We start from the raw sequence: 144,179 nt of genomic DNA on the forward strand, positions 1-144,179 counted from the left end.
TACGAGGATGCAAAGGTAAGAAGACAAGAAGAAAGGGCCCTCTTTCGTACACACCACAGATCTTTGTGCCATACCCTCAGTATCTAAGAGCACTTCCAAAGGATATTCATGTGGATTGGCTACTTGATGAAATGGAGAAAGTAGAGAAAGATGAGGGGATGCATATCACAATGGAAGAATGGGAGTATGCTAGGGGATGCATGAGCAAGGTCGGTATATAGAATGTTATGCATAAGTTAGGAGCTGTCAATAATTTAGATTGCTTATTTAATTGATTTTTTCTTGGTGTAGTGCACTATGTTCAATGCTATATGGTGTGAGGGCAAGCATTTTCGAACACAACAGATTAATGATAAGAGAAACACACAAGATTGTGGCGTTATTGCTAGCTTTGAGGGAGCCAATGGAGCCATGGATGATTATTGTGGCATAATCCAAGATATTATTAAGCTTGACTTTCGACGCTTCTTTGTGTATGTTTTGGATGTAAAGTGGTTTAAGGACATGGTGGAAAGAGGCCCTAATGCAAAAATAAAATGCCATGCAAGTGGCTTTGTAACTATTGACTCCACAAAGTTTTGGCAAAGTAGGAAGGACATACTAGTACTATCACAACAATGTGAATAGGTACTGTGCACACATATGAAAATACTCGCTTTTAAATATTTGATACCTTCGATGCAAGGAAAATAACATGATTGTATTTGTGTTTGAATTAGGTTGTCTATCAACCAATGGTGGATAATAATAGATGGTGGCATGTCATACCTATTATGCCACATTCCAAAGTGATGTATAGTATATTTACTAATATGGAGCGTATGGAGGATGATCATGGCCATGGAGGTGATGATGACCGTGGTACGAGAGAGGAGGATGATCATGAGATAGGAGATATAGATATTGAGGCCATTACCCATGAGGACGACCCTACCATTGGTGATGCTGATTTCGATGAGCACATGAGTAGCACAAGTAGTAGTGGGTTGAATGTATTTGTAGATCTAAACACTTGTTAGGATTTTGAAGTAGATAGTTTGGCAAGGGTTGATCTCATTGAGGATGAGATTGAACCGTAGCCCATCATTGATATTGGCAAAACTATTTTACATATTGTCTCATTCTCCTCACCTCACTTAATTCTTGTATATGTGGGCTTGCAAAAAAGCATTGATGTTTTTGTTGAAATTATGTGCTTTGGTAATCATGGGCAATGTTTGGAAAGCAGTGATGTACACCAAAATCTCACTTTCTGTATTCTCTATATACATGTCTAAATACATATCTAATTCTTAGTGTAGATGCGCAAATAGATGCACTAATACACGCGCAAATAGATGCACTGATAAATGCAATGTTAGACGAGCCCGTATTTTCTCAGTGTAGATGCACTAATAGACGTGTTAATACACATGCAAATAGACGAGCTATTAGACGTGTTAGAATTATAGATATAGTTCAACAGTGACCAATGTATTGTAATAAGCTAGTTAGGGGCACTTTTCCCTCTTTAAGAGGTTTTTTTCCCTAACCGTAGTTAGTTCACTAACTATGGTTAGTGACTACTAAGGTTTTATCACTAGGACAAAACCTTATCTCTCTCTCGTTGAGTTGTACTCTCACACTCTTCTATTGCAACTCAGCTTTCAGCTTCCAAGCTTCCAGCTCTCACTCTCTCTTGCTCTCTCTCACTCACCATCTCCTCACATTTGGTATCATAGCATTAGATCCAGCCCCTTACGACTTCCCTGTTGAGCTCCAGCTACAACTCACCTTTCTTGCAACACACATCGTCCGTACAGTCTGTACGACTATACGAAACCTTCACTTTATTTCTGCATGTCAGTACTTGTCGTATCGCTCCAGCTCCCTTTGTACGTTCTGTACCTACAGAGTGATATCAACACCGTACTGTGTTGTACCTACCGTACCTGTTCGCCATACTGCTCACGTACTGTACCTCAAGTACCTGCTCGCTGTACTATAGCATCACCGGAAGTACTTGCTCGCCATATTGCAGCATCATCGAAAGTACCTGCTTACCGTACTGCTCACCTACTGTACCTGTGTGCCATATAGATCTGTGCCATACAGTGCCGTATAGATTTGCATCGCCCGTACTCCGTACAGCTCTCGCCGTCTGTACTTTGTATAGAGTCATCGTCTGTACTCCGTACGTCGTCTGTACAGATCCTGTCGTCTGCACTTCGTACATTCGTACGGTCATCTGTACAACGCACGAAATCCGTATAGGACCATACACTGATAGTTTCGTACTGTCAGCTCACAGTCCATACACTTCCGTTGCAGGTCTTCAGTGTAGAGTTTTATTTCTGCATGCATTGTTTGCAGATAGCCATTGTTTGGCTGTATTTTTGAAAATACTTTGGAGCTTTGACAGAAATTACGGATTTGGGGCTTTTGTAGATAGATCTGCAGATCTAGTTTGACATTTGGGGCTTTTGTTCAAAAATTGCAGATTTGGGGCTTTTAGTAAATCAGCCCCTTTCTGGTTGCAATTTCAAGCCACAAATTGGGACTTTTGTGTTGGGAGAGCAATTTCTAGAGTTTTTAGTTCATACTGCCTTTCTTGGAGTGTTTTGCTGCACTTTTGGCAGATTTTGGAGAGTTTTGATGCTTGGACAGATTTCTGACAGTGCAAGTACAGAAATCTAAGTTGCATTTATAGCCCGTGCTTGGCTGTGTTTTTTGGGAGTTGTGCATTTCATTCCCAGTAAGGGAATTCAGTTTTGTATCTACTTCAATCTCTTTCTGAAATATGGCCCATCAAAATCAGAATGACTTCTAGTTCGATGGTCTTTCACAAGAAGACAAGTTGGATGGTACCACTACTCCCTCTGGAGTTTCATGGTACGCAATATTCTGATTTCGTGCAATTTATGGGATTATGTCATTGGGGATGAGATCCGACCAGCAGATATTGCACCTGCTACCCCGCCCCAGCAAGGAGGTGGAAGAGGTCATGCACAGGGTGCAGCTGTAGGACAAGTTGTTGGGGCAGCTACAGTCACTACTCCAGAGCAGAAGAGATGGGATTCATGAGATGCCTTAGCTTTGTCATGCATCTCTCTTTCAATGAAAAGATTTATCATCCCGCATATCCGGTCATGTAAGACCTCCAGGGCAGCGTGGGATATTTTGGAAAGCATGTATGCAGCTCGGAATGATGCAAGGGTATCTTTCTTGAAAAGAGAGTTGAGTAATACACATATGGAAGAGGGTGACTCCATGTCAGTCCACCTCACAAAGCTACAGGATCTCAAAGAGCAATTGTTAAACATAGATGAAATTATTCTTGACTCAGAGATGATTACAACCACTCTGAATTCTCTTCCTGAGTCTTATCTCAGCTTTCATACCTCGCTGAACTTATCATTGAGGGGGGGTGCAAATCCTCTCACTTTTCATGAGTTGATAGGACTTCTGCTTCAAGAACAGCAGACCAGGAAAAATTTGGCGTCACATGTAGGTGAACAAGCCATGCTCTTAAAAAACAAAGGGACAGGCAAAGACATCAGTAAATTAGCCTTTCAGTGGGTCAGGATAGCCTTCACAAAAGGCTAAAAATGATGCAAGTAAGCCCAAGAAGAAGGGTTTTTGTCACTACTGCAAAAAGCCAAGTCATCACATAGCAGAATGCAAGAAAAGGCTTGCAAAAGAAAAGAAAAATAGCTCAGGTATGGCTGTTTTAGATTCAGCTCTTCATGCATCTGACAGTGGGGATGCTGCAGCCAACTTTGTTGGACAGGATTATGCCTTTTTATCTTGTATTTCAAATTCTAGGTTGGCTGTTCTAGATGCTCGGATAGTACAGCCACTTGCAGTGATGATACATATGCATTTTTAACTTGCAGTTATGACTCTTCTATAGATGCATCTGCTTTCAGTGTCAATGAAACACTGAACACTTGGTATTTTGACAGCGGTGCATCCAAGCGCATCACTTCTAGGAAGTGTCTTTTTACTTCCTTACAGCCACCTCCCATTGGTAAGAAAGTCACTTGTGCCAACAACTCATCATATTTAGTACGTGGCACAGGAGATGTTGAGCTCACTGCCATTGATGGCTCAATTTTCAGGCTTTCAGATGTCTTATATGTGCTTGGCATAACCAAAAATCTCCTTTCAGTGTCCACTCTTAACAGAGGTGGATTTCAAGTCACCTCTAAGGATGACAAATGTGCTGTTCGAGACAGGGAAGATGACTATGCCTTAAGGTTATCTGGTACTCTGCTGCGTGGGCTTTTCAACTTGATATTTTTGAGAAAAGAGCAGCTCATGCTCTTGCAGTTTCTACCCCTATAGCTGCCATGTAGAATGCAGAATTATGGCATGCCAGATATGGCCACATGCATTACAACAGCTTGATGACACTTTAGAAGTTTTCCATGGTTGATGCATTGCCACCTCTTGAGATACCTCCTCCACATGCCTGTGAAGGGTGCATTTTAGGCAAGATGCATAGATTCCTCTTCAAGAAGGATGGTTCAGTTAAAGCTGTCCACAAATTACAGCTTATACACAGTGATGTCTGTGGTCCCATGAGGACTCCATCGTTGGGTGGTCATCTCTACTTCATTACATTTATTGATGATTACTCCAATTTTACTTGGGTTTATGGGCTGAAATAGAAATCTGGAGTGTTCACAGTGTTTAAACACTTTTCAGCCATGGTTGAAAATGAAACCGGACTCAAGATATAGACATTGCGCACGGATAGAGGTGAGGAATACTTGTCTACAGAATTTGATGCTTTTCTCAAAGGCAAGGGTATTGTGCATCAGCTCACAATCAGGCTGACCCCTTAGCAAAATGGCAAAGCCGAGAGGAGAAATAGAACCCTCATGGAGATGGACAGATGTATGCTGAAAAGCAAACACATGCCTCAAAAATTCTAGCTAGAGGGTTTGATGTGTGCCAATTACATTTGGAATCGAGCTCCCACTAAGGCTTTAAAAACAAAAACTCCTTTTGAGGTCTGGAATGACAGGAAGCCTTCAGTGGATCACTTTCGAGTCTTTGGATGCCTTGCTTATGCCCATGTGCCAATTGAATTTAGGCACAAGTTGTCAGATAAAGCCATCAAATGCATATTTGTTGGCTACAATGCAGAAAGCAAGGGGTACCATCTCTACAATCCTACTACATGCAAGATCATAGTAAGTAGAGATGTGATATTTTCTGAAAATTTAGCTCACACTCAGGCTAAATTTCAAATGCCTTCGTCTTCAGAGGATGTCTTTGAGGGGTTGCTACCCATTGCCTTGGGTTCCCCTGCTAATTTTTCTGATGCAAATCAGAATTTACAGCAACCTCTAGATGCTTCAGTTCCACCACAGGGTGTCTTGCCCCCTCCATAGGCAGTGGAACAAGTGGTGCAGCAAGAAATTGCAGACATACATGTAGCAAAAATAGTCCCAAACTGGCAGTTACAGACTCTTAGGGAGAGTAAAATTGATGCTCTGTTATCTGGCAGGACTCGCAGTGCAGCAAGGCACATGGAAGGTGCTAATTCAGTGGAATCAGCATATGCAGGTACTCTCCTTGATGAGGAGGAGCCTGCCACATTCAAAGAGGCAAAGGATAATGTGCATTGGATGAATGCCATGCACGATGAATTGCAGTCCATTGCAAAAAATCAGACTTGGAATGTTATAGACTTGCCACAGGGTAAACATGCCATTGGCACACGATGGGTTTTCAAGGTCAAACGGAAGCCAGATGGCTCCATTGACAGATATAAGGCAAGGCTGGTTGCTAAAGGCTATGCTCAGAAAAAGGGCATAGATTATGAGGAGACATTCACTCCTACATCCTAGATGACCACCATCCAATCAGTTATTGCAATGGCTGCACATTTTGAGTGGAATGTTCATCAGTTGGACATAAAAACAGCCTTCTTAAATGGGGACTTGTTGGAAGAGGTGTATGTCAAACAACCTCCGGGCTTTGAAATTACAGCAAATGCACTTCAAGTATGTAGGCTCAACAAAGCTTTATATGGGCTGAAACAGGCCCCTCGTGCATGGTATGCCAAGATCCATGCCTTTTTGACCAGCAAGGGGCTGCACAATAGTCCTACTGAGAGCACCTTCTATGGATGGGGGGGAAATTTTAGTCATCCTTCTTTATGTCGATGACTTATTGCTCACAGGGTCCAATGAAGACAAAATTGCAGATTTCAAAGCTGATTTGCAGACCAACTTTGACATGTCAGATTTGGGGCTGCTTCACTTTTATTTGGGGATCCAGTTCTCTCATGAGAGACGTGGCACTATTATGTCTCAGTTCAAGTATGTTCAGAAACTCTTGGACAGATTTAACATGCATGAGTGTAAGCCCATAGCCACTCCCATGGAGCCGAGGTTGAAACTCAAAATGCATGATGCAGGAGAATCAGTTGATGCCACACTTTACAGTCAGGCTGTTGGATGCCTCATATATCTCTGCAACACTAGACCTGATATTCAATTTGTAGTATCTCAGGTGAGCAGGTACATGCACAGCCCAAAAACTATGCATTGGCAGGCAGTTAAGCGCATCTTCCATTATTTGCAGGGCACAAAGTCTTTTGGCTTGCTATTTCCCAGAGGGGTTACTTGCAGATGCATGCCTATAGTGATTCAGATTGGGCTGGTGATTATGACACTAGGCAGTCCACTAGTGGCAATTGTTTCTTTTTGGGTAAATCTTGCATTTCCTCACTGAGCAAGAAACATTCTATAGTGGCTACCTCATCATGTGAAGCTGAGTACAGGGTAGCTTTCATAGCAACAGTTGAATGTGTTTGGCTGCGATGTCTATTTGTTGATCTTCATCTATCTTTGGAGGGTCCTTCTCCAATTCTCACTGATAGTCAGAGTGCCATTGCAGTGGTAAAGAATCCGGTGTTTCATGCTCGCACGAAGCACATTGAGGTTCACTATCACTACGTCAGAGAGAAGTTGCATGCACGAGAGATCAGTATGATCTTTGTGTCCACACATGACAACATTGCAGATATTTTCACCAAAGCACTACCACGTGAAAAGTTTGAGGCATTTTGCAATGCCCTGAACTTATATCCGTTTGGTGATTAATCAGCCTTGTACATGACATTGGCATTGCAGGGGGGTGTTAGAATTATAGATATAATTCAGCAGTGACCAATGTAATATAATAAGCTAGTTAGGGGCACTTTTCCCTCTTTAAGAGGTTTTTCTCCCTAACCGCAGTTAGTTCACTAACTATGGTTAGTGACTACTAAGGTTTTGTCACTAGGACAAAACCTTATCTCTCTCTCATTGAGTTGTACTCTCACACTCTTCTATTGCAACTCAGCTTTTAGCTTCCAAGCTTCTAGCTCTCACTCTCTCTTGCTCTCTCTCACTCACCATCTCCTCATAAGACGCGCCTGTAATTTCTCTATTCAAGCAACACCTATAGACGCGCCTGCTATTTTGCATGTCTATAGTTACTTTGTGTTGTTGTGTGTTTTGGCAAGGACTACTTTTGACATATTGAGATTGTTCATAACGCCATTGAAGGTGTCCTTCATCACAACTTATGTAAAGTTATCACTACACATTCACTTTTATTTATTTCCACATTGTAATCTTATATGGATAGCTTATTTAGCAATTCATGGTTTAGGCAATGCACATTGCAATTTACTCGGTGTCTACTTAATGTACAACTCATGTAGTAGATATTAAGTACACATTCCAAGGGGAAGCATATTCACACATTAAAAATTAGCTGAGCTAGACATTGTACACACACGTGCATCATTACATTCTCAAATCTTCTGATCCAATTTGTAGAAATGTGATAATGTGTACACTCATTATAATAGTAGGGAAGAAAAATTTTCAACAGAAACATGGGTCCTAGCCTTGATGGGGTATTTCAAAACGCTAAATAGCATGAGCATTTAGAGGGACAATATGAATGCCCTTAGAATTTAACTCTAATTCTCCTCTAGTCCTTTTCAAAATTTCAGTTTTTTATAAACTCCACTTTTAAAATCCCTTATGTATATTTTACTTTTGTGAAAAATATAAATTATCTATTAAGAAAACCCCTTTTGGTGAATGCACACCTATCTTGCATATCCTCTGGGTGCTACATCAACACTTGTATATAAAAAATTAAGAGTAAGGAAGAATGAAAAAGCGTGTTGCTTTCTCTGCTTTCTTTGTCACAAAGGTTGTTGCTTTCTATGCTATTGCCACAATATTTGAGTGACAATAGCACATATGGGGCACCACCTTTGCATTGTGAGTTCTTGTTTTAATATGATCAAGAGCAAGACATATGGGACACCACTAAGTTGTATTGCGAGTTTTTGTTATAATACGATGAAGAGCATCTACATCCTCATCCACAAGGCAGAAATAGCGTAGTCCAATTGTTCAGATTGCTAGGAATGTAAGTGGTTGTTGTTGCTAATGAACCTTGTTCACATCAATGAAGGTGCAAGCGTCCAAAATTGGGTGGGCACGTCTACATGGTTTGTGAGAGACGTGAGCCGTCCACACAAAAGTTTGTCGAGCCCTTCTTCCATATAAGATATACAATAGGTTTAACTTACTCTATCACTAATAGGTCCATATTCTAGACAATATATATATTTTAAGAGGAGGCGATATGTACTATGAGATTGAGTGTTCTCTCTCTCTCTCTAATAAATCCCATAAATCACATATACAACACAGCAAGAGATTGAGTGTAGTTTCTCTCTCTCTCTCTCTCTCTCTCTCTCACACACACACACACACACACACACACACACCCCCTCTCGAGTACAAAATACGTTCCATAAATCACATATACATTCAGAGTTCCAATCTCACCCGCCATCATGGATTTCAGATTCCTCAGAAGTTTTTGGGTTCTCCCTATCCTAGGTTCTCTCTTCTCTACTTCACTTAGGCTAAGATTCAATCTTCAATCTCTTGTACCTTCTTTTCTTACTGTCTGCCTTTTGCTCTATTGCTCTGTTGCATCATGATCATGCCTCATTTGGTCGGGAAAACATTAACGGTTGTAAGGTTGAAAGCTGCTTTCAAGTCTTAGTGACAATGATTTAGTCTCTCGTGGTTGCAACACATGAACACATGTTAGAAAGCTCCATGCTGCTTACAGCTAATGCGACCTTTTGGGCTTGCTGTCAAAGTTGAGAGACTCGTATTGACCATGCAGTTGTGGTGATCGCAGGAACATGCGTAATGGCCGGCAGTATGACTTTCACGATCGTCAACAACTGTCAAGAAACGATCTGGCTTGGCATTTTGCCGGGGAGTTCCGAGCTTGTAGAGAGCGACCAGTTGGTCCTTTCGCCTCGGCAGACTCTTGTTATAAACACCACCTACGGATGGATGGGCCGTTTCTGGGGACGCACAGGGTGCAATTTCAACTCCGCAGGTTCTGGACAGTGTGTAACGGGAGATTGTGGTGGAGTGTTGGACTGCAATGGGGCAGCTGGTGACCCTCCAGCTACATTGGCCGAATTCAACATTCAAACCAATAGAGATTTCTATGACGTGAGTTTGGTGGATGGATACAACTTGGAAATGAGCATATCCACAAGTGGGGGTACGGGGAATTGTTCAAACGCAGGTTGCGTTTTTGATCTAAACACGATCTGCCCTTCGGAGCTGCAGGAGGTCGTTAACAATACGGTAGTGGCCTGCAAAAGCGCCTGTGATGAGTTCCATCTGCCACAATACTGCTGTACAGGGCAGTATGGCTCACCAAAAACATGTCATCCTACGAATTACTCACGGATTTTCAAGAAAGCGTGCCCAAAAGCATATAGTTACGCATATGACGACCCGTCGAGTGTGTTCACTTGCACAGGAGCAGATTATACTATCAACTTCTGTTGATGAAGAAGCGAGGCGCGTTCTTCCTGTTCCTGCGACTTTGGCTGCCGCTGCAATTTCGGTCAATTGCAACGAGGACACCTACACGAGAGCGCACCTAAGATGAATCCCGGCCTTGGGCGCAGATACCAAAAAGCCTCACCGCCAATCTATCAAGGTACTCCTGATTAGCAGTAGCTTCAGGCCCTGCCTTGTAAACCGACTCCAGTTATAAGAATGCCTTCGAGCACTGCAGGACTGTAAACATAATCATCTCCTTTGTCATTGGTCTGTTAGTAGCCATGTTGAGCAGATGTAAATAATTGGCAACTTCAAGCCCTGAAACCTATTCTAGGTCATGTATGATAATTGTGATTTATATTTGTGTTACAGTAGCTGCAATACGGTTTTAGAAATTGGCCGAATCATTTTGGTTAAATGCAAGCTTGTCTTTCAATCACATTCTTGGGATATCCGTTCCTAGGGGGACGTATTAATTGTGATTTATATTTGTGTTACAGTAGCTGCAATACAGTTTTAGAAATTGGCCGAATCATTTGACAAATGCAAGCTTATCTTTCAATCACATTCTTGGGATATCCGTTCGTGATAAGCGTTTCCAACGCATACTTGGACACAACTTGCAAAAAAAAACATACTTTACACAACGTTCAATTTAAAGCAGCAAATTTTTGCCTAAGAATATCCCATGCCAAAACACTAATTTGCATATTCAAGTGGACCTTCATTACGAAGACATTGTAACCTAACCCTACCTACGTAACCAAGCTAACATAATCAAGCCTAATGTAACCTTACGTAACCAAGCTAACATAATCTAACCTAACATAGCCTAATGTAAGTTGACGTAGAGTGAGTGCAAGGAGAGACAGAAAAGGAGAGAACTGAGAGGGGCAAGGGGGCCGCAAGGGGAGGGAGAGGTGTGAGGGGAAACAAGAAGGACAGACGAAAGTGGGAGGGGAGTTGAGGAAGGAGGGGCAAGGGGGATCGAAGGGGGCCACAAGGGGAGGGAGAGGTGTGAGGGGAAATGAGAAGGAGAGACGAAAGGGGGAGGGGAGTCGAGGGGGGAGGGAAAAAGGGAATAAGGGGACCTAGGGGCTTCTTGCTTCTCCAACATTACATGCAATGTCTTACCAATTCCATATTCAAGATAAAAGATTCAAAACATTGAAATAAAGCTTTAATCCTTCCAATTGTAAGTGCTTCCCTAGAAAGAACATTACAAGAATACATGGAGTATTATCCATCACTAGGCTTTAACCTTCACTTGTGTCCTTGAATTCTTTCTTGAAATTTTCTCTTGTAAGGTTTCCTTAGTTGATAAGTGGAAAATTTTCCCAAGGAATTTGATGAATTGATATTTAAAATCTGTAGCCACATCAAACATGTCAATTGGATTTTCAAGTTTCTTTCTCTATCCTTTATAAACATGATATGATGGGGAACCGATGAGCACCACATTCGATACATTCCATCCACCAAAGTCTCTAATATTTATAAATCGCATAAGATATACCCTTAGTCATCACTTTGTGATTGCCTCAATTGTCTCATTGCATTGGAGATTTACATTTTTCATTGAGGTCATTTCACCATCTTGTCTTCTACTTCGTCTTTCTCTTATGCTTCTTATAGTATTCTTTCCTTGTGGAGGGATGACTTCTAATTCTAGAAAGTGTACTTGGCACTATAGCTGTGAAAGCACTAGCCTTTTACATTTCATATTGTGGTTTTCTTTTGAGGATTCTGCCATCTTTGCTTTGGACTATCCTTGTCCTTCTTCTGTTATTTGTTACTCATGTGCACTCAAGGCTTGTACTTCCACCTATTTATTGCATGCCTCATCCTCACCTCATGAGACATCATCCCATGGGTGCTACTGTGCTCCTCTATGTTAATGCCTTTGTAGTTCCTTTTTGAACTTGATCCATGTAGCTAATCTCACATCCTCAAACTGTTCCAACCTTGTCTTTATGAGCATTTGATTTGCCTTTATCGTACAATTGTTTTTTAATGCATGTTTAAAGAGAGTCCAATGTAAGCCTTAGCAAGGAAAAATGAAGGTAATGTCCTTGTAGTGTCTCAAACCTCTTGCCCTTGGATTTTGGTTCTCTGTGAAAATAATCATTTTTGTTCCAAGATTATTCTCAATATAATACCACCATTCGTCATTTTTTATGGCGAGAGAATGGCTCATCATTTTTGTCAAAATCATTCTTTGACAACAAGAGGAAGAGGTTGCTATGCCTTTCTAACACAAACAATGCTCTCTTAGAGTTGTGCTGTGAAGTCAAGAAGTTATTATCATATAATGAATCAAGGTTACATCCTTGACAAATGCTCTAAGCTTGAGATCCATAATTTTGAATCTTATACTAACATATAACGAAGAGTTTAGTAAATATAAGATTTTAAAACATTTCAAATTAGCTTATTGAAGGGCTTGAAGTTAATATATTAAACATAATATAAAAATATTTGATAAATTCAATAACTAAAATTTATTTAATAAAAATAGATCAAAATTAGATATAAAAATATACAATATTGAAAATCATAATAAAAAGGCTTTAATTTACACATCAAATAAGTTACATGATATAAATGTAAGATTTTAGAATTGTTTATATGAGAAAATAATAAAGAAAATTTAATTTATATATTACAATAAATAATTTAAAAATAATATTTAATTAAAAAGGGTTAAAATTTATGTAAAGGTTAATTTGATAAGTTAGATGAATTAAATCACTACTACATGAGAGTCCATTTTTGACACTTATCTCCCATAACTTTGCAGGCCTTAGATTGTTTTTTGCATTGCAACTGGCAAATCATTGGTATAGGCATAAAATTCATCCATATAGGTGTCAGTTTGTGTGTTGGTGTAGGCATTAGTATTTGCATCAGAATTATTTTCTATACTGACATAGATACCGATGCGCATACCAACACCTATATCATGCTGGAATTTCCCAATGAAATTATAGAAAGTAGATCACAATAGGACCAAAACCAATTCAACCTACAAGTTTGATAATTTTGAAGATAAAAAATTAAAGAATATGGATACCAAGTTTGGGATTAAAATACTCATATATTCATGATGAACTTAATATAAGAATTGACATAATGCAAGTATAGACATGAAAGAGCCAAGAACAATTAGTTCTCTCCATGGAAAAAGAATCAATTAGTACCATTAACTTCAAAGGCTATGTCTTCAACCAAGCCCATCATGGCAAATAAGTCCATCTCTAGTTCTATTCCCAACTCTCCTATATCATCAAGGTAATACTACCTAAGACTTGATCCTCTAATCCAACCTCTTAAATAATATCACATGATACATGAGACCCATATTCTTCTTTCCCAATGTCATGATATCCACCCTCCTTTATCGTGATGTCATTATAAGGTGATACATGATACATGATACATGATACCCATATTCTTCTTTCCCAATGTCATGATATCCACCTTCCTCTATTGCGATGCCATTTTCCACCTTCTCCCATATCGTGATCTTTGAATCTTCCCTCATAGATCCATCAATGTGAATTGGACCCATTGGCATTTTTGAATCCACATCCCTATCTTTGAAAGTCGTTTACTTTGACGAGCAGCTCAGGCCACATACCACCATCTTGGATTAGAATGATCTAGAGATGAAAAGGCCATCAATTACATTAATTTACGCTTAAGTATGAACATGTTACATTTGTTTGAAAACAAACTCATTAGCTTAATTCCTTAGTACATACCTGTTCACATTGTTTAGGAGAAACAAAAGTATCACTTTGAAATTTGTCCAGAGTAAGGTGGAGTCTATGGCCAAAGGAGGACTACCAAAAAGTGAGCAACAAAAAGCAAGCAGACCCAAAAAAATGAGCGACATGAAGCAAGCAAGACCCTTCCAATTTAAATATCTAGTTTTACAAAACCACATCAACATGTGAATCTTAAAAGAGATAGAGAGGACCGCTTAATGTTTCCAAACTTAGATAAAATAGTGAATACATATGCACTCCATACTTTATGAAAATACTAAACCCATCCACCCTTCAAGACACTACTATGTAATACAAAGAAGATCCAAAAAGGATGAGAACATATCCAACTTTCCATCTAGGGGGTCTTTGTATTGTGCATGAAGACTGATTTGAAAAAATAAATAAATATAATGGATGGCATGAGCCAACTACATGCACAGATTTTGAACCAAAAGTAAACTTCATTGATGATTGAATGAAGTTTTACAAAACCACATCAACATGTGAATCTTAAAAGAGATAGAGAGGACCGCTTAATGTTTCCAAACTTAGATAAAATAGTGAATACATATGCACTCCATACTTTATGAAAATACTAAACCCATCCACCCTTCAAGACACTACTATGTAATACAAAGAAGATCCAAAAAGGATGAGAACATATCCAACTTTCCATCTAGGGGGTCTTTGTATTGTGCATGAAGACTGCTTTGAAAAAATAAATAAATATAGTGGATGGCATGAGCCAACTACATGCACAGATTTTGAACCAAAAGTAAAATTCATTGATGATTGAATATTTGATATCATCTTCATTTTAAATGCATCTATAGAGAAGGGTGTGATTTTTTGGTGAGCTTTTTGTCACGAACTTTTTTTTAATTTTCATGAATATTGCGAGCTTTTCATTCACCCGAGAGAGAGAGAGAGAGAGAGGGGGGGGGGACATGGAGTGGGTGGGTTGAAAGTTTGGGTTGTGGTTGTGGTTAAGAGGAGAGAGGGGGGGGAGGGGAGATAAAGGAAAGGGGGAGGGATGGGTGCATGGGTAAGGTGGCATGGACAAGGGAGGGGAGGGGAGTTGGAACATATATTCGTTATCATAGTGGAGAACATAGAGGGGGAACTTATAAGGTATGCAAAGAGGAGTGCAAGGAGGAGAGAGAGGATGAGGAATGTGAAAGTTATCTTCATCTACTAAATGCAAAGGGGAAGGGAGAGCATGTGGGATTTTTTTTTTCATTTTCAAAGTGTATAGTTTGAAATGTTTGACCTCATATATGGATTCCTTGTCGAATTTCGATCATTTTGAGTACCAACATGACTATATTCTGATAAAAATTGAAAAAATGGTGTTTTTGTCATGAATTCAGTTTTGGCCCATTTTGGGCCTATTTTGATTCTGCACTAGCTCCAATAAAAATTGAAAAGATGGTGTTTTTGTCATTTTGGCCTGTTTTGGGCCTATTTTGAGTCTGTGCTAAATGACAAAAACACCATTTCTTCAATTTTTATTGGAATATGGTCATGCTGGTACTCAAAGTGACCGAAATTCGATGAGGAATCCACATATGAGGTCAAAAGTTTCAAATTATACACTTTTAAAATGAAGATCTCTCCCATAGTTCCTCCCTTCTACTTTGAATATGGACATATCTTCCATGATTTTTTGCCTCCTACTGCATATCCCCTTGCCCCTTGTGCATAGTATATACTCTTCCACCTCTCCCACATGCTATGAAAATGAACATATCCTATATCCTCTCCCCCTCTTTCTAACCTCCCCATCTTTCTTATAACAAAAACACATATGAAAAAAAGCTTGCAAAAACAAAGGAAATGGTAAAAAAGCTCACATTAAAAAGCTCGCCAAAAGATTTTCCCCCTGTTCTAGAGAATAGATCAGGAAGAGGCCATTCTAGACCTTCAAAGTTAGGGAGAGGAATAGGATGGAGGCTTCCATATGCACCTTCTCTTTGAGGTACTTGGTAACATAAATTATAGAAAAAAATACTAGACTTTGTCAAGGAGGCAAAACTCTGTCTTGAGAACATTAACTCCGTGATGTTTGAATAAAAAGCATGAAATGTTCCCGTGAGACTATCAAAAGGCTGGGTTCCAACTTTGGTAGAAGGAAAAATTGTACATAGGAAGCAAAGAAAGATGTTAATGGACCCTCATGGACCAATAAATCTCTCTCTCTTCCCTTTGCTCTCTCCCCCTCAACCCCCCCCCTCTCTCTCTATCTCTCTCTGTCTCTGTCTCTGTATGTGTCTCTGTCTCTCTCCCTCTCTTTCTCTCTCTCTCTCTCTCTCTCTCTCTCTCTCTCTCTCTCTCTCCCTCCCTCCCTCCCTCCCCCTCTACTCTCACCACAACACACCATCTCTTAAAACACATACACACATATAATCATTAGAATGCACAAATGAATTGAAATAATGAAAACAAGGACAACATATAAGAGAGATGCAATTTGAAGGAAAGAAAGTTTGACTTGCAAGGTCCAAGTTCATGTCTCGAGCCATGTACATGTGCTGAACCTTCACCTTAAGTCCTTTTTTTGTATTACCAAACTCAACAATGTGACCCTTCTAATGATTCTCTTTATTTGCTCTATCCTTTCTAGAAACCTAGGAGCAAATAAAGACATTGTGGGTGATTCATCACTTCCCAGGCTATGGCGAGTGTTCAGGTAAGCATTACACTTTTAATTATGAGTAGGCAAATGATGTGGCACCCTAAACCCACCCTCAACTCTTAATTGTGTCTATTGTTCAGATCTCACTACATCAGGTTACCATGCATGTCTTGTTTGTGGTCCTTCGCTTGTTGCCTCACGGGCAGACACATTGAATAAGGTCATCTATGAGAATCACCATCGATTTCTCCAACCTGATCATCCTAGATATGTTGCCCCTTGGAATGAAGTTCTCCCACAATCACTCACTGTGGGAGATTGGATGAGAATTTGGGACGGTTCCATGACTCCTCCACCACTTGGCATGAGCCGGTAAGGGTTTGTAACTATTGTGTGCTATATTGGATGGAAATAAAGATTGCCCGCTAATGCGAGCTTTTGTTTAGATACTCCATCTTTATCGTTTAACATATTGGTCCCACCTCAAGATCAATCACGTGCTTGATACCATGCATATCTTCAAGAATGTGGCATCTACCATTTGGGAACATTTGAATGGGACACAAGATTTTGTAGGCATAAGGGAGGATCTACATACCACAGGGAGGATGCATGAAGCTTGGCCACAAGAGAGACCAAATGGGCATGTTTTTTTACCTCATGGAGGTGTTTGAAGGGGGCCTTTACAAAGAGCAAGACAAGAGGTGTAGAGCAATTATATGGCTTGAAATCTCATGATTGGCACAAGATGCTCCAAGTAAGTATTTTATGTGCATAATATCTTTTCCCTTTCAAATTTGTGAGTGAATAATTATAAGCAACTAATCAACCACCTCCTCGTGGGTTCAGTTCATACTACCTACTAGCATTTCTCATAGTGCATCGAAGGACGTGAAAGATTGTATTTACAAGATGGGCGAGCTTGTGAGGTACTTTACATGATACAAAATATGATGCGTATCAACGCTTCATGCAAGGTGTTCATATTGCTAATATGGTGTACTTTTTCATTTCTAGGTATGTGAGCTCAAAGGAAATAGATCCCACCATGCTTGAGAATGCTCGAGTTATGTCAGTGGAGGTGGTTTGTTTAGTGGAGGAGATATTTCCACGTTCTATTGTCACAATCCAACTACATCTTATAGTGCATTTGGTGGATGAGATTGCTATATGCGGTACTATACATGCACGATGGTTGTTCTTCCTCGAGCACTTCATCAAGACCTTGAAGGGCTTCGTGAGACAAAAAGCAAGACCCTAAGGTAGCATGGCCGAGGGTTGGTTGGTACAAGAGTCACTTGTATATATTTCTGAGTTTCTTGTTGATGTGGATAGCTCTCTCCCACGACTATGGAGAGATGATGAAGACCTAAGGATGACCTCTATTGTGCCTCAAGGGAAAGGACGCAATAAAGTAATAGACACGGCATTGCTTAATAATATCAACCTCTATTCCGTGCTTAATAGTGATGTGATGAAAAGATGGGTGACAAGATATGAGGATGCAAAGGCAAGAAGACAAGAAGAAAGGGCCCTCTTTCGTACACACCACGGATCTCGTGTGCCATACCCTCAGTATCTAAGAGCACTTCCAAAGGATATTCATGTGGATTGGCTACTTGACAAAATGGAGAAAGCAGAGAAAGACAAGGGGATGCATATCACAATGGAAGAATGGGAGTATGTTAGGGGATGCATGAGCAAGGTCGATATATAGAATGTTATGCATAAGTTAGGAGCTTTCAATAATTTAGATTGCTTATTTAATTGATTTTGTCTTGGTGTAGTGCACTATGTTCAATGCTATATGGTGTGAGGGCAAGCATTTTCGAACACAACGGATTGATGATAAGAGAAACACACAAGATTGCACCATCATTGCTAGCTTTGAGGGAGCCAATGGAGCCATGGATGATTATTGTGGCATATAAATCCAAGATATTATTAAGCTTGACTTTTGACGCTTCTTTGTGTATGTTTTGGATGTAAAGTGGTCTAAGGACCTGGTGGAAAGAGGCCCTAATGCAACAACCAAATGCCATGCAAGTGTAACTATTGACTCCACAAAGTTTTGGCAAAGTAAGAAGGACACACTAGTACTACCGCAACAATGTGAACAAGTACTGTGCACATATAAAAATACTCGCCTTTAAATATTTAATACCTTCGATGCAAGGAAAATAACATGATTGTATTTGTGTTTGAATTAGGTTGTCTATCAACCAGTGGTGGATATAGAGCACATGTTTCACTAATCCTTTTGTACCATTGAAATTGTTCATAGGGATAACACCTGTCCCTTGAACTGGATTCGGTGTATGGTATGTCATACCTATTATGCCACGTTCCAAAGTGATGTATAGTACATTTACTAATATGGAGCATATGGAGGATGATCGTGGCCATCACTATGCAATGTCGGATACTCTCCACCATTGTCAGTCCATAGGCATTTAAGCATTCTACTTGACTGATTCTCAACCAAGGCCAGCCATTTCTGAAATACCTGGAACACATCACTCTTCTGAGCTATAGCATAAGCCCACACTTTCCTAGATGCATCATCAATGAATGTCACATAATATTCAGCCCCGCCTAATGACCGTGTAGGCATGGGACCACATACGTCTGAATGCACCAAATCAAGCTTTTCAAACTCTTTCTTTCCCCTTCTTTTATGGGCTGATTTAGTTTGCTTCCCATAGAGACAGTGCTCACAAAATTCAAAATCAGAGAAACTCAAATGCGGTACATAACCCAAATGGCATAAGAGTTTCATTCCATTCTGGCTCATGTGCCCCAACCTGCAATGCCACAAAGAAGTGCTTGGCTGCTCGGTTATTGCAACAACACGACCAAATACCCCTGATACATGTAAGGGATACATGTAAGGGATACAAAGTCCCACACTTGGCACCCCTGGCCAAAAGCATAGAGCCCTTCTGAATTTTCCAACTCTGAAAGGCAAAAGTGGTGTGAAAACCAGCATCATCTAGCTGACCCACTCAAATAAGACTCTTGGTCAACTTAGGCACATGTCTCACATGTTTCAAAATAAATAAAAACCCATTTGCAAAAGAAAACTTTATGTCACTTGCTCCCACTATGTCACATGCATAGTCATTTCCAAGATGCACACAACCTGTCTTTTGACTGTCATAAGTGGAGAACCATTCCCTATGGGGAGTAACATGGAATGAAGCACTAGAATCCAAAATCCAATCCTGGGAATATGCATCATCTGAAGTGGTAAGCAACTCTGCAAATAAGCTAGACATAAAGAGAACGTCATTGTCACTATCATGTGTGACCGCATTGATCTCCTTGATCTTCACTTTTCCTTTGTCCTCCCTTGGACTCTCTTCCTTCTGATTTGCACCCCAATTTGCATTCTTTTTCTTATCCTTTTGCTCTCTTTTCAGCTTGTAGCAATCCTTTTCCATATGGCCCTTCTTGCCACAATGGTAACACTCAATGTTCCACTTATGAGAAGGAAACTACCTCTAATAAAGTTTACCTCATGAAGAGGTTGTTTGAGCTACAGATGAAGGAAGGGGTCTCCATAGCTTCTCACTTGAATGAATTCAATATTATTTTCAGCCAGCTTCAGGCTCAGAAGATGAATTTTGATGCGGAGACTAAGGCAATATTTCTCTTATGTTCATTGCCATCCTCATGGGATACCTTCCGTACACCTGTCAGTAACTTTGCGCCTGGTGGAGTACTGAAATTTGACAATGTGGGTAGCTTGTTGGCCGAGGAGATTAGACGGAAGTCTATGGACGGCAACAAGCAAGATGCAGCCTTAAATGTGCAAAGGGGTAGATCACAGTTCAGGGGGAAGTCCCAAGAAAGAGGGAAGTCTCGTAGCAAGGCACACAGTTTCTTCCACAAATCTTCCGTACTCTGCTCATTTACTACTGTAAAATAAACTGACTCTGCAAGATGAAGTCTAATAGTAGACTTTGCTAATGCATCCAACTCATTCCAATCATCCTCAGACATATTTGTAGGCTTAGCTTCAATCCGTGCCAAGGGTTTAAGCTGCTTCTTTTGAATAAGCACATCCCTTATCTATTCTTTCCACAAAGAAAAGTTTGTCCCATCAAACTTTTTAATGCTGAAAAACTCCTTTTCAGACATGGAAGAGGATGCCATGATGCAAATAAAGCAAAATCCCAAATGCTAGTGCCTGCAAGAGAGAATCACACCAAATACCAGGTGCACCCAAATGTGTATGCCACAATAGACCGAAGTATCACCAAAACTCAAAAGCATCAATAGATGCAGCTAACTCATGTGCATGTACTATGCATCCATATGAGCAATGGCAATCCAAAATGCCAATAAGTGCCAAATGACTCAAGCATAAACACCATCCACTGGCATATGCATTAATAATATCTCATCCAAGAGAGCATAGCACTATCAGTGCATTACCTGCAATGTGTCAAAGCTATTCCTCAGCATAAAATAGCATCCATGTGCAAAGCGTCCATAAAAATAGCATCCCATAAGGCAATTTGGGCCTATCAGCGCATCCAATAAGGACCGCAATGCATCCAAATGGCCGATAAATCATCCAATGCAACCCAATGCACACCACGAATGAGCGCACACTGCTCAAACTACAATCATAGTGATCTGCATAAGGTATGCTCAAGAAATCATAGTCCCACGGTAATGACCGCTACTGAATATAGAACCTGAGATGCTTCAAAACATGGGTGCCATTGCATAGTCGGACTCAGCAAGAAAATCTTTAAATATCTCTCTTCTGCCGGAACTCCAAAATCCCAACCGATGAGTGAGAAATGGGAGTCAACACTTATCCACTGCCATGTGGCATAAATCTAAGGTTTCAAAAACTTGGAATGGAAAATGCATAACAAAGAGACGAAATCGAATACACAGAGATCTATAACTCTGAAAATCCTCCACCGAATTGCGTAAGAATTGACAGATAGGGATTTTTGGGCATCCGGAACGCAATGGGACAGACGGTTTTAGAAACCGTGGTCTCAATCACTGGGTCCAACACACAGACTGAAAAACGTTTTTGGAAATAGAGCTGTTTGTAAAGTCCACCGGAGTGCGAATGATGAGCAACATAGAAGTTTTAGGACCTCCTGAGTCCACTGGAACTGATAGATCTGCAAATGGTTGCTCCAAACTTGAGTTCCAACACTCGGGCAAAAAAATGCAGAAACTGACACAGTGAGTCGAAAATCCAATGAAATGATCCCAGATTCAAGAATGAAGGTGTTTTCAAGCTCCTGAAGTGAAGTGGACACCAAAAGCAAGCAATATTTGCCTCTAGAAGTCAATACGGAGTCTCTGTCATCGAACGGAATAGGGAAAAGCTCAAAAAACGACTTTTTCTTTGAAAACACTTAACAGGCTCTCAAAACCACTTCGCAAAACCAAAGTGACTTTTCCAAAGGTTCCTCCAAGGTCTCTGCACACTCGGATGCAAGTAAAGTCACCCACAAAGCTTCTCATAGAGTTCTCCTTCCTCCCACTGCTGAGCTTCCAGGCATTCATGTACGCTTAGCTAGATCACCCAGGCTCTGATACCAGTTGAGAGTGCTCTCAACGGAAGCAAGAACGGAAGAGGGGGAGAGAGAAACAAAGAGCCATACAAGATTTAGTGGGTGGAGAACACCCTAATCTTCTTTTTCATTCATTTTTAAATACCAGTATGAATAGCCAAGTTACAAGGAGGCTTCCATTTGTCGAGCATTGATGTTTCTTCACCTCTCCACGACAACTCCTTGCATATCAAACCTAACCTTGTGACCATAGATAAGGAGCTAAACGATTCGACCTCTGCTTCATTGCATAGTTTCATAGATTTTTAAAATAAACTAAAACTAACCAAGGAAGAATATATACAGTGTTTGCGGGCAAATTTAAAGCGGCCAATACTCTTTCTAAAAAGGAAGCTATTAGATGCTTGGACAAACCCATTTGCAAAGTTGCTGGCACCATTATGGGATGCCAACATTGACACTCAATTCATATTAGACCCATATGCAGCGGCCGCATATTGCACTTCATACCTCATAAAGGTGGACAACACAATAACTAGAGCATTTAATGATATAATAAAGAAATCAAACCAAGATAGCAATGACATGGTTGAATGAATCAAGAAAATGGGAGCTGCATTTTTAAACCTGTAATAGATGTCAGCACAACAGGTAGTCTACCTAATCCTTTCACTACCAATGCACCATGCTTCTCGTATAGTACAGTTCATAAATACAGCACCATTACATCAACGTATAGTTGTGCTCAAACCCAATAAAGTCTTAGAAACATTACACGATGACTCAACTGACATCATGTACGCTTCAATTACAGTAGCTACCTCACATGACCAGTAAGTCTCGAGCTAATTTTGCTTGCCAAATTCGTATTGGAATACAATAGGACAACGTACAAAAGGCTAAAGAAACCTTAGGTGATTAGGTTCACACATTTTGATCAACATCGAGACCCAGAAAACTATTATAGAGAGCACTTGATGCTCTGCATTCCTTACCGCGAATTAGAAGAAACCTTAAATAAAACATGGCAAGACGCTTATAGTAAGCACAAACATCGGATTGATGACGTGGGTGAAAAATTCAATTTTCAGATCAATCCGGATGATCAAAATGCGGAAGCTTGGACAAACTTTGAGTAGCAGGTGCATGAGATGGCTATGAACGCAAATGATAATGTATGGGCTGAAACGTTCAACAACGCTATTTTGTTGGACTCATCCGATATGGTACACGTGACACATTATGATTGTGTTGAAGATCAACCAATTGACATTCCTTCTCTATAAACAAGAAACGATTAAAAAAAAAAGGTACTGACACTTACCAGTATCTACATACATTGGCAGAATTAATCTCCACAGAAGAGCATTACTCCCAAGTATGACGACTGAATGCAAAACAAAGGCATGTGTTTGACGACCTAATGCGGAAAAAGAAAAATAGATCGGATGAGCAAGTTTACATATTCTTGACTAGAGGAGCTGGAACAGGCAAGACAACACTCATACATGCTATTCACCAAGAGCTACTGCTTCTGTATAATAAAGATTCTACCTCCGATCCATTGACTACGAAAATACTAAAAATGGCTTACACACGAAGAGCCACTTGCCATATGAATGGTGCTACTCTCCATTCCACACTGAATATACTGATAAACTGCAAAAACTTGCATGAATTGGCAGCTGACAAGCTAGACAAGGTCACAAAACAATATTTGGGTCTTCAAACTGTTATCTTGGATGAGGTATCGCTAATTGGGAAACACATACTTAACTTTGTGGATAAGAGGTTACGCGCCATCAAGCACATTCACAACATTCCGTTTGGGGGCTTCGACGTCATAATAACAGGAGACCTATACCAGTTACCCCTTGTCCATGATAAGTGGGTGTTCAAACATCGAAACCCTTTAAAGCAAAATTTTTGGAAAGAACGAATCAAGTGTTACCAACTCACCATTGTCATGTGCCAAAATGATTTATTGTTCACTAACATCTTAAACAAATTCCAAACAAACACACAAACTCAACAAGACATTGATGCAATCAATTCGATATGTTACCGTAAGCCACCACTAGACTTGACGATACCTCATCTGTTCTGCACAAACAAACTAGAGTGTGCGCATAACGAAATGGTGTTCTGCCATACAACCGGTAACATTTACACTTTCCAAGCAATGGATAACAGACATGGCAATTGCCACGGCACTCTTTCCTTACCGAATGACCCAAGAAAAATTGCTCGTTTGCACAAAGAAATAAAGCTAAATCCAAATATCGTTATCGAGCTATGTGCATGGAACTACAACATAGCTCATGGTCTTGTGAATGGGGCCGACGGCCACTTCAAGGGTGTAACAACGTCCAACTCAAACATAGTTATGTGGGTGCAATTCTCTAGTCCCATCGCCGGAGCATGCACACGTAAGGAAACTCGACACTTGTACAAAAATCATTTTGAACAATCCTGGACTGCAATATTGCCAATCACGAAGGAAATACAAATAGGGAGCAATAGCAACTACAGTTTCTAATCCAATCGGCATCTGCAAGCACTGCCCACCGTGCACTGCCCACCGTGCACAAGCTCAACGCTAGAAACATTGTGTTTCGAACGTATAGGTCGTCCACAACATGGCATTGCATATGCAGCACTCTCAAGAGTACGTTCTAAAGAAAACCTTTATCTTCTCAAACCCTTGGATAGCAAACATTTCCATGTAGATATAACTGTGGCTGCCGCTAAAATGGAAAGACTTCTTACAACTGCATCTTGGCAATTCAACGTCCCTTCTCTCAAAAACTACATCTGAACACATATCATTATACAAACCTTAAATACTCGCTCTTTACAATTGCATTCAGAGGATATTAACATAGACTATAACATCCAAGCCTCCGACTTACTTTGCCTTGACGAAACCAGAACTGTAGACCCAGAACACTATATCAACACAACAACATTCGCTACTATTATAGCTTTTGCAGGAATGGGTACATCACTTTTATACCAATGCAGGCTTTCTTTGGTTTCACATGAAACATTTACAATGGCCGGCCTCGAAATGATCATGTCTCACTTTCAACCAAATCCAAGACAAGTAATGTTTATAGTGGTAATATATCGTTCCGAAGCATGCAACCTCTAGAGTTTCTTGAAATAAATTGCACGTGTGTTACAACAAAGGCCATCGCTCTATCCAACTTTCGTGCTAGGAGATTTCAACATTAATATCTTACAAACTTCTCAAAAGCAGCTGCAACTACAAAATCTCATGGAAGAAAATCACTTGCAATTAGTGAACAAAACCTCCACAATAATTTATGGGTCTCAAATTGACCACATTTGGACAAACGCACCTTTGACAAGCACTTTCTTCGGAACAATGCAAGCGTACTGGTCGGATCATGACCCCGTCTACATTGCATACCAACTCCCAGCGCGGTTGCCAATGTCAAAGCAAAATAGCTCCCAATTACCTTCCAATATTTAGATTTCCATTTTCTAAATAAAAGCAAAGATTTTACTAGCCTTCAAATAAAAAATTTCGTATCCTAATAAATTTGATTGGAACTACATAGCCTAATAAGTCTTCCAAGTGTCTAGAGACTCGCACAACTCACAAACAAAAGCCAATGCTCCTGTGCGTACATGCACTCTTGTTTTTGGCCTGCCATAGGTAGGTCTAAGTGAAGGCAATCCAACAAGAAGAGAAAATGGCCATTTTTTATTTTCAAAAAATCACAATTTTATACCTGTTGTGCTTTCCTCCTATGATAAGGGGAACCCAACACGATCTCCCAGGATGCCTTTCGTAAAAAGTACACCTTAGTGTCTCTAGAAATCCTCCACATTTTTACCCTCTCTCTCTCATGCTTTCAATTCATCTCTTCTCTCTCTCTCTCTCTCCCCCTCATCTCTTTCAATGCATCATCTCAGTCCTCTTTCTCTATTTGGATCTCGGGCAGGCCTTATGAATGATTTATTATCTTATGAATGATTTATTATCATTCACCTTGTTCTCCCTCTCTTTCTCTCTTTCTTCTTACTTTTTCAAATTCAAACTGCTGATGAAGTAGGAAGTGCTAGAGCCAAAAGCCAAAGCCATAGCCATAGCCATGGACTCGAACGCCGTCTGGCCTTTCCCCATTTCCCTAAGGTCCAAGCTCGCAGCAGCAGGCTACCGTACCCTTGCCTCTTTGCACAATGTCTCTCCTTCGGCTCTTGCTGCAGGTATCTCCTCTCTCCATCTTTGTCTTCCCTCCTCTCGTTTCTTTCGCTTATCCCCTTTTCCAATACCTTGCAGATATTCAAGTCTCGCAGGAAATGGCCCTACAAATCCTCAGGACATTGCGCGTTCTCGACAGCCCTTCTTCCAATGCTGCTGTCCCTTCTAATGTCCTTAGTGGTAAGTAGAGACATTCAAACATGGGATTCTTTTCGTGTTGTAGCTTTTGTTAGCCACAGCTTCTAATGCGATTCGTCTTCACTGTTAGATAATGCGGACATATAAATAATAGTTTTTAAATGCTAGACTTTGTTCAGCACTATGCTTGCGTCTCAGAACATTCATGCGCTTCTTCTATGGATCTGAATCTATGAGAAAATAAAAAAGCTAGCACATCTCTCCCTTCGGTTGTTCACTCCTTGTAATACGAAAGTTTTCATAGGTCATGTTGGTCTTTCGAGGATTCTCTCTTTCTCTCTCCCCCCCGTCCCCACCTCCCCCTTCTCTCTTATCAAGGCCATGCATATGAAGTTGTTACAGCGTATATACAAAATCACAGCAGTCATCATTAGCAATTCAAGCAAGTAACAGTCGTTACAATGAAAATATTGGTTGAACTAAGGAGAGTTGCATCCTCCACTCCCAAGCTTCAAAAGTAGTGTTGGGGTGAGAGGCCACAAATACGTGAATAGTCTTATGAAATTTGTCTACCGACAGCCATCACAATGCAAACACGTTGAGACACCTGAGCAACAGAACTAAAACATACATTTTCAACTGTGAGAGATTTGCAAGTTGGACTAACTGCTGTATTGAAGACCGATTTGCTAGTTGGACTGCTGATTGCTGCTAGCTGGAGCTTATGGGGAATGAGGGCTAGGGCTAAAGTATCCCATGCCCAGGCTGCCTAGCTGACTGTAAGCCAAAAGTCCTTTGTGGCTGTGCTCCTGGCTGTCTGGCTTTTGTAAAAGCCTACAAAGAAAGTGCTGCTGGGGCCTTGTGTATTGAAGAATGGAACTTGAAGGGAGAGTCGAGATAAGGAGTCATATCAATACATAAGAGGATGTGGTGTTTTTATAGCCCTTCCCCAAATCTCCTTCCAATGAGCCCTCTAGCTAATCTCTTGTAGTGCTAATCCCCCACTAACTCAGCCTAATGTTGCCCTTCATTACAGCCATCCCTTCCCAAAAAAATTTGCCCTCAAAATTACATGTGGTAACTGTCCAGAATGAGCATCGAGGATAGTGAAAGCAGCTCATCAATCAGCCAAGAGGTGAGGGTTTTGCACAACACTTCCAGGCTGCCAAGATTTCTCATCTTTAGGTAGGCCCTTCCATTTGATGAGATACTCCATGTAGTCCTTGTTATGAAGGACCTGGTCCTTGAAACTCATAATGCACATAAAATGTAGAGGATGTGGATCTCCTTATCCACAGGTGGCAGCTCAGACAAGACTTGCACATTTTGGCCCACATGTGGTAATTGGCTTCAATAGTGAAACATGAAACATGCCATGGAATTCTGCAGCGGGTAGTAGCTCCAGCTGATAAGCTACCTCCCCCCAACTCTATAGATGATTTTGTAATGGCCATAATATATGTGAGCAAGTTTGGTGTCGGTGTTTCCTTTAAGGAGGCATATCTCTTCTTGTGGAGTTGTAAGCGAACAACTTCCCTCTTTAAAGTCTAGATACTTCCTACGTTCATTTTTGCTTTGCTTGAGTATCTCCCCCCCTTTCCCCCCCAACCCTCACACACTTTTTTTTTAGTGAAAACTTTTGATTGATTATATTACAAGAGTAGCGGCCTCAAAACGAGGCAGCCCAAAATACATCAGCTGAAAATCTCAGTGTATGCTAGATATACATCATGATCTATATAGCACGTCTGCAAGCAATCAAAGAAGGATTGTTGTAGAGAACGCTTAAAAAAGCCAAATAAATAAAAGATGAAACTCCGATCTAGGTGGATGAAAATCAAAGAGCTCGAAAGACTTCCCAAAAGGAACAGTTGGGAATCTCGCTCGTAGGCGCTATCGAAGAAGATCAATGAACTCACGAGAACATGGACAAAACCAGAATAAATGAGGCACAATCTCTTGAGAACTCAAACATCTATGGCAATGAGTAGAAGCAATGTGTCTACGCGCCAACATCTGTCTAGATGGAAAAATGCCCAGAAGCACTCGCTAGAAGAAAACCTGTTGTGCCGAAGAGGAGTTTTGTAGGCCCAAAGCTGTTGTAATCTCTTTCTCCACCACTTGGATGGGCGATGTGCATTTGCCAAATAGAATTGCCTTTCTCTGAAACCCAAGGTCGAGGCAAAATGATTTTATACAATGCAGGCACCGTAATCTGAGATAGCTTCAAAGGGCAAGAAGAGGACCCTAGGGAAGTCAAAGTCTAATCCTCCAACCTGTCCTGAAGTTCCAAAGGAGGAATCGGAACAAAAGGTGAAAGCATATCAGCAATTTGTTGCCACAAAGCATGATAATGAGAGCCCAAGCCATACCGTGTAGCAGCCATAGAAAAAGGTAGCATAGAGCCATCATCATGGATAACATTAGCAACAGAAGTGGCCCTTAAAAGAAACAAAGTAGGAACGGCGAGGTTCCTGTAAAGCCAGTGGAGATTGAAAAACTGTCGACCAGTAAATGCTTTCAGCTCACAAAGAATTGCCCAGCAAAGACTATTGATCATGCCATTCCAGATGAGAGAGGACATGCTTCCAATCAAGAAGCAAACTGGAGATCAAAGGGCAACCAAGCAAAGTGCCATCGATGCGACCAAATAAGTAATTGATTTGCCAGTGACCAAAGACAAAAATATTAATATGTGTGACGAGAGATCTAATCATAAGAGCCCAAGGCTGATCACCTTGCAGCCTGTGAGCAGGATGTGCACCTGGATATTCATGATGTTCAAATCACCATGCATCTTATCTTAGGAGAACACAGTTGATGCATTGAAAGCAGCGTGCGACTCTTTCTGCCATGTTTGAAACGCTAGAAGATTTTCATAATCGTAGACATGAAAGAAGCAAGATCTGCCTTGGTGAATAGGATCAATGGCAAATAGAATAGATCTGCCAAATCATAAACAGAGAGAGCTTGCATCAAAGCAGAAAGATCATTCTGCATATTCTTCGGGGTAAAGAAAGAATCATTAGCATAGGCTTGAGCTGTTGCGATTTGCATCCAAATCCAAACCATGAAGGAAGCTTGTAGCCACGAGATGATTAATATATTGCAGCATAGGATGAGTAGCAATGGAATACAAATATGCACTAAAGGGGACATCCTTGACGGACCGAACAACGAAGAGTCCACTCATTAGAGAGATCTCCAGAAAGAATGCAAGTTGCATTGCTGTCCTTGTAAAGCTAGTAAATAATCTGCTGCATTTTTGTTCCAAACCCCAAAGCTCACATTGTTTGCGAGATGAATTCCCATTGAACTGTATCAAAGGCTTTTGCAATATCCACCTGTAAAAGCAGAACATCCTGTTGCATGTATTTGGCATATTCAATCCCAATATAAGCATTGGCAATATTATCTGTGATATGCCTATGGGGAACGAAGCCATATTACGAAGGATGCAGTCCATCATGCAAATAACCTTTAATACGATCAACAACCATTTTGGCTATGATCTTGTAAATGACTGGCATGAGTGTTATTGGTCTCCAATCAGTGAGCGAATCACATAGCTGCTTTTTTGGAAGGAGCTTGACAAGTCCTTTTTTCCATGACATAGGCATTTGCTGATTTTTCCATGCTGAATTAACCATTGGCAACAAAGTAGGCTTGAGGATATCCTTGAAGGCAAGGAAAAATTCCACAATGAGACCATCCCATCTTGGAGATTTCCATCTGCCACAAGATTTAACAACATCTGACAATTCTCTTTTAGTGAAAGGAATTTCCAATTCCAAAGCTTGAGCATTAGAGAGAATGGGATGGACATGTTGCAAAAAATGCTGGCGGCCAAACACAACCTGAGGAGAAAGAATTTCCACATGCTCAAAATGAGATGAAAAGTGTTGCACACAAAAAGCAGCAAGCTCTGAGCGAGATGAGGACCAAGAACCATGAGGCATTCGGATCCGACAAATATTAGCAGGCTGTCTTTTGTAATGCAAACTTTTAAAGAATTGCTTGGAAGAGCAACCTTTATCCAAAAAAGCACTTTGTCGAGATCGGGTCTCCCATTTAGCAAGATTTCTTTGATCATTCGATTGGAGGTAAAATTTAGCCTGACATAATAGCATGCTTTGTTCTGAGGACAAAGGTTGAAGATGATTGAGTTCAGTCAAACTCTGGTAGGTGTATTTGGCATGCTTCACGGTCTCCCGTGTGGGCTGCATGTAGGATTTACCATAATCCCGAATAATTGCTTGCATTCTTGCAACAAAAGCCTGCCATGCATAATCCAGATCAATGTGCATCTAATGAGAAAGAGGCTGAGTGGCATCAGAAACCATGACTTTAAAATCAGCATGGCCAAGGTAACCATTGTTTATCAACAAAAGGCGTTTGCAAGCCAATCTATCATCTGGAAAGTCATGCAAAGAGAGCCTCAGCCAAAGAGGAGCATGATTAGAATATGTGAAAGCATGGTCAATCCAAAGCTGACAAGTGATGGCATCAGAATGCTGCGGATCAACCCGATAGCATCTGTCCAAGCGTGCCTGATACGAAGATTGAGCATTATGTTGAAAGGTATAGCTCGTAAGCGTGGGTTGCAATTCCTTCCAGAGATCAACCAGAGACAACTGAAGCAAAAAATCAGACCATGCTTGCTTTTCAGAAGCCAACATGTGAGTGTGGCCTGAGGTATTATCTCTCGGTTGAGGAGCATTATTGAAGCCACCACAGATAAAAGCATAATGCCGCCAGGGATATTTATGCATAGCATTCCAAATCAAAGCTCGATTCCTGGAAGATTGAGGAGCATATACTGATGCAAATTCAAAGATGTCGCCTTGAACAAGGCATTGTAATATGTATGATCATCCATCGACCATCGTGATCATTGAAGGCCACAATAGGGTGAAGATCATGCTTAACCAAAAAGGCTACCCCAGAGAAAGAGGGCTCTCCACCATAGAAAATGTCATAACCAGCAAAATGTCCAGATTTACCAGCATACATATGCTGATTATGTTCTTGTAAAGTCACTATATCAGGCTGCAATTGGTGTAAATATAGGCAGACGAGTTTCCATTTTCGACCATCACACAAACCCTGTACATTCAAAGGGACACAGTATCCGGGCCTCGGCCTTGAGAAGAAAAATCAGCATGAGAAGAAGACAATGAGGCAGCAACTTCTTCTTCTGGAAAGAGGGTGCGATTGGTAGTCACCGTAGCCCAAGGCAAACCAATGCCACAGTTTTCAGTTGGTGTTTTGCCGTAAGAGGAAGCACCATTCCAAGTCCGGGAGGGCCAAGGTCTCCTACCCCAACCCTCACACACACACACACACACACAAAATAAAGATAAAAATAAATTTGATAGTAAATGTATCTCTTTACACACACACACACACACACACACACACACACGCACGCACGTAGAGAAAAAAAGAACCGTCAAGGAAACAAACAAATTCAGCAACCCATGAGGCGCTGAAATGAAAGAGGTGCTAGTTGTCTGCAGCCTGCCTCTCAAGAACTCAGCTCATTGCCTAGAGTATCCTAGAAGTAGATGCCAATAGCCAAGGTGGATTGGTATACAAGCAGCCAATGCCTTGATCCATGAGGATATAAAAAATACCAGCAGGCCAAGCCTTGCAGAGACGCATCGCCTTTTGGCAGTCTTCCTACAGTCCTCTGTACCTTACCTTGCCCCCAAATGGCATGTAGAGTATATATGATATCATGCCAAATATCAATAAGTGTGGCCGCAGGTTGGGGAGTGTCTCTATGTCTCTATGTCTAGTGGTCCGTTGCATAGGGTCCACGCTATGGGAATGAAAGTAGTATATAGCCTTCTGGTAGAATCTAAAACAAAGTAAAGGCCAACACACTGGGGTTGCCTCCTATGATGAGATCTTGAATCTTTCTCTTTAGGAAGTAGTATTCTTCTAGGTAATTGTTCTTGCCACAAAACCACAAGTATTTTTGTCCTATGATTTTGAGTTGATGTAGGTCTTCTTGTTAGGGTTTTTGTTGTTGGAGAACTTGTTCTTTGAGCACTATGCCTCTTCATTGCTATGGGAAAAGCCATGATTCTCTTGCCTTCTTTTATATTCTTCGAGTTAGGATGCTTCGACACGTCAAGTTAGCATCTGGCTAAATTTTGTAAGGTGGATACAAGGTGACGATGTTCATAACTCATTTATACCCCTATTGCATCTTATCATCAACTAGTGCATCTATTCTTGCTAGTTGAGCCATGAGACTCTTCATGTAGTTCACTTTTCCTTACTATTTGCAAAAAATAGACCATAACTCCTTCATCAAGTCAAACTGTATCTTAGTTTGCCAACTCTGAAATCCCTTTCCCTCAAACCTATTTATATAAGATTTTGATTTACAGTGAAGCTAGGTTTGTATAGTATGAAATCCCTTTCCCTATTAATGTAAGACTTGATCCCATAGTGAAGCTAGGTCTTACATATTGGCTTGAAGCACAAGGGTAATGTCTAATGCTTTTACAAATAATATTTGATCTCTAGAAATACCATGTCGATACATTTTTGTACAGAAGAATTCTGAGAGACCTAAACTTTGCCATAGACATGATAGTGGGGTCTAGACTTAGTCTTCTCGACTTTCATCTTACTCTTCAGGTGTTCTGCGTTTGATGACTCACAAGATGTAGCCATTGAAAGATTGTATGCTCTGAAGCTAAAAAAAACAATGCAACTATGGCAACATAGCAATACTTTAGAAAATGAAAAATATGAGAGGGAAAGAATGAGGGAGAAGTACAACGGGGAGAAAGTGAGAGAGAGAGGTGACACAAAAGATGTGGGTGTGAAGTGATGAGCCACACCACAAACTCATAGGTTTTATTAGGATTAGGTTTTTCACCCTATGACTGTCTTAAGACAGTCATAGGTGTCATATCTTTAATAAAGGGGTGGCAATGTGCCTTTACCCCAACAACCTCCCACCTAAAGGCCAATGTGCCTAAAGGGGAGAAAAGAATAAAAATTACAGCAATATACAGTTACTGTATACAAGACCATAAAATAAGAATGGTCTCATCCTAATCCCATGATGTGGCGGCAATGTGCAAACCGCTCTGTAGGCAAGCTCTTAGTGAGCAAATCTGCAGGATTATCATCAGTATGCACCTTCACAAGCTCAAGTCGCTTGTCTTCCAGTACCTCCCTGATGAAATGATATTTCACATCGGTCTTCTGATGAAAGACCGGATTCTTTGCCAACATGATAGCACTCTGACTATCACAATGTAAAACTGGCATATCTCCTGTAATGCCCAAATCTCCCACCAGCCGAGTAAGCCATATTGCTTCCTTGCAAGCCTCAGTGGCTGCAACATATTCAGCTTCAGTAGTTGACAGTGCAACGCATTTCTGCAACCGAGACACCCATGATATAGCACCTCCTGCAAATGTGAAAATATAACCGGTAGTAGACTTCCGGTTATTTGCATTCCCTGCATAGTCTGAATCTGTAAAACCATGCACCAATGCATCCTGCCTACCATAGCATATGCACAAGTCTTTGGTACCCTTGAGATACCTCAAGACACCTTTCACTGCTTCCCAGTGCCGCTTGCCTGGATTTGCCATATACCTGCTGATGACTTCCACCGCAAAAGCAATATCCGGACGAGTGGCAACCATGGCATACATCAAAGAACCAACTGCAGATGCATACGGAACCTTGGCCATTTCAGCCCTATCATCATCTGATCTGGGGCTGTCCTTACTGCTGAGTTTTAAATGTGGAGGCAACGGGGTACTAATAGACTTCCCCCCCTCCATTTTAAACCTCTGCAGTACTTTGTCAATGTACTCCTTCTGTGACAGAAACAAAAGTCCCTTGGACCTGTCACGAGTAATCCGCATGCCAAGAATATGGTTTGCATCACCCAAGTCTTTCATGTCAAAAGACTTATGCAGTTGTTTCTTCAAAGCACTAATCTCATACTGAGATTTACTGGCAATCAGCATGTCATCCACATATAGAATGAGTAGCATCAAACTGCCATCCTTTGCCCGTTTGGTGTACAAGCAATGATCGGTCTCACACCTATGATACCCTTGGGACTGCATGAAGGCATCAAACTTCTTGTACCATTCTCTTGGCGCCTGCTTGAGTCCATACAAGCTCCTCTTGAGCTTACACACAAGTTGCTCTTTCCCTTTAACAGCATATCCCTCTGGCTGACTCATATAGATCTCATCATGGAGATCTCCGTGAAGAAAAGCAGTCTTCACATCCATCTGACATAAATCCATGTCCTCATGAGCAACAAGAGCTAACACTGCTCTCAAAGTAGTCATCTTGACTACAGGGGAAAAAATCTCATCAAAGTCAATGCCCTTCTCCTGCTTAAATCCCTTGGCAACCAATCTGGCCTTATACCTTGGTAAAGCATTTGAATCCACTTTGACTTTGTAAACCCACTTGCATGGCAAAACCTTTCTGCCTGCAGGTAGCTGCACCAAGTCCCATGTATCATTTTGAAGTAGGGAGTCCATTTCAGATTGCATGGCTTTCTCCCACTTCCTTTTCTCTGTTCTTCCCATAGCTTCCTTGAAGCTGGAAGGCTCACCACAATCTATCAGCATAATAAAATCAGCCACATTATTGGCTCCTGGAACAAACCTGTCAGGAGGCCGTTGTACACGGGTGCTCCTCCTAAACAAATGTTCCGGATTAGGCTGCTGTCTAGCCTGTTCGTCATGCATGACGGGTGGCTGTACCACCATATCTGGCTGTTCTACAGCCCCATTTGCTGGCATATCCAGTGGTGCATCATTGGCAAAATTATCTGGCTGATTTTCAGCCTGTATACCCTCTTGAGCAGGGTTATCTGCAGCAGCCTGTTGCTGCATATTAATGGGCATTCTTTGCTGTCCGACATCATCATAAACAACCCTCCTGTATTCCACAGGTTGCACGGGTTCTTTGTGTACACTATCCTCTTTAAAGATGACATCATTGCTGCGTATAATCTTCTGTTTAACGGGATCCCATAACCTGTACCCCATTTCACCTTCATCACCATAACCCATAAAGATGCATCTGGAAGACTTTGGCTCTAGTTTGGTGCGCAATTCTTTGCGTATATGAGCAAAGCACTCGCAGCCAAACACACGTAAGTGCTTATATGAAGGTGGCTTGCCAGACCACACCTCCTCTGGCACTTTCAACTCCAAAGCCTTGTTCGGCGACCTGTTAATTATGTGAACTGCTGTTTGCACGGCTTCTGCCCAAAAGCCATGGGGCAATGCAGCATAAGACAACATACATCGAACCTTCTCCTGAATAGTTCGATCCATCCGCTCACTCACACCATTTTGAGATGCATTATGAGGGGCTGTGAGTTCCTGTTTAATGCCCTTAGCTTCGGAAAACTGTACAAAAGCATTTGACACATCCTCACCCCCATTATCGGATCTGAGGCATTTCAGCATGCGACCTGTCCATTTCTCAACCTGAGCGACAAACTTCTTGAAAGCATCTAAGGCATCGCTCTTATGCTTCAAGAAATAGACCCACACTTTGCGTGTGGCATCATCAATAAAAGTAATGAAATACTTTGCACCCCCTAGTGATAGCTGTGGCATCTCACACAAATCAGTGTGCACTAGATCAAGCGGTGCTCTAATCTGGGGAGTTCTCCTCTTATGAGGAGTCATAGAATGCTTTCCAAAAATGCAATGATCACAAGTAGGCAAATCTGAAAATGAAAGAGACGGCAGATAACCCAAACGTGACAGTTCTTGCATTCCTTTAACGGACATGTGTCCCAACCGGCTATGCCACAATGAAACCTTTGGCAGCTCGGTTATGGCAACAACATGATTACCTACATTGGAAACATAAAGAGGGTACAAGATATCACTCTTATAACCCTCAGCCACTACAACTTGGCCATCAGTAATCACCCATTTGGAATCCCCAAATGTGGTGTGGTAACCACTGTCATCCAACAAGCCAGTGCTAATCAGATTTTTCTTGATTTGCGGCACATGGCGAACACCATCAAGCATAAATATGCATCCATCAGGGAATACTATCTGTATACTGCCAATCCCTGCAATCTGACATGCATAGTTGTTCCCAAGGTGAACAACTCCATGAGTACCTGTGTAGGAAGTAAACCACTCCCTATGAGGAGTAACATGAAAAGAAGCACTTGAATCCAAGAGCCAGGTGTGCATGTCATGACCATCAATAACCAATGTATGTGCAATTACAGCAGAAGAGCATAAAACATCATGCCTGTCACTTTCACTGTCTTCTGCTGCAACATTCACTGCATCCAAGTCATCTGCCTTGGCCTTGCCTTTGCCTTTGCTTCCACTGCGTGCATCCTTTGCCTCAGCCTTCTTGGCTTTCTGATCCCGTATAAACTTGAAGCACTTAGACTTCACATGTCCCTTCTTGCCACAATAAAAGCATTCAATATCCTTTTTGCCACGGGACTGACTGCGGGATTTGGACTTACTAGCAGATCTCCCCTTCTGCTGAGTCCTGCCTCTTTCCTGTACCTGCAAAGCATTTGAAGACTTGCTGCCCGCATTATTCTTCCTGCTCATCTCCTCCATAAGGAGAGAGCTCTCTACATCAGCATATATAAGAGTGACATTTGAATTAGACAGGGTGGTCTTGAAAGTGTCCCAACTCTCAAGAAGGGTACACAACAAGAAAGTAGCCTTGAACTCCTCATCAAGGTTCAACCCCTGTGCAATCAGCTGTGTAAAGATGGCATTGAACTCACTCAAGTGTGAGGTCATAGCTGTACCTTCCTTCATATCAGCTTCTTCAACCAATAAACCTTACTGGCTGAACTCTTTTGGGCATACAACTCTGCTAGCCTCTGCCATAGGCCATAAGAGGTCTTTTCAGCCTGAACATTGAACACAAGAGAATCACTGAGAGTAAGCATGATAGCAGCCCTAGCGGACAAATCTAGCTCCTCCCATTCATCATTTGACATCCCAGATGGCTTGACACCCTTCACCCTTATGGGCTTAGAAATCTTCTTCAGCAAAAGTACATTCAAACACTGTTCTGCCCATAATGCATAATTGTGTGCCCCTTCCAATTTCTTTATGTTCAGAATTGATGATTCACTTCCCCCTGATGCCATATCAGATAAGGAAAGTACCTGACTCCCTGTAAGTCAAAAATGACTGAATAAAGTTCTGATTTCTCAGAAAAACCTGCTCTATCAAGAGCCAGGAGCACTCACAATAGTGCTGTTTTTACTGTCAAAAAATCTGCAGCAAAACAGAAAATTTCCCTCCAGTTACTGTACCTTCTGACACACTGTACCGTGCTCAAATAGGCATAAAACAGTAATTTCAGAATGCTGCAGCTGTTCCACAAGTGCTTTATCAGTGCATCATCAGCTGACGAAGCACAAAACACTGCTGTCCTGATCACTTCTCCCACCTCAGATGAGGTATTGCACTGATTTTATATGCATAAACCACTTGTCATACACTGTTTTGTTCACTGAAAAGAGGCTCCAGACACTTCAGCCTGTCACAAACCTGCAACAGAAAATGGGACAAATCTCAAGCAATCACCCTTCGGCCAAGGGGATAAAAGGCATCTGAAGATCTCAAACAGTAACTCAAGTGCTCTCAAGCAAAATCTGGGCAAAAGCCCCTTGATTTGACACCTGTGCCAAGTGAAAAACACCTCAACACTGAGGTAGCATACAAAATACAGCGCTCTCCTAGCACTTTCACCTGACAATGCAATGCATAAACAGCCCTGTGTACACAATAACAACACAGATCCCAACGTACAAACACTAAAGAGAAAATCTTTTGAGCACTGTCAACGATGGACAGTTAGGGACCGAGTAAACTCGATGCGCCCTGGCCAAGCGTGGCGCAACTGAGATTTTTCAAGGTGTCGTACACAAAATGTGACCTGCAGAAATGTCACTGAATACACTGCGGAAACAAGACCAATGTGGGCTCCCTGGCTCCACACTGCCTCAAGGCATACATTGCATAAACTTCCAGGCAAAAGCCCTTTGAAAATGTCACCCAAAAGCTGAGATTTGCACTCAGCAAAAGCATAAAGCCCTTTGCAAAGTCAAGGCATTACCTTCCGGAAACAAGATAACTGTGCAACCACCACACACTGTGGTACTAGCCACCTCAAGCACGAGGGATAGGAGGGTACTTGCTGTACCTTCAACACACAGTTTTAAGAACTGAACAGTCGGGAATGCTCTCTCTTTTTCTTCTTTCCCCAAAGAAAAACTGTTGTACTTTCTGTATTTGTGTACTTGTGTAGGGTACCATTGTACCTGCTGTACCTGTGCAGGGTACAGATCCAAAACTGCTGTACTTTTTGTACCTGTGTACTTGTGTAGGGTACCACTGTCCCTGCTGTACTTGTGCAGAGTACAGATCCAAAAAAAAAAAAAAAAATGAAAATGCACTTCCCTGACGCAGCTCCCTGACTCAGTTCGTACGGCGGCGTCCGTACAGTACGGATGCCTGTACGGTGTTTGTATGGCGGTACGGATGGCCGTACGTCCGTACACGAGCTCCCTGCGCGCGCGCGCCTGTGTGTCGCCCTGCTCGATGCCCTGAGGCTGCCCCGTACAGCTTCTCTCGACGCTGCCCCGCTGCAGTCCGCTCTGGTGTCCGCGTTGCCCGCGCTGCCTGCGCGTGCACCTGCGCACCGCCTCTCTGCCTGCGATGCCCAGCTCCACCCGCGCTGCCTGCACGCTGCTCCGATGTGAGCTCGCTACTGCCGCTACTGAGGGCACGAGGCCCGAGGGGATAGGGAGGGGTAGAGGGAGAGGTAGGCAGGAGTGGAGAGGGAGAGATGAAGGCTCTGATACCAGTTGAGAGGGAAAGAATGAGGGAGAAGTACAACGGGGAGAGAGTGAGAGAGAGAGGTGACACAAAAGATGTGGGTGTGAAGTGATGAGCCACACCACAAACTCATAGGTTTTATTAGGATTAGGTTTTTCACCCTATGACTGTCTTAAGACAGTCATAGGTGTCATATCTTTAATAAAGGGGTGGCAATGTGCCTTTACCCCAACAAAATATCCTTCTGTAGAAGGAAGGTGACAGTCCAAAAAGAAGACCAGCAGCTTCTATGCAGCTCAATGATGAAATACGTGTTAGAAAATGAAAGGCTATCCTACGTTGGAAGACAGATAGATGGGCCTAGGAGTTACACATGAAGTGTTTCACTATGGAATCAAGCTTGGTCAACATGTGCAACACTTCACAATCATTCATGTGTGTGCAAGCCAGCAATTAGACTGTGCATCAAGACAAATATAGAAGCAACACTTAAATATTTTTGTCCGTCCCCAAACTGGACACATTACAGTTGCTGCGTGCTTGCATTAGTGATGACCAAGAATGGATCATCCCATGATGCGAATTTCATTATCGGAGCTGTCGTGGCCAACCGTTGTAGGTCGTGGAAGGCTTGCAAAGCTGTGCCGGTCACGGATATCTTTTACCAGGGAGTCTTCAGTTATTTTAATAAGTTGGTTAAGGGTGTGAGGTAGTGGAGAATCCAGGCATATGTGAACTGTAGCACTGGCAAAGCCCTATGGAAGATCACCGTCGTGGGGATTGCCCAACTTGTGATAGCTTGAATTTCTTCAGGGTCCAAGTAAATGCCATTTGCATTGATGATGTAACCCAAATATTGGATTTCTATTAGGTGAAACTCGTCGGGGGATTGCCCATCTTGTGATGGCTTGAATTTTTTCAGGGTCCAAGTGAATGGTCCAAGTGAATGCCATTTGCGCTGATGATGTAAACCTATGGTTTACACCCATTGTTGGGTGCTAATGACATCAGTGGGGATGTCATAGTAGCTAGTCCCTGCTATGCATGATGGAGTTTATGGTTTTCAATCTTATGAGTGACTATCGTGAGATTGAAACTGCACTATGTTGTGTTTTTAGAGGATGAGTTTGGGAATGTTCTTGGATTCATCTAGGTATATTCTGCTCTTGGTTCCATTCCAGTAGTCCCTCACCTTTCCTTCATGGGGAGGCGTTAGAACATGGAGTCAAGTTGAGTGTGTTTTAGTGTGTTCTACTAGGAGTTCTAGTAGAGTCTTATATTTGAGTGCCACGTGTCATATTGGGAGCCATCCCATATACATTTGTGCACTCTAGTGTGTATGCCTATCCCATAAAGGCTTGTACTTGTTACTTGTCAAAATCATTCAATCTAATCAAGCCTACAAGCCTTTTTTTTTTGGTGGGAAGAAATCTTTTATTGCTGTAAAATAATTACATTCATAGTTACTTCAAAAACGAAGTAGCTACTACTCAACTAAAGATCTCAGTATAAGCTGTATACACATCTTGATCAATCAAATGAGTCTGAAAACAATCGTAGAATGATTGTTGCAGAGAGCGTTTGAAAAAAAGAAAAGATGAAAATAGTGGATCACCAAAGACTCTATGATTTCTGTCCATCCATAAAGTCCATAGGGTCCAATAGCGCACCCATACAAAAATAAATCAAAACCCTGTCTCTGTGGATGAAAACCAAACAACCAGAAAAATCTGCCAAAAGTAACAGTAGGAAATCGCGCTCGAAGCCTCTATCGGATGAGAGCAATGAGATTAGAAGTATGTGGACAGAACCAAAAAATGTGAAGCACTGATTCAGTAGAGTGCTGGCATCTGTGACAAACAGCTGAAGCAATATGTCTGTGTGCGAGTAACTGTCCGGATGGAAAAATGCCAAGGAGAACTCGCCATAGGAAAAGCTGTTGTCCTAATCAAGCCTACAAGCACTTTGGTCTACATGTGAGTACTTTCTTTTGGTTCATGCTCTTTCATTATGTCTTTCATACTTTCTAGTTGTTTCCTTTGCTTTCGTCCTCCATAGTTGTCTTCCCTTCAAACCCTACCTGCTCTCCCTACTCCACTATGTTCCTTCACCAAGGTGCCACTGTTTTGAGGATCTAGGTTTGTGGGATCTAATTCTAGTAATAGTATTGGGTATGGCTCAATATATTCAGTCTTGAAGACATTGAGGGGTGTGCTAGATTTGGGGTTGCCTCTTGGCTTATTAGATTGTAATGAGTGGTATGTATACAAAGATGGTGTTTATTTGGTTTTAATGGATTTAAATACATACAAATTGCTATAAATGGTTAAAAAGTTTATAAAGACATAGGCAACATGCAATTGTAAAGTTGTTTTCAATGGGTTTGGAATGTCATGATGTATGTTATGGTGTATGATTTTCAACAATGATTGTGCTTTGCTTGCTTTATAGTGTAATGAATTGCATGGGTCTGATCTCCCAGATCTATTTTTCAGGAGCAAGAACAGCATGGGACTTGCTTTGTCATGAAAAAGAAAGAAAACGTATCACCACATTTTGTACGGAGCTGGATTCTCTTTTCGGAGGAGGGATAGGCTTGAAGGAAGTAACGGAAATCTGTAAGCTGCTTGTCTTGAAAAATAATAGTTCAATGTTTGGTTTGTGTGCATATGACGGTTTTGAGCATGTTCTTAGATCTCTCTCTCTCCCCCCGAGGACGCTAATAAATTCTACTTCTACTTCTACTTCTCTCTCTCTCTCTCTCTCTCTCTCCCTTTCCACCCACACACTTTTTTTTGGTAAAATCCATTGTATTTATATGCTCATGAATTTACAATATGGGAAGTCTCCCACACACTAGCAAAGAACTCCGAAAGAGAGCCCGATAGAAGAACTCAAAAACAAGTAGAGAACACTTCAAGGCAAGTAGCATCCAAATCCCTTGCAGCAAGACTGTCATGTAAAGACTGCTTAAGGGACATTCTGAAGAAAATATATGCCTGAGGAAACTGTTGACCCATCCTAGAATGCAGTCTCTGTGTCCAGATGGTCCATAATACCCAAAAGCGAGTCCAATGAAAGAAAAGGAGTAATGGAGACATCTGAGATGAGCAGCATCCAAACATCCAGAAAAGTTTCCCAAATCTGATAGAAGGGAACCGAAGCCGCAGTAAATGAGAAACATGAGTGATCAATGTGCGAGAGTGCGGGCAAAACCATAATAAGTGAGGAACTGTCTCGCGGGGATGAGAGCAACGGGGGCAGAAAGGAGAAGCAATGCGGCGAGCTGCCAATTTCACCCCAATGGAAAAGGCTCCCACTATACCTTTCCACCCACACACACACACACACACACACACACACACACACACACACACACACACATACACACACACACACACATGATATATACGCGCGTGCACTCTGTGTGTGTGTGTGTAGGGTTTTGATGCCTCCATCTTGGATTTTAGATCGAGGAATTAGATTTGGTCTATGAATCGTCGTGCTAAGTGGAGGCGCAAAAGAGTGCCACAGCTTTGGAGCTGTAAATTGCCTCTTCGTTAACATGTGCTTTTATAGTAGGTGATGATTCCATTTGGTCAACTCCTAGCACAATGACATATTGCTCTTGTTGTTTGTCATAGATGTCTGGCTCCTAGGAAATCCTTGATACATCTCTTTTGGCACTGCCTTATCACTTGTGACTTCTTGCTTCTTTTGCAATAGCGTATGCGAGCTAGATCTTGGAATTATCGCCATAATTCATTGCAGTGACCAATTTATAGTCAATAAGTGAGCTAGGGGCACTTTTCCCTCATTAGAGGTTAATTCTCCCTAACCACAGTTAGGATCCCTAACTATGGTTAGTGGATAGGATTAGGTTTTGTCACTTAGACAAAACCTTCTCCTTTGTATGTTTCTTTCATCTCTTCTATTCAGACGTTTTATGTGGCTTGCCCTCCATCTCTCTTTTTCCTTCATTTGGTATTAGAGCCTGTGTGCTTTCTTGCAAACTAGCCCACCGTACAGCCTGCTTGTCTTCCCTCAGCCAGCTCGCCATTTTGTACAATTGTTCCTGTTGCCGCCATTGTAAAGTTCACCGTACAACGTCTGTACACTGTACGGCGCCCGTACTTGCTGCTCATTTCGGCCGTGTGCAACTTGTAGGAACAATGTGGTATAGGATGCCATTTTAGCAAGTCTGTGCGCCCCCCTAGGACAGTTTTTGGCCCTTGAAACGGAAAGGTTTATCAGCCGGAGAGGCAATTGCTACAATTTTCTGAGCCAATGTCTGACTGAGCTTTAAGCAAATTTTTGGGGGCAGATTTTCTTGCTTTGTAAGCTTTGTAGATTTATCTACAAATTTGGGGCTTTTGCAGGCAAATTGCAAATTTGGGGCTTTCAGCAAATTTGCCCTCTTTTGGTTGCAATTGCCCGCTAGAATTTGGGGCTTTTGGCATTTGGATGCAATTTGGCAATATACAAGCTGTTTGGCATCTTTGCAGGCAGTTTTAGACTCAGTTTGAGTCACATTGTAGACATTTGTCATTTTTGCAGTGTTATTTTGGCAGTTTTTGGGCATTTGTAGGACATTTTGGGTGCATTTTGAGCCTTTGATTTGTAGGATCGGATCGGAGAGAGAGTGCAGATAGCAAAACGTAGTGCAAGTCTTAGCCGTCACGTCAAACTTGGATAAACCAAAACAAAGAAGTACAAGGTACAAGTACTTAGACCTAGGACTAAGTGTCCTAGGTGTCACATAGGACTAAGTATCCTATGTGGCCTAAAAGACACTAACACTATAAGTGTCTTTATTTATGCCTACAAGGCACATACCATGGCCTATAGGGCATCACTAGAACCACCAGAGGATGGTCTGCAAACCCCCCTCCATGGGATGGGCTGAAGTACTTTGGAAACGTCTCAGAATACCTGGTATTTTCTAGTCATGGTGGCAGATGTTCATCCAAAAGGATATAGCCACCTATGAATGTACCAGGGATGTCAGATCATGTAACAAAGGGAACCAAGTGTAAAGCCTGTCGAAAGACTTCGAACTTGGGACGAGGAAGTGCCTTGGTAAACATATTTGCTGTGTTGTCCTCTGTGGGAAGATAGGACAACTCTATGTCTCCCGTTGACAACCGCTCCCGAACATAATGATAGTGAACTTCAATATGCTTGGTACGTGCATGAAACATTGGGTTACGCGCAATGGCCAAAGCACTCTGGCTGTCAGTGTAGACAATAGTGGAGGATGTCTGGTGAATACCAAGATCTGTAAGTAATTGTCAAAGCCAAACACACTCTACTGTTGCGGTGAAAGCTGCCCTGTACTCAGCCTCACAGCTAGACGTGGCAAATGTTGGTTGCTTCTTGCTGAGCCAAGAGATACATGAATTGCCAAGCAAAAAACAATTGCTAGTATGTGACACTCTGGTGTCGGAACATCCTGCCGAGTCTCTATCTGTGTAAGCATGCATGGTAAGTGAACCCTGATCACCATAGATGAGGGCTAAATCCAGAGTGCCTTTGAGATATCTGAAGACTCTCTTCACTGCCTGCCAATGCTGTGAACTGGGCATTTGAATGAATCTGCTGAGCTGAGATACTGCATACTGCAAGTCAGGCTTGTTGTGACATAAATAAATAAGGCATCCAACAACCTGCTGATAAGAGTGATATCGCATGGTGGGCTCCCATCATGAGCTGAGAATTTGAAGCCAGGGTCCACTGGAGTAGAGATTGGCTTGCAATCCTCAAAGTAAAAACGATCAAGGAGCTGTCAATATACTTGGACTGAGACATCATGATACCCCCCTCAACATGAGCAAACTGAATGCCCAAATAATAATGGAGGCGTCCCATGTTTGACATGTCAAAAATCTGCTGCAAATCAGCCTTGAAAGCTGCAATTTGCTGAGTATTTGGGCCCGTGATGAGCATATCATCCACATATTAAATCAGCACTAAAAAATCAGATCCACTCCCACGGACATAAAGAGTGGGTTCTGTGGGACTATTCTGAACCCAAGGGATAGTAAGTGTGCATGAATTTTGGCATACCATGCCCTGGGTGCCTGCTTCAAACCATAAAGGGCTTTTCTAAGCCGGCATACCTTATTTTCAGAATTAACAACCTCAAAGGAGGTTGTGTGACATAGACTTCTTCTTGCAGATCGCCATGAAGAAAAGCAGTTTTGATGTCAAGCTGGTGCACTTGCCAATGATGATGGGCTGCAATGGCAATGACACATCTAATGGTAGTAATCCTGGATGTGGGAGCAAATGTCTCCTCTTCCTTTTTTATTTGTAGACCCACCGCGTTCCAATGGCATGCTTGCCGTGAGGGAGATCTACTAATTCCCATGTGTCATTTTTGGCAATAGATTGTAACTCAGCTCTCATTGCATCCATCCACTCTTTGCTGTCAAAAGCATCTTTATGGCACAGAGGCTCTTCATTGCAAGCTGTAGCAAGGAGTGCAAACTCAAGAAAGTGACCATGCTGTTTTTTCCCTGATCTTGTCCGGGCAGCAAAAGGCTGATCTTGTTTGCTGTCCCTCAATGTATCAAGAAGCCATCTGGGAACTTGCCTTTGCTGTCTATTGACAGCTCTTTCTTCAATGACTGCATGATGAATAGTGGGATCATTTTGTCCCGGAAGAGAAACCTGCAAATCAGCATGAGGTTGTGGCTGTTTATTGCTTAGTGGGGGGCCTGCAGGAGGCTCATGTTGCTGGTCAAAATCCTCTTCTGATGATGGCAGAGGTAACCAAGATTCAAAGGCATCAAACATGTCAACTTCTGGCTTTGCTTTGCAGTCCACAAGAGGAGAAGCTGAATGTTCAGCAAAGATTACATCTCTATTGACAATAATCTTCCGAGTATTTGGTTGATATAACCGATACCCTCTGCTCTCTTGGCTGTAACCAATAAATATTCATTTGATTGCCTTGTCATCAAGCTTATGTCTCAGCTGAGATGGTACATGAACATATGCAAGAGACCCAAAAACTCTCGTGTGTGAAAGTGAAGGCTTCTTGTCTTTCCATGCTTCATAAGGTGTAACAGTCTTCAATGCTCGTGTAAGTGATCTATTCAGCACATAGTTGGCACACATTATTGCATCAAGCCAAAATTTATTGGGCAAAGACTTGGCCTTAAGCATGCATCTGGCCGTCTCCATTGTGGACCTGTTTTTCCTTTCAGAAACAGGATTCTGCTGAGGAGTGTAAGGAGTAGTGCATGAATGAATAATGCCCCATGAAGATAGAAATGCATCAAACTCCTTTGACATATACTCTCCCCCCCTATCTGTGTTGAGGGTGACAAGCTTGCATCCTGATTCATTCTCAACCATATTCAGCCATCTCTAAAAGCATAAGAAAACTTCAGATTTGGCTTTTAAAGGATATACCCAGCAATATCTTGTGAAATCATCAATGAGAGTCATGAAATACTTATACCCCCCAATGGCATTTGTCCTCATTGGGCCATAGACATCACTATGTACTAGCTGCGATTTCCTTTGTGAGAGTTTTAGACATTTCTTTTGAAAAGGAAATCGATGCATCTTACCCAAAAGACAACCCTCACACACATGTTTGGAAACTGTGTGAGTTTGAGGTACATCATTTGCCATCTGCTGTGAATGTAGCTTTGCAAGAGCTCTATAATTGAGATGGCCCATTCTCTCATGCAAAGATGAGTTTCAGCAAGCTATGAATCTGAAATAGCCAATGCTTCAATAGAAAGTGCAGCTGAATGATGATCAAGGTGATAAAGCCCTTTTTGTAAAGTGCCAACGAGAACTATGGCATTGTCATTACGAAGATCATAAACTAGGCATCTATAGCCATCAAAAATCACTCTGAAACCTGAAGTGGCAATTGCTGAAATTGAAATCAAGTTGACTTCAATTCCAGGGACAAAAAGAACATTTGTCAGAGTGACAGGATGGCTTGAAATGGATGTGAGCTGCACATCTCCAACTCCTTTTACAGCATATGAAGCATTATTAGCACATGTTACAGTCCCCCCTCGAGGTGCATCAGCTAAAGAATGAAACAACTGTCTGCAAGATGTGACATGCTTGGAAGCACCACTATCAAAGTACCAAGACTAAGCATCATTAACAGGTAAAGAATGCATCAGCTTTGGAGGGATCAAATGAGCTATGGACAGCCCATGCCCAATCATCCTGAAGAGCATGTGCATGTGAAGCATCTTTTGGCTCATGGGATTCATTAGCATGTGAGGCATTAACTGTCAATCCTGCTTTCTTTTTCTCCGAAGCAATGCGCTTCCTGCATTCTGAAATGTCATGTGCAGGCTTGCGACAATAGTTGCATGTTTTCTTCTTTGACTTATCTGCTGTATTTTTACATGCATGGGAGGAATTGCAGCTGCTATGCGCAGATTTTGGCTTGCCCATAGGCTTGGAAGCCTTGCCTCTTCCTGTCTGCTGTGAAGCAAATGCATGATTAGGAATAATGGCTTGTCTATTAGCTCTACTTTGCTCTTTTTGCAAAAGCAAAGTAACTAGCTGATCAAGAGAATAGTGGTCTGGATTACCCATGGCTACTAATCAAAGGGTTGTAGCAAACCCTTGATATGTATCTAGCAGTCCATTCAATGTGGTACTGACAAGCTGTGAATTTGGCACCTTCTATCAATGTTGGCAAGCTGTTCCATGAGGTCCTTGACCTTTGTCAGGTATGCATCCATAGACTCACCTTCATTCATACTTACTTCCTGTAATTGCCTTCTCAAATATGCAACACGAGCTTCATTGCGAATCTAATAGAGAGAAGCCAATTTATCCCAAGCATCTTTTGCTGTCTTGCAAGACCGGATGTGTGGAATAATGATTCTCTTGCATGATAAAGCAATGCATGAATGTGCATTTGCATCTCTTGCATCCCATCTAGACTGTTCTTGAGTTGGAAGAGCAACAGTAGGAGTGCTAGAGGAAGAGGCATCAGGAGGAGTACCCCCTGCAGAAGGACCAGCAGTAGAGGCAACCACTGTAGGATTGGCTGGCCTTAGATCAGCCCCAGAAACAATATTCCACAAATGCTTTGCAACAAGAATATGCTTCATGAGATAAGACCACATCGGATAGTTGGTGCCATCCAACTTATCATCTTCACGAAGAACTCCAAATAAATCTTGATTCTTCCTAGCCATAGCAAATGTGATACCCTGAAAAAGACCTGAAAACCCAAAAGCCTCAAGGCTATCACTGCAAAAACCTGGCTGTCCAAAAAATGACAGCAAATATCTGCAAATTTCTGACCCAAATCAAAGGGTAAATGCAGATCTGACCCAAATGTGACTGTGGCAGGCACTCCTCGCTCCCTACCCCTGCTCCCTCCTCTACTCCTATCCCTGTTCTCTACCCCCCTCATTCTCCCACAGCATTTTTTGGAGCGGGAGTAGTCCCCAAATTTGTTAGAGTCGGCCTCCTCACCTCGATTGGCGATGGATTTTCCGTTAGCCAATCCTACTCCACCTCCACCGGCCGTGAAAACTAATACTTTTTCTAAAGACGAGTTGCAGCAGCTCAAGAAGGATGTAGAGATTGAATGCTCTACCACGTTGCTAGCATGCATCTTCGGGTCTCACCCCTCCAGATCCCAAGACAAAGATTGGATGCTTGCGGCTCTCCCCCCAGACCTCACTCCACAATTGTTAGATGTTCGTCTTCTGGGACGAGGTTTTTTCCAGGTTGTTTTTGGCACTCCAGAGGTTGCGAGCAGTGTGCTCAAAGCTGAGTTTTTACACCTGGGACACATGAAGATTTTCTTTGACGCCTTTGATATTGGTTTCGACCCAGTGGAGGCAGATAAGGAAATCTTTTCGCTCTTCATATCAGATTTCCCGGGCTTCCCCAGGTTTACCATCGACTTCTTTTTGTTATTGGGGAGCATTTTGGCGCGGTCGCTGAGATCCCACCCCTTCGTGGCTTGCCATTGACTGTAGCAGAGGCAACCAAGGCTGATGGGGTACCTAGAGTTAGGGTCCTCTATAAGGATCCTAACCTCAAGATGGACCATGTTATGATCCAGCTCCCGGATGGTTCCTTTTTTCACCAGAGAGTAGAGATTTCAGGCAGACAGGACCAGTGCAGGATATGCAGGACCATTGGACACTTTGCCAGGGATTGCCCCAGGAAGAAGAAAAGGCCCAAGAAGCGCTCTGGTACAGCTACCGCCCCACGGCCTCGACAGGGGGGTGATACAGGTCCAGGATTTGCTCCTCGGCCTCGACAGAGGGGTGGTACAGGTCCAGCACCTGCTCCTCGACCTCCGCATGACAGTCCTCCTCAAGATGGTGGTGGTACAGGTCCAGCACCTGCTCCTCGGCCTCGACAGGGGGTGGTACAGGTCCATCACCTGCTGCTCGACCTCCTCCTACCTCAGGGGCACACGACGCATTCCTGTGGGTTCCGGTTCATATGCAGGTCCCTCCTTCAGTTCACGAGGGTACTAGTTGACTCTGCTTCACCTCGAGCTATCCCTTCAGTCTCACCTCGCACAGTCCGAGACACTGAAGCTTCGACCTCCTCCCTGGTTGCAGCTTCTTCCCTAGAACCAGCAGTGCCAGGCACTCTCCTTGAGGCAGTACAAGTCTCCGCGGTTGGGCAGACAAAGAACCAAGAGCAGTCCTCACTTCCTCCCTTGGATAGGAGGAAGGGGATGGTTTACACTCTTGATCCTCTTCCCTCAGAAGGGATCCTTCGCACTCTGGTGTATGGCTTGCTTCACAGGAACTCATTTTCAGCCCTGGCAGATGATTCAGATTTCCCAGACGAGGAGTTTGTGCCCTCTACTTTTGGTGAGCCAGTGATTGGGTTTCCTGTTGACAGGGCTTCTTCTTCAGGTGGCAAGGTTCTTTCCCCTGTTGATTTTCCTCCACTTGGTTCCATTGAGCAGGAGGTCTTCCCCTGTTGAGGGGTTTGTTTCCGCCACTAGGTCGGGTAAGGTGTTCCACTCTACATCTTCTCGTCGATGAGGATTATTAGTTAGAACATACAGGGTCTAGGTGGCGTCCCATATCGCCGCCGTAGACAGCTGATCTGGGATCAGCTTCATCCAGGTGTTATTGGGGGTTCCATTGATATCTTATTTATTCAAGAGCACAAACTGGATTCTAGAGATTGTGCCAAGTCAGGCAAGTTGCTTTCTGGCCATACTTTTTGGTCGCCTGCCTTGGGCACCAAGGGGGGCACTTCTATTTCAGTTTCGCAGTCGGTTCTCCCCTTAGTTGTTGGACACGGAGTCATTATTCCCTCTAGAGCTCAGTGGATTATTCTTTTGTTGGAGGGCGTAAGGTTGGTTTCCTTAACCTGTATGCCTCCAACATTAGAGGGGAACGTGTCCTTATGTGAAAGGATTTGCTCTCTTGGGCCCCCATTGTGGATTCATGGGTGATTGGAGGTGACTTTAATATGGTTGAGTTACCGTCAGACAAAAAAGGGGGTGGAGAAGGAGGACTTCACTCTTTGGAGAGAGCAGCTTGTGATGCCTTCCTTTTTTACTTCTGTGGCAGAGATACTTGGTTGGACGATGCCTTCCACAGTCGCTCCTGTTCTCTTGGTCGAACAGGAGGCAACAGATGCCTATTCATGCACACATTGACAGATTTTATGTAGATGATTAGGCACTAGACAGAGGTGGATCAGTATGCATTGCTACTGGGGTTTTCACTTCAGACCACTTTCATGTTGTGCTGGCTATCTCAGAGCCTCACTTGAGAGGCCGGTCTACCAGCATCAGGATTCTAGATGCCTTGTACACAGAGGAGGACCTTACAGAGGCAGCCCTGCAGATATGGGTTTCTCATGTCCAGGGTGGGCAGCCATATCCATCACATGTAGCTGTTGCCCTTTCTGGTATTAGCGACTTCTACCTCTCAGTTGCTTGTATCAGGAGACGAGATATTCTCAGACGTGAGATTGGTGTTCGCCAGCAGTTGGCAGCTTTGCAGAGGGAAGAGCAGAAACGGCCTTCAGATGCTTGGATTTAGGAGCACCTTGCGGTAGCAAGGGCTCATCAGCAGATATTGCTTGATCAGAGAGCAGAGTATGCCTTTCATGCAGGGGAGTTCTTTTGGATTCAGATGGGTGGTAGAGTCAATAGACATATTTTCTCTACTCTTGGCCCTAGACATAGTAGAGAGAGTGTATCCTAGCTTATTGAATCACATGGGGTTTTACAGACAGAGCCTGATGATATCTTACGCATAGCTTCAGATTTTTATGCCACCCTTCTTATTGCTGATCTTGAGACACAGGATAGAGAGGATGCTAGACAGGCTATTTGGCAGAGCATCCCTTTGTTGGTGAATCCGGATATGCATGTTTTGCTCGATGCTCCTTTCACCAACACAGAGTTCAGGATTGCACTTTTAGCCCTTCACAAGGGCAAGTGCCCAGGTTCGGATGGCCTCACCCCTTCTTTTTTCATTGCATTTCGGGATATGATTGGAGACTACATTACTTCAGCCCTGCAGGCCATTTGGGATTCTGGCGAGATTATTTGGGTCGCTTACAGAGGGTCTCATCCACCCTATCCCGAAAGGAGGTTGCAGAAATCTAGTGTCCCAGTGAAGGCCTATCACACTTCTGGGGACTTGTTACAAGATTCTGGCTAAGGCAATCAGCCTCTAATTGCAGCCCCTTCTCCCTGATCTTATTCATGACACTCAGACGGGATTTGTGCATGGCAGAAGCATTTTTGATAACATTTTTTTTTACATGGAAGCTTCAGAGTGGGCCATGCAGAGTGGCCAGAATCTAGCCATTCTACTTTTGGATTTTGAGAAAGCTTATGACAGAGTAGATTGGGGTTTTTTGGAGGGCACCCTTCTACGTTTTGGCTTTACCGATGCTTGGATCAAAGGTGTTTCCTCTTTGTACAGATCAGCCCACAGCCATGTACTTATTGGTGGGGTAAGGGGTGAGAGATTTCAGATTTCGAGATCAGTCCGTCAGGGATGCCCCCTTGCTCCTTTCCTTTTTTTGTTCATGGCCGAAGCTATGAGTATCTATGTTAGATCTCAAGCTGACATCTTTGGGCTGAGACTTCTCATCAGAAGGGAAGAGGAGCTACTTGACTGTGAGTTGGCAGATGACACAGTAGTTTACTTGGATGCCACTCCATAGACGCTCACTTCTTTCAAGACAGCATTGGATTTATTTTGCTTGGCGGCAGGGGCGCATATAAATTGGCATAAATCCAATGGCTTTTGGATCAGTGATGAGGACACTCCAGTTTGGGGGCTTGACATAGGATTCACTTGGGTTCAGAGGAGTGCACCTGTCAGGTATTTGGGCTGCCAGGTCGGCTTGGATATTTCTTCCACGCAGCAGTTTGCTCCCGTGTTGGAGTGCATTAGGAGGAAGCTCCTTTTTTGGAGCTCAGCTAAGCTGGATCTTGCCTCTAGAGTTGTGGTGGTCAACCAGGTCCTCTTGGCCACGGCTTGGTTTGTTTGTTCATGCTGGTGCCGATCTAGGGACTGCATCATTCAGCTCAGGAGACCGATCAGAAACTTTCTTTGGAGTGGGCTTGATGGCACAGCAAATGTCTTAGCCAGGGTGGCTTGGGAGACCCTCATCCTCCCTACATAGGAAGGGGGTCTCAATATTATTGATCCAGATTTAGAGTGCAGAGCTTTACTATGCAAGATGTTGGTGCGGGAACTTATGCCAGGGCAAGAACCGTGGAAGGAATTTCTTATTAGCAGCATACAGAGGTGCACACCTTCTTCAGGAGGAGACTGGATGAGCAGTATTAGGTGGATCTTCACCACAGCACACCTCAGATCACCTTCGTTCCCTCTCATGGTTGTCATTCTGAAAGCTTGGGCCAGTTTCAGGAGCACTCTTCGGAGGATTCCTCCTTTCTCTCGTGAAGAGATTGATAGGCAACCCATCATGTGGATTGACAGTATTTTAGATGATCATGGCAGACCACTGGGTGCCTCACTCTACATGCAGTGGTCCAGGTGGGAGAGGGGACCTGCATCATATATGGGGTCTTGGAAAGCTTTCCGCAGGCTTCCAGAGGAGACCAAATCAAGGTTGACATGACATCTCAGAGGGAGTGCAGGGAGGATCTTGTAGATTGAGGCAGCCCTTCCAGAGGTTCGGGTAGACACAGATGATATGCCACTAACTTGCTCCACTTGGGCAGGTACTTTTACGAGAGGTGGTGTTCCGCTTTAGGTTTTGGCCTTTCGAGATGCACAGGAGGATGCTTTAGTTTTTAGTGTGCATGATGGTGGCAGATTGCTCAGGTCCACAGAGGACATCTTGCTTGAGTCTGCTTTTCAGCCTATCGGGGTTGTAGGTCTTTTGGTGCAGGGATCAGATTCAGAGTGGTTCCTAGACCCAGACCCCCGGCTACTCTCCACCGGGTCTTGGAGGCTTTGGCTCTATGGGGGAGTTCCCATCAGGTATTTGTAGTGGGACCCCGGAGAGTGGGAGTGGATTGACCTAGGGCATCGAGAGAAGAGCATCCCCTTCTTTTGTTACATGGTCAGTAATGCCAGGAGATTTCAGATCAGTAGTAGAGGTTGGAGACCTTCCAGAGTTCTTCATTGGGAGACATTTGATATCACTGCGGATCTGCAGAGGTGCTTCTGGAAATCCCACAGGAATAGGAAGATCACTATCTTCTTTTGGCTCTCTATCCATGGTGGGATTGCAGTGAACCTTTTGAGATCCAGGTTCGGAGCCGACCCTACTTGCCCTCATTGCCTCTCTGCTTCGGAGACTATTCAGCATTGCTTATGGGATTGCAGACAGGCGAGGATGATTTGGATGGGGGTAGCCAGGATTTTCAGTCACTTTGCCCACTCTCCATTCTTTATGACATGGGGCTCAGTGGCTTGGCTTTCTCTTACAGAGCCTCAGGTATTCTATGAGAGATTTGACTCCTCTCGGGCCATTTCGGTTCGACGTCATCACATTGAGTCCTGTTCGTTGGATGTGGTCCCACACCTTCCTTTAACAGCTGTACATGCCTCTGTGGGAGATTCTAGCGAGCACAGCATCTTGGCATATTTGGAGAGCCAGATGCAAAGAGGCTTTGGAGAATACTCAGGTTCATCCCTCGCACACATTGGCTAGTATCTGGACAGTCTGGACAGACACCGTACATACTTTGATGGCCGTATGGATGAGTATGCAGGAAGACTCCCGTGCAGCCTCAACTAGGAGGGCTTCTTTCTTCAGGGAATGAAAGGATTCTCCTTTCTTCTCTGAGACTACTACAGGGTTGAGGTGGCACTTTCAGCCTCAGCCCTGGTTGTTTTCCACCTCACTCTGAGGGGGTTTTATTTATCCTCATGATTTCATGATGTATTCCGCTTTGTGAGCTTGCTCTCGCGGGTTTTTTCTCTTACTTAATAGAAGTCTCTTTCTTGAAAAAAAAAAGGGACATAGGAGAATGCAAGAAAAGAATTACCAAGGAAAAGAAAGAGAATTGCCAAGTCATGACATAGGAGAATGCAAGAAAAGAATTGCCAAGGAAAAGAAAAAGAATTCAAGTTTGGCTGTCATAGATTCAGCTCCTCATTCACACGACGGTGGTGATGCTTCAGCCAACTTAGTGGAAGAAGAGTATGCCTTTTTGACTTGCATTTCTGACTTTTAGGTGGCTGCTCCGGATACTACAGCCACATTTGAGGATGATTGTTATGCTTTCCTGACTTGTAGTTATGATTCTTCTAAGGATTCATGTGTTTTCAATGTCAATGAGACATTGATTAATTCGTACATTGATAGTGGTGCCACCAGACATATCACTTCCAGGAAGTGTTTGTTTGATTCTTGCATCCATCACCCGTTGGAAAAAGGGTGTCTTGTGCAAATGATTCTTCTTATTCAGTTTGTGGTATTGGTGAGATTGTACTTACAGCCACAGATGGCACAAGTTTCCGAATTCATGATGTGCTTTATGTACTTGGAATCAAGAAGAATTTGCTTTCAGTGTCCTCTCTAATAAAAGAGGATTTCAGGTTGTCTTTGAAGATGACAAGTGTACAGTCCGAGATAGGGAAGATGATTATGCCTTGAGACTATCTGGCAGGTTGTTTCGTGGTCTTTTTCAGCTTGATGTTTTTGAGAAAAGCTCTGATGATGCACTTGTAGTTTCTTCTCGCACTGTTGCTAGGCGTTATGGCATGCTAGATATGAGCATATCAGTTATGACAGCTTGATGACACTTGAAAAATCTTCTATGGCTGATGTTTTGTATCCTTTGGTGTCACCTCCCCCTCATGTCTGTGAAGGGTGCATACTTGGGAAGATGCTCAAGTTTCTATGTCACATTTATTGATGATGACTACTCAAACTACACTTGGGTCTATGGTTTAAAGGAAAAATTACATGTGTTTAAGAATTTTCAACACTTTGTGGCAAAGGTTGAGAATGAAACAGGCCTCACGGTGATAAGGAAAAAAAAGAAAGACAACCAGGAATTATGTACTTCACCACGTCATATAGCTGAGACTTCATAGGGATCAGCTACAATGTGGGCTTGTAGATGATGAGCTTATGAACCAGATTCCAGAGTATGTGTCTTTGTACTAGGCACCGAGACAAACCCCCACAAAAAAACTGACTGAACATGGATCACACAGACTCAAAGAGAGCCAAAAGACTACACAGCCCGAAGCAGATAAACTTAGAACTGAACTTCCCCCCAAAAATCAGAGAACAGTCAGCCTCAGAATACTATGAACCCACAGCTAAAACTCCTAAGCTTCCATCAAGGACAACAGCTCGTAACTCTTTACGTAGTCATAACTGCACCACAACATCTCCTTCATGTGGAGAAAACCAGCAACACGGCCTCTGTTATCATCACGGAGCATTCAGAATCTGTCTACTCCAAATTTGCAGTCGAGATTCACAGCCAAGCACCCCAAGACTCCTGCAAAAGCAAACAGCCCGTCTCTTAGGCTCCCAACAAGAGTAGGCAGCTCGTAGCTTGGCATATGATCAAGATAGCACCACAACATCACCTTCCTTGTCGCCCAAGGTCCTCCATGCAAAGGTAACTGCCTCACAGCTCTTGTACTTGCTCACAGAGCACCTGCATCTCTCTTCTCCTTCACGCTTGCATAGTAGCGACGCCATAGTATGGCCTTCTCTATCATCAAGCCTCAGCATCCATAGCTCTCTTCAAATACGGCAGCCTAACCTCTAATCATATGCCCTCCTTAGCATGATGATCCTGGCCCGTATCAAGAACTCCAGCCAAAGCAACAGTCAGTGACTCGTTCGTCACTTGCAAGCTTGCACTCTCTGAACAAGCTTCTAGCTCACATGCAACTAACGATCAACTATCTTGTATCAGGAAATCCATCGTCACAGCAGCTTCTCCCCTAGACCTGGTGCACACGATCTCCACAGACAGCGTATTCCAGCCTCTCAAAAGCAGCCGTTGTTGACACTTTCAATAGATCTTACGTACTTCATTCTTCCACCTTTACGTGAAGGTAGCCAACAGAGCAAACCTCCCATCATCACACAAGCCATGGGACTCATGGACTTCCGTAGTCGGAGAAGCTCCCATTTCTAGAGCGTGTCACTCACCTTCCTCACACACACGATTTTCTTGTTCTCACACAACCTCCGTTCCACTACGAGTCTCTGCCGTCGATCTGGTCGTTCCCCCCCAACTCTTCAAGAAGCCTTCGTCAAGTGCAATGTAAGATCCTTCCAGTGTCCCCAATCAACTCCCAGCCCCCATCTTCACGTAGCTCCAGCTCATAGTCCAGAATCTCCGCTTCATCCTTTCACGTAGCCACCTTGCAAGTGCAGGATGCCTTCCCAATCAGTCCAGCCACCTCAGCCTAATTTGCCACCTCATCGGTGACATTTTACCACTCTCCCATTAAAAAAATGCAAATATTCCCCCAAGGCACATTAAATGCACATTTTGGACCTATAGTCACACAATTTCCACACACATTACCATGCACATTAAAGCTTGCATGCACCCCCGTACACACACATGAAAAGCCCCTTGATGGGGGCACCAAAACATGTCAAATTCCCGTAGCATGCAAGTGCACTTTGACTCAAGAAAATCTAAAAAAACCCTTCATGACTTGACTTTACATGACCCCAAAAACATTTCACTTGACCACACACTGGACACCCTTGCTCTCTGGAAGTCTGGTACAACCACATTGCATTTCATCATTTCCCATGAAGTCCCTACAAAACGTACTTTATTGTCTCAAAAAAATATACATTAGTCCATCATGCTTGTGAAAGAAAAATCCACAAATGCCAAAAGCCCACACCTACCCTAGATGTGTACAAGTATGTGCCTACCTACAGCTATGTACAGTGCTCAAAAACTTGATACATATTTTGTCCTATCATTTTGTCCATCCCCAAGTCTGCAGACATTGATGTCTTGCAGTTAGAGGTATATAAGATTTGCATTTCTTCAGAGATATCCTCATCCATGAGGTCTTCCGGCTTGTCCGGTCTCATCATAGTAGGTCCACAGCCGCCCACGCTCATGATCCTATGAAAGTATTTCTTTAGTTTGAAGCCATTGACTTTATTCTTATGCTGCTGACCATCCAAATTCTCAAGTTGATATTAGCCATTTTTGGATTTCTTCGTCACACGAAAAGGTCCATCCCATTTGGTCACAAATTTCTTCTTGAAGGTAGAATCCAGATTACTGTTGTATCTCAAAACTATATCACCCTCCTTGATTTTCTTATCCCCGAATTTCCTGTTTGCTCTCTTCTGATTCTCCTCTTGAATTAAAGCATAATGTTCGACCGCATTTTGTCTATCTAGTTGTGCTTCCTGCAAATCCAATAACCGGTTCTGGAAAGTAGAATTTGAATCCTCTTTTATCTTCATTAACATCTGTAATGCAGGAATTTCTACTTCCAAGGGTAATAGAGCTTCTTTCCCGTAAACAAGATGAAATGGTGAAAACTGGGTGCCTTCTTTTACTGCAACTCTGTAAGCGTAAAGCCCAGTGCAAAGCAAGGTCCCACTCCTTCTCATGTGTTCTTATGATCTTTCCCATGATATTAGTACACACATCATTAAATTTTTCATTCATCCCATTACATTGAAGATAATAGGGACTTGCATATCTATGTTTAATCTTCAGCTTTCCACATAATAAATCCATCAGTTCACTCTTGAAACCTGGACCTCTATCAGAAAGCAACTCCAGTGGCACACCAAATCTACAGCAAATATCCTCATACACAAATTTACATATAGATTTTGCATTGACAGCGCATACTGCTCGTGCTTCAGCCCATCTCGTCAAATAATCCACAGTTATTAGCACATAACAATTTCTCCTGGCTGTCATGGGTAGAGGACCGATGGCATCTATTCCCCATTTCTCAAAAATATTATAAGCAAGCATGATATTCCTCTTACTCATCTGCTGACACTGTAGGCATGACCTGCACCAATGTCTTATGTCTCTCTGGAGGGATGGCCACACATACCCTTCTATAAGTATTTTCCTCAGCATGATTTTGAAAGCAAAATGTCCTCCACATACTCCCTCATGATTAGCTTTTAGAATATGAAAAACTTCCTCATGCCAGGGAATTCTTTTGAGCACCAGATCAGTCCCTTTCATGTAAAGATCATCATCTATCAGACAATAATAAGTACAGCTTTTAATAAATCTGTATTTTCTTTGTTTTGGAACTTCTTCAGGCACTTTACCAGTTAACATGAAACTTTCCTCATAAGCTGATATCTCCCTTCCTTTGTATAAGGGCTCCTGTACTCCTACTGCATCAACATAAGCTGCTATAATTTCCTGCGCATCATCATGTGCATTTACATTCTTACCTCTTTCAATATGCTGGAGTGTGTAGGCATCCAATTGATTTAAGAGTTTCTTCACCGCGCTTATCCATCTCTTCAAATGAACATGCTTAACCTTCCAGACACCTAAAATTTGCTTCACAACCAACAGAGCATCTCCCTTAATCATGAGTCTCTTAATACCTAGACTAATGCATACTTTCAAACCTTTGAAGAGGGCTGCATATTCAGCTTCATTATTACTGCTGGCTTCGAGCTGAATTCCCATTTTCCGAATCTCCTTTCCTCCAGGATCATAAATGACAATCCCTCCTGTACTTTTATTTAAACTTTTTTTGTAAGATCCATCAAAGTGTAAAACAAATGCATCCTCTAGTACTTTTTCTTCATTCATGTTAGTGTTCTTCTCCACATCTTCAACTAAAATAGGTCCTTCCTTATAGGTGAGGAGATCAGCCAAGGAAGCTCTGGTAGAGTTCTCAACCAAGAAGGTAAAAGAGTACTCCTCTAACTCTACTATCCATTTAATCATGCTCCTGGAGATGTTTGTACTATTCAACATATGAGGCAGTAGTGAACATGAGGTGAGAACCACAAGGTCTGGACAATAGATAAGACCGAAATCTCCTACAAGCATACAAGAGGCTAGCCAGGACCAATTCAGCCGCTGAATACTTCCTTTCTACTTCACTCTTCACCCTGCTGGCATAATAGACTGGCCTCATATATCTGGAACCCTCTCCCTGCTACAAAAGAATAGCACCAATAGCATCTGGTCCTACAGACGGATTCACATAAAAAGTCTTGGAATAATTTGGTGGCTTTACACTTGAAATATGAGTCAAGGATTCCTTAATTGCCTCAAACACCTCTTCACTCTCTGTCGTCCATTTCAGATTCTCAGATTTTACCACCTGCTGAAGAGGATACAAAATCTGAGATAACATATGAATAAATCTTGATAGATACTTCACCTTCTGGAGAAAGGTATGCAACTGCTTGGTATTCTCAGGAGAGGACAGCATAACTAAAGCTTTTACTTTACTTGGATCTGGGCTCAATCCCATTCTCAGATACAATATACCCCAATATTTTAATGTTGGTCTGAGCTAACTTCTTAGGATTTAATTGACCACCATTATTATCAATCTCATAAAATACCTGATCCAACTTGCCACAGTGCTCCCTTCTTCCACTGTACACACAGATGTCATCAATAAACACTTAGAAAAGGTGATAAAATCATATCTGAATTCTCATGATAGTGCGAGGGGCCGTTGGTAACTCCAAAAGGCATTTTCCTGTAACAAAAACAGCCCCAAGGGGTAATGAAGATAGTCTTGATTTGATCTTCTTGGGCTATGGCTATCTGGAAGTACCCTGAATATCCGTCACACAAGCTGTACATTTCATGACCCGCCACTTTATCAAGAATAACATCCAAAAAAGGCAGAGGATAGTGGTTTCTCTTTGTCATTGCATTCAAAGGCTTGTAATCGACACAGATTCTCCATTTGTCCACACCTTTTGGCACTATGACCACAAGACTTATCCAATCAGAGTGAACGACAGGATAAATTACTCCTGCCTTGAGAAGCTTATCTACCTCTTTCTTCAGCACATCTCTCTGTTCCGGGCTTAATCTTCTTATTTTCTGAAAAACAGGTTTGGTACCTTCCTTCAGCTCAATCCTCAGAGGCTTCCCTTTAAATCCCCTGATCTCCTCATAAGATGTGATAAACAAATTGGGTATTTCTGCAACATCTTCAAATATTCTTCTTTCTCCTCAACATTGAGATCAAGATTCAATGATTGCTCAATCAACACTTGGGTTGATTCTTGAGAACATTTGGGCTGCATTAAATCCTTGATAACCTCAAACCTATCCACCTCTTCCTCACCGAACCCTGCTGCCCTCACAAAATCCACCTATGAATCCTCATCTACCAAATCCACCAATGCTATTGTTCCTTCATCACTTTTTGAAGTCACCGAGCTCTCATTCTCACTGCAGGTTTCACTTCTCTCTTCCTCTTCACTTGCTAAATTTGAAACTTCAGCCTTGCTTACCATATTGAAATTAAATTTCTTCCCATTCGTATGTACAGAAAAGATTCCTTTCTGCCAATTCTGAATTGCACCTACCTTCCTCAACCACAGCCTTCCAAGAATCAAAGGATAGGCTCCCAACCCTGCATGCATCACATGACAATCCACTCAACATGAAACACTGAATGCCTCAACCTCCAGGCCAGGTACTATCCCTAAAGTCTTCACCTTAGAGTGGTTTGCCATTCTGATGCGATAACTAGAGGAGCGGGATATCTTAAGTCCTAATCTCTCCACACAAGCTTGAGTAATCACATAAATCTGTGCACCCCCATCTATATAGGCCTCTCCAAAACCCTTTCCTTTATGCTAGGCTTCTACATCGGGTAAAAGATCTGGCAACTCTGAGACAGACATCAGCTTAATTGTACCGTTATGAGAGTTCCTCTTTGTTGGATTTGCAGCCCGCCTCCATTCTTTTTAAGCTTTGGGCATAGACCAATCATTTGGGCAAATGTATTGTCTGGTTTCCTCGCTGAAAGATCTTCCACCAAATCATAATCTCCTTGCTCCTTCCCCATGGGATAATCTGCAGTTCTGTACTTCCTTCTGGGCTTCCTGCTCTTCTTCTTTTGGTAGGTCATCATCTCCTCAGTGTGCTTCCCTTTCTTTACACTCGGACCAACCTCCTCTTCTCTATCTCTCTTCCCTAATGGCATGACATCTTTAACTTCCTCCAACTCCAACAAGCCAAATGTAACTGCCTTACCTTTCCCTTTCTCTTCCGCAGTGGCTTTATGGATTCCAGAGGTACTAGGCTGACGTGCATCTTTTACTTCTACACTATGATCATTCACCCTATTATTTAACCCTGTTGGCAATGGATCAACATCACCTCCAGCATGAGGAGGCTTATCACAGTGTGTGCTGTAATGTCCCCACTCTCCACAATTAAAGCACTGGACACAAGGTGCAAATGACCCTTGACCTCGTCCTGCTTGCCACGGGCCTGAATTATTTGAAGAAGGCATGCTGTCTCTGCCATAACCACCCGATGATCTACCTCTTCCCCTTCCGTTCATCAAATTCAAACTCAAACTCTTCATAAGCTCCGACATTTCATGAATTTCTTCTTTTATATTCTCCTCCTTCCTGACTTCTGGTTTCTGTATTTCTGGCTTCACATGAGAGATAATTTCAGGCACATGCTGAACCATTGGCATCTCCTGCATCATTTGTGACAATCTTATCTGCTTCCTCTCCTTCTCTTTTGCTACCCTGAGAGCATCCTCATAAGTGACCAGCTCTTTACATTCAATCTTTATCCTAATCTTCGGCTTCAAACCAGCAACAGACCTATCCTTTTTTATGACTCTAGGAGGAACTTCAGGTAATAAGGCCACCTGCCATTTATTCCACAACAGAGTGAACTTACCAACATACTCATCCACTAATTGAGTCGGCTATTGCTGCAATAAACATAGCTCTCTCCAAATGCCATCAGGATCTCTAACACACATAAACCTGTCCAGGAAAGCTGTCCTCACCTCTGGATAAGTTCGGTTTCTGTGAGCACCCTGATCATCACGCATCCTTGCGGAGAAAGTCTGCAGCCAAGTTCTCGCTTCTCCCAAGAGACAAAAGGATAGAATCTGAAGAAGGACTTCTGGAGCATTCCTGTCTTTAATAAGAGCTGTGAACTCCAAGCACTCTAAAAACCTCTCTGGGTCTTCATTGGGCAGCCCGTGAAATCGAGGAAATTCATGAGCCATCTCTCCTCTTGACTAACTTATCTCAAACACACTTCCAACCAGAAATACCACCCAACCTCTTCTGGAGAGAAAAAAACAAAAATAATCACTCTACTGATGAAAACTTACCCTGCATTTGACTGGCATTCTTCTTCCTAAGAGCAATTACTTTCAAAGCCTTTTAAACCTTAGCACGGAGACGTATCACTCGAAGTTCAACATCAAGGCATCTATCTCTCCTGTGTCCACACTCCCCACATAACTCACAATGAATCACTCTCATGTGAGGCTTTGTCTTCATAGTTTCAGTCCCTAACCACACAGAAATTCAAGCAACATTTCCCAGCCAATTCTTCTGGGCCGTTTTGTCTTGAGTACCCAATCTCAATTCAAAACTCCTCCTGTCCCGAGTAGGATCGCCAAAAAGATGTAAGGAAAAAAAAGAAAGACAACCAGGAATTATGTACTTCACCACGTCATATAGTTGAGACTTCATAGGGATCAGCTACAATGTGGGCTCGTAGATGATGAGCTTATGAACCAGATTCTAGAGTATGTGTCTTTGTACTAGGCACCGAGACAAACCCCCACAAAAAAACTGACTGAACATGGATCACACAGACTCAAAGAGAGCCAAAAGACTACACAGCCCGAAGCAGATAAACTTAGAACTGAACTTCCCCCCAAAAATCAGAGAACAGTCAGCCTCAGAATACTATGAACCCACAGCTAAAACTCCTAAGCTTCCATCAAGGACAACAGCTCGTAACTCTTTACGTAGTCATAACTGCACCACAACATCTCCTTCATGTGGAGAAAACCAGCAACACGGCCTCTGTTATCATCACGGAGCATTCAGAATCTGTCTACTCCAAATTTGCAGTCGAGATTCACAGCCAAGCACCCCAAGACTCCTGCAAAAGCAAACAGCCCGTCTCTTAGGCTCCCAACAAGAGTAGGCAGCTTGTAGCTTGGCATATGATCAAGATAGCACCACAACATCACCTTCCCTGTCGCCCAAGGTCCTCCATGCAAAGGTAACTGCCTCACAGCTCCTGTACTTGCTCACAGAGCACCTGCATCTCTCTTCTCCTTCACGCTTGCATAGTAGCGACGCCATAGTATGGCCTTCTCTGTCATCAAGCCTCAGCATCCATAGCTCTCTTCTAATACGGCAGCCTAACCTCTAATCATATGCCCTCCTTAGCATGATGATCCTGGCCCGTATCAAGAACTCCAGCCAAAGCAACAGTTAGTGACTCGTTCGTCACTTACAAGCTTGCACTCTCCGAACAAGCTTCTAGCTCACATGCAACTAACGATCAACTATCTTGTAATCGTCACAGCAGCTTCTCACCTGGACCTGGTGCACACGATCTCCACAGACAGCGTATTCCAGTCTCTCAAAAGCAGCCGTTGTCGACACTTTCAATAGATCTTACACACTTCATTTTTTCACCTTTACGTGAAGGTAGCCAACAGAGCAAACCTCCCGTCATCACACAAGCCATGGGACTCATGGGCTCCCGTAGTCGGAGAAGGTCCCATTTCTAGAGCCCGTCACTCACCTTCCTCACGCACAGGTTTTTCTTGTTCTCACGCAACCTCCGTTCCACTATGAGTCTCTGCCATCGATTTGGTCATTCCCCCCTAACTCTTCAAGAAGCCTTCGTCAAGTGCAATGTAAGATCCTTGCAGCGTCCCCAATCAACTCCCAGCCACCATCTTCACGTAGCTCTAGCTCACAATCCAGAAGCTCCGCTTCATCCTTTCACGTAGCCACCTTGCAAGTGCAGGATGCCTTCCCAATCAGTCTAGCCACCTCAGCCTAATTTGCCACCTCATCGGTGACATTTTACCACTCTCCCATTTAAGAAATGCAAATATCCCCGAAGGCACATTAAATGCACATTTTGGACCTTTAGTCACACAATTCCCACACACATTAGCATGCACATTAAAGCTTGCATGCACCCTCGTACACACACATGAAAAGCCCCTTGACGTGGGCACTGAAACATGTCAAATTCCCGTAACATGCAAGTGCACATTGACTCAGGAAAATATAAAAAAACCCTTCATGACTTGACTTTACATGACCCCAAAAACATTTCACTTGACCACACACTGGACACCCTTGCTCTGGAAGTCTGGTACAACCACATTGCATTTCATCATTTCCCATGAAGTCCCTGCAAAACATACTTTATTGTCTCAAAAAACTATACATTAGTCCATCATGCTTGTGAAAGAAAAATCCACAAATGCCAAAAGCCCACACCTATCCTAGATGTGTACAAGTATGTGCCTACCTACAGCTATATACAATGCTCAAAAACTTGATACAGATTTTGTCCTATCAACGGTTCTGATTCTACACACAGATAGAGGCGGGGGGGTATATGTCTCATGAATTCGAGGCTTATTTGAAAGAGAAAGGCATCACACATCTGCTTACAGTGAAGCTTACCCCTTAGCAAAATGGCAAAGCTTAGCGGAAGAGAAGAACTCTTATGGAGATGGATAGATGCATGCTCTCAAGCAAAACGTTACCTCATAGGTTTTGGCTTGAGGGTCTCATGTGTGCCAACTATGTTTTGAATCAGGCTCCCACTAAGGCTTTGAAAGCAAAGACTCCTTATGAAGTATGGCATGGGAAAAAGCCTTCAGTGGAACATTTTTCGTGTCTTTGGATGTGTTGCATATGCCCATGTGCCTGTTGATTTTCGACGTAAGTTGTCAAGCAACTCACTGAAATGCATATTTGTTGGGTATAATGCAGAGAGCGCAGGTTGCGGTCTCTATAATGTTGCTTCACGCAAGATTTTTGTTAGCAAAGATGTAATCTTTTCTGAAAATTCAGCACATACACAAGCTGAATTTACTGTGCTAGTGCAATCGCTAGCTCTCTCATGGAACCTCACGCTCATAATTTACTGCAGAAACACTCTCATAAGAGCTCTCTCTCTCTCTCTCTCTACACACACAGCTAGGGCCCAGGACAACATGTCAGGCTGGACCCCCCCGAAGGTATTTTTTTCTTGAAGAGAGAATCTGTTACAAAGTGTTCAGCGTGGAGCTGTTTAATAAAAAATCCAACATGAATCAATATTATAAGAGCTTCAAGCTCATTTCCAATTGGCAACATGCCACTTGTCTAAAATCTAGACTAAGTTCTATTACACGCCACTAAGGGCAACTCTGGAGTCTTCGAAGCACTTGGTCACGCGAACCTCCTCCTAGATGCTTGTTAGGCTCTGTAGCGCTTAGGAAAATAACCCTTCCTAGTACTTGCAACAATTAATTAAAGCGCATTACCATGGCACCTATTAATTGTTAGCGCTTTGCATGCAAATAACACATTGTGGACTAATTTGAGTCACGGTGGGCGTCCCCACTGAACTCATGTGCACATATAACCTCCTCCAAAAAAAGAAAAAATAAAAATAAATAACTAAATAAATAAATAAATACTCTCTGGTTGACCGGAGTCAACACTCTTGATTATGATTAAGGGGCTTTGACCAAGGGTCGAGGCGCCTTAATTATAATCAAGTCTCTTCAACCGAAGTTGGCACATCTTGGTTAACCATAGTTAATCCTCTTGGTGCATGCATGTATGGAAGTCAACACTCTCTAATCATAGTCAGCTCTATGGTTCTCTAGTTAACCGCAGTTAACCCTTTTGGTAATAAACCAAATCTCCCTGACCAAAGTCAGGCTTACTTGACCAGAGTTAAGTATCTTTGACCGTAGTCAATTCTTTGACCATTAAAAGAACTCTTTGACCATAATTAACACATATGAAAACTCTTTAATTATGATCAGATAAATGGTCAACTGTACTTTGACTTAGGATATTTACATTTTGGTGACATCCCCTCGGCTTCTATTCAGTTGACCTCAACTGAAAAGCTTCCATGTAAACATCCAAAAGCTGTGGATGATCGAACAACATGTCTTAATCCATCCACTTGGCATCCAATGCCGTATAATTCTTGAATTTTACAAGGTACCTGTAAAATTCCTTGCCCCGAGGGTCTTTGCGTACAGTATGGTACACGATCTGCTCTGGCTGAAGGACCTCCTCTAGCTCATCCACTTCTGGTGGATCCTTTGATACTTGCTCTATAGGCTCTGGCCCCTGGAATTTCTTTAGAAGACTCACATGAAAGGCATTGTGAATCCTCCAATGCTCTGGCAATGCCAACCTGTATGCAACCTCATTTATTCTTTGTATAACCTTGAAAGGGCCATAATATTTGGAAGATAACTTTGCATACACTTTCTGTTTGCCTTTAAACTTGCGGAGCCTTGCTTTCTCGAACTTTAAAAGTACCCAATCCCCTTCCTTGAGATTTAATTGTCTCCTATGCTTATTTGCAGCTCTTTTATACTTCTCTTGAGATCTTTCAATTGCTGTCCGGACTTAGTTGTAAGCGGTCTGGAGGTCTCTCACAAACTGATCAGCTGTAAATATTTCATCCTTGGTTCTCAGGATAGGTGGTAGAATCACATTCCCATAAATGACCTCAAAGGGGGCTTTCCCTGTAGAGATGTGTACTGTATTATTGTAAGAAAACTCTACCAATGGTAGGTACTTTTCCCAGTCTGAACCTTGGTCACCCACGTAGCATTTCAGCATATCCAATGCTGTAGAATTTGCTACTTCACTTTGACCATCTGTTTGGGGATGAAAAGAAGAAGAAAAATTCAGATTCGTCCCCATATTATCAAATAAAGCTCTCCAGAATAGACTGGTCATTCTGGGATCTCGATCATTGACAATGGACTTAGGCATACCATGGTGCTTAAAGATCTGTGCCATGAAAAGCTTGCCATATGATTTGCCTTTATGGTTTTGCGAACCGGAATGAAAAGAGCTTGCTTGCTGAATCTATTAATGATAGTCCAAATCCCATCATTCCTTGACTTTGCTCTTGGCAAATCAAAAATGAAGTCCATTGCAGTACTTTCCTGCGGTGCTTGAGGCATGGGAAGAGGCATAAGTAGGCCAGGTGCCTTCCGTCTATCATACTTCACTTTCGGACACGCAAGGTATTCAATAACAAACTGATGTATATCTTTCCGCATCCCTGGCCAAAAGAAATACCTCTCTAGTGCTTGAGTTGTTGCTGTAATTCCTCTATGTCTAGCATAGGGAGATGCATGGCATTCCTCCAAAATCTTTTTCCTCATCTCTTGGGTGATGCATAGGCAGTCATCTTTCATTAAATACCCATCTTTCAGGGAATAGTGAGTGGTGGACTGCCCCTCTTACATTTGCTGTAAAATCTCACCAAAATTTGCATCATTTGCATATTGCTCTCTCATATCTTCCAAGTCTTGATGATAAGCAATAGTCACATTGTTGACCTGAGGTCTTCGAGACAAAGCATCGGCTACTTTGTTCCGAACTCCTGGAGTATGGACAAACTGAAAATGATACATTGACAGCATATTTGCCCATTTCATATGCTTGTTGAAAAGCTTAGTCTGAGTCAAAAAGTATCTCAGACTTTGGTAATGTGTCTTAATTATAAAATTTGTACTCAAAAGATAATGCTTCCATGTATGGATGGCATGAATTATAGCCAATAACTCTTTATCGTAGATTCCTAGATATCTCTCTGCATCTCGGAGTCTCTTGCTCTCATAGGCCACTACATGACCATTTTGATGCAATGCAGCGGCCAGCCCCAACACATTCTCCACAAGCATCACAATCCACATCATATGGTTGATACAAATCTGGAACTATTAAGATTGGCTCTGTGGTCAGCCTCTCTTTGAGTGTGGTGAAGGCTGTCTTTTGAGGAATTCCCCATTTTGAAAGCTGCATTTTTCTTAGTAAGATCGTGGAGTGGAGCGGCTATATCCGCAAAATGCATGATAAATCTTTTGTAGTAAGAACACAGGCCTAGAAAGCTTTGAACTTCATGCACAATTTTCAGCTTTGGCTATTCCTGAATGGCACGGATCTTTGCCGGATCCATCCGTATCCCATCTTTGGATATTATAGCCCCAAGTAATGGATTTCTTCAAGGAAGAATTCATTTTTCTTGCTATTTGCATAGAGCTGAGGATTTCTCAGCTCTTAAAACACTATAGCAAGATGTTCCTTGTGCTCTTCTTCGGACTTAGAAAAGACAATTATGTCATCGAAGAATGTACCAGTGAACTGTCTATAGGGTCAGAAGATACGATCCATCATCCTATTGAAAGTAGCTGGAGCATTTGTCAGTCCAAAAGGCATCACCAGATATTCATACAACCCAAAAGTAGTGCGGAACATTGTCTTGTGCACATTCTGAGGCTGTATCCTCACTCGGTGATAGCCACTCTTTGAGTCTATCCTGCTGAAAATTGAAGCTCCATTTAAATGATCCAGCACATCATCAATGCGCGGAATAGGGAATCTATTCTTGATGGTCATTTTGTTCAGTGCGTGGTAATCGACGCACATACGGAATGAGGCATCTTTCTTTTGTACTAGAAGTACAAGGGAACAAAAGGGACTGAATCAGCCCCTTGGACAACAAGTCCTGCACCTGAGTCATAATCTCCTCGCTGAGTTGCACTAACTCTGTATGGGGGCCTATTGGGTGATAGTTGCAAAGAATGTTTTAGTGGAGAAATGAAGAAGTCTTCCTGATCCACATAACTTTGTACATGAAGATGGAGCTTCCCTATCAAGGGAGTGACTGGCACAAGGTTCCCACATAACATCTGATCGGCATCCAAAGCCCTGCCCAACTCCTCCGTCTTTATTCCCAGCCTCAGGGCTAGGTTCTCTGATATGAAGTTATCAGTAGCCCCTGGATCAAATAAAATCAGCGCTTGCTGGTCTCTGACTTTGCCCCATGATAGCAGCAATTCTCGTTCTTCTGGGTTTGAAACATGACCCAATATGTCACGAATTCTTCTTGCCATTGACTTTTGCAGTCCCCGTGGCTTCTCTGCCTCTTTTCCCTTTGAAGTTGAAGGCTTTTCTGGGCACTTGGCAGCCACATGCCCCTCTTTGCCGCCTTTTGCTTGGGAAGAGAACCTGCACTTTTCCTCTTTTTGCTCACCACCACTTCTTCCTGATCTGCTCCAGAGGGAGGCTTCTTTGGCTTTCCCTCAAAAAGAGGTTGTACCATCCTGCGAAACAAGGGATCGCTTGTTGCCTCTCCCAACTGAGTAATCAACTCTCTGTAGGCGTTCTCTTTGTTTATCTGTAAAGCTTCAGCCTGCTGTACCTGGTTAGACTCTGCCATTCCCTCATGGGATGATTGGGCATGTTGCTGTGAAGCCATCTCTGCAACTTGTGTGAGATCTGCAACTCTCTCACACACACTGTGTAAGCAACTGATGCACTCAGCCTTTGCTTTTCAGAGAGAAAATACCTCAACAAGAGGGGTCTTGCATTCACAACTTGTGCCAGTAATGGGCTGTCAATTCAAAGCATATACCCACAAAGTGGCCAAAGCATCAACGACTGTATTGCCCCTTTTCTGGCTGCTGCAAAAAGCACTCAGAATGCATTTGATTCATCTTTCCAGTGCACAAAGGCATGCATTTTCTCTTTTCTGCAAATCTCTAATTTCTTTGCTTTTCTGCTGCTTTTCTGACATTAAAAGTCTGACAGACAGGTGAAAATTGATTGCCAGAATTGTCCTTGCTACTATCCTTTTTTTTTTTTTTTTTTTGGGAACAATAACTGGATGGGTAACCGGTCGGTTACACTAACTTGATTGATTGGCTCTAGTTTGGTTAGTTTGTGACTAGATAGTTACTATTTGGTCAAACTGACCAAACTGGTTCTATTCTAGTCTGGTTGGTTCTCAACCCACCTGTAGTCTAGTTAACCAGCCATGGTATGGTTAGCTAGAACCAAGGTTAGTTAAAAGTCTGACAGACAGGTGAAAATTGATTGCCAGAATTGTCCTTGCTACTATCTTTTTTTTTTTTTTGGGAACAATAACTGGATGGGTAACCGGTCGGTTACACTAACTTGATTGATTGGCTCTAGTTTGGTTAGTCTGTGACTAGATAGTTACTATTTGGTCAAACTGACCAAACTGGTTCTATTCTAGTCTGGTTGGTTCTCAACCCACCTGTAGTCTAGTTAACCAGCCATGGTATGGTTAGCTAGAACCAAGGTTAGTTGGTCAAACCTGGTTCCACTAACTAGTCTAGTTTATTTAGGCCAACTAATTGGACCTCTGACCAAAGTCCAGCTAACCAGAGTTACACTAACCACGAGTTAGCCACCTGTCTGCCACATGTCAGTGCCACGTCAGCATCTGAGCTGGTTGCCACATGTACTGCCACATCAAGTGGTGTCCTCATTGCCCTGTCACTTGCCACGTGTCAACTTGACACATCATTGCCACGCATCAGGTCACACGTGTGGCCGCCACGTCAGCTTCTCTGTCTGGCACTCTCAACATGCGCCTGCGTGAACATATTAGCAAAGGTGAAGGTAATCGCGGAGAGATCGCCGTCGAATCAATTGCGCTAAGATGTGGAAGACCCGTATCCGTCTCTGTGCGTGAAGTTATTCCGTAGGATTTTCCCCCGCTTATCTGCCCCTTGGCAAAATGGACCTTGCGAGTCTTCTGTCAGAATCTTTCTCGGATGATGAACATGGGCTTGCGTTGCCTCACCATGAGCGTTCAAGTGTAGGCTTTGCTCAACGAGATGATTTCATCGCTAACTTGTCACCTAGCGTAGGATTTATGCATGAAAATTGCCCAAACGCTAGAGCTCCCTGTTGCCTGTCATCGCCTCATTTCATCACAGCCTCTATCTTTTTCCTTCAGCTGGCATATCACCTAGGAACTAGCATGAGGAGAACAGACTATTAAGCTTCTCGTACGCCAATCTTATGCGCAAGCTCAAATATCGTGCGCCATCATCACGTATCGGAATGCTAATTCCCTGGATTGTCAATGTTTAAAAAGACAGTATAGCCGGGCTCTGATACCAGTGCAATCGTTAGCTCTCTCATGGAACCTCATGCTCATAATTTACTGTAGAAACACTCTCATAAGAGCTCTCTCTCTCTCTCTCTCTCTCTCTCTCTCTCTCTCTCTCTTTCTCCCTCTCTCTACACACAGCTAGGGCCCAGGCCAACATGTCGGGCTGGACCCCCCTGAAGGTATTTTTTTTCTTGAAGAGAGAATTTGTTACAAAGTGTTCAGCGTGGAGCTGTTTGATAAAAAATCCAACGTGAATCAATATTATAAGAGCTTCAAGCTCATTTCAAATTGGCAACATGTCACTTGTCTAAAATCTAGACTAAGTTCTACTACACGCCAGTAAGGGCAACTCTGGAGTCTTCGAAGCACTTGGTCACGCGAACCTCCTCCTAGATGCTTGTTAGGCTCTGTAGCGCTTAGGAAAATAACCCTTCCTAGTACTTCCAACAATTAATTAAAGCGCACCACCATGGCTCCCATTAATTGTTAGCGCTTTGCGTGCAAATAACACATTGTGGACTAATTCGAGTCACGGTGGGCGTCCCCACTGAACACATGTGCACATATAACAAAAAAAATAATATAAATATATTTATTCTCTGGTTGACCAGAGTCAACACTCTTGATTATGATTAAGGGGATTTGACCAAGGGTCGAGGCGCCTTAATTATAATCAAGTCTCTCCAACCGAAGTTGGCACATCTTGGTTAACCGTAGTTAATCCTCTTGGTGCATGCCAAGTCTTGTTGATCGAAGTCAACACTCTCTGACCGTAGTCAGCTCTGTGGTTCTCTAGTTAACCGCAGTTAACCGTCTTGGTAATAAACCAAGTCTCCTCGACCGAAGTCAGGTTTACTTGACCAGAGTCAAGTATCTTTGACCGTAGTCAATTCTTTGACCATTAAAAGAACTCTTTGACCATAATTAACACATATGAAAACTCTTTAATTATGATCAGATAAATGGTCAATTGTACTTTGACTTAGGATATTTACATTGTGGTGACAGCTAGCTTCTTCTATATCAGATGATGTTTTCGAGGGATGAACACCCATTGCTTTGGGTTCCGCATCTGACATCCTTGCCGGAAATCAGAATTTACAGCAAGTTCCTCCTGTTCCACATGCCCCGATTCAATGACCGGCTGATTTAGTTCTTCCATAGGCAGTGGAAGATGTTGTTAGGCAAGAGATTACAGAAATACACGCAGCCAAATTTCTTCCCAATTGGTTGCTCCAAACTCTTAGGGAGAGTAGGCTTGATGCTCCTATTATAACTCGTAGTACAGCAAGGCACGAAGGGGGGGCTTTTTCTGTTGAATCAGCTTATGCAGGTACTCTTCTTGATGAGGAAGAGCTTGATACTTTTGAAGAAGCTAAGGGCAATGTGCATTGGATGCATGCCATGCAAGATCAGTTGCAGTCCATTGAGAAAAATCATACTTGGAATCTTGTGGATTTGCCACCAGGAAAGAATGTCATAGGTACCAGATGGGTTTTCAAAGTAAAAAGAAAGTCAGGTGGATCCATTGACATGTACAAGGCATGGCTGGTTGCAAAAGGCTATGCTCTGAAGAAGGGCATTGATTATGAGGAGACATTCGCTTCTACTTCCAGGATGACCACTATTAGATCAATTATTGCTATGGCTGCACATTTTGATTGGAATGTTCATCAGTTGGATATAAAAACAACTTTTCTTAATGGAGACTTGTTAGAAGAGGTTTAAGTCAAACAACCTCCTTGCTTTGAAATTTCGGGTAATGCACATAAAGTTTGCAAGCTGAATAAAGCTTTGTATGGGCTGAAACAAGCCCCACGTGCATGGTACTCCTAGATTGATGCCTTTTTGACCAGCATGTGGCTTCATACTAGTCCAACTGAAAGTACCCTCTATATCAAGAGGGATGAGGGGGATATTTTGGTCATCATTCTTTATGTAGATGACATGCTGCTCACATGGAGAAAAAATTGCAGATTTCAAAGCTGAATGGAAAATTACATTTGACATGTCAGATTTGGGCATGTTACATTTTTAGTTGGGGATCCAGTTTATACAAGAGAGACGTGGCATTATTATGTCTCAATCCAAGTATGTGCAAAAGCTCTTGAATCAGTTCAACATGCAAGGTTGCAAGCCTACAACCACTCCCATGGAGCGAGGCCTGAAGCTTACTATGTATGATGTAGGTGAATCAATAGATGCCACACTCTACAGCCAGGCTTTTCAATGCCTCATTTATTTGTGCAATACACGGCTTGATATTCAGTTTGCAGTATCACAGGTGAGCAGATATATGCACAGCCCAAAGACAACACATTGGCAAGCTGTAAAACACATCTTTCGTTCCTTGCAAGGCACAAAGTCTTATGGCTTGATGTTTCCTAGGGGGGTGACTTGATAATGCAAGCTTACAGTGACTCAGATTCGGCTAGAGATTATGACACTAGGCAGTCCACAAATGGTAATTGTTTCTTTTTGGGACATGCTTGCATTTCTTGGCTCAGTAAGAAACAATCTATTGTGGCTACTTCCTCATGTGAAGCTGAGTACATGGCAGCTTTCACAGCAACAGTTGAATGTGTCTGGCTATGTCGCTTTTTTGCTGATCTTCATCTATCATTGGAGGGTGCTTCCCCAATTCTCACTGATAGTCAGAGTGCTATAGCACTTGCAAAGAATCCTGTGTTTCATGCTCGCACGAAGCACATTGAGGTTCATTATCATCATGTCAGAGTGAAGTTACATGCATGGGAGATCAATATGATCTATATCTCTACACATGACAATGTTGTAAACATCTTCACCAAAGCACTTCCATGTGAGAAGTTTGAGGCATTTCGCAATGCCTTGAACTTATCTCGTTTTGGTGATTGATCCTTTTCTTGTACATCATCACATTGGCAATGCAGGGGGGTGTTGGAATTATGGCCATAATTCATGGCAGTGACCAATGTATAGTCAATAAGTGAGTTAGGGGCACTTTTTCCTCATTAGAGGTTTTTTCCCCTAACCATAGTTAGGATCCCTAACTATGGTTAGTGGATAGGATAAGGTTTTGTCACTTAGACAAAACCTTCTCTTTTGTATGTTTCTTTCATCTCTTCGATTCAGACGTTTTGTGTGGCTTGCTCTCCATCTCTCTTTTTCCTTCACTAGATTCCGTATTGCTTCCTTTAGCAAGCTCTTCTGGATATTTGATATTTATCCACCAACGCTAGAGTTTCATCTTTTCTTCACATGGGTTCGATTGTGGTCTCTAGACTCTATGGAAGGACATAAATCATAGTCTTCGGAGATTCAACTTTTTTCAAGTTTTCCTATTTCCAGATGTCACTAAGGCAATCATTAAATGATTGCCTTAGTAATCATTAAATGATTGCCTTAGTGCTCGTCAGATAGATTCCTCAATACTACTTGTCCTATATTGTAATCTTTTGATGTTTGTAGTAGCAAGTTCCCTCTTTGGAAATTGCTTCTTGTATATAAATAAATATGGATTTCACAAAAAAAGAAGTATGTATGTGTGTGTAGCAAGCATTTGTTAAGACTTACAGACATCGGTCAATTTTGAAAATTATCTCATGTTGAGGTTATAGACATTTCTAACAATGTAATGACTGTAGGAAGTTTGAGAAGTAGTTTTATTTGCACAGTTAAAGTGTGGATGGTAAACTGGACCGATTCAGGGGCACAACTTGCTACGGCGGGTGTTAGTCACTTTGCTTAATATTTTGGGAATGTTGTTTCTCCGTCACATGTTGTGGTGTCTGCTCATCAGGAACTTCAACATGTCACTCCAACTCTCTCTCCTCTATAGGCTATGCAACTTGAAGTTTCTTTCAAGGATAGAGAGTTGAAAGATGCCATCAGATCATGCGGAAATCCTCGCGCTAGGATGGTCTTACAGTGGAGTTCTTTCTTGATGTCATTTCACCTACACTATTATTTATGGTTAATCATGCTTGGGAGACTGAACAAATGCCAGTTAGTTGGAAGAAAGACTGGATAACATTATTTCCCAAGGAACATTTGTGTTAGTCTTTTGTAGGTTGGAGGCTTATTACACATGCTTTTCATCTACAAGTAGGCTGCCAACATGATAGTGACTTGTATCAAAGTTTTTTTGCATGAGAGTTTACATCTTGCAGCACGATTTGATTCCTCTCGTAGATGTTTTATAGATAATATTACCAATGCTTATGTGGGATTGAGTATGCAAAGTACATTGAGCAAGATGTTCTCTTATTGCAAGTGGATATTGCTAAAGCTTTTGATACCCTGTCATCCTGCTTCAACAACATCTATCCACTTGCTTGGTAATATTTCTTTTTGTTTTTCAATAGTATGCTTATTAAGAATTCCTACTGTTCAGTTACGGTCAATGGGGACTAGGTCTAGCATTTGAGGGTGGGACCCCCTTGCTTGGGGTTATGGGCATTAGTGACCCACAAGAGTGATGACCTCTCTTTGAGAGGGATATCCGGAAACCACACCCCACCTGAGTACCCAAACATGGGACCAATCAAATGCACAGATTGCATATTGACCTAGGAACCATTCAAGAGAATGTTCCCTGAGCTTTGGGTGTGGGCCTGGGAGTATGCCAAGAGTAATGGAGATACAAGATAAGACGACAAACAAATGAGCTTAGTATGGCTCAATTATGACCTTAGAGTACATCAGTAGATAGTCCAAGCTGTTAGGAACCCGTGGGTGTGATCAGAATTGAATTCTGACAACTTTGAAATTTTAGGGTTTTTGGGAGTGACACGTGGCAGACTGCCACATGGAATCTGAGCTGGCAGGTCAATCCACCTATCCCACACATGTGGCAGCATGCATGGCAGGTGGCAAGGCATGTAGGCCAAGTGTCTAGCCCCAAATTTGGTAGATTTGGGGCAGGTTGTGGGTTGTCCTGTTTGGGACTGCAGCCCATGAGAAATCTGGGACAAGTGTCCACCTTCCACTCTGGGCCTGGGGGGGGTTGAGCCTATGAAAGAAGGCCTCTCCCCTTCATTCCCTACATGAAAATTCGTCACTTTTCTTCTCCCTCCTTTTGGTTGATGCAGCAGAACCTCTCCAGCTCCTTGGGTGCAGCCAGCTTCTCCTTTCCCGAATCTGATAGAGGGAAATCGAAGCCGCAGCAAATGAGAAACATGAGTGATCAATATCCGAGAGTGCGGGCAAGACCATAACAAATGGGGAACTGTCTTACGATGATGAGAGCAACGGGGGTAGGAAGAGGAAGCAATACGGCGTGCTTCCAATTTCACCCCAATGGAAAAAGCTCCCACTATACATCTCCAAAAGAAAAGCCTTTGTTTCAATGGCAATTTAGCTTTCCAAAATTTCTTGAGTTTTGATTGCCACCAAGATAAAGGCCTATCCAAATTCCAATGAGTGTTGGCATGCTTATCAATCCATGGCGGTGGAAGAAGAAATCTGTACACCATCGAGGATGTCAAATTATGCATTGAAAGTGAACGGGTAGCAGGAGACAAGGAAGCCAGATTCCAGTCTAGTAATCTGTCCCGTACAAACAACGGAGGAATAGGAACAAAAGGTTGCAACATAGATGTAAGTAGCCTCCAAATGGGCCTATGATGCAGACCCAAGGGGAATGTCCTGCAAGCTTGTGGAAATGAGAGCACATAACCATGTTGATCCACCACATCTCCAACAAATCTTATGCCCAATTTCATAAGATTATATGCTTTAATAGGTGCCTACAAAGCAAGTGGCGAATCAAATACCTTGCTCCAATGGATACTTTCCAAACGAAGACAATTACCATGATGAGAGGAAGCACGTGACCATTTAGCGGAAGAGAGAATTCTCTTCCAATCATGAGTAAAAGCAGTAGAAACAGGACAGCGAGGAATTTTCCCCTGAAATGTAGTCATTACTGCTTCCCAGTGATCTGTAATCCAATCCCCATGTGCATGAGACTTCATGTTTCCACACATAGCTGCTAATATAATAGCCCATGGTTGTTTTCGCTGAAAAAAATCAGAAATCATAGTGCTCTTTTCCAAAGTATCTCCATAGCCTGGGACATATAGGAAGCCAAATGCTTAAAGACGAGTGAAGAAGAGGCAAATAAAATTGCACATATGCCATAATGATAGATTGCACTTTCCGAAGTCGAACATGTAAAGGTCAAGTTGGCAAGTGCCAATATTCCAGCTTCTTGTTAATCTTTTGAAGCACCCATTTAAGCTGTTGTTGAGGGGTAATATTCCAGCCAATGGGATACCCTAAATGCCGCACAATGGTATGGGAAGATATAATGTGGCCTGGCCATAGAAGTGCATGCCAATCAGCTTCTTTCAAAGCTAGAAGATTCGATTTCTGAAAATTGATATGCAGGCCAGCAGCTAGGCCAAAATCATCCAAAGTATGCATCAAATGAGAGAGGTCACGTTGAGAATTCTTGGGCATAAAATATGAATCATCAGCATATGCCTGTGCGAGAAATGGCTGTGCACCTGGAATTTGCAAGCCATGAAGCTGCCCAGTATCTGCAAGATGGCCCATATGCAACAATAACGGATGAGTAGCAATGGCATACAGTAGCGCACTAAGAGGACATCCCTGTCTCACTGAGCGGGTCATAGTCCATGTCCTTGACAACCCACTGCCAAGCAGACATTGCGCAGTGGCATGAGAATACAACCAGTAAATAACATGAACCAGCCGAGGACCAAATCCCAATCTATGCATAGTCTGAGAAATAAAATCCCAATGGACAGTATCAAATGCTTTCGCAATGTCCACTTGCAGAATGAGAACATCTTGTTTAGAATATTTGGCATACTCAATTGCAAGCAAAACATTGGAGATATTGTCAGTAATCTGCCTTCTGGGAACAAACCCATACTGCCTAGGATGAAGTCCTGCCTGCAAGGATAAATCGAACCCGATGGACAATCATCTTGGCAATGAGTTTGTAAATGACCAGCATAAGAGAAATGGGCTGCCAATCAGCCATGGTCTCACACAACCTTTTTTTTGGGATCAATTTGACAAGGCCATGCTTCCAAGGAGGAGGAAGAGATTGTTTTGCTCAAGAAGGGCATTCCTGTATGTGACAATGATGAGGACGATAGAGCTGTTGATCCAAAAGGCCAGGTGGATGTCGATGTCATGGCTGATGCCTGACATCTTTTACCTTTACTGTGTTTTTCGGTTCGGTTGTATATATCTCTCATGTCTGCTTCAATTACTTGCATTACATATAATGTCCAAGGTCTTTGTAGTGTCAACAAGTGGGGACTTTTTTGGCACTATGTACATAGAATGCACCCTGATGTTATTTCCTTACAGGAACATAATCAACACTTCTTGGCTGGCCAGCAAGGCCACTTTGCTGGTTATGACATCTTTTATGCTGGTACAATGCACTTTTCGGGGGTATGCATGCTGGTGAAACATGATATGCAGCCCACGGTTGCTTACAATGACCCCCAGGGTCGATGGATGGTAATCAGATGCATCTGTCATGCCGATCTTTATGAAATAGCATCGGTTTATGCCTCTCAAACTTCTGCAATAAGAGCTCAAATGTGGGCCTCCCTCAAGCAATATCCATGGCTGTCTAATGCTTTTTTGTGTGGGGACTTTAATAACTCGCCTGCCATGCAAGACAACACCACTCACCGATCTCACATGATCCCCACTGAGCTTCGACATTGGGAGGATATGCTTTCTTCCTTGCATGCAGAAGATTTGTGGCTCTCAACAAGGGATGGAGATATGGGTTATACATACCGTCATAATGCCTTCACTCATTATTGGGCTCGACTTGACAGATGGTATTTGTTGCATGCTCAATAGTATGCTACTTTTACATGTGCATTATGGGTTGATCATTCCCTCTTGCTGTCTGATCACTTTCCAGTATGCTTGACATTATCTATAGCACGGTTGACAGATGATATGCCTTTTTTTGGTCGTCGTCTACTCCATATTAACAGTGCTTATTTGCTTCATCAACAATTCCAGAATATGGTGAGAGTGGCTGTCTGCCCCCTCCTCTTACATGCTCAGGAGGATATGGATTTTCTTGCACATCGCCTGCAGGCTGTTATTCAAGATTATGGACAGAGTCACATGGAGAACCTCAGGCTTAAGCTGAAATGGGCTCAATCTCACAAGCAACAAATGGATGTAATCAGCTCTTATAGGCAGCTCACTTCATCTGAACAGGATTCTTGGGCTTATGCGGTTCATATCATCCATCAAAATGATCTTCGCAAATTAAAGAAGTGGCAAATCCGAGCTCGCATGAAACCCCTTTTGGATAAGGGTTGCTCCTCCAAGGCCTTCTTTAAAAGTTTGCATGCGGATCGACGAAAGGAGGATATTTGCAGGATCAAGCAGGATGATGGCACTTGGACCACCTCCAAATCAGAATTGGAATCGCAATGCTCTAGTCATTTTCAGCATCTCTTTTCTCCTCATCCTGATTATTCGATGCAAGTGAATGCAGCTAGGTCTCAATTTCTTATGCATGTTCAGCCTATATTGTCTTTGGAACAGGCTCATGCATTGGAGCAGCCATTTATGCATAATGAACTGGATGATGCTTTGAGTCATTTACGTAAAGGCAGATCTCCTGGTTGGGATGGATTGACTGTTGAATTTTCTCTCTTTCTCTCACACACACACACACACGCGCGCGCGCGCGACAGAGTGCATGTGCATACACATATTGTTTGTTTGTAGCTATGTAGCTATGTATACACACACAAATAGACACATCTTTTTTTTGGGTAAAAGAAACTTTTCATTAAGAAGAATCTAGATTCATAACTGAATAGCTACTACTCAAAACTAGAAACAGTTGTTAAAGACTTCCAACTGGGCCTTTGAAAGGTCTCCAAGGGAATGAGCATCTTGAAGAGACCGAAGCAAAGAAGATCAAAAGTAGGGAAGGACATCCACTGAAGAGTGCTCATAGACAAATAGTCTGAGCATGATACAATGACTAGAGAGCCCAATAACGGCGCCACTAGAAAAAGTGATAATAGTCAAGCATAGCATCATGGCTGCCAAACAACCAAAACAGCTTTTCAATGAAATGCTGGGAAAACGAGCTTGAAGTCTTGACATCAGTTTGAAAAGGTAATCACAAGCTCTATAGAGCATAGGTTAAAAATAAATGTAAGACCGTCTCCCGTAGATGAGAACAAGTGGGGCAAGCCAAAGAAGCAATGTGCTTGGTAGCCAAGAAAGATTCTACTGGCAAAGCCCCAACCAAGGAGGGCCAAAGGAAAATCGGCTGCTTGAGAGCCAACTCACTGCTCTAGATCCGGCCAAGAGAAGTCCTCCATTAAGAAAGAGATTTATTTAGATGCCAAAGATGATTTCCATGGTTTTGGACCCAAGGCCTTAGAAGCAATAAGTGATAGGCCTTCTTGGTAGGGAGATGTGTAAAATAAAAGGAAGAGTAACCTAGAAGTTCACGATCAAACCTCCAATCTAGCAGGCAAAGAGTGGAAAACAGACGAGGGACAGGCTGAAAAAGTTGCAACAACAAGGTCGTAATAATGTGCCAAATAGATCTGCGATGCAACCCCAAACAATATTGTCTCTTGGCCTATGGAAAGGAAAGGTTGGATTCCTGATCATCGACAACATTTGTTGTTGTAGAAATCCCCAAGCGATGCAGATTTGGAGGCTGTAAGTGAGTTAAAGAATGAGCAAAGATCCGACTCTATTGAAGATTCTATAAATGTAAAGTCTCTCTCTCTCTCTCTCACACACACACACACACACACACTTTTTTTTAAATAGTGAAATCTTATATTTCTGTGTGGGAAACCTCAAAAGAGGTAAAAACCCACCAATAAGTACAAGAAAAAAATTTACAAGTAAAGCCTCAGAGCAAAAGTCATGAGGCAGCCAAGTAAAAAGTTACATATCAAGCTGGAGGAGGATCAAACACAGCATCCTCCAGCTTCAAATTATTGCTCTGTAAAAATTGATGCAGTGATGAAACCACACCATCAATAAAAACCAGCTGTTTTTTGCCCTTGTGATTCTTCTTGATATAGGCTGGTACCCGAAATTTTTGAATCAGAGGGTCAAAAACCTGTTGTAACATGGGATGAAAAGATTTCAGTAAAAAAGGCACTTCTGTATCCCGAACAGAAGGAGACTCTGGCACAGGCATCAGAGGCAAAGAAGCTAGATCAACATGTGTATCCTCCGACAAAAGAGCTGCCTCTGATAAAGTAGGACTCAGCATTTCAGCTTCACTTCGAGGATCAACCTGAGAAAGAGCATGTGCAGCATCTTGTAACATCCATATCTAGAGGAGAAGGAGGCTGATGATGCTCAACGGGAGTTGGATCCTGAACTTCTTTAGTCTCTCTCTCTCTCTCACACACACACACACACTTTTTTTTTTGGTGAAACCAAGAACATTATATTATGAAACATCCATTTTACAACAGGGCAGTGCTCGTGTGTGTGAGAGAGAGAGAGAGAGAGCTCCAGCCATGGTGACGATTTCAGCCCTCAGCCGGCCTTGTTGGTGATCCCGACCTACCCCTCCTGCTGCCTACGGTCTGTTCATCCTCCTGAGCTTGCTCGCTGCTACCAGCCACCTTTCTAGAGCTCCATCTAGTCTCTTTTCCACTTCATTTCAGCCTCCTGCAGCTTCCCGTTTGTGTGTGTGTGTTTCTTGCAGCTCCCCGTTTGTGTGTGTGTGAGCGAGACGACCTGCTCCATGTTTCCTTTGGACTGTGTGCAGCCTGTTTGGAGCCCTTACCTCTGCTCGCGGGAGATTTCATCACTGTTTCGCCGTCCTGTGTGCTTTCTAAAGCCACCTTTAGCGCCTCGTTATTGGTTTCCTCTCAGATTTTGCCCACTCTATCAGTGCGTTGGATTAGTAAGTTGTGTGTAAGGCAGTATTCCTGCAAGCTTTTTTGTCGCAACAGGTTCCCGTGCCCTCTTGTCCAGGTCTCGTGCCCTTCTATCTAAATCTCGTGCCCAGCTGCTATAGCGTTGCTGCCCTTTTTTTGGTTTCAACCCAACCTGTCTAGTTTGAGTTACTGTCTGGTTACTCCCTCTCTTGCTTGGATATTGCTCCGCTTGTCTATTCCTTCTCAGTTTGCTATCTGCCCCGACTGAAATTTCTGTCTAGTTTGTTTATTTCGTCTTGGCCCTCATCCCCCTCTATTTCATAGCTTGTTACCTAACTGCAATTTCAGATTTGAATCTTTCTACTGAATCAACTAGCTTCAATGGCAGAAACAAATAAGTATTATGTAAAGAGAGCGCTCTCTCCAGAACCCAAAAGACAGTCAAGGGAGACTCTGCTCCCCATAGCTCCTTCATCTGAAGATGCTTCCTATGTGTTTGACATGTTGAATGAGGAATTTCAACAAAGTAGAAGAGAATGGATGCTACCTGCTCCGGAACTCACTTACAAAATGAAGTTGCCTTCTCTTGTGCATCCTCTGAAGAAGCTCTCTCAGACTGCAGTCATCATCTTTTTCCCAGGGAAAATACCCTCGGCTAATGACATGGGACAATGGGTGAATTCCCTTCTAGGTGGATGCTATGTGGAAGGAGTTTATTTTGCCTTCCGAGGATTTTATGAAGTTCATCTCTTGGATGCCTTGACAAAATAAAAGATGTTGGAAATGTCCCCTTTATTTTTTCGTCGTCAAATGGTGCACATCATGCCTTGGTCTCCTAATAAGGACTATCAGAATCTCATCAAGCATCATTGCCCTGTATGGGTTAAAGTGGTTGATTTCCCAGATTACATGAGAACGGAGCTTCTTGGCTTAGCGATGACAATGGGACAAGTGATCTATTCCCCTCGTCCCACAAGTGATAAAAATCGCTTTTGCATCTTATGGGATACTGATAGACCAACCCCTCCTTCTATTGCAGTTGAGATTGAGGGTGTTAATTTGGGAAAGAAATATTTCACTTTGAAATGGGGAGTTTTTGCTGGAGCTTGTTTCTCTTGTCACAAGTTTGGGCACCTAGCTTCTGAGTGTCCCTCTATCCTTCATCCGCCTCCTCCAGCTGCCATTCCTCAGCAATCTAATAAAGGAGGTCAGAAGACTTATGTGGAAAAGACAGAAGCCAAAGGAGCAAAGCCTTCAGTTCATACAGAAAGCCAAGTCATTTCAGCTCAAAACAAGGATAAAGGAAAGAGCAAGCTAGTGGAAAATAATTCATCTTCTCACGAGGGTTGGCAGACTGCAAAGAAGACAGTGCCTCTCAAACAAAGACCTCTCCAATCTCGTAATTGGGATGCTTCTGCTCCTTCTCCTGGTCAACCATCTACCTCTTTGGACAGCCCTATCTCAAAGGCATGGGTTAATGCAGTCAAGAAGGGTATTCCGCTTTGTGAAGAAGATGATCTAGTCAGGGAATTGGATTCTGAGGGTCACCAAGACCCTGAGGCAATGGTAGAGGCATGATGCCTTCCTTTCTTTTTGAGGACTACTCATTTCTTGTACATATTTTCATGTGTGCTTCTCTTAAATGTGTTTCTTACAATATACAACGCCTCTGCAAACCGAATAAATGGAGGCTCCTTTGGCACTATATAAATAAAACTCATCCAGGTGTTGTGTGTCTGCAAGAGCATAATCAGCATTCTTTTGTTGGCCAACATGGGTTCTTTTCAGGATATGATATATTTTATGCAGGATCTAATCAATTCTCTAGGCTGTGCATTCTAGCCAGACATGATTTGCAGCCCTGGGTAGCATATAATGATCTATGTGGCCGATGGATGATTATCCAATGTATGATCAATGGAGAGATTTTTGAAATTGGTTCCTTGTATGCCTCTCAAACTTCAGCTTCTAGAGCTCGAATGTGGGACTCCATAAAGCAATATCCTTGGTCCACAAATGCTATACTTTGTGGTGATTTCAATAATTCTCCTCACTGGCAGGACAATACCACACATAAATCGCATATGCTGCCCTCTGAAATTCAGCAATGGGAACATATGATTTCATCACTTCGTACCGTAGATTTATGGACAGCAACTCATCCTTCAGTTTTGGGATTTACATATCATCATAATGCTTTTACAGAATATTGGGCCAAGCTTGATAAATTATATCTTATTCATGCTCAGCAATATGATGATTATACATGTCAAATGTGGACTAACTATTCTCAACAACTATCTGATCACACTCCACTTTGGTTGAACTTTTCATTTGGTATGCCTCTGGATGACATGCAGCTCTCTTCAGTCAGACACTTACAGGTCAATCAATTATATCTTTCTCATGAAAAATTCCAGCAAATGATTCGATTGGCTTGCAGGCCATTGTTATCTCATGCTCATAAGGATCTTGACTTTGCTTGGAACTCTTTTGTACATCGTATTCAAAATGTCATCAAGGAATATGGAAGATGGTACATGGCAAAAACCAAGCATCATATCCAGTGGGCAAAATCATACAAGTAGTCCTTGGTACTGATTAGCCATCAAAGGTCCCTTTCTGCTTCTGAGCAGAGTTCATTGTCTTGTGCTTCTTTCATAATTGATGCTAATGATAAACGCAAGCTTTCCCAATGGCAGACAAGGGCTAGAGTTAAGCCTATGCTAGATAAGGGTTGTTACTCAAAATCTTTCTTTCGAAATTTACATGCATATAGACAAAGTCAATCTATCATGAGAGTCAAAAAATCCGATGATAATTGGACCCAGACTTTATCTTAGCTAGAAAAACAATGTCTGGATCATTTTCAGCTTCTTTTTTCTGAGCCATCTTCTTCTACTCCTCAGGTTGAATTGGCTCGGAGCAAATTTATTCATCTTGTTTCTCCTATTGTTTCTTTGCCAAAAGCTTCATTGCTGGAAATGTTTTTTTCCGATATTGAATTGGATGAAGCCCTCAAACATTTGGGTAAACATACTTCCCCTGGTTGGGATGGTTTGACGGTTGAATTTTTTGTAGCCTTCTGGGCTGAATTGAAGGGTCCAATCTTGAAGCTCATTAATGTAGCCTGGCAGCATCAACATCTTCCTTCAGCTTGGAAGCATGGTCTGGTCAAGCTTGTGCCCAAAAAACTTCTATGTGAGACTATGGATGATTGGAGGCCCTTCACTTTGATGCCTGCTATATATAAACTTATTGCTAAAATGTTGGTTCATCGGATAAAGGATATTCTTCATGATGGACTTCATCCCAGGCAATATGGTTTTGTTCCAAGAGGGAATATCCATGATAATATCTCCAATACCCTCATCGCAATGGGATATGCTAAATATTCAGCTCAAGATGTTTTGGTCATGCAGGTGGATATATCAAAGGCATTTGTCTCAAATCATGTCTAAACTTGGTTTTGGGCCAAAGCTAGTTCATGTCATATATTGGCTTTACTCATCATACTCCTGAGAGTATTCAGCACTTATTGTGGTTTTGTTCATATTCCAGAGACCTTCTGGACAAGATCTCCTATTTTTTATCTCTCAGATTTCCTGCACACAGGTTCTCGAGGTTTTTCTGGATGTTTGGCAGATTATCAGCTTCTTTGTCACAGTATTCTCTTTTCTTTCATTGGACTAGATACTGGGCCTTATGGACCCTTTAGCTACAGCAAAATCGTGCATTTTTGAATTCACCCCTTCAGCACCCTTATGAGTTCTTCCGGGCCTCATTGCAGCAGTCCTTATATGATGCCTTGCATGAGGAAGATTTGGATGTTTCTTGCATTCAGCTTTTCTTATACTGTTTCTGATGAATAGGGCATTGGCTCTTTTCTCACCTACCACTCACACACACTATCTCTCTCTCTCTCTCTCTCACACACACACACACACACATTTTTTGGGTGGAATCTTTCAATCATTATATCACAAAGAAGCTATCCTAGAAAGGGAGAGCTATAATACATCAAGAGAAAATCTCACTGTAGGACAAATATACATCATGATCAATGACACGAGATTGCAAGCAATCAAAAAGCGATTGCTGCAAAGAGTGTCGGAAGAAAGAGAAGTAGAAAATGTAGGATCACCGAAGACCCTATGATTGCGATCCTTCCATAGAGTCTAGAGTGCCCAGTATCGAACCCAAACAAAAAAGAAATCAAACTCTTGTCTGAGTGGATGTACACCAAAAAGCCAGAAGAACTCGCCAAAGTAGTCTGAGGAAATCGAGCTCTCAAAAACTGCCCAAGGAAGTCCCAAAAAGCACGAGAGGAAGGACAATGCCAGAGGAGATGAGGCACAGTCTCTCTCGGAGCCAGACATCTGTGACAAATAGATGAAGCAATATGTCGGCGTGCCAAAAGCTGTCCATGAGGAAGAACACCCAATAAAGCTCTCCACAAGAAAACTTGTTGATGTAGAGGAATCTTAGAATGCCAAATCTGTCTCAAACTTTTCTGCCACCATTTCACGGGACGATCAAGATGCCAAAGCTGATTCTCCCTGTGAGAGATATATGGTGGAGGAAGTAGAACTTTATAAAGAGAAGAGACGGTAATACGTGTAAACTTGAGAGGACGGCATGACAATCCCACAGAAGAAAGTATCCAGTCCTCAAGACGATCCTGCAGATGCAATGGAGGAACCGGCTGAAAAGGCTGGAGCATCAAAGTAATCTTATGCATTCCAAGGCCAAATTTTGCAGTAGCCAAAGGAAAAGAAAGGGGAATTCCATCATCATTGACAACATCTTGAACCAAACGAATCCCCTTAAAACTCAGAAAATATGAATGTCGAGGCTCCTGCAAAGCCCAAGGGAGGGCAAACACTCTAGACCAATGTATACTTTCAGCTCTGAAAGAGTTGCCCTGCAATGAATCACTGCCATGCCATTCCAAGAGAGAGAGGATATGTTTCCAATCCATCAACAAATGAGAAACCAAAGAACAGCCGGGGATTTTGCGTGTCACAGAACGAAAAAGAAACTCCCACTGTGTAAGCTGCCAATGACCAAAAGCTGGAGATTCAATGTGCAAGAGCAAATGACGGATCATGGCAGCCCATGGTTGAGAACCTTGCCAAAACTGCAGCATGAGTTTCCCCTTATGGGCAAGAATATGTAGATGGATATTCAGAATGTTGAGACCCCCATGCATCTTTGGAGAACAAAGCTGCTGTACTGGAAGCAAACGCAAGCTTTTTTTGCCATTGCGAGAACACCAGAAGAGTTCCAGCACATCAGATATAAAAGAGGCAAGATCAGCCTTGTTGAACATAATAAGAGGCAAGTAGAATTGAATATACGCCATTAGAATAGATTGCATAATTCGAAGACGAACATGCAAAGGCTAAGTCACCAAGTTCCAGTACTCTAGCTTTTTCTTGAGCGTTGCGAGAATCCAATCAGACTGTTGACGAGGAGAAATTGTCCAACTCAAAGGATAGCCAAGATGACGAACCAATTGAGTTGGAGGAATGCTTTCCTCAGGCCATAAAAGAGAGTGCCATTCCTTGGAATGCAAAGGCAACAATTTCGATTTCTGAAAGTTGACATGAAGCCTAGCAACTAAACCATATAAAGAAAGAGCTTTCATCAGCTCTGAAAGATCTTGCTCTATATTTCGAGGAGTGAAAAAAGAATCATCTGCATATGCTTGAGCAAGCAACGGTCGACTGTCATGAATTTCCAAACCATGTAGCTGATCCGTAGCTACGAGATGATCCATGTACTAAAGCATGGGGTGCGTGGCAATGGCATACAGGAGTGCACTAAGTGGACAAACTTGATGCACCGAGCAACGAAGAGTCCACGCTTCAGAGATATCCCCAGAAAGAATACAAGCAGCTTGACTGTCACTATAAAGCCAGTATATGATATGCTGCAATTTCTGCTCAAATCCCAAAGCATGCATTGTCTGAGAGATGAAGTCCCATTGAACAATATCAAAAGCCTTGGCAATATCAACTTGCAGTAAAAGAACATCCTGCTTAGTGTATTTGGCATACTCAATTCCAACATAGGCATTTGCAATATTATCAGTAATATGCTTGCGAGGATGTAAACCATCATGCAAGTATCCTTTAATGCGATCAACAACCATTTTGGTGATGATTTTATAAATGACAGGCATAAGAGTAATGGGTCTCCAATCAACCAAAGATTCACAAATCTACTTTTTGGGAAGAAGTTTAACTAGCCCTTTTTTCCAAGAAACTGGTAGATGTTGTTCCCAGGCATGGTTAATCATACGCAGCAAAGTGGGCTTGAGAAGATCCCAGTATGTAAGAAAAAATTCCACTGTAAGTCCATCCCATCCTGGAGATTTCCATTTACCACATGATCGGACTGTAGTGGTCAATTCTGTTTCAGTGAAAGGGCATTCAAGCTCAAGAGCTTGAGCATGGGAAACAATAGGGAAAACATGCTGCAATAACTGAGTTTAGGCTGCCAATACTGCCAGAAAAGGAGGATCAGCAGTTTCAAACTGCCGGGAGAAGTGATGAACACAAGCTGCAGCAAGTTGAGCTCGAGATGAGGTCCAATGTCCATTAGAAAGCATAGTACGACAAATATTTGTAGCTTGTCGCTTGTGATGCAAGCTCTTAAAAAAGCCCTTTGATGAACAACCTTTATCCAAGAAAGCTCGTTGACGTGCTCGTCTCCCATTTTGCAATTTTTCGATGATCATTACTTTGTAAGCAATGTCTAGCCTGGCATAGAGATGTGCTTTCTTGAAGAGACAAAGACTGAATGACTGAGTTCCTGACAGGTAGATTTTGCTCGAGCAACCGTATCTCTCAATGTTTTGAGATAATTTTTGCCATAATCCCGAATAACTGATTGCATACTGGCAACAAATGCATCCCAGGCATAATCAGTATCAATAAAACTCTGAGGTGAAAGAGATTGACATGCATCATACACCATGGCCTTAAAATGATCATGATCCAAATAGCTATTATTAACCACAAGGAGCCTTCTGTGGGGAAGCCGATCATCGGGCATGTCATGCAGGGAAACCCTCAAACATAGAGGTGCATGATCAGAGTGCACAAATGCATAATCAACTGACAAAGTAGTAGTCAAAGTATTAGAATGCTGAGGATCAACTCTGTACCACTTGTCCAGTCGAGCTTTGTAAGTAGATTGAGCATTGTGCTAGAAAGTAAACCCAGGCAGCAAGGGGTAAGATGCTGTCCAAAGATCAGCAAAATTGAAATCAAGCAACAATTTAGACCAGCTCTGCCGTTCAGAGGCCAACATATGTGTATGACGAGATGTATTATCCCCTGGCTGAGGAGCATTGTTGAAATCACCACAAAGAAAAGCAGACTACCTCCATGGATACCTCTGCATATCTTCCAAAATCTATCCACGATGACGAGAGGATTGTGGAGCATAGACAGATGCAAATTCAAAGATATCACCCTGTACAAGGCAAGTCACCTTGTACAAGTTTTATCTTTCCCTTTGGGCTGAGAGGTGGAAGGCATAGAGGGAGAGGCATTCCCATTTGACACATCAGGTGACTTATCTTTGTCCTGAGCTGGAACAGGTGGCTTGACACCCTTCTGTTTGACAACAGGCCGAGAAGGCATATTTTCCAAAGGCATCTTATGCATAACAAGAGGGCACTGAGAAGCCATATGGCCAAACTTCTTGCATTCAAAACATGCACTTGCAAACAAGCCCCACTTAAGCTTGTAAAAGGCACTGCCCATATCCACATGATTGACCGCAACAGAATAAGAGTCAAACACACACACACACACACTTTTTTTTAAAAAAGTGAAATCTTTATATTTCTGTGTGAAAAACCTCAAAAGAGGTAAAAACCCACCAATAAGTACAATAAAAATTTTTACAAGTAAAACCTCAGAGCAAAAGTCATGAGGTAGCCAAGTAAAAGTGACATATTAAGCTGGAGGAGGATCAAACACAGCATCCTTCAGCTTCAAGTTGTTGTTCTGTAAAAACTAATGTAGTGATGAAACCACACCATCAATAAAAACAAGCTGTTTTTGGCCCTTGTGATTCTTCTTGATGTAGGCTGGTACACACACACACACACACACACACACACACACACACACACACACGTATATATAGGTATATATATAGCTATGTACACACACAAACATACACATGTATATGTATGTTGTATGTCATGTATGTATAGATATGCATATGTATGTATGCATGCATATACATACATGTGTGTGTGTGTGTGTGTGTACTCTTTGGAATTTGGATAGGCCTTTATCTTGGTGGCAATCCCGTCTCATGAAAATCTGGAAAACCAAATTGCCATTGAAACAGAGGCTTTTCTTTTGGAGATGTATAGTGGGAGCCTTTTCCATTGGGGTGAAATTGGCAGCTCGCCGCATTGCTTCTCCTTTCTGCCCCCGTTGCTCTCATCCCCGCGAGACAGTTCCTCACTTATTATGGTTTTGCCCGCACTCTCGCACATTGATCACTCATGTTTCTCATTTACTGCGGCTTCGGTTCCCTTCTATCAGATTTGGGAAACTTTTCTGGATGTTTGGATGCTGCTCATCTCAGATGTCTCCATTACTCCTTTTCTTTCATTGGACTCGCTTTTGGGTATTATGGACCATCTGGACACAGAGACTGCATTCTAGGATGGGTCAACAGTTTCCTCAGGCATATATTTTCTTCAGAATGTCCCTTAAGCAGTCTTTACATGACAGTCTTGCTGCAAGGGATTTGGATGCTACTTGCCTTGAAGTGTTCTCTACTTGTTTTTGAGTTCTTCTATCGGGCTCTCTTTCGGAGTTCTTTGCTAGTGTGTGGGAGACTTCCCATATTGTAAATTCATGAGCATATAAATACAATGGATTTTACCAAAAAAAAAAAGTGTGTGTACACAGTGTGTGTGTGTGTGTGTGTGTGTGTATAATGGCTGATTGGCGGCCTATATCTCTCATGCCTGTCATTTACAAACTCATTGCTAAAATGATTGTCCTCAGGGTTCGCTTCCTTTTGCAAGCAGGACTTCATCCTAGGCAGTATGGGTTTGTCCCCAGAAGGCAGATCACTGACAATATCTCCAATGCCTTGCTTGCGATTGAGTATGCCAAATATTCTAAACAAGATGTTCTCATTCTGCAAGTAGACATTGCGAAAGCTTTTGATACTGTCCATTGGGATTTCATCTCTCAAACTATGCATAAATTGGGATTTGGCCCTCGGCTCGTCCATATCATCTACTGGCTTTATTCTCACGCCACGGCACAGTGCTTGCTTGGTGGTGGGTTGTCAAGAACTTGGACTATGACTCGCTCAGTGAGACAGGGTTGCCCTCTTAGTTCCTTACTGTATGCCATTGCTACCCATCCGTTACTCTTGCATATGGACTATCTGGCAGATACAGGACAGCTTCATGGCTTGCAAATTCCAGGGGCACAGTCATTTCTTGCACAGGCATATGCTGATGATTCATACTTCATGCCAAGGAATTCTCAAAGTGATCTTTCTCGCTTGATGCATACACTGAATGACTTTGGCATAGCTGCTGGACTGCATATCAATTTTCAGAAATCAAAACTTCTAGCTTTGAAAGAAGCTGATTGGCATGCACTTCTTTGGCCAGGCCACATTATCTCTTCCCTTACTATTGTCAGGCATCTCGGATATCCCATTGGCTGGAATATTACTCCGCAACAACAGCTCAAATGGGTGCTTCAAAAGATCAACAAGAAGCTGGAATACTGGCATTTGTCCACTTGGCCTCTACATGTTCGACTCCGGATAGTACAGTCCATCATTATGGCATATGTGCAATTTTATTTGCCTCTTCTTCCTTGGTCTTTCAAGCATTTGGCTTCCTATATGTCCCAGGCTATGGAGATATTTTGGAAAAGCAAATCTCATAAAAAAGCTTTGCGACTACTACCTATGCAGTCTATTTGTTCACCCAAGACTCATGGGGGGCTGAATATTCTCAATCTCCAGGTTCATATGTTGGCAAGAAAGAGCACTATGATTGCTGATTTTTTTCAGCAAAAACAACCATGGGCTATTATGTTAGCAGCTATGTGTGGAAACATGGCCTCCCATGCATATGGGCACTGGATTACAGATCACTGGGAAGCAGTTTTGTCTACCTTTCAGGGGAAAATTCCTGGTTGCCCTGTTTCTATTGCTTTTATTCATGATTGGAAGAGAATTCTTTCATATGCAAAATGGACAGGTGCTTCCTCTCATCATGGTAATTCTTTTCGATTGGAAAGCATCCATTGGAGCAAGGCGTTTGCATCGCCTCTCGCTTTACAGGCACCTATTAAAGCATACAATCTCATGAAATTGGGCATAAGATTTGTTGGTGATGTTGTGGATCAACAAGGTTATATGCTTTCATTTCCACAAGCTTGCAGGACATTCTCCTTGGGTCTGCATCATAGATCCATTTGGAGAACACTTTCAACTATGTTGCAGCCATTTGTTCCGGTTCCTCCACTGTTTGCACAGGACAGATTAATGGACTGGAATTTGACTTCCCTACCTCCTGCTACCCATACGCTCTCAATACACAATTTGACCTCCTCGAAGGTTTACAGATTTCTTCTTCCACAGCCATGGATTGACAAGCATGCCAACACTCTTTGGAATTTGGATAGGCCTTTATCTTGGTGGCAATCACGACTCATGAAAATCTGGAAAGCCAAATTGCCATTGAAACAGAGGCTTTTCTTTTGGAGATGTATAGTGGGAGCCTTTTCCATTGGGGTGAAATTGGCAGCACGCGGCATTGCTTCTCCTTTCTGCCCCTGTTGCTTTCATCCCTGCGAGATAGTTCCTCACCTATTATGGTCTTGCCCGCACTCTCGCACATTGATCACTCATGTCTCTCATTTACTGCGGCTTCGGTTCCCTTCTATCAGATTTGGGAAACTTTTCTGGATGTTTGGATACCTCTCATCTCAGATGTCTCCATTACTCCTTTTCTTTCACTGGACTCGCTTTTGGGTATTATGGACCATTTGGACACAGAGACTGCATTCTAGGATGGGTCAACAGTTTCCTCAGGCATATATTTTCTTCAGAATGTCCCTCAAGCAATCCTTACATGACAGTCTTGCTGCAAGGGACTTGGATGCTAATAGCCTTGAAGTGTTCTCTACTTGTTTTTGAGTTCTTCCATTGGGCTCTCTCTTGGAGTTCATTGCTAGTGTGTGGGAGACTTCCCATATTGTAAATTTATGAGGATATAAATACACTGGATTTTACCCCCCCAAAAAAATAAAAAAAAAGTGTGTGTGTGTGTGTGTGCACGCGCGCGCGTGCGCGTGGGTGCATGCGTGTACACACTTTCACACATACATACATACATACATACATACATACATGTGTGTCGTAGATAGATATGGATATGTATGTATGTATGTATATGTACCTGCATTTATGCATGTGTGCGTCTAACACACTAACACGTGCATGTGCATTTATGCGGGTGTACACATGTACATGTGTTTTGTAGAAGTTTAAGAACACTAGCTGCACATGCCTAAATAGATACCTTGTCTTATTCTTGTTGCAAGGAGGTTAATGGCATAAGTTTTTGTGTTTTTGCTTGGCTGTGCTTTGTAATGGGGGTCGATATTTTTAAATAAATTCTTCTTACAGGTGGCGTGCCAGGCGTTGGTAAAACACAACTTGGGTAAGAGTAGCTCTGGGCTTTTAGCAAAGAAATTTTACTGATTTTTGACCAAAATGAATTCTCTTAAGCATGCTGATGTTGCCTCAGAATACAGCTAGCAGTTAGTGTGCAGATTCCAACGGACGCTGCTGGCCTTGGTGGATGTGCTGTTTATATAGGTAATGTTTTTCTTCTTTTTGACACACATTGATTGACACGTATTTACCTTTTTTGGTTTTTAATAGAAATATTTTGATTGGTAATCAAAGTGGATTTGTTGCTGCTAACAGACACAGAAGGTAGCTTTATGGTTGAGCGTGCATTGCAGATGGCTCAAGCATGTGTCACAGAACTCCATTCTACTGGGGCAACAGGGTCTCAACAGTTGGATCACTGTGCTAATGTGGAAGCTCTTCTTTCAAACATATTCTACTTTCGCGTTTGTGACTCTACAGAACAGGTTGCTGTTGTGAATCACCTTGAAAGTTTTCTTGAAGACCACAAAGAGGTATATCGCATGTCTTTATTTGATAAACAGCCAGCTGTATACTGTCTTCTGTATTGTATAATCTATTCTGCATAAAACTAAGGAGTCATGTACATTGCATGTTGGATTCTGCAATTTGTTGATACCTCATCCCTACCTGTCAGCTGTACTTAAGAGCTACAATCGCTAGGGACAAAAAGCTTTTTTATTTTATGTTTCCTTGTAGCAGGATTTTTCAATGACAAAGTAATAGAAAGGTTGGAGAATAATTTTTGTCAGTGCAAGAGAAAACTGAGAAGCTCCACCAATTAAATACAAGCACTTAATGTTATATGCCATATCTGCCAAAAAGGGCCATCGTAATGGATGGCAGTCTGCCTCGACGCGTATTTCTTCTTAGTGAAGAAAAGGGGCTCCATGTTTTGATGAAATTCTGTTCCTAAGGAGCCACCTGTTCCTGTGTTCATGTATCCTTGAGGTTGGTATATAAATCAAGCACCTGCTATGGTGTGCCCTCGTCACAATGGTCCAGCTACTGTTCCTTAAGGGCATCGCTACTATTGTTCCGGATACAGCCCTATGTAGTGTCACCTAGAGGGTAGTCAGATCTGTTGTGAACTGTGGCTGCGTCGTTTTAATAACCTTGAGATTTCCATTATCTGCTCCAGGTTTTGAAATGTGGTTTGCTGTATGGCATGGCTGCTCTGTATTTTTCATGGTAATACCTTTTGTTTCCGTGTTGAAGGTAGCAAGAACAGCCCCCATATAGACATGTTGAGTAGAACCTAACTTTTCAAATTTCAAGACTTATCCCAGGAGGAGCAAGGCATAAAAATATTTAAGATGTCCTTGCACTTTCACTCTGATGCCTTTGATGCAAGACCCCACGCTCCGCTATTTCTTTTGATTATGGCCATGCCACTGCCTATTAATGAGCCAATAGCTACATGTCATGTTCTCACAGGGGGTGGAGTGATTAGGAGATAAAAATTAAAGATGTAATGTAGAATACGGGGGAAGGGAAATATTTTGTGGACAAGGTGACGAGGGGAAAATTCTAGAGAGAAGGAAGTAAAAGAAGGATGCTGAAGGAGTGTTAAAGGAATATACAGCAGGTTCGAAAAGAGAAGGAAAGATGAGAATGGTGTGCAGCTTGGATATCAGCTTTTCTCACCCCTTGCTTGTTTTCAACGTTTTATGAGCACAATTCTGTGCTGCAAAGTAATCACAAGGCATTTCTTGCGTGAGCGTGGAAGGAGGGTCAGAAAGAGTGTGAAAGTGCCTAGTGTTGCCTAGAAGACCACTTGAAAGCAGCAGTCTCTAGTTGCGCTACATCTTCCGACTTCCTATTGAATGATTGGGAGCTCTAGTCATTACACACCTGGTAACACATAGACAGAAATTGATGAAGGTAATTCCATTTTTAGGCTGCTGTGAGAAGTTATTACAATGGACACAGTAGCAAGGGGATCCTGCTTTAGTGTTGGGGGGAACGGATGCCGTCGCTATGAAGTGCAGCATACGTTTATCTTGGCTGGTGGCTTGATCCTGGTTGGGGCAAAAGAGGACGTGTTCAGCCGTTTGATCAGCTCCTAAGGTTGATGCCATTTGGATGGTGGTTTGATGCGTTGGCTTATTGGCATTGAGTTGATGGAAGAAAGATGTTTAGGAAGAAAGATGTTTATGCTGATTGGGAATGAGGCATTGAAAGAAAGAAAGAAAGAAAGAAAGAAAGTTTATTAAAGTCTTCGGAAGACCGATGGGTCTATGAGACTGTGAAAATCCTAATAAAACAAGCTATGGTAATGGAGCTACTAAACGAGCGTCCATACCAATGCAAAATGCAAAAATGGGGAATGGCAGTACTAAGTCCTAAGTACAACATAGTCATGTTGATGGTCAACTTTATATCAATCTCAGCATCGTCATCAATATCATCATCATCATCGGTAGCAGCGGGATATGAGGATGGATGAGGCAGTGGAGGCATGAAGTCGGCAATAGAGTGCTGTCGGCCACTCAGAGATGCGGTCCTGGCTCGTCTCCTGGTCGTAGCTCTGCGTCTGACCAGGGCTATTGTGACCCCCGTCGGTCGGGCTCCGACTCTAAACAAGGAGGGGATGTCCCCAATAGTAGTAGGTTGTTATTATTACTCTAGTGGAATTCCCCCCTTATATATGCCAAGTGATCAAGTACACATGGGATGGATACTAGATCAGGAAAGCAGTTCCAAGCTTCTTCCTCTCGTCAATGAGGATGGCTAGTGGTGGGAAGATTCATGCTCTTGAAGTATTCCTCATCGCCATTGTAGACAATTGGGTACCCATTGATATACTCCTCATCCGGGAGCTGAAATCGGATGATAGGTATTGCAAGAAGCTAGGTAGATTGCTTTTTGGTTGCACTTTTGGTTTGCTATGCAGAGGACGGACATGACATTTCATGTTGTTGGCCATGGAACTTTTGTTCCTATAGGAACATGAAGTGAGGGAGAGAGCTGGATAGTAGCATGAGCATATACAACAAACGTGAGAGAGAAAGAACCAACGTGAACTCTGGATAAGGAATGAACACAAAATGAGTCAACATACATCTAGTGACCGTTGGGTATATATATGACCCACAACGTCACAAAATAAGAATAAGTCTAGACTAGCCTACATGTCTATACTAGTGACATAAAATGTGCTACATATCCCCTCTCAATGGTATGGATGTGATACTCTGGAATGTCTCAGAAGTACCTAGGGTACCTAAAGTACTATGGTTGCAAAAATTCATCCATGAAAGGATATAGCAACCTATGTGTAGTGTACATGCCAATGGTGAAGTGGAAAAATATAAGGCATGCTTGGTTGCCCAAGGATATTCACATGTAGAAGGCATCGACTACGAGGAGACATTTGCTGATGTAGCCAAGACGACTACTATTAGGTGTGTTGTGGCCATAGCTGCCTCATATGGTTAGCCAATCTATCAGTTTGATGTCAAGACAGCCTTCTTGAATGGAGACCTCAAAGAGGAGGTATATGTGAAGCAACCTTCAAGCTTTAGTGTTGCAGGATAGGAACACAAAGTGTGCAAGTTGCAGAAAGCATTATGTGGTTTTAAACAAGCACCACGTGTTTGGTATCATTGCATACATGCCAGTCTACTGTCACATTAGTTTTGCAATACTCCAAGTGGGCCCAACTTGTACATAGTCATCCTCATCTTAAATGTGGATGATATTATACTCACAAGCAGTGATGCAAAGAACCATCAAGACCATACTATTCTCACATTTGGAGATGATTGATCTGGGGCTGTTACACTGTTGTTTGGGACTTGAATTTTGGCAGAGAGCACGTGGCATTTCAGTTACTTAGTCCAAGAGTATAATTCAGCAATTTAATATGCAGGACAATAAACTTGTGTCTACTCCTATGGAGAAGGGACTCAAACTTAGCAAGTATGATACAACATAGAAGTGTGATGGCACACTATATAGGCGCAAGATTTTAGAGTATGCATCACCAATTTCTTGACTAAATTCAGTATCACTGACATGGCTTGTTCATTGCGCTTGTCAAAGTTCTTTTGCTCCTTTGATGAGATAACAAAAGTTGGATTGGAGCAAATTGAATCTCCTGCGTATTATGGTGTCCTTGTGGCATTTGTAAAACTATTGTCAGCGAATGACTATTTTGCAACTACGCTCGGTCAATAGAAGGTTGTGACGCTCAATAGATAAGGGGAGTCCTTGTCAGTTGTCTTTGATAGACCTCAATGCACTCCTCAGTAGTCTTTCCAGAACGTGGTGCGATGAACGTCTTGTGGTAGAACGTGTTTGTGGCAGAACGTGGTGCGATGAGCGTCTTTGTGGCTTTTCCCAAACGTGGTGCAGACCAAAAAGCAAATTCAGTCGTCTCTTCTTCATCATCTCTTCTTCACGTGCCTTGGTATTGGGGAGCAACCTAGTTTTGTTTTGGTACTCGTTTCCTTTCCCAAGCTTCACGTCGCACAGGCTGAGAACTTTCTTCCTAGAACTTCCTCCACGTGAATTAGGTGCTATAGAGGTTGGGGGGAAATAGTTCTCCATGAGATGTCTAGTGGGTGTAAGTGCCTCACACAGCAAAGCCGGCCCTCAAAACAAAACAAAAATGATACCACATGTAGGATACAAAGTGTGGGAGAGTTGGACAAAAACATGAACATACACAACAAGTGGTGAGAGAGAAAGAACCAACGTGAACTTTGGATAAGGAATGAACACGAAATGAGTTAACATACATCTAGTGACCACTGGGTATATATATATTACCCACAGTGTCACATAAGAAGAATAAGTCTAGACTAGCCTACATGTCCAGTACCAGTGACATAAAATGTCCTACTGTTCCATCTAGAGCTCAATGAATTATCCTTTTAATTGATGGCCTCTATGCCCCAAAGGAAAATAACTATTTTGGAAAGAGTTGCTCTCTTGGCTCATCCCTGGATCATTGGGGGTGACTTCAACATGGTGGGGTTGGCTATAGATAACTGAGGAGGAAGGGAAAGTGGCATTCAATCTCTTTAGGGACCTTTCTAGGATGCATTGATTTTTTGATTTCATGGCAGGGATTGTTGGATTGATGACGCGTTTTAGTTCTTGTTCTCTTCGCTCATATTTTCTTGGTCAAGTAGAAGACGTTTGATGCCTATCCATTTATCCATTTATGGATATATATTTCATTGATAGTTTCGTGGCAGAGATTGTTGGAATGATGATCCTTATCATCCTCACTCCTATTTTCTTGGTTAATTAGGAGAGGTTTGATGCCCATCCAGGCATGGATTGACAGATTCTATGTTGATGGTTGGGATCTGGATAGAGGTAGCATTGTTGATGCTTACATGTGGTGGTCCTTACTATTTTTGAGCCACACATCACTTCTCGCTTTGCCAATGTTAGGATTCCAGCGGAAGAGATGGTGGTTGTCCATGTTTAGGAGTCTTATTTGCAGGATGGTGTGGGCTCTCCTTTTGCTTTGGGAGCAGCTCTTCCTCATATTAGTGGGTTCTATCACTTTGTTGTGCTACAACAAGGAGACAAGATGTCCTTAGACAGAGATTTCCATCTGCCAAAAGTGAGCAGCCTTGCAAAAGGAAGAGCAGAAGAGACCATCAAATGCTTGGGTCCGTGACTCTACTTTGGATTTTCTGGTTTTGGCTCCTCGAGAGCATGCATTGATATGTAATCTCAATTCATTTTTGTTGGGTTTTCTCCTTGATGCTAGCATCTCTTTTTGGTTGTACTGTGCTCTTGTACTCGTCAAAAAATCATAGACATCACAACAAACACAAATTCACATCCCACTTTGGTCTCCTCATCGCCTAATTTGTGTGCCTATTCACTATGACAATGGATAATAGCAGTGCGGAGATGTTATAGGAAGGCGTGGAGGCCATAAAGAAGAATTGGTATCGAAGGCCACGATGGCGGCGTAGAAATCAAAGGCCATGATGACATAGAAATTTGAGGGGACAAAGATGATCATCGTCGAAGGCATGAAGATGATCTAATGTCACAGGTCACTAAGTCATGCTAAGTTTCGAAACATGGTGTCCATGATGAAGCTCGTGTGTGCAAACATCTAGGCCACCAAGTTCATTTGAGATCGAGAGCGTATAAAGTCAAGCATGTAGCCTGCTAGTTGTAGATCCTTCTAGAAAAAGTAGCACATCTTCGTGCCACAAGAAGTCGTATGTGCATGCATTGTGGCACCACGGGGGGAAGGCAAAACATCATCTAAGATGATAGGGTGGCTAGGCTTCGTCTAGCACATCCAGGGAATTTGGCGACGAGATAGGAAAGTTACCATTGGCAGGTAGGTGAGGAGGTCCTTGGTCAATGGGACTTGTGTAATGGCTGCAAATGGTTTGGAAGTATTGCTATATGTCAAATGCCTTCAACCAATAGCAATACTTCCAAACGTTTCCGAGCATCCACCTCGAAACACCTCCGTAAACTATTGCCTATATTAAGAAGGTTGCACGTATCGTCGGCCTCGCCCTTTCTTGCAAGAACTTGGGTGTCATATTTTAAGCGAGATACTTTATGGAGTAGAATGGAAGGGGATTAGAGTTGAGACTTGATAGTTGATGGATTCGTATAAGCTCAGTCATGGGCTTTGAGAGTTGGATGCTTTAAGCACAAATGTGACAAAAGTTAAAGTGCAAAGATGACACGTAAGCAGACAAAGAACCACGATGAGCTGGATCAAGTTCTCATAGAGCAAAGGGAGAGGAGGACACATGAAGGATGATAGACTGCAAAGGAGGGGTTAGGATGAAGTCTGGGATCAGCTGGTGTTAGTGTTTATGCTAATATATCTTGATATCAAATTTTCCTTTCTAGTGCAGTAAAAGCCTAATGGTGTAGAAACATTGCGATTGTATATTGGGACTGACTTGAACCACTTTACATGCTATTGCCTTGCACCTAGTCGACTCTTCAATGGCCTAAATCAACAATAACTTGGTGATTGTAATTTTGTAGGTCAAACTTGTGGTTATTGACAGCATTACATTCCATTTTCGCCATGGATTTGAAGATATGTCCCTGAGGACTCGAATTCTTGGTAGCATGGGTCAGAAGCTAATGCGGTTGGCAGAATTGCATGATGTTGCGGTAAATTTGTCATTCAGAAACTGATTTTAAAAACTGTACTGTGTGATCCTGTAAGTGTTTACAGTACTATCTTCATCAGGTTTTACTAAACTGGTCGTATCTGCTTCTAATGCCAGCATTAGTTTTAGAAGTACTACAAGTTTTTCTTTCTATTGCTGCTATGTAGAGCCAATATGCGATGTGCACAAATTCTTTATCGGTAAAGAGTTGACTAAAGCATAGAATATATAATTGTTATTTGTTGTTTTTAAATCTTTTTTTGGGGGGAAATAGTTCAATCCAATCCAGTTAATATATCTTTAAGCATAATAAACCCTTTTACCTTAAGCTCACTGGTTAAAAGGGCTTTCAAGAGTCATGAATACATGAGGCTTGCTGTTAAACCTTGAGAGGTACACAGATATCTCTGCAGATTGGGAAATCAGAAATACGTAGGTCACCTCAACCTGGATGTTCGCCGGAAGAAGCAAACTTTCGTTGCTAGAAAGAGGAGTTAATGAACATTTTGTTCAGTAATAACTCCAAGGACTTCTAGCGGAGGTTCCTTGAGCGGCAAGCCCCATCCTGTGGCACAAACATCCAAATTTGGCACACATATGCACACACACTGTGTGACATTCCCTACCAGAAATCTCATGACCTCTCGTACTTGCATCGTCCTGCCTCTTACACTCTTTTCACAGCCAGTGGTGTTAAGCATGCAGCCTTGAAGCTTCATAATGACCGAGCGAAAGATTATGAGGGCTTATGCACTAAATTTATTGCATATGGCATAGATACTATGGCCGGATCTTAGCAAAGCTCATTATTGAGGCGATTCGCCTAGGCTTCCCTCACACATGGAGTCTTAACACCATCACTCTCATCCACAAGGAACGGGACAAAAGGTCACTTTACCTGGTAGCAGCAGCTCCCCTCCTCATCCCCTCAGCCCCTAAGGAGCCAGCTCCATCTTACGTGTACGTAGGCGATGCACATCCAGTACGAGAGACTCCCAGGCATCGGATGGAATTGCGTGCGCCTGAAGAGATGGAAATGGAGCTGGTATGAATGGGGGTTGAACGATGGGGGATGGCTCAATGAAGTAAGTGAGAAGAGATGTGGACACAATGGCATAAGGGGGTGTGATAAGTGGAATCTTGGAGGGCTGGCGAGGTGAGTTCAGTTGTGGACAGGAATGGTGGCTGGATGAGGGGTAGATGTGATAGAAAAGAGGTGTACTGTGGGCAAGCATGGGATATCACACCCAAATATGGTGACATCACAACACTTAGGTAAATCTCTCTTCTTAGCTAGGGTTGATCTTGTTGGCACAGGTGCCTTTGTCTCTAACTTTGACTCTAAGTCTTTAGCTTCTTGTTCACCAGAGGGGGAGTCAAGGACGTGACATTGAAACAGCACAATGGTCGAGCTAAGGATCACGAGGGGCTATGCACTGAGTTTATCACATATGGGATCGACACGTTAGCCTTGATCCTAGCAAAGCTATTCAATGACGCTGTTTGCCTTAGCTTCCCCCGCACTTGGACACTCAACACCATCACCCCCATCCACAAGGTAGGGGATCCCATGGACCCGAGTAACTACAGGACTATCAAGATTGCACATGTGATGTCCAAGTTCTATGCAGCAGTATTGGATGCGTCGCTCAGCCTGTTCATAGAGATGAGAGGGCTCAGAGGAGAGGGTCAGGCCGGTTTTAGGCGAGACCATGGGCCTATGTATCACATACTCACACTCAGGAGTGTCATTGAGGAGGCCATATCACGGAAGGAGAGGGTATATTGCTGCTTTGTGGATTTCCGCAAAGCCTATGACACAGTACCTCGAGCTCGTCTCATCACACGCCTACAGACACTTGGATTTGATTAGGAGATCATCTGGGCAATCATGACACTTTATGAGAGTCTCAGGACGAGTTCGAACAGATGCAGGTTGGACAGATGAGATCTTGAGTACCATATGGGTCAAACAGGGTTGGCCCTTATCACCAACCCTGTTTGGCCTCTACATTGATGAGCTCGAGACTTTCATGGGGGCTTCGGGAGGGACCGGTTGCTCAGTTGCCGGGATCATCATCAGGATTCTTCTTTATGCAGATGACGTGGCAGTCTTGTCGTCCACACCCGAGGGGCTCCAGCGACACCTGGATGTATTGCATGCTTTTTGTTTATCCCATGATTGGAGGTCAACCTTGGCAAGACCAAGGTCATGATCTTTAACACCTCTCGAGCAATCATGCAACGGAAGCAGTTTACTTTCGGTGGGTCACCAGTTGAGATCGTATCCTCATACACTTACTTGGGGGTCATCTTCTCAGGCCCGATCTTCACGATGAGACTAGCGATGCATGCTAGACTGAGTAGGGGATACGCCTCACTGGCTCGGCTAGAGAGACAATGCTTCCACTCACTTTCAGGACCCTCGGACCAAGGCTCTTCTCTTGGACTCCTTGGTCCAACCAGCTGGTGTGTATGGCAGCCCTTGTTGGGGAGCTGACATGTCAAAGATAGAGTGGACACGGGTGGTGCGCCTACAGATCCTCATGCTCTCACGGATGATCAGGGGGAAACCATCTGTACCACATCACATCATTCAGGCCGAGTTTGGTGCTTCTCCACTCTAGCTAGATGCAGACTTTTAGACCATCACATATCTACACCGGGTTAGATCATATGGGGACAGCACATCAAGGAGACAGAGGTTGCCATGGTTGGCTCTCGATTCCTCCATGAGGTTGGCAGCAGAGGGAGACGAGCGATGCTGGTATGCATGGACTCACAGATGGTTTGTGAGACTAGGGTTTCACATCAATAGGATACCTCCTTTTCAGTATAGTTTAGATGCCCCTCCAGTACTCCCACCCACCATCCCAATTGGGCCACACACCAACCAGGTCATTCGAGAGGATCTCCTGCAGCTACACACCTTTAGGACCTGGTTGGAGCCGAGGGAGCTTCCAGTGAAGCTGAGTTTCTACAGAGATTATTGTCTTCGTATTTTGGAGGAGGGATTCATCACACCACTAGGGTACACTGAGCTTCATATGCCTCACTAACTACGGATCTGCATCGGACAGTTTCGGATATCATCACACCGCCTCCGCATAGAGAGCGGCAGACTAGAGGGGATCCCTAGGGAGCATCGCATATGCATATTGTGCGACTGTCAGGAGGTTGAGTCGGAGGAGCATTTTATTTTTAGGTGCCCAGTGTACTACGAGATCCGAGGTCGCGACCATTGTCTCTTCAGAGATGGCTCCGGGCTCCTTTCCAGATTCCTCGCCTACCCAGATCAGAGATGTGGCTCGCAGCCTTCATTCACGAGGGGGTGCAACACAGAGAGTACTTACTCATGTGACGGGGATTGGCCACACCATTAGACACCTCTCAGAGCAGGATCATAGAGTTCTTCCCATTGAGTGACATTGACTGTCGAGTCTCTAGTCGTAGACGTGACAGAGACCCCGACCCGACGATTGCAACATGACACATGAGACATCGAAAGGACACACAGATCACTCAAGGGGATCTCCCGTCATTGTTTAGACCCAGGATACGTCCCACGGGAGTCACGGTGGCTTTGGTCTTGTGTCGAGCCTCCTCCAGGAGACCGAGACGCACGGGACCCCTTGACGGACGCCGGCACCCCATCACCGGCTATGCACCAGCTTAGGGCGACATGACATACGGAGGATTACGTTCCGCTCCTGTCTTTTTTCTTTTCATTGTCATACCCAGATGTATTTGATTATGTATGATCAAACTTAGGATTCAGCATGGGTGATGATGCTCGTTTTAGTAGCTCCACCCTTACTGTGATTTGTATCAGGTTTTCTTTCAGTCTCATAGACCCATCGGTCTTTCAAAAAGACTAATAAAATTTTTCTTTCTTTCTTTCTTTCTCCACTTCTTGCGTGATAGCAATCCCGATCTCTGGGGAATAACTGGAAGCTTCCGGTGCAGTTGCTTGTCCCTGCTCACCACCAGCTACCTTGTTTCTAGGTCGTACACTTGATATTCCTCTGACTCTTCAGTGCACTTAATGAAGATACACCTTTTGCTCTCGGGATCGAAGTTGGTCCTGATTACCTTATTTATATGCACATATGCATCAGAGCTGAAAACTCTTAAATAGAAAATTACAGGCTTCTTACCAAAATACATTTTTCAAGGAGTCTTCCCTTACATTGCTTTTGTCTTTATTCTAATCAGGATGTGGACAGTGGTGTGACCTGCCTTATCCCAAAGAAATCTGGGAGGCTTCCTCCCTTTTAGCAAACATAGGCCTATTTCAGTGATTGTCTGATTCTTCCTTCTAGCCACCTCATTCTGTTGGGATGTGTGTGCATAGTCATTTGCCTTTTGATCCCTTGCACTAGGCTCAAAAGCCTCTGGGGTCAACTCTCCCCCTTGGTCAGTATTGAAGGTCTTGATCTTGTTCCTAGACACTTTCTCAACCCGTGCCTTCCATTCTTGGAACTTGGTGAAGGCTTGAGACTTCTTAGCAATGCATAGATCCAGGCCATTACCTGAAATATCAATAAGGGTCAAATAGTATCAGTTTTCCACATATGTCCGAGTGCACCAACTCAAGTAGTGCACAAACCTTTTGTGCCACAAATTTGAATTGCCTATATCTACTTAAGTCATCAAGGCCCTGATCGTGTACATCCCATGCTACTCTGTTCCTCTTGCAAGCACCTTCTCCATGTCCATTGAACGGGGATCAGCACTCTCCTACCATCAAACTCAAGATTCATCTTATTCTTGGTTATCTAACTGACAGATTAGACATTCTTGCATAGCTTGGGAATGCTAAGAACATTAGTGAGTATCTGTCCATAGTTACCTGCTTTGACTCCAAGAACTTTATCAGTATCCATGAAGCCATCCATGCTTGAAGATATAACACTTTTGACATCTTTGCCCAAGTTCTCAATGTGCATGAACTCATCCACCCCGGATAAGGCATCACTTGTGAAATATTTTTCTTTCTCGGTACCAATGAACTCATCGACTTCTGATAAGACGTCAGTGCTATAGTTGAGTGCATTGGAATCATCCATCTCTGAAGGAATAGAGCTTGGTACATTGGCATATTCTTTCAATTCTTTGATGTTGTAGTATACATTATGTTTATCATTCAAAACCACATGCCGAGTCTTTCCAATCTTTAAAAATTGCATGCTCCATCTCAAATCCTTACCTACCTCATAGTAGGGACCATCCAATGACATTGAGTTATCATCCATACCATCATCAGTAACTTTTTGAATTCTCATCTGCGCAAATGTCCAGTGTTCAACTTGTTCAAATCCCAAGACTTGACCTTCTGCTACATACTTATTTGTAAATGATAACATTTGTAAAATATCTCCCACTCTAAAATCCAAAGATATACACTTTGTATTCCTGATGACATGTGTTGGGTAAGTCTCATCTCTGTCCCATGCAATAAATGCTTTGTTGGAAGTATTATAGGGCATAACATCTCCAAGGATTTCCATATCCCCACACTTATGCTTTAGCTCAACATGTGCACTAAGAATCCTTGATACGATAACTGCCACCTTATCTTTGCCAAGTCTTCTAAAGTGACAAATAGAATTTGGATCACTTTCATGGATTGTAGCAAATGCAACTACTTCTCTTTTGCAACATAAAATCACCTTCATCCCCGGAATAAATTTTGTGTGGCAGAGGGTGCACAAACAGCATGTAGACTGCACTGCCAGGGCCTATTATAGGCCTGGCCCTGGCAGTAGGCGCCTGCAGCTCCAACAGAATCCACAGACTCAAGGCAGCAACAGGTTGGCAGATCCAGTTGGTTATCTTACAGACCTAGTTGGGTATCTCCTACAGATCCAGTCGGGTATTTTGCAGGGCTCTAGGCCCCATTTCAGGCGGCCCATTTCTGGGCATTCCCTACAGACAATGAAGCGTCTGAAGGCCATGCAGACTGAAGTAGTGTTCACAGATTTTCTCTCAGTAGGAAGCAATCATCCTGGTTTGCTATTTTGGCCCAGCATCTCTTGGTGGATGTATTTGTCTCATCCTTGAGCAGCTCCCCCACAGTTGTGGATGAACCTATTCTGAGTTCTGCTTATCAGCCTCGGGGAATTATTTCTCCAATTTTATTAGTGTTTTCAAGTTCTTCAATATGCTCTCTTTGCTCGCTTTGAAATATGCTCGCGAAATGCTGCCACCCCCTTGTTCTTTCTGTTGGTTGAGGACTTTTTTTTTCCATGCTCGCAATTCTGAATGCAATATATTCGTCAGATGTTATTTTCAATGCATCTTCATTTACTCCAATGGTTGTGTAAAGGAATTGAAGGGGAACATTGCAGAAGCAGGGTGTGCAAGTGTTGTTTTATAATTCAGCAGTCCTATTCAGATTTAACTTTTCTGTTCGTTGAGGATAACATAATGCCTTCGCCCCTGGAAGACAGCCTGGTATGACAAGGTGTCTAAATAGCTAATAGTCTGTTGCTTATATGCAGGTAATCCTCATGAACCAGGTGACAACAAAATTTAATGGAGGATCTGCAAAGTTGGTTCCTGCGCTAGGTGTGTTTCTTTTATTGCAAGAACGGAATGTTTTGACGATGGCACAATAGGGGAAAGAATGTCTCAATTATCTTTCGATCATGCTTCGTCTGTCTCAAGGGCCCATCGCAGTGCTGTTGAATTTTATTACTTTCTTATTAGGAAATTGTAGCACAGCACATTGTTTAAGGAGTGTACGAATAGTAAAAGTATGGGGTACTCCCTCAGGGGAGTCAATATGAAATCGTAGTATCCAGAAAGCTTTCTTATGGGTTGAAACTCTACTTCAATGAGAATGATTACCATTTTGTAGCTTAAACTACTGTTGGCTTTCTGCCCTTATTATCTTGTGCTTTCAGCTACGTGCATCAATTCTAGCGAACTTGACATGGTACAGGTGAAAGCTGGTCACATGCTTGCACAAACCGTGTGATTTTGTACTGGATGAATGGTCAACGGCATGCTTATATGTTCAAGTCACCTTCTCTTCCATCAACAACTGCTCCGTTTTCTGTGACTCCTGAGGGAATACGTGGACTTGGCAGCAACAAAAGACTAAGGAGCTCGTAGCTTGCGCAAAAAGGCTTGTATCTGTTGTCCTTGAGGACCTTGTACAGACGGTAGCAGCAATGTGCGAAGACGTCTTTTGGTCGAGGACCTTGTACAGATTTTAGCAGCAATGTGCAAAGATGTCTTTTGGTTGAGAATTGAAGGGGGATTCTTCTGTTGTTTAGATGCAAACATGTCCAAGTGGAGAGATCAAAGAGGACAGAAAATAGGCTCCCATTGTATGTGTATCCACTTTTGGAGATGTTTTTTGAAGATATAATAATCTAAGAGAAGAACCGAAATATTGTATGACAAACCGGACTACTTGAATGTAGGTCTCTCTTCAACAATATTGTTCTACTATTTGGCAATGTGGACAAGGATTTCTATCTTTTGTTGTGTGTGTAAACAATATCAATACCAAAATATCCGCCCCCCCCGCCCCCCCCGTGATACAAAATATATAGCTAGATGACAGATTGACAGTAGGGAAACCTGCTGTTTCTGGAATAGTGGAATGTGCCTAGGTGTCTCTTTTACAATAGTGTTCTATACTATTTGTCAATGTCTAGACAAGGATTGTGATCTTTGTTTTGTTTTGCTTGGGGGTTTGTTTTCTGTTTTGTTGGGGTATATGTGTAGCATTATGCTATTGTTGTTGTCATACCTGCCCAGTCCCTGCAGCAGCTTGCTTGTGGAGCAAATTGTTGACATAAATCAAATAAAAAATACATATAGCTAGGCATGAATTTTTAATCTAGCACCTCAATTTCTCTTTCATCCATCAAGGCCTATGTAACATCATGCACATGAGGTATATTCATTGGAGGGCTTGATGTCATTTTAGTAGTTGCTTAATGTCCAGCACACCTAGTTAAGGATGTGGATGTTTCGTTATGCCTTGCATTTTGGCATGAAGATATACATTAGTATCAGGTAATGAAAATTATCCTTCCACATGCTCTTTTGTTAGAGTTTCAACCATATTTTAAACAATTGACCACTAGATGTGGAAGTATCCTCCATATTTATGTTGTTGAGTAGCAAATATTAGTTAGTAGTAAAGGACATGTATATGTTTTTTAAGCTAGTCAACATGCTACCAATTTGCCCACAAGATTCCATAGTGCATTACTCTTTCCATTACAACTCTTTGCATCACATACACTTCGTTTAACATTTATGAGTTAAGTGCTATGTGTGGTTTTCCAAGTGTTGCAAAGGTGGTTTCAGACTTTTGCTAGCTCCATGCCACCTTTTCTTTTTTTGAGAGAGTCAGAGAGATAATATAGTAAATTACATAAAATATTAAAGTCTTGGATGGTATGTTGCAAGTCTTAGATGGCATGGAGTGGCAGGAATCTCACCGAGAATGTGATCTTAATATCCCACATCAACCCACCCACTCCCCCCATCACGTGTATCACTTTCATCCCCTCTTCTATGTTGCTATGATCGCATGCCCATTCCCTACTAACCATGCCAAACCCCTCCTTGCCTTCTTTCCAAAGACATTTGTAGCTAGGGAAGCAAAGGATTGTCAATGCAAAGAAACCTACTGCCACTGTTATCCAAGTTGTAAAACAACTTACCATCACCAAAAGTGCAATGAAAAGGAAAAAACAACAGTTGCCTTTGGATTGCATAATGTCTCTACAATGAAACAATAGAGTAATACAGATGTCACTAATGTTATTGGTGTGATGTTTGATTATTATACTTTGAGTGCAATTATATTGGGATTAGTTCATATGGTGATACCTTCCATTGATTGTTAACAACTAACATAATTGGTAGCTTGAGGACAGATGATGGAACTAAGGACGAGGATTGGGATTAGTACAAGGGTATAGATTGAGGTGTCGCAAGGTGCAAAGCATATGGCCATGGGTCAATTTTCTATTTCATTCATATTGCAAAACCTTGGGCAATATTTGTGATAGAAATCATAAACCATTTTTGGATGAAGCAACTCCAAAGTGACTTTGTAAAAGTATGGGACGCGAATCATTTCGGATAAAATGATCCCAAAGTGGATTTGTAAAAGGAAATCAATGTAATCCCTTGATTTTGAAAAAGAGGGATAATTTTGGCTCCTTGAAATATTATAAACACTCTAGATGCGAAAGCATGAGCCACTAATCTAGGGGGGGAGGGGGGGCAGATTGTACCTAGTCAGTTGTCATTGTCTCATTGTGCCTTGGTTAATTCATTTTTCTCAAGTGGTGTTTTGTGAGCATTAGGAAGTCCCCTTTTCGGTTTCATTAAAAGTGCTAGAAAAGTGTTAAACATTCCTAGAAAGTGTTTAACATTCCTAGAAAGTGCTAAAAGAATGCTCAAAAGTGCTTAATGAGTGCTAACGGAAGTTGAACAGAGATGACAAATTTCTTAGTATTGTATTAAAGTTTGTACAAGTGCTCAAAAGTGCTAAAAACTATAGAAAAGGTGCAAAAAATGTTCAACAAGTGATATAACAATGATCCAAAATAGGTTCAAGATGGCAAAAGGCAACATACAAGTTTGTAATATGCATAAGTGATAATATGTGGTATATATGAGGAACCATTGATGTAGGGGAAGCTCAAAATATCTAGCTTGCTTCATTCGAATTTTTTGGGGAGCCAATGGAGGAGACAATGGAGAGGCCAAAGACCATGCACATTGCACAAATGAAGGACTCAGAATATGCCCCCCCCAAACTGTGAAGATAGTGGGAGAGAAGGAAGGAGTCTCACTTGCAGCTTTCTCACATACACAATGGGGGAATACACACAAATGTGAAGGCTGAAAACAGCTACCTGATCCTCTGTGCTGACATAAACTAGATCAATAAGACCTAGTAAAACCTTCTCCCACACATAGTGATAATGCACCTCAATGTGCTTTGTTCTAGCATGATAGACTGGGTTATTTGCCAAGTGTATACTGCTCATGTTGTCACAATAAATGACAGGTCTAAACGATGACGGGAGGTCCCCCAGAGTGATATGTGTGTCCCCTCGATGCCTCGTGTGTCGTGCTGTGATTGTCGGGTCGGGGTCTCTGTCACGTCGGCGGCTAGAGATTGCTGGACGATCAATGTCACTCGATGGGAAGAACTCTGTGATCCTACTCTGAGAGGTATCTGATGATGTGGCCAAGCCCCATCGCCTGAGTAAGTGCTCTCTATGTCGGATTCCCTCGTGAATGAAGGCCGCGAGGCATCTCTGATTTGGGTAGGCGAGGAATCTGGAAAGGAGCCCGGAGCCGTCTCTCAAGAGGCAAGGGTAGGACTGGTTTATATATCCCATTCGGTTTGCTTCATGATAGATTCTTGAACAAAGGGCAACTCTACTATGAGAGTGTGTGTGTGTGTGTATGTACATATTTGTATATATATACTTATTTAGATTTATATATAAAAATATTATATATATATATATATATATATATATATATAAAAACCAACCCTTACCTTTCTCTCTCTCTCTCTCTCACACACACACACACACACTCTTTCATATGTCCACACAAAAGCGTGCGGGACAATTGACTACAATCCTCGCCTGGCAGGTGCGGTAGTAGTTCTTTCTTTTCAAGGAGGAAATTGTTGAGCCTTTGGTACCATACTCTTGGGGACTGCTTCAGGCCATACAAACTTTTCAGCAAAAGACAGCGCTCATAGCCTAGCGGCTGCTGCATGAATACTCGTTGATTTGTTGGAAGGACTCCATTCAAGAAGGCCGTCTTGACGTCCATCTGGTGAAGATGGAGATTGTGCGCTGTGCTGAAGGCAATGATCACTCGAAGGGATTGTATGCGAACTACTGGTGCATATGTATCTGTGTAGTCTATGCTCAAATCTGGGTGAAGCCTCGTGCAACCAATCTAGCTTTGAAGCGAGCCACTATGCCATCTGCGTTATATTCATTCTTTAACAACCACTTGGAGCCAACGATGCGACGGTGTGGAGGTGGATCTACTAGGACCCACGCTCGGTTCTTCATTAGGGAGTTGTACTCATCGTCCATCGCATTTTGCCAGCGTGAAGCCTCTGGTGAGTGAAGTGCTATCTGAAGCGGGATATGATCACCGGGAGAGTAGTCAGCTAGCATTGGGGCCGGCACTTGTGTGCCAAGAGAGTATGCAGAATCACAGAAGCGGGTCCCATAGCTGCCTCTTATAGAACGGGTTGAGCGTCGAAGGGCTGGCTAAATGGTCTGAGGGGGGGACATGCGCACCAAGTGTAGATGGTGCGTCGCTGAAGATTTCATCAGCGTCTGACGCGTTTGAGTCCAATTGATCAGATGTTGCACCTTTGGGGGAGGTTATGTCATAGGATCCATGGTCTGATTCATCTTCCAAGGATGTGGGAGCGTCTAGATCCTTCAATTGACCCGTGGACATAGACATAGTCAACTGTCGAGTAGTAGTTCGCTTGGTGTGTCTAGTTTGCTTGTTGCCACGTGCGGTGGGCGAGGTTGGTGGAGGTTGTGGAGCTGGTGGTGGTTGGGGAAGGACCCCCAACTGTGGGACACCATGCTTGTCCGTCTGCCACGCGTTCCTCATTCATGAACATGGCTTGTTGGTGTTGTTGTTGGACATGGGGATCTCGAGCCACCTGGGTCTCATGCTTCTGTTTCCCTGAAGACCACATTGCTAGAGTACATAAGGGTGCAGGGACATGGATTGTACAAGCGATAGGCTTTCACACTGAACGGGTGGCCATAGCCTATCATGATGCCCTGTTGGGTCTTCAAGTCTAGCTTGCGATGGTGTGTGTCGGGCACGTACACAAAGGCCGTGCAGCCAATGATATGCAAGTTGCAAACATCTGGTCGTCGTCCAGTCCATGATTCGTGAAGAGTGACCTTTGCAGACATGCCGATTGTCATGAGATTTTGAAGATAAGCTATTGTTGAGGCCGCTTCGATCCAGAAGGTATGAGGGAGTGAGGCTTCTTGGAGCATGGATTGAGAGGATTCCATGAGTGTGCACATCTTGTGCTCCGCCCGGGGATTTTGGGAAGGGATTAATGGAATTGTTGTTTGGCGATCGATGCCATTGTCATGGCAGAACTTGTTGAACTCATTTGAGCAAAATTCACCTCCTCCGTCTGTTTGGAGGGTCTTCAGTGGGTTTCCTATCTGAACTACCACCTAATGGTAGTATTGTTGGAAGTAGTGAAATGTTTCACTCTTTCGTTGTACGAGGTAGACCCGTGTGTAGGAACTATAATCATCAAGAATCACCAAAAGGTATAAGGCCCCATCGAGTGATCAGGTTTGCATTGGGTCATAGTCTTCACTCGAGATGTTGATTTAAATGTCATCTTCAAGGGTTCAAATATTCAAGTGGGATATTGATTCAAATGTCATGTTTAAATAGATTCACGTGGGATATTCATTTATATGACATGTTTTACGTTTAAGACGTCATATATGGGGGCTTCTAATTTCATGTTCAAGACTTCAAATATTCATGCAAGATATTGATTCAAATGTCATGTTTAAGACTTCAAATGGTCACATGCGATATTGATTTTAACCATCAAGGGATATTGGTTTATTTCCATAAGGGAGTTGTAACTACCATGCAAGAGACGACACAAAAAGGAGAAAATCCCATGAGCAAACTTGAAATCCCATGAGGGAACTTTTTAAGGGGGATATTATATATATATTAAGCCTTGGAAGTTGGAACAATATTTAAAAATATCTCAATTATATGTCCTATCCGTATCCTTCTTTAGGCATTTTTAGCTTCCATATGGGACTTTAGGTTCCATCATGGGATTTTAGGTTCCCTTAGGGGATTTACTTCTTTTTGTGTCATCTCTTACATGATAGTTAGAACTCCCTTATGAAATTAAACCTCTCGATACAAAAAATCCCCTAAATAATGTCCTATGTCAAGGTGTGTCTATTGCTGTTTGCTTTTAAAAATGCCTCTTTTTCAAGACCTGAACAAAAGATGGTCTTTGAGAAGAGGCAAGGCGTGGTGGCACCAATGCCTTTGTACCATATGGAATAGTTGTGTGTCTACTCTGCTATGTTGTGTGTTTACTATCTTTCACTTGCATTGTTCATGTATTCTACTTACTTTGTAAGGTAGCAGTAGTGTATGTGCTCCATATACCTTTTCAATGTTCATCTCACAAAAATTTCTTTTTTAACTCAAAATTCTATCCTCTAAGTCTTGAGACCCCATTCCACACTTCCCACACCTCCTTGTTCCTCTATGTTATTGTACCATTATCCAAAAGACCATTCCCTTCTCCATCTCCACCCTCATTAGTAGTAGGAAGAAGAAGCAAGATTTGTTGGTTTATATTAGAAGTTCTTTAAAGAAAACCCACTCAATTAATCTTATTGATGCAGTGATTTCTACTTTATTAGATGAGGTGGGGAATTGCATGTAGGCAAGAGACATCAAGGAAGCTAACTGCGCAAGGGTAAGATGTAGACAACATTGGCTATAGGTGGGGCACTGCCCCTCTAAATGTTTCTTGAACTTTCTTCCAATCTATTAGAACCTAGAAGAAAGCAAGAGAGCTATCATATTGATAGATTAATGGACCATTATGGTAACTTAGTCACCAACTTTTGGCATATCCTTGATGTGTTTCAGAATGAGCTCACCACAGATCAGCTCAGCACAATGGTTAGTGAAGAAGCCGTTCATGATGCACAGTGAGTGAATTTGATAGAAGAGATGTTCAAAGGGTTGGTTAGATACTATGTAGGGTTTTTGACTACCTATTACCAATGCAATGTGCTAGCCTATCCCTTTTCCCAAAGAGGCAATCCCATTGAAGGTTGGTGATTGGAGGCCGATATTCACCATGTCAAATACTTTCAACAAATTTTTGGCTAAAGCTATTGCCTTCAAGATTCATGAAGTATGTGTGGAGATCATAGATCAAGAGTAATGTGGCTTTGTTAAAGGAATATAGGGTGGTAGCAAGCTAAGGGTGTCCACTTTTTGTTCACTCCCCAATCCTAAGGAGGTGGAAAAACAAGCTTTTTAGCACACAAAAATGCAAATCTCACCTACTTCCCTATGGATCTAGTCTTTGAAGTCTTCTGACACAACATCACACTTGCTATTGTGCACACAATCGTATAGTCTGATCAAAAATTCGATGCACACACAAAAAATTTCTTTGTGTCACACGGCATGGTTCCAGGGTGGTCACACGTTTATCACGAACAAAGAGTGTCATATTAAATTCTAAATTTCTCACTCATTTTAGATTAAATGTTATTGAAACTTTGTAAGTGGTCTCTTTGCATTATGTAGAGCTTAACTTGATTTATTGGTAATTTTTTGAATGATTTATCTAATTATAAATAATTATTTATAATAAATAAAGTCATAAAATACATGCATTTTAGTAGCACACCACATTTTTTTAGTATTTTGAATAATTAAGCAAATCCAATTCGGTGGAAGGTTAGTAGGCACATAAGGGTGTGTGGTTGAATCATCAAATCCCAAATCCAACGGTTAGATTTAGGAAGATTGAAGTTTAATTTTTACTTTTACTCCTGAGAGGATCAACAAAGAATATTAAAAATAAATCTAGTAATTCTCAAACATAACCAAACATTTCAAAAATGTCAATATTTTTAGTCCTCTGCATGATGAATAAGAGGAAAAAATTTTGGTTAAATTTGAGTAAGGGAAACGTACGATATGGCCTCCAACAGTTAAATCTCCCTTTTGTGGGGGAAAAAGGGCCACCCAAGCCTATTACCAAGACAAGGTAGGCTTGGTATTAGGCTTGGTGAGGTAGGCTAGGAGCATCACCGATCCTAGTGGCAAGCCTTTGGAGTCTGCATGCTGCCCATGTGGAAGGCTGAGTCATCAAAACCATGCCACGTTGTTAGACCACGTGGTGCCATCTCATCAAGCAGATGTGACATCACTCCTTGCCATGTCACCTTACATTGCCACACGTGCTGCCACATGTGCCACCTCATCATTCCACATCATCAGCCATGTGATCACACAATCCCACCTTGGCATACCTCCTCAACCTTGCCACGTCACCAATCCCTCCACCTCAATTTGCCATGTCAATCTACCACCTCATGAATGCCAACTCATCATGCCACATCACCTTTCAATGTCATCGAAGAGGCCCAGTACCACATCATGACCATGCAGGAAGAGACTATATTAGCACATCATGACCATGCATGGTACCACATCAGCCAGATGTATACACATGACGATGTGCGATGCATACAATACCTCGATCGAGGTATATAACCTGGGTGAGGCATACAATACCTCGTTCGAGGTATGTGACCGAGGACACCTAGAGATACCTCGATCGAGGTTCATACATACATGCGCAATGCACTAAATACCTCGATCGAGGTATAAGGTCTGATCGGGGCTCTGGGCATAGCAGACCTCTCCACCAAAACTAAGCCAATTAGTATCAATCTTAGCACCTCTCCATCAATAATAATGAAGAGCAATCTAAGAGCAATCTAGTGGATGAGTTGAGGCTCTCTATAAGACACCACGTTTTGGTTCATTTCACCCATTCTTAGCCATTCGTGCCTCCTCATCACTTTGTCACACCTTCCATCCTACTTTCATTGAGAATGGGTTCTCAAAGCCGTAGAGCTAGTAGACGTGAAAGATGTAGGAACCCCCCCCCAAATCTCATTGACGAGGAGCGCAAGTGGAAGGCTCGTGAGCACAAGAGAGCCTCTAGAGCTCGAGCTCGTGCTGCCACCACTGATCCACCTCCAGCTCTACCTCTACATCCCACCTCCACCCCCACCCCCACCTCCATTGTCCCCCCATGCTCATCCGCTCCCCTACCTCTAGCCTCCGCCCTTCCCCTAGCCACCTACATTTTGGCCTCCACCTCTACCTCTTCCCCCTCCACCCTCCCCCATCCCCCTCCCCCTCCCCCTCCCCCCGCTCCGCTTGGCGCCTCCCTTCCCCCGTCCACCCTACCATCTCCCATTGATCCCCTTGCCCCACCTTGCAGCAGTAGTGTTGCTTCACGACGTGACTTGCTGAAGTCCACTATCCGTCGTTGTACTAGTAAGATTGTGCAGTCTTTTTTTTGTGACCTCACGCCAGCTTCGCAGTCTTCTCTTCTTACGTCCCTGATTGATCACCCTGACTTGGTAGAGTGTAGGAGGCTTGCTGGTCTTGGTGCACGTAGAGATAGGGTTGTATCTAGCGAGGTCCTTAGCAGTGTTCGACGTTCCTATGCTTCTATTAAGCATAGGAACTCCAGTGATGCCTTGGCAGCACGTCGTGCTATTGTGGCTGCCATTAGTAGACCTCATATGATAGGCCATCTGCGTACCGCTTCACGTCTTCTTCAGATTGCACCGCGCACATTGCGAGTAGGCATCATTAGGAGGCAGAGTCTAGAGGATAGTGAGACTGATGCTCTTTGGGCTTCGAGTGGTCGTGCACCTCGCAACGATCGATTGTTGGATGATTCCACTAGGTCCTTCATACAACAGTTTTGGGAGGAGCATTGCAGAGCATCCCCGATGTTCAAGAAGGCATTGCGGAAGAGGGTGTCACGCGGTGTGTACATTGAGCATGGTGCATATTTTTTGGAGTGTACCCAAACTGAGTTGTACACTCAGTTTGTAGAGGCGCACCCGGAGTTCAAGATTGGGCAGAGGTCATTTGAGCGATGCAGGCCATGGTTTGTGCGATGCTCTCAGGAGCGTGACACATGCTGTTGTCGCTACCATGTGGATTTTGGATTGATGTATGACGTATTCCGTTCCCTTGATGGTCATAGGGGAGTGGTTCCTACTAGCCCTCGCGACTTCATTCATTCCATATTGTGTACACGAGATGGTGATGCTTTATTCCACTCCCTTGATTGTGTGGAAGGCACGTGTACTTTGTGTGGTGACTTTGCTAGAGTGCCACGAGTTGCACTAGATACTTGTGATGTGCAGATGGTTCGTTGGCAGCAGTATGAGTACTGTACCTTGACATTAGATGGTGGTGCACAGTCAAGGAGGTTGCAGCTTGTGGGGAAGGAGACACCACGTGTTGTATTCATTGACTGTTTTCGAGGGAAGCTGTACCGCTACATACGCCACTCGCACACTACGAAATGGGAGGATCGTCAGTTTCGTGCATGTTTGAGGACATTTCCTATAGGGGTGGTTGTCTCAGTGGTGGACTTTGCGGAGAATTACACCTTTGCACCACAGCATGAGATCCAATCGGAGTATTATTTCTCCGAACAGGTGACGTGTGATTGAGTATTGATTTTTTCCCCACCTCATTATATTGAATTATTTCAATAGTCATATTTTTTTTTCAATGCCATATTGCAGGTTGCTATATTTGTGCACATTAGCTATCGTCATGCACAGGCTCATGTAGATGGCATTGATAGCACCATGGACTCACGCATCATTGTGCGAGAGTATCACTTCTACATTAGTGATGATCGATCGCATGATCCCCATTTTGTGCAGCATTGCTTCACTTTGCATGATAGTTTCTTGAGGGATCATGGTGTCACATGGCAGCGGCGCTGGATCTGGTCAGACGGTTGCGGTGTGGTCAGTTCAAATCTGCTAGACAGTTTTATTGGTTCTGCAGATGGCACCGTGAGACAGGCATTCCGATCACATGGAGCTACTTCGAGACAGGGCACGGTAAGGGAGAGCACGATGGTGCAGGTGCTTGCATGAAGCGTGCTTTGCATCGATACCAGTTGCGTCACAGTGCCGATCGCTTCAAGGATGCACATGATGTGGTGCGGTGGTGCAGCCAGCACTTATCCACTAGTGCTACGTCCTCGTTTCAGTCACGTGACGATAGGGTGGTGAGCCGGTATTTTTGGTGCGTGGACATTGGGAGTCTTGATCGGTCGAGGCCTTTTGATTGTCGTTCTGTGCCTGGCACTCTTGATTTCCATTCCATCAGGAGCATAGGTGAGTCTCACCCCGCGATCTTTTCTCGACGGTTTGCATGTTTTTGCTCTGCATGCATTGATGATGATTGGGGAGGGTGCTCCATGATACCATGGGCCGATCCATGGGTACGGCGAGTGCTTTCTCCCTTCCAGCCTTGGGAGGAGATACATGATGATCAGGATGATGCGAGATTCACTTCCTCTAGAGATTATGACCAACTTACAGATATTTTGCGTATTGGTGATATCTTCGCGGTTATTGCTTCGGAGGGCAATGAGGAGGGTGTGGATTATTACTTGTTGCGATGCTCTATGCTGAAGAGTGTGCTGAATGAGGATACAGTGGATGGGCATGGGATGCACTTCAATGCTCATAGCATGATCGTAGGTGGCCACTATTTTCAGCAGATACAGAGGCGTGGTCGCTATATTGAGTTCCAGGAGTACATGGCGGATCAGGAGGCATACATGTATTCTCATCTTGTTGTTGGGATCAAGATTACTTTGAGTCGTGCTCGCACTCGCAAGGCGACGTCCACTCCACGATGGCGCCTTGCAGTGGCGGATCATGAGAGCATACTTGCAACTATTGGCATGAGAGCTGATCCTGAGGAGTAGCACATTACATATCATATTTTTTGGGATCATCAGTTGATCAGATTGATTTTTATTGGGTATCACTAGTTGATTACACTTTTTTGTATTCGATATGTATAGGCTCACTGTGTGACTGTACCATTGTAATTTTCATGGACTCATATTTTGTATTTCACTATGATGGCTGTATACACGTTCATACACATCATTGTATTAGATTCTATTTTTAACATGATGTCCGATGTCTTCTCAATGGGATTTGTTGTGTTTGTAATACAAAAAATTGTTTATTAGTAGTAATGTTGTAATTTGTTTTGTGCATTAGGACATTTTAAAAACGTGACTAAGAAAATTCGCGCATGTACTAACGAAATACGTGTGTGGACTTGCTTGTTGGGGATGAAACTTCGCGCGACTCTTAGGCCACCCTAGACATACATCCACGCGAGATTTGGTCTGAATTGATTTGGTGTGCGCCACGTGGAAGGTACAATGCATACATTTTTACAATCCCTACTAGCACTCGTGACTACGTATGAGCTATGGCGCATGTACTAACGAAATGCGCGTGTGGACTTATCTGTTGGGAATGAAACTTCGCACGACTCTTAGGCCACCCTAGACATACATCCACGCAAGATTTGGTCTCCAACTTATTTGGTATGCGCCACGTGGAAGGTATAATGCGTACATTTTTACAATCCCTACTAGCACGACTACGTGTGAGAAATGGCGCACGTACTAACCAAATATGCATGTGGACTTATCTGTTGGAGATTAAACTTTGCACGGCTCTTAGGCTACCGTAGACGTACATCCACGCAAGATTTGGTGCCCAACTGATTTGGTATGCGCCACATGGAAGGACAGCTGTGTACATTTTTACAATCCCTACTAGCACGACTACGTATGAGCTATGGTGCATGTACTAACGAAATACGCATGTGGATTTATCTGTTGGGAATGAAACTTTGCACGACTCTTAGGCAACCCTAGACATACATGGACGCAAGATTTGGCCTCCAACTTATTTGGTATGCGCCACGTGGAAGGTATAATGCGTACATTTTTACAATCCCTACTAGCACAACTACGTGTGAGAAATGGCGCACGTACTAACCAAATATGCATGTGGACTTATCTGTTGGAGATTAAACTTTGCATGGCTCTTAGGCTACCGTAGACGTACATCCACGCAAGATTTGGTCTGAATTGATTTGGTATGCGCCACGTGGAAGGTACAATGCGTACATTTTTACGATCCCTACTAGCACGACTACGTATGAGCTATGGCGCATGTACTAACGAAATACGCGTGTGGACTTATCTGTTGGGAATAAAACTTCGCACGACTCTTAGGCTACCGTAGACGTACATCCACGCAAGATTTGGTGCCCAACTAATTTGGTATGCGCCACATGGAAGGACAGTTGCGTACATTTTTACAATCCCTACTAGCACTCATGACTACGTATGAAAAATGGCGCACGTACTAATGAAATACACACGTGGACTTATCTGTTGGGGACGAAACTTTACACGCCTCTTAGGCTACCCTAGACGTACATCCACGCAAGATTTGGTCTCCAATTGATTTGGTATGCGCCACGTGGAAGGACAAATGCATACATTTTTACAATTTCTAGTAGCACGACTAAACCCTAAACCCTAAACCTTGGACCCTAAATCCTAAACACTGTTGGGCATGAAACTTCACACGCCTCTTAGGCTACCCTAGATGTACATCCACACAAGATTTGGTCTCCAACTGATTTTGTTTGCGCCACGTAGAAGCAATCCCTACTAGCACGACTAAACCCTAAACCCTAAACCTAAACCCTGGACCCTAAATCCTAAACCCTGTTGGGGACGAAACTTCACACACCTCTTAGGCTACCCTAGATGTACATCCATGCAAGATTTGGTCTCCAACTGATTTGGTTTGCGCCATGTAGAAGCAATCCCTACTAGCACGACTAAACCCTAAACCCTAAACCCTAAACCATGGACCCTAAATCCTAAACCTTGTTGGGGACGAAACTTCACATGCCTCTTAGGCTACCCTAGACGTACATCAACGCAAGATTTGGTCTCCAACTGATTTGGTTTGCGCCATGTAGAAGCAATCCCTACTAGCACGACTAAACCCTAAACCCTAAACCCTAAACCCTGGACCCTAAATCCTAAACCCTGTTGGGGACGAAACTTCACACGCCTCTTAGGCTACCCTAGATGTACATCCATGCAAGATTTGGTCTCCAACTGATTTGGTTTGCGCCACGTAGAAGCAATCCCTACTAGCACGACTAAACCCTAAACCCTAAACCCTAAACCCTGGACCCTAAATCCTAAACCCTGTTGGGGACGAAACTTCACACGCCTCTTAGGCTACCCTAAACGTACATCCACGCAAGATTTGGTCTCCAACTGATTTGGTTTGCGCCACGTAGAAGCAATCCCTACTAGCACGACTACACGTTAGCGTACCACCAAAGTCAAAAGAAAATAGTAAAATTAAATTGTGGCCTAACATGTCACACCTTCCTTGTACTCCCATACATGAGTAGAGTTTAAGAGGGAGAAGTGGGATTGTTAATATGTGTATATTTTTTTGGTGCATAGCCACAACAACCCTTTCTTTTTACATAAACCAAATACCAACACTTTTCCTTATACCAACCGCCAATCCTTTCTCTTGTACATAAACCACTAAATGCAAAAGAAAATAGTGAAATAAAATGGTGGGCTAGCATGCCACACCTTCCTTGTATTCCCATATACATGCATTAATTGCCAATTGTGTTGATTTCTCTTCTTTATGTTCATTATCTTTTATACATGCATAATAATTAGATTGGTGCATTGGCAAATGTCATATTAAGGAAATTGAAATAGTCCTTAGAAACTTGGAAGGCATATGCGATTGTGATTTGGAAGGCACATGTGATTGTGGTTCGAATATGACAAATAATTAGGTCTTGTTTTCTTTGATCACCAATTAGCACAAGTATTGTTAATAATAAGAGACAAATTAAACACTGAGTCATAATAAATAACAGCAAAATCATGCAAAGGACAAGTCTAACTCCATTTTTGAAAAAAATCCCCAAAAAATTTATATTTTTTAAAAATTGTAGGGACAAAATATACGCTTCATGTCAATAATATTAAAAAACTAGAATTGTGAAAAAAGAATGCATAAAATATTACTTATATTTTATTGCAGAACCTAAAAATGTCTAGTATTATCATTTGCAAAAAGTATTCTCTCCTTTAATTTAAAAAACATGACAAATTGCAAAGGAGAAGAAACTGCTTCATTCAACTAAGAGAGTTGCTAGAGCTTTTTCTTTGAAATACCAATTGTTTTCTATGCAAGTGCCCATATCAAATCCATATACAAGAATTTCTACACCCTACAAACTAATCATGTCCACACATTGGTGATTTCTCGAATTTTTTCCTTTTGTCATGTTGTTTAAGTATCTCTAGATCACACATTCCCTCAAGTTCATTGGTGTTGAAAGAATTTTTTATCAATTGATTTACACATAGGTAACAACATTGCCCTCGGAGTCATGGATAAGTTTTGTACCAATATACATTTCTAGAATACTTTTTGTAAATAGCATAAATTGAAAGTTGGTAAAATTGATGTTACTTTAATATCTAATTTCATTTGATGAAACAATTTTACATTGGGCTATGGCATTGTCTAAAAAAAGTAATTTTCTTTTTATACAAATTAGTTTATCAAATGGTTGAATTTCAACATATTTTGATATTAAGATCGGAAGGCTAGATTTGGAAGCATGAATATGACAATAGTTGTCTTTTTGAAAAATTGATGAAAATTTGGATTTTGAAACACACTTTATTGACAAACATGAATAGAATAAAATTTTTGTTTAAAAAATGAAAAACTTTTATCAGCAAAATAAAATTTTCATCCAAAAAAAGATGAATTTTGATATGTTTAATGTTTAATGTTTACAATTAATGTTTAATGTTTACAATTACTTCACATGGCATTCTTTTTTAAATACCTTATGTATTAAACAAACTATAAACTGAGATAAACTGAGATAAACAAAGTGTGAAGAACATCATGAAAGTACGAAAATGCTCATACATCATAAAAGTGGGAACAATATCATGAAAGTACCAAAATGAATCTGTACATCATCATCATCATGCTGCAAAAGTGCATCCCTATACAAGAAACGTGTGAAGCCTAAACAATCAATCTGAATCCGAATCTGATAACTCTACATATGATCCTCTGGTGGAATGTTGACGTGGCTCCTGTATGACCCGCTGCCCAACCGTCCGCTGTGTGCCCTCAGGCAAAGCCGGCTCAGATGGGCCAGCCTCATCACCTGCATGAGATGGGCCAGCCTCATCCTGATGAAGAGGAGGGCATGCTGCACGTGCCACTACTACCATCTCTGCCTCCCTCGCCTCCTCTATGTATGCGCGTCTCAACTCCCATAGCCGTGCATCTGTGAATACTCGTGCCTCAAATCCAGCGCGAGTAATCGTCTCTACATGTGAAAGACGCTGGTCTCGGCCCCGCCCTAGCTGCTGCTCCACCCACTGTTGCAATGATGTCTGCAGCTCTGCCTCTCGCTCAATCCGGCGTGCCTCCTCCGCTCGTGCCTCGTCACCTGGTATGAAATCACCGTACGAAAAGCGTCGTGGAACGCATGATGCAACCACCGATGTATCTGCACCCTCCTGCATCAGCAATGCTCTCTGTGCCTCCTCCCTGTAGTGCTCTGTCAAGACTACACGGGCGAATGGATCAACAGCCTGACGATGACCAGGATATAGATCATCCATGCCCAGTCCTCTGTATGTCACCACATCAATGTCAGCAAAGCATACAGGGCACACTGAGAACGTGCCACCATGTGGCGGGTCATGCAATGGAGATGTGCGATGTGGCCGCACCCTAGTCCAAACCACCCTATGGTGTCAAAGTCCTCGTGGCAGAGGACACAAGTGGCAGTAGGAAGCCTCGCTACGACTGCTGCGTCTATGGGTGTCCTAGTCGGCACATCTACAGGAGGAGCAGGGTATAGGGCCACACTGGGGTCGATCCTATGGCGCGACAGATCACAACTAATATGCCTCAACTGCAAAATATAGTGCTCTGCGCGATGGTATGCTATGCGTGTCCGAATCCTCTGCTCCTCCAAATCTGTCTGCAACAGTCGTACGAGACTCCATCTCCTGACGCAATAGATGTGCCTGCAATGCAAACATGTCGCGTACATGGTGAGAATTAACCAAAAAACTTCAGTTCAAAACACGCTACAAAAAAATAAACTAACATAATCAAAATAACTAACCTCGTCCTTAGACTCGGCCAACAATGCCTCCAACTCTGCAATCCGTCTGTCTCGAGCCTCCAACTCGCGCTGAGGCACCGTAGATGTGGGAGGTGGTGTAGATGTGGGATGCTCCATCGATGATCGAGGTGGGGGAGGTGGAATCGCAATAGATCTCGATAGGGCAGAGACCATGTGCTGCAAGAATGATGCCACTGAATGAACATCCCCCCTAATCTGTCCTCCCACCGCTCGCAATGCCGGTGCAGGGACGGTGTGCAACTCTGGTCCCTCGCGTCGACGCCGAACACCTACAATCTGACGCTCCTGACGCCCCATCCTACCATGTCCCACTCCTGATCCTGGACGGGTACTGAGGTAGTCCACCCGATGACCAAGGAGAAACTCAGCGTAAAGCTGCATGGCAAACGACCTGGCTATCTGGCGGTTGTGAGGCAATCGACCACCATTCGCAGCAAGATATCTCGGATAAATGTGTGCTGCTATGATGGGGTGCCTACACCGTGAAATATGCAAGGGGAGCCCTGATCGTGGTCGCATCGCCTCGGTGTGACCATCCCAAAACATGTCCTCCAAGGCCTCCCTGTGATGTGACTCCTGCTCAAACAACTGTCGAATGGCTCTCCAATCCAAGCCACCACCAGTGATCTCTGCCTCAGCCTGTGCCTGAAAGCTATCCACAACGTCCTCAACTGTGTCCAATCGACTTGTCCAATCGACTCAGAGCCTCAATAACTGAATCCAGGCTCGCAACCAAGTGAGGGGGTGCCCTAGCATCCTGCAGTGCCCTCATCTCAGCTCTCAGCATCTCTATCTGCATATGAATAGTGGTGCTAGAACCTGTGCGCTGGCTGGCGCATGCACAAAAAAAACACATGGAAATTAATATTCTATTTGGGTAATGAAAATAATATTCTATTCAATATGGCTTATAATCTATTTACGTAATGAAAACTACTTGTACGTACTCCTTGATGAGGTAGATCCTATGCACCTATCGGTAGATGGGCCAAATGTGTGGCTCAATATTAATTAATATTATTAATAATTCTTAATTTTGATTAGAATTTTTTCACTCTAGTTGTTGCATTTTTAAACTTAGATGTCTCAAATATTTTTTCCTTATATGTTTCCCTTTTTTCACTTTTTATCCAATATGAAACTTTTCCACATGTGGTGTAAGGACCACATTGTCCACTAATGGCCCCTATACTAAGGACAGATAGTGGAGAGGTTTGGTTAATAAGACCTTCTTTGAATGCTTTACTGCCTTGGGTTCGCAATAGATATGGAGGAGATAGAAGGATACCTAATACATTACTTTGAACGATACACAAGCAAGGCGCATCTAGTATTTCTCGGACTACACATTAAAAAAGAGAGCAGGTTCACACTACAGACCTTTTAAAGCGAGAACTTTGAGAAAATAATTAAGCCTTTTCAATATTATCTATTTTGGTTGGGCAATCCACCTCAACTAGTGGCCATTCCTATAGATCATCACTTGGTTTAAGACATTTTGTATAAGACTCACTCGTCTTCTAGTTGTAAAAATAGTTTTGGAATGAGATCATCCACATACGTAGCAACAACAAAGGGCACAAGATCCCTAGAAGAGGATTCAAAAACTTTGAAAATTAAATCCTTGGATGTCCCTGTGCAATGGGAAGGGTTGCATACGATAACTAATGTTAATTTTGCTTGAGCTCAAGTAATAAGCGTCACCGTTGCCTATGGTTGGACTAGCAAGAAAGAGACCACCCTTGCTTACAATGAAACTAGCATATAATTCCTTGAGCATGTGGTTGACATTCCATGTGTGACATAGTTTCAACGAGGGAAAGGAGATATGTAGCATCCATACTATTTTGGTTATGAGGTGGTTCACGTGATTATTGTTACAAAGTCTTTTTGGGAAAACATCTTAGTCATTTGTAAAAGACAAGATAAATGTTGTTAACATTAGTCATAGGTTTCCCTACAGTGCAAAAAGGGATGTATGTGTGCCACATGGCGAGCTGCCATGTAGCAAACAACATGGAATGGGATGCTTCAAATGTCGACTCTTGAAGGTTATGGAGTTCTCTCTCTCTTAAGTCGATTTGAGGCTGCTCAACTCAGACAAATGGATGCAACATGGATTTCTCTCTTCAACTAGATCCACCCGACAGATATTCCTCAACACAATGAATATTGACTTCATTTCAAAGTTTGGCATTTCAAAAATAGCTCCTAACCAATCCTTATAGTGGCCCATACTATTATCTATGATCATTAAGGGATGATTAGGAGAGATTCAGTCATTAACAGGCTCTATTTGAACTTAGGTCTATAGTTGATCAAAACACTTGCATATATTAGCATGAATGTGGAATGAATATAGATCCACTAGAGTCCCATGTGCAATGAATGTTAGGTATTCTAGTTAAACTTTCAGTTTCTCTATGGCGTATTTCTTTCTTCTTATACATATAAGAGAAGTAGATGAATTATGGAACTAGACAACAAACATGATCAAAGTGCTAGATCTAAAGCATGCCATAGTGATAGCATAAGAATCTCAAACAGTTTATAGGCACAGACCGTAATATTCGAGTTCTTGAAGACCCATCCAAATATTCTCAATCTTGTAATATTCTTTTTTTAGTTATGCTAGAGTCTATGCATAACTTAGAAGAATTAGACATTTGCAAACTATTCCATGTCTTCTTAAGGTCTAAGCCACTATTTCATGTCTTCTTAAGGGATATTGAAGATTTGGACTAAGCCACTATCTAGGCATTTCCAAGCTATAGCCTTATCATGCATGCTTAGTCTAATCAATCTATTGACTAATAGGGGACATATGCCTTCAACATATTTCCTAGTAGAATCGATCCTTACTAATTGCCAAATAGTTAAAGGATGATTTATCATTAGTAATTTCCCAATATATTAGGGATGATTACCCAAGCTTAAACCTAGTTTCCTTCTAAAGAACTTGCTTGTCCGAAAGTGTCTAGTCAACTTCAAGCTTTGGTCACCAACCATGTCACTAGTTAATCTTTAATGTCCAACTCCAATAGTTGACTAGTAGGTTTATGTTTGTGTATTAATTTGATAAGTCGAGCGAGTCTTATACAAAATGTCTTGTATCTTCATTTCCTATTTTGGTTGGGCAATCCACCTCAACTAGTGGCCATTCCTAAAGATGATTTTTAAAAACCTAATTTTTACATTTTGAATAAAAAATGCCTTATTAAACGTTTTTTAAATTTAAAATTTTTACATTTTAAATTATAAATGTCGTAATTCAAAAATTAAAAAAAAATTTACAAATGCATTTCAAATTTATAAATACTTTATAATTATTCCTATGAACGTTTTTTTATTTAATAAAAATAGCTCTATTTAAAAAAAAAAAATTTCATTTTCACATTTTAAATAAAAAATGTCGTAATTTATAAATTTCAAAAAAACATTAAAATGCATTATAAATTTAGAAAATTTTTATAATTTTCCTTATAAACTAAAAATTTAATTAAATTCTACCAAAAAGAAAATGCTACATAAAAAAAACAGAAATATAGAACATTTTCACATTTTGAATAAAAAATGCCTCATTAAACGTTTTTTAAATTTAAAATTTTCACATTTTAAATTATAAATGTCGTAATTCAAAAATTTTAAAAAAATTTACAAATGCATTTCAAATTTATAAATATTTTATAATTATTAATATGAACGTTTTTTTATTTACTAAAAAAGCTCTATTTTGAAAAAAAATTTTCATTTTCACATTTTAAATAAAAAATGTCGTAATTCATAAATTTCAAAAAAACATTATATTGCATTTGAAATTTAGAAATTTTTTATTATTTCCCTTTTAACCTAAAATTTAATTAAATTCTACCAAAAAGAAAATGCTACATAAAAAAAACAGAAATATTTAACATTTTCACATTTTGAATAAAAAATGCCTCATTAAACGTTTTTTAAATTTAAAATTTTCACATTTTAAATTATAAATGTCGTAATTTAAAAATTAAAAAAAAAATTTACAAATGCATTTCAAATTTATAAATATTTTATAATTATTAATATGAACGTTTTTTTATTTACTAAAAAAAGCTCTATTTAAAAAAAAAATTTAATTTTCACATTTTAAATAAAAAATCTCGTAATTCATAAATTTCAGAAAAACATTAAAATGCATTTTATAATTTTTCTTATAAACTAAAATTTTAAATTACGTTTTTTAAATTTAAAATTATAAATGTCGTAATTTAAAAATTAAAAAAAAAATTTTACAAATACATTTCAAATTTATAAATATTTTATAATTATTAATATGAACGTTTTTTTATTTACTAAAAAAAGCTCTATTTAAAAAAAAAAATTAATTTTCACATTTTAAATAAAAAATCTTGTAATTCATAAATTTCAGAAAAACATTAAAATGCATTTTATAATTTTTGTTATAAACTAAAATTTAATCAAATTCTACCAAAAAGAAAATGCTACATAAAAAAAAACCCTACCTGGACTCTCCCGCTCCTGCTCCGTCCATCTCCGTCGATGTCCGTTCGTGGCTCTCCGTCGCTCGCGCAATTCCGTCGAAGTCCGGCAAATCTGAAATCGGTGGATGAGGCAGCTCGATCGAGGTATGCGGAATGAGGGGGGTCGCTCTCCTTTTATAAGAAAAATTAGGGTTTAGCTACCTCGATCGAGGTATTCTTGACATGCCCATACATCTCAAAACATCTACCTCGATCGAGGTATTGGCATGCCACGATACCTCGATCGAGGTATTCTTGAGATGCCCATACATCTCGATACATCTACCTCGATCGAGGTATTTCCATGCCGCAATACCTTGATCGAGGTATTGTGACATGCCGATACATCTCGGTACATCCACGTCGATGGAGGTTTTGACATGCCACGATACCTCGATCGTGGTATGTTGGCAGAAGCGGGATGCCAAGTCATGTGTCCAGCATACCTCGATCGAGGTATGTCATCCGCCCTGTTGGCTGCCCTATCGGATGGCACATACCTCGATCGAGGTATGCTGGACATGCCACCTGACCTCGATCGAGGTTGAGCTGGATTGCCACGATACCTCGAACGAGGTAGATGTGGCATGTATAGCTGGCTTGCCAGCAAGCCTCAATCGAGGTGGAGGCTCGGTCCGGTGAAAAAGCGCAGGTGAAAAAGCGCAGTACCTCGATCGAGGTATTGGCTTGGCTCGGTTGTGCTCGTGTGTGATTTTCATTGGAGCTTATACCTCGATCGAGGTATTGGAGACCGAAGCAAAACCTTTGTATTTTCACTCGAGCGGGTGTCACACTCAGCCGAAAGTGGTCCGGAAGTGGACACCCTTAGCTTGCTACCTCCCTATATATCTCTACTAACATCCTTAATGTTTTCCTTGAACTAGATCATGCATGCATCTCAGGTCAAAGGTGGTTCTCTTTGGCTTTGAACATGACAAAGATTATATGATTGTGCTTGCAGGGATTATATCCTAGCTATTCTGGATAGATTGGGGTTTGGGCCTGAACTTTTCTACCTAGTTCTCACCAAAGCCTCCACCATCCTATTCTTGGGGTTGTGGGAACATATTATCTAAAAAGGTCTTCCCCTGGGTCCCTCTCTTGTTTGCAATGTCTATATCCGCCCTTATACTACATCAGGTCATGCCTCAAGGTTCAGATGTTAGTGGGTAAAATTGAAGGGGTTTCACCGTTGTATGGGGACTAGCTTAGTGCCCAGCTCTTGGTTGATGATAATAGGGTTTTGTCCTCCAATGAAGACAAAGATAGAGTTTGTTATCTTATTGAGACATTGAGGAGTTTTTAAAGGGTTTCATTGTCTCTTTGCAGTTGCTTGAAGAATTTTGTCCTAAGAAATGATAGGGGCATGTCGAGTTTCACCTTTCAGATATAGTTCGTTAAGGATGGTGAAATTATTCCGTTGATGGAACCATCTATGAAACTGGATAGAAATTAGGTAAAAAAGGGGTCCAAGTAAAGATCATAATTCTTGTTATGAATAGTGCTAGCATCAAGGTACTAAAAAACATTGGTGTTGTTAGGTGCATATTGGTGTGGATTTAGAGAAGGTTTCATCAATGGAACCATCTCAAAGATGGTTGCCTATAGTGCTCCCTCAATAATTCCCCTTTAACCTTCCAATTACTATTAGTAGTATTGCTGGTTAGTACTCATTCTTTGACCTTCCCTTTAACCTTCCAATTATAATTATTAGTAGTATGGTTGGTTAGTACTCGTTCTTTAGATTGCTACATGACTAGATTGTATTACATGCTGAAGAAGAATATATACATTCATGCTCTGCAATAGTATCTCCGTGTTTGGAAAACCAAGTGCTTTGCTTCATGACACACACTTGTAGCCAGTGCATCATTCATGACTAGCAGGTGTTCTTGCACATCACTTTAAAACACGATTCAATGGAACCAAGGTACTTGGGTGCACCCCTAGGCCTAGATTTGATTGTTCACCAAATATTTCATGGGCTTCTGGACAACCAAAAGTAAGCCTAAAGCCTAGCATGGGATAAAACTTGAATGATTTCTATCAATTGTTGTAGAACCAGTACTTGAAATGGGTAGAATTTGATATCAATTAAGTTAAAGTTCACTATATTTTCCATGTGTTGCATGCACTCAATCTTCCCATAGTGATATACTTACGCTCTTTTGGACATTGTAGAAAATTCTTCAAAATTATGGTTTTTTCCTCGTGCACAATGGGAGACATTCTATCCTTGGAAGATTGATATGTTTTGCTGACTTCTCTGGCATGGTTGTTTGAGGTAGTTTTTTGGAGTTAAGGGACCATAATGGTCTTTGCCATGCTATAATGTTTAGTCGCCTTGCGTGTTCATGGCTCTTGCATTGCAACCATTAGTTTATGGCTTTCAGTTTTCCTAGCCCCTCTCTCTCTTTCAAATTTTGCATTGCCTTGGCTTTAATCTTGTGGCACCTCCTTCGTATGGCCATTCTTTTAGCAACCAGCTGGTGGTGCCTCTCCTGTGAGCCCGTGCTTTCTCTGTTCCATGCTATGTGACATCTCTAAGCTTGTTCAAAATCTGAAGCCTCTTCCATTCTTTGACTCAGGAGACTGCCTGGGGATAGATATTGGGGCATATAGTTTGTCGTTTTCTGTGTGTGGGACCTGCGTGACCGGTATCAAAAAATGACAAAATTATTAAGAACAAAAGATTATAGGTGCAAGGGTTTGAACCTGCGACCACAGTGTTCTACCTGTAAGCCTCTACCATTGCACTACTGCATGCTTGCATGCAAGAGTTTATAGTCATATTTTTATAAACATATGACTATAAACAATCGTCTATAATCGCTGCTCCGGTGCCGTGAAAATTCATTGGCTTGCATGGGTCCCACCTCCACCCGCCTCAAACAAACTATACCCCCCTAAATCTATCCTAATCCCTCTTTAAGAGCCCAAGAGCACTCAATCTTGTTCTAATCGCTCGCAAAGAAATGAAGAGCAAACATAGAGAGCACTCAATCTTGTTCGGTATCTATACTCTCTTTAAGAGCCCGAGAGAACTCAATCTCGTTCTAATCACTCGTAGAGAAATAAAAGAGTGAACACAAATTAGATTGAATGAATACATTGAGCATAGAATTGAACTCACCTGGAGGACGTTACCTTCCGTATAATGTCATTTTGTGCTATCTTCTTCTTGGCTCATATTGTGATCTTGAACATCTTCTTCGCTAGATCGATCTGGATCAATTGGATCCGGCATTGGTATTGGCATCTCCATATCCACAGCTCTATCTTCAAAAATCTATTTACTTCATGGTGCAACTTGGAACACGTACCGGATGAAAAACCATCTATATTGAAGATGGGTGTCAAATGCCATTAATTATATGAATTTATGCTTAAGTAGATACGAACATGAACCAATTGATCTTAAAAAATGAAAGAATTTGATTAATTAAATCATTAGTATGCACCCACTCACAATGCTCGGGAAGAACAAAACTATCACTTTCATTAGTCCAGAGTTTGGTGGAGTCTATTGCAAAGAAACCACTACTATCTTTCCTCAATGTAGCATGGGGACCGTTGTAAATAGTTCTAAACCATTTCAAGCATAAACATCGTCCATGGGCATATGCATCAATAATATCTCATCCAAGAGAGCATAACACTATCAGTGCATCACCTGCAATGTGTCAAAGCTGTCCCTCAGCATAAAATAGCATCCATGTGCAAAGCGTCCATAAAAATAGCATCACACAAGGCCATTTGGGCCTATCAGCGCATCCAATAAGGACTACAATGCATCCAAATGGCCTATAAATCATCCACTGCAACCCAATGCACACCACGAATGAGCGCACACTGCTCAAACTACAACCAGAGTGATCTGCAGAAGGTATGCTTAAGAAATCATAGTCCCATGGTAATGACCGCTACTGAAAATAGAACCTGAGATGCCTCAAAACATGGGTGCCATTGCATAATTGGACTCACCAAGAAAATCTGCAAGTATTTCTCTTTTACCGGAACTCCAAAATCCCAATAGATGAGTGAGAAATGGGAGTCAACACTTATCCACTGCCATGTGGCATAAATCTAAGGTTTCAAAACCTTAGAATGAAAAATGCATAACAGAGAGACGAAATCGAATACACAGAGATAGAGAAAAAGAGAGAAGGAAAGAGGGGAGAAAAGAGAGGAGAAAAAAAGAGAGAAAAAGAGAGGAGATAAGAGAGGAAAATTACCACGAAAAGAGAAGGAAAGAGAGGATAAAAGAGAGAAGGAAAAAGAGAGAAAAGGTGAGGATAAAAGAGAGAAAAATAGAGAAGGAAAGAGAGGAGAAAAGAGAGGAGGGAAAGAGAGAAAAAGAGAGAAGGAAAGAGATGAGAGGAGAGACGAAAAGAGAAGAAAAGAGAGGAGATAAGAGAGAAAAAGAGAGACGAAAAGAGAAGGAAAGAGAGGATATAAGAGACAAGGAAAAAGAGAGACAAGGTAAAGGAAAGAGAGGAGAAAAGAGAGGAAAATAGAGAGTACAATCCCTTTCTTCAATTATGCTTTCCCTTTCCATCATTCATGCAATCCGTTTCTTCAATCATGCAATCCCTTTCCATCATTCATGCATCCCTTTCTTCATTCATGCAATCACTTATTTCCATCATTCAATATGTAATCCTTTTCTTGGAAGTGGAAGTGGAAGGGGAAGGAAAAGGGGAAGGGAAAGAGAAGGAAAAGGAAGGGGAAAGGGAAGAACATATAAGAATGTCAGAGGGCATCTATAGACACGTCTAACAGTGCATCTATAGGTGCAATTGTCTATTTTTCCAAAAGACAGATGCATCTATAGATGCGCTATTAGATGCATCTATAGATGTGCTCTGACAGACGTCTTTTTCTAAGAAATTAAAAAGCACATGTGCCCGACCCCAAAAAGAACAAGACTAGTACCAAAAACATGCATTCCCTGCATGCAACAAAGGACGAATCCAAAGAGAGCAACTTCCAAAGAAGATCAACCTTAAGAGACTTACCTTGGATAGAGGTATGGAAGCTTCCTGTCCTTCTTTAAAGTTGCTTCTCTTTCTTCTCTTCCTTGTTCACCCTTTGCTTCTCTTTCTTTTCTTCCTTGTTCACCCTCTTCTCTTGTGTGCTTGGGGATGATTGTGTAAGCTTGGAGATGAGTGTGGGTGCTTGGAGATAAGTGTGGATGCCCAGAGCTGTGTCTATTAATAGGAAAGCAAGCCACGTGACACTAAAAGTATGTGAAGAAAAGCAAGTGCGCTAAAAGTAGGTTTGAAAATTAGCTCGCAGTCTACAGTCTATCTGTGTATCTCACTACACGTCTAAAAGTGCGTCTAAACATGCATCTATCATCGCATCTAAACTACGTTTTAGACGTGCCTATATACATGCTCCACAGTATAGATGCGGTGTTAGATGTGCTTTTAGATGCTCCACAGAGGTTTGACATTTACAACTCATGCAAGAATAAATTTTTTGGGTTTTTTATCTATAGGATGTCTTCATCCTTAACAAGTAGCTCCAGTGAGGATGAATCCCTCCATATCCACCATTGCGAAATGTGGTTGGAGCAAAAAATCAAATGTATGTGTGATCGATGTCGAGGAAACATGTATCGTGCACACAGAATTACACTCAATCACATCTCAAAGTATGGAGAATGGGATGCGACTGTAAACATGGTAAGTGTTAAAGAGTTAAGGTTGATTGAGATACCTATGGGTGTTCATGTATTTGAGTTATGATCCTATTTTAATTTGATACAAGATGCAGTGCCACACCCGCATATGTTGCCCTATGCTCGTTGTGAGGCGAAGCGTCAATGATATGAGGTGGGATCTTCAAGAGGGACCATTACGGATGCATGGAGTGATGGTGATAGTAGCCCTCTACCATTACCTCATGAGGCTGTGGAGGAGGAGGTGTTTGATGATATGGTGTGTGGGATTTATATGTCCATCAATCCTTAGGTAGGGATGATAGCATGGAGCAGGGCGATCTTTTTATTGCAACATGGACTCCACTATTTGAGGGGTGCACATTCTCTGTTCTATGTGCCTCCTTTGAGTTACTAAACTTGTAGTGGAGCAATGCAAGTTTGAATGCATTACTCAAGTAAGCTTTAAAGTCTATTTTGCAAACATGGTGAATTATGCTAGTGGGTCAATTACTCGAATGCTTTTTCTCATTTATGGTCTTCACATCCACGCTATTGTGTAAAATGCTTCCAAGGGAGAATAAATTACCGACCTCAAGAGATATGGCAAGGCAACATGTGACCTCTCTTGGAGGATTAGATTACAAGCACATCCATGCATGCGTCAACAATTGCGTTCTGTTTCGTGGACCACATAAGGATGCAAGAGAGTGTCCTACTTGTGGAGAGGCAAGATATAGAGTAGATCTCAAAACTTTGGATGTGCCTCGTAAGGTTCTATGACATTTTTCCATAATCCCTCACATCCAACATATGTTCAAGTGCAAATCCATTGCAAAGCTCATGTCATGGCATTCCTCCCATTGATCAACCGATGGCAAGTGGAGAACTCCCACAAACCCTCCTGTGTTGAAGCATATTGAAGACACGTGGCCAAGCTTCAAGGAAGAACCTAGGAGCTTGAGACTTGGATTGGGTATGGACGGTGTGAACCCATTTGGTCTCAAAAGCACCTCTTATAGTGTATGGCCAGTGATATTGGTGATTTATAATCTTCCATCCTCTATGGCAATTAAGAAAGGACTTGTTATGTTATTCCTTCTAATTCCAAGGAAACATAAGGTCAAAAATCTTGATGTTTATTTGGAGCCTTTGATTGACGAGGTAGAGATACTTTGGAGAGGTATCGAGGTGCATAATGTGAGCATCCCTCCCTCGTCCATCACGAGACTTCAACTGCAAAGCAGTCTTGATGTGGGTGATTCATGACTTCCCAGGCTATGGCGAGTGTTCAGGTAAGCATTACACTTTTAATTATGAGTAGGCAAATGATGTGGCACCCTAAACCCACCCTCAACTCTTAATTGTGTCTATTGTTCATGTCTCACTACATCGGGTTACCATGCATGTCTTGTTTGTGGTCCTTCGCTAGTTGCCTCATGGGCAGATGCATTGAATAAGGTCATCTATGAGAATCACCATCGATTTCTCCCACCTGATCATCCTAGATATGTCACCTCTAGGAATGAAGTCCCCCCACAATCACTCATTGCGGGAGATTGAATGAGAATTTGGGATGGCTCCATGACTCCTCCACCACTTGGCATGAGCCGATAAGGGTTTGTCACTATTGTGTGCTATATTGGCTAGAAATAAAGATTGCCCGCTAGCACCATCTTTTGTTTAAATACTCCATCTTTTATCGTTTACCATATTGGTCCCACCTCAAGATCAAGCACCTGCTTGATCCCATGCGTATCTTCCAGAATGTGGCATCTACCATTTGGAAACATTTGAATGGGACATGAGATTTTGCAGGCATAAGGGAGGATCTATGCACCACAGGGAGGATGTTTGAAGCTTGGCCACAAGAGAGGCCAAATGGGCATGTTTTTTTACCTCGTGCACTATGGAGGTTATCAAAGCTAGAGATGGTGGCGATGAAGCACGCTATCACTACAATTCATACTCCCATTGGATGCATGAGGTGTTTGAAGGGGGCCTTCAGAAAGAGCAAGAAAAGAGGTGTAGAGCAATTATATGGCTTGAAATTTCATGATTGGCACAAGATGCTCCAAGTAAGTATTTTATGTGCATAATATATTTTTCTTTTCAAATTTGTGAGTGAATTAGAAGCAACTAATCAACCATTCCTTGTGTGTTCAGTTTATACTACTTACTAGCATTTCTTGCAGTGCATCAAAGGACGTGAAGGATTGTATTTACAAGATGGGTGAGCTTGTGAGGTACTTTATAGGATACAAAATGTGAATACTGTATTTACAAGATGGGCGAGCTTGTGAGATACTTTACAGGATGCAAGGTATTCACATTGCTAATATTGCATACTTTTTCCTTTCTAGGTATGTGAGTTCAAAGAAAATAGATCCCACCATGCTTGAGAATGCTCGAGTTATCTCACTGGAGGTGGGTTGTTTAGTGGAGGAGACATTTCCACGTTCTATTCTTACAAGCCAACTACATCTCATAGTGCATTTGGTGGATGAGATTGCTATATGCGATACTGTACATGCACGATGGTTGTTCTTCCTCGAGCACTTCATGAAGACCTTGAAGGGTTTCATGAGACAAAATGCAAGACCCGAAGGTAGCATGGCCGAGGGTTGGTTGGTACAAGAGTCACTTGTATATATTTTTGAGTTTCTTGTTGATGTGGATAGCTCTCTCCCACAATTATGGAGAGATGATGAAGACCTAAGGATGACCTCTATTGTGCCTCAAGGGAAAGGACATAGCAAAGTAATAGACACGAAGTTGCTTAATAATATCAACCTCTGTTGCATGCTTAATAGTGATGTGATGAAAAGATGGGTGACAAGATACAAGGATGCAAAGGCAAGAAGACAAGGAGAAAGGGCCCTCTTTCATACACACTATGGATCTCGTGTGCCATACCCTCAGCATCTAAGAGCACTTCCAAAGGATATTCATGTGGATTGGCTACTTAACGAAATGGAGAGAGCAGAGAGAGACAAGGGGATGCATATCACAATGGAAGAATGGGAGTATGCTAGGGGATGCATGAGCAAGGTCGATATATAGAATGTTATGCATAAGTTATGAGCTTTCAAAAATTGAGATTGCTTATTTGATTGATTTTGTCTTGGATTGATGATAAGAGAAACACACAAGATTGCAGTGTCATTGCTAGCTTTTAGGGAGCCAATGGAGCCATGGATGATTATTGTGGCATAATCCAAGATATTATTAAGCTTGACTTTCAATGCTTCTTTGTGTATTTTTTGGATGTAAAGTGGTTTAAGGATGTGGTGGAAAGAGGCCCTAATGTAACAATCAAACGCCATGCAAGTGGCTTTGTAACTATTGACTCCACAAAGTTTTGGCAAAGTAAGAAGGACACACTAGTCCTACTGCAACAATGTGAACAGGCATTGTGCGCACACATAAAAATACTCACTTTTAAATATTTGATACCTTCGATGCAAGGAAAATAACATGATTGTATTGGTGTTTAAATTAGGTTGTCTATCAACCAATGGTGGGGATAATAATAGGTGGTGGCATGTCATACCTATTATGCCACGTTCCAAAGTGATGTATAGTACATTTACTAATATGGAGCGTATGGAGGATGATCATGGCCATGGAGGTGATGATGATTGTGATACAAGAGATATTGAGAATACAGAAAGTGAGATTTTGGTGCAGGCTGATAAATATACATCACTGCTTTCCAAACATTGCCCATGATTACCAAAGCACGTAATTTTAATAAAAATATCAATGCTTTTTTGCAAACCCACATATACTAAAATTAAGTGAGGTGAGGAGAATGAGACAATCTGTAAAATAGTTTTGCCAATATCAATGATAGGCTACGGTTCAATCTCATCCTCAATGAGATCAACCCTTGCCAAACTATCTACTTCAAAATCCAAACCAGTATTAAGATCTACAAATACATTCAACCCACTACTATTTGTGCTACTCATGTGCTCATAAAAATTAGCATGACCAATGGTAGGCTCATCCTCACGAGTAATGGCCTCAATCTCTGAATCCCCGTCTAAATCCCAATGCAGACACGCTAATAGATGTGCAAATAGATGCACTATTAGACACACTCGTATTTTTGCCGCCTATAGATGCACCCATTATTTTGCACATCTATCAAGCGTGTCTATAGTTGCTTTTTCTTGTTGTGCCTTAGTGGAATCCCCACCTTTTTTAAATCTTTGAGTCTCTTTAAAAAAGTACAATGCTCTCGGCACCTTATGCCTCTAGTCAGCATTACACCTGTTTGTTAGTCTCCAAGCGCTACCTACTTGTGGAAACTAGTTATCTACATGCCATTTGTCAAGGCATTCATGCAATCGAAGAAGACCAATCTTATTCATGAGGAGCTACACCTATTGCAAAGGTTCAACAAGTACTGGAATGTCTTTTGGTTCAAGTTGTTCTTGAGAGCCAATCTCCTCAATACTACAAGGACTTGATGGAGCTTCCACTACAAGGTACAAGCCGTTTTTCGATGGAAATACTGACCTTTTTTACACTAAAAAGTTTTTTTTTAATGGGTGCAAAGGTCATTATTTACGTTGCTATTAATGTCAAAAAACATGCATTGCTATATAAGCATGGGTAATGTTGGTAAAGGTTGGTATATACCAACACTGATAAAGTGTCGGTATATACCGACCCTTAACAGAACTTTTAAAAAAATTAGTGGAAAAAAATAGGGCTTCCTGTGGCCCTACTTTGCCCCACTAATGTTTTTCTTTTGCACTACAAAAGAATGTTTACAAGCACATATGCGAGATAAAACTCTCAAAACTTGTTTGTTATAAAAAATCCCTTGTGAAAAGGGAGATATGAAATTGCTCAAACAAGCCAACAAACAAAAGCATATACATGCCGAAGTATATACAACCTTGTTTGTTGCAAAATTTTCCTTTCAAAAAGGGTGATACAAAATCGTTCAAACAGGCCGACAAACAAAAGCATATACATGCTGAAGTATATACAAACTACTACTAATACTACTATTGCTCATCCGAATCATCATCGTCGTCATCGCCCTGGCCTAGATCCTTGGCCCTAGTAACTTCTACCTGATCCTTGGCCCTCGTTGAAGCCATCTAAGCTAAATCCCGCGAGACTTGCCTTTTTATCACATCATTGCTTACCTCCACTGATGGGACGTTCGAGCTTGCACCCTAAGAGTGAAAACATATTAATTGGAACTTAAAGAATAAAATAATTTAAAAAGTGATATTACAAGTAGGAGTAGACTTATACCGAGCGAGCAGCCACCTCAATCCAATTGACTGTGCCACCCCTTGCGCCTCCATCTCAATAAACCACAGCTTCGCTCCTATGCAGAATGCGCATCTTGTCTCTTCGTTTGTGGGAAGGTGACCAATCGCAGATTGTTGTGGACCCAAATTACGAGAGTTAGATAAAGTGCATGCAATATGTAATAAAACAAATAGAATAATAAATTAAATGAGAAGAAGTAGACTTACCACCACTGCTGAGTTGCGAAGTACCTACGGTGTCCAGCCATCTTTTTGCAGCCCTCCTCTGATTGTCAAACTTTTAGGGGTTATCTCTATACTCCTTCTTCAAAAACTTCCAGTCAGCTTTATCCACCCAATTGGATATAGGCTTATTCATTGCGATGGCAATTCACAAGATTGACCTACGATGCTTCAAGACAACACGTACGCTCATGTAATTATCATTGAACTCCCAATTGGAGGGGTTAGGGTATTGTCTTTTCAATTCCTTGATGATTTCCTTCTTCTTTTTGTCATCTTGGTGCCACCAGTCAATTGTTATGCCGCTCTTAAAATGGTGGCTCATCAACTGCCTCATGGTGGCACCCCTAGTGACTTCATAGTACACGTCCTCGGGTGGGAAAGGGGGAGTGGGAGTGGCAGTAGTAGAGCTAGATTTGTGGGGGTTAAAGGTCACTATGCCTTTACCCCAATTATGTACAATACTCTAACACATATTTAAATGAATGAAAAAAGAAGATTAGGGTGTTCTGCACCCACCAAAACTTGTGTGGCTCTCTGTCTCTTTCTCTCTCTCCTTCTTCTATTCTTGCTTCTGTTGAGAGCACTCTCAACTGGTATCAGAGCCCGGGTGATCTAGCTGAGCGTGCATGAATGCTTGAAGCTCAGCAGCTCTATGGGAGGAAGGAGAAGCTCTGTGGGAAGCTTTGTGGGTGACTTTACTTGCATCCGAGTGTGTAGAGACCTTGGAGGAACCTTTGGAAAAGTCACTTTGGTTTTGCGAAGTGGTTTTGAGAGCCTGTTAAGTGTTTTCAAAGAAAAAGTCGTTTTTTGAGCTTTTCCCTATTCCGTTCGATGACAGAGACTCTGTATTGACTTGTAGAGGTAACTATTGCTTGCTTTTGGTGTCCACTTTACTTTAGGAGCTTAGAAACACCTTCATTCTTGAATCTAGGATCATTTCATTGGAATTCTGACTCACTGTGTCAGTTTCTACGTTTTTCTGCCCGAGTGTTGAAACTCAAGTTTGGAGCAACCATTTGCAGATCTGGCAGTTTCGGTGGACTCAAGAGGTCCTAAAACTTCTATGTTGCTCATAATTTGGACTCTGGTGGAGTTTACAAATAGCTCTGTTTTCAAAAACGTTTTTCAGTCTGTGTGTTGGACCCAATGATTAAGACCACGGTTTCTAAAACCGTCTGTCCCATTGCGTTTCGGATGCCCAAAAACCCCTACCTATCAATTCTGACGTGATTCGATGGAGGATTTTCAGAGCCCCACTTTTTCTCTCTTTTTCTCTCTTTTCCTCTCCTTTCTCCTCTCTTTCCTTCTCTTTCCTCCTCTCTTTTTCTCTCTTATCTCCTTTCTTTCTTCTCCTCTGTTTTCTTCACTTTCCTTCTCTCCTTTTTCCCATGTGAAGCTTCAGTAGCTAGCCATAGAGCAAGCAGATACAGACTTCTGCCTCTCTAATTCAAAGAATGCAGGAGTCTGTAAATGCTTGCTCAATGTCAGGCTATCACTATTTTTTCTTTTGCATCTCGTGACAAGGGCATGCTTGATGGTAATCTTCTTCTTTTCTTTTCTCTAGTTCATCATGTGGCCAGGAAGCTCTTCAGCCTCACCTGATCTTCAGGATGCCATCTTTCGGGAGTTATATAACATTTTGGGGCACCCTCCCACTCCTGCAAAGTTATACACATACATGATGGGGTACTACAAACACCCCCCAAGAGTCAGCAGTACAGACTCCAAACCACCCCAATCCCACACCAGCTGAGATTACCCCAGTGGAGTCGAGACAACCCAGCTGAACTAGAGAGCCGAGCCTCTTCTCCCCCCTTGTGATGGTCAGGAGGTCCTTCTGCCTCGTAGAGCCACCGGCGTACTCCTGTGCCATCGAGAGTCGCTTCTCTAGCTATGAGTGGCCAGCGTACTCTCGTGCAGTTGAGAGTCACTTCTCCAGCTATGATTGGCTAGTGTACTAGCTCGACATGACAGGGCAACATGCATTGTAGCAGGGAGAGTGGTGGGGGATGCATGGCACAATGCTTTGGGGGGGTAGTGGTGGGGATGGGGATGATTCAGATGATGCAGATATGCCAGAGGGTGATGGTATGATCTTCTATGACATCACTTAGACAAGAGGCATCTTGATGGATGCATGAGGGAAGGACATCATGGCCTTCATGTGCTCTGTAATTGCTAACAACTATAGAGATTGCTTTATTCACCACAAAGACCATCCAAAAAAGTTGGCTGATGAGACCCTCACTGTTGCTTGCTCTAGGTATCCCAATCCCCCCAATGTTCAGTCCACAGATAAATGGGCCAAGTCAAAGATTGTTATGATACTTGGAAATAAAAGATCTTCACTTAAGAGGCAGGCACTAGTCGAGATTGCTAGGTTCGAAAGAGGTTAACCACCAAGGGGCCAGCCCCACACCACTCACAAGCAAGAGTGAAAGAAAGCAATGAAGGCAGCAAAGGTGGACCCTAGTCAGCAACACATGGAGGCACGAAGGATCCAAATGGAGCAATATGGAAGCGTGCATTTTGGAGGAGGGGGTGTTGAATCATGGGAAGCCCAATTTGTAAGTATCGATCTCAAATTATATTGTTTATGTAGTTTATTAGGAGGTTGTTTCTTTATACTATCCCCTCTGCAAATTGTATCATCTTGCAGCTTGATATCGTGGGCAAGTACCCTACTCCTATCGAGACAGCCTACCACAGCCACCATCGCAGAGGAAATACATGGAGGCACTTCTATGATGATGGGTTGATTACTGAGGAGAAGTATATCTGGGCTACTAGAGCAACCCCCCAGGTATTTGAAAGTAATTAAATAATGTCAGTATTATAAGTAAAGATTTGATTTTTCATACATTGATACATGTTCTCCCTCGTTTATAGGGCCTTGCGGCTGATCAGGAGGAAGAAGATGAGGAAGAAGGGGGCGAAGAAGGGAGTGAGGAGAACTTAGATTTGTCATAGAAGTAGTACTAGCTACTCTCTTTTGTACTTGAAGCCACAGGGCATGGCTTGGCTTTGTGCTATATGTACATACAAGCACTTTTTGAGCTATGAATTAA

General features: G+C 42.3%; 1 protein-coding gene and 1 pseudogene across 2 annotated transcripts; both read left to right on the plus strand.

Moving 5' to 3' along the window:
- Positions 1–9,230: 9,230 nt before the first annotated feature.
- On the plus strand, positions 9,231–10,197 carry LOC147903424 (pathogenesis-related thaumatin-like protein 3.5 pseudogene; annotated as a pseudogene).
- A 15,553-nt stretch (positions 10,198–25,750) lies between these two features.
- On the plus strand, positions 25,751–108,836 carry RAD51C (RAS associated with diabetes protein 51C). 2 transcript variants are annotated; one of them, XM_087372484.1, is made up of 10 exons: positions 25,751–26,086; positions 26,160–26,261; positions 41,573–41,695; positions 75,876–76,010; positions 94,269–94,302; positions 94,390–94,460; positions 94,572–94,789; positions 101,292–101,423; positions 107,926–107,992; positions 108,369–108,836. In XM_087372484.1, the coding sequence occupies exons 1-10, from the start codon at positions 25,972–25,974 to the stop codon at positions 108,539–108,541; spliced, it is 1,170 nt and encodes a 389-aa protein (XP_087228610.1). In that variant the 5' UTR covers positions 25,751–25,971; the 3' UTR covers positions 108,542–108,836. The 2 variants fall into 2 exon arrangements, with proteins under 2 accessions (XP_087228610.1, XP_087228611.1); XM_087372485.1 differs by lacking the exon at positions 75,876–76,010.
- Positions 108,837–144,179: the final 35,343 nt, after the last annotated feature.

Source organism: Dipteris shenzhenensis, chromosome 3 (genome assembly GCF_047967505.1).
Source record: "Dipteris shenzhenensis isolate YYH24624 ecotype China chromosome 3, Dip_SZ_1.0, whole genome shotgun sequence".
In the NCBI taxonomy this organism is placed as follows: domain Eukaryota; kingdom Viridiplantae; phylum Streptophyta; class Polypodiopsida; order Gleicheniales; family Dipteridaceae; genus Dipteris; species Dipteris shenzhenensis.

Bases quoted from the DNA above. Each gene is read 5' to 3' on its own strand.
- RAD51C (XM_087372484.1), top strand. From the start codon at position 25,972: ATGGACTCGAACGCCGTCTGGCCTTTCCCCATTTCCCTAAGGTCCAAG. The intron at 26,087-26,159 runs GTATCTCCTCTC...AATACCTTGCAG, and splicing joins TCCTTCGGCTCTTGCTGCAG to ATATTCAAGTCTCGCAGGAA. The intron at 94,461-94,571 runs GTAATGTTTTTC...TGCTGCTAACAG, and splicing joins TGGATGTGCTGTTTATATAG to ACACAGAAGGTAGCTTTATG.